Source organism: Rattus rattus, chromosome 15, assembly GCF_011064425.1.
Source record: "Rattus rattus isolate New Zealand chromosome 15, Rrattus_CSIRO_v1, whole genome shotgun sequence".
Classification (NCBI taxonomy): Eukaryota; Metazoa; Chordata; class Mammalia; order Rodentia; family Muridae; genus Rattus; species Rattus rattus.
Genome location: NC_046168.1, coordinates 65,278,801 through 65,422,979, shown reverse-complemented (window position 1 = coordinate 65,422,979; position 144,179 = coordinate 65,278,801). Strand labels below are relative to the sequence as shown.

The window sequence follows — 144,179 nt, the reverse complement described above, 5'->3', positions numbered from 1 at the left end:
TTTCTTCGTCTCTGCTTCTCTCCTCCACCTCCTTTTCCGTCAACTTCACTTACTGAGTTTCCACACACAGGCAAAGGAGAGAACTTCATTTTGCTTTTAAAAATCCCCTTTAGCTCTTCGGAACAATTATTATCACCCATCCTTACCACGGGAAGAAACAGGGATGCAGAGGGGTTGAGAGCGTTGTCCAAGATCCCACAGTCAATGACAGAGGATTACCAACTGTATTCTTTGGAAAACAGCATGCGGCATAAGGAAAATCTCCGAGATTTTAAGAGATTTGAGAAGTGGTGGATTCTATTTGTAGACAACGTCGCCCGAGTGGAAGGAGGGTATTTGTTTTCCATCTGCTCCAACCTTCCTTTTCAGAACCTCCCTGCATAATCTCGGGATTTATTTAGCTGCAACAAAGACCTTTTAAACAGCAGCTTAAATACATAGGGGTTTACTTATCAAATGTACCCAGAGGGTAGAGTGGGATAGCAACCAGGGATGCTCTCCCATGCCCGCAGAGCCAAAGCCTCTGCCTATCTCCTGTTCTGTCCTCTGCACCGCACAAAATGGCTGCCAGAGAGGCAATGGAAACTCACATCCAAGGCCGTGATAAAGGAGAGAGTGTGTTTTATATCTTACCCCTTAGTCCAGTGGTTCTCCCTAACACCGCGACCCTTTAATGCAGTTCCGTGTGTTGTGGCGACCCCCAATCATAAAGTTATTTTGTTGCTACTTCATAACCGTAATTATGAACTGATATGAATCATAACATAAATATCTGACATGCAGGATATCCGGGATGTGACCCCTGTGAAAAGGGTCGTTAGACCCTGAAGGGTTGCACCCACAGGTTCAGAATCACTACCTTCGTCAGAAGTGCTGTAGCTGTCCTAGGAGGCAGTATGGTCTTATTAAGTTCTCATGGGCCATCACTGCCCTTGGGGAGCCTGGAACAGTGGGAAGAGGAGGTTGTCACACCCCAAGCAGTTTCATTACCTAAGCCTGGGCTTCCGGGTTTCTCAGCTAGGGGAAAGAAGCGGAGTGTTGGGTGTTGGGTAAGCTTGTCGTGTGTTATCTACCTGTTTATTAATCCCCCCACTTTTTCTGAGGAAGCTGGTTCCTCCATCTGAGGCCCCGGTACATTCTAGCGTGGGCCAGGGAGACGGAGCTAGAACCATCCTTGTGGTTAATGCTGAGTAAAATGTAGCAAACGGAACTGAAACCACACCTCTATAGAATCAACGCCACTCCTTTCTGGGGCAAGAGTTTGAATATTCGACGCAATAAGGATCTTCAATCACTGTTATTTTGTAAGCAAAACCAGAATCAGAAGTCTCCCCAAATATTTGGGAATAATGGGATAGATCTCACGACAGGGAAGATAAACTTTTGTACCGGAAAAAGAAGTCCGGTCAATGGCAACCAACAAGCAAACCAAAACATAATGCAAGCAAATTAAAAAAAAATATATCTGGAAGCAGCCCAGATAGATATCCATCAGCTGGTGAATGAGTAGATAAATTGAGGGACAGCCACGCAAGGGAATGGGACTTAGTAGGAAGGAACAAACATCTGACACACGCAACAGTGTGTCTGAGTCTCAGAAGCATATGGCAAAAGAAAGGCGGCAGATGGGAAGGACCGTGTACTGCAGAACATTGCTAATGTGGAATTCTAAAGCCCAAGCTGGTCCGCTGTGGCAAAAGCTGAAGCTGGAGGAGCTGAGGTGACAGGGATGTTCACTGTCAACTGTGGTGATCGTACACATTTTCAGCACTCAACGGCTGCATTTGAACACGCACACTACACTCCAGTAAAGTTGATTCGTGTTTTTGTTTGGGCTATTTAAAAAAAATAGTTTTATTTAATTTTTCCCGTATTCTTTCCCTACTTCCAACTCCTCCCAGATCCTCTCTACCTCACCAACTTCATGTTCTTTTTCACTCAAAAACAAAACAAAACAAGACATTAGGAAAACAACAACAGCAACAACAACGACAAAACTCCAATGGAAATAAAAACAGGCTAACAAAAATTATCAATAAGACCAAAACCAAAACCAACCAAAAACCTAAAACCATTCACACACGAGCATATGCACCTGTTAACATACACACACACACAACCATGGAGTCTTTTTTGTGTTGACCAACTACTCAGGCATGTGGTTAATATTGCCAGTGACAATCTATTGGAGAAAACTGATTTGCCTTTCCCAACAGGTAACAATTCTAAATAGCTTCTTGATTAGGGGTGGGGCATTGTGTCCATTGCCCTTCTTAGTGTTGAGATTTTTCTGGTTCGAACCTGTGCAGATCTTGTGCATGTTGTCAGTTTCTGTGAGTTCTAGTGTGTATCAGTCGTGTTGTGTCTGAAGAACACTATAGTTATCTGCCACCTTGGGCTCTTACAGCCTTTCTGTCTCCTCTTCTGTATAGACCCCCGAGCCTTGAGAGAAGGGATTTGAAAAAGACATACCATTTAGGACCGTGTACTCCAAAGTCTCTAAGTCTTTGCCCATTGTCCAGATGTGGATCTCCTTGATAATTTCCATCAACTAGAAAAAGAAACGTCTTTGATGAGGGTTGAGCAATGTTGTGCTCTATGAGTAGAGCGATATGTCATTAGGGAACATGTTAGCACTATGTTCTTTTAGAAGAATACTAGTAGCAGATTTTCCCTAAGCCCGTGACCTGTCTTGTCTCAGGTTTTTGGCCAATAGGTTTAATTAATGCTGTAAATCAAATAGACCTAACAGAATCTACAGAGAAAAATCACACCAAATATTAGGTGATATATTTTTCTTCTCAGCTGTCATGGAAATTTCTCCAAAATTGACCACATATTAGGGCACAAAGCAGAATGCAACATATATTTTTTTAAATTGAAATAACATCCTGCATCCTATCTGACAACTGTAGACTAAACTGGATATCAACAACACTAGAAACAACAAAAAGTACAGAATCTCATTGGAAGATGAGCAACTCATTACTGAATGAAAACTGGGTCAGGAAGGAAATTTGAAACTTTTTAGAATCACATAAAAATCAAAACATGATGTATCCAAACCTGTGGGACACAGGGGAAGTAGTTCAAAGAGGCAAATTCATAGCATTATAGGCCTACACATACAAGAGCAAAACAAAAAACTGGTGAAACAACATATCAATAATTTTAAAATGTTGGAGAAGAGGAAGAGGAGTAGAAAGAGGAGGAAAAAAGACAAAAAACAAAAACAAAAACAAAAACAAAAAACAAAAACAAAAAACCAAAAGGAGTGTATGGGAAGAAAAATTCAAAATTAGGGCTGAACTCGGTGAATTAGAAACAAACCAATAAATGAAGAGTTTGTTCTTTAAGAAAATCAACAAGATTGATAAGCTTTTAGCCAAATTAACCAAAAGGCAGACAGAGAAGATGCAAATTAATAAAGTTACCATGAGAAGGGAGACATTATAACAGACACTGAGGAAAGCCAGAGAACCATAAGGGCATACTTTTAAAATCTGTATTTCATCAAACTAGGAAACACAAAAGGAATGGGTTAATTTCTTGACATATACAGCCTACCAAGGTTAAATCAAGGTGAAATAAACAATAAGCCTTGGTGAAAAAGAGGAAGTAATAAAAATCTCCTAAGCAGAGAACGTCCAGCACCAAACGGATTCATTGCTGAGTTCCACTAGACTTTCAAAGAAGAGTTAGCCCCACTCCTTAGACTATTTGTCAAAATAGAAACTGGAGGAACATTCTCCAATTCTTTTCACAGAGCCACAATTACCCCGATAACAAACTACACAAAGAAAACTGCAAACCAATATCCCTTGTGAACATAGATGCAAGAAATTTTCAATAAAATACTTGCAAGCTGAATTTAAGAATGTAACAAAGATTATACCATGATCAAGTAGGCTTCATTCCAGATATTCAGAGATGGCTCAGCATATATGTTAATAAAAATGCTCTATCACACAAATAGAGGTCAAACCCTCATGACCTTTTCATTAAATGCAAATAAATTAAATAAATAAATAAATAAATAAATAAGAGGACAAAATCCAACATCCACAATAAACATCCTGAAGTCTTGAGGGATACAAGAGACATAGCTCAACATAATGAATGCAGTTTACGTCAAGCCCAGTTAACATAATCCTAAACAGAGAAAACTCAACCCGTGTCCAATAAAATTAGGGTCGAGACAAGGGTGTGCATTATCTCCATTTCTTTTCAAAGTACTCGAAGTACTTGAAGTCATAGCTAGAGCAATAAGACAACTGAATAAGATCAGGAGGATACAAATAGAATAGGAAGATCATATGATTCTGTACATAGAAGACTCCAAAGACTACAGCTGATAAACACCTTCAGTAAAATAACAAGATACAAAATTAACGCATAGAAACCAGAAGTCTCCCTATATACACAATGACAAATGTATTTAGAAAGAAACCATGAAAACAGTCACAATATTATTTTTAAAATGAAATATCTTGGGATAACTCTAATCAAGCAAGTGAAAGACTTGTATAATAAGGAATTTTAAGATGCTAAAGAAAGAAATTGAAGAACACACCAGATTATGAAAAATCTCCCATGCTCATGGGTTGGTAGGAATAAGGTGAAAATGGCCATCCTCTCAAAGGCAATCTCCAGATTCAATGCAATCCCCATCAAAATTACAACACAGTTCTTCACAAAAATTGAAAAAATAAAACACCCCAACTCTCAATCTTCAGCTTCACATAGAAACACAAACAAAGCTACAGCAACAGAAACAAGATAGCTAAAAGAACACTGAATAATAAAAGAACTGCTGGGGTTATTACCATCCGAGGTTTCAAGTTATCTTACAGAGCGATTACAGCATTAGTATCAGTATAAGAAAAGGTAATGGAATAGAATTAAAGACCCAAACACAGACACCTAAATTTTCACAAGGAAGCCAGAAATAAATGCTGGAAAAAAGACTGCATCTTCTACAAAAGGTGCAGGTCAAGCCGGATGTCTGCATTTAGAATGCAAATAGATCCATGTTCATCACCCTGCACCAAACTCCAAATGGATTAAAGACTTCAACATAAAACCAGATACTCAGAACCCCACAGAGGACAAAGTAGGGAATAAGCTTGAACCCAGTGACACAGGAAAGGACTTTCTGACCAGAACCCTAAGCACTCACAAATGGGACCCCATGAAGCTAAAAAGCTTTAGTACAGCTACGATCTCCATCATTGGAGCAAAGGGGGAAAAAATCTTTACCAATTGTACATCTGATAGAGGGTTAGTAAGTAAAATGTAAAAACAACCAAAAATACTGAACATCAAGAAGACAAATAACTCAACTAAAAATGGCATATAAAACCAAACGAGTTCTCAAAAGATGAAACACAAAAGGCTCAGAAAATATTTTCAACATCCCCACCCACTGGGGAAACGCAAATCGAAAGTACTTTGAGATCTCCTCTTACCCCAATCAGAATGGCCAAGATCAATGAAACGAACGACAGCCCGTTCGGTTGAATACACTGGGAGAGGGAAACACTTATTTGCTGCTGGTGGGAGTGCAAACTGATGTAGCCACTATGAAAATCATGGTGAAGGATCCTCCAAAGGCTGGACGTTGATGTACTGCAAGATCTAACTATTCCTCTCCTGGGCATACACCATTCATACTAGCCAGAATTGGAAAGAGCCTAGATGTCCATCAACTGATGAGTGGATGATGAAAATGTAGCACATTTACACAATGGAGTGTTATTCCACCTAAAGAACACCAGCAACACAAAACTCATGAAATTCACATGAAAGTGGGTGGAGCTGGAAGCAATCATCCTGAGGAAACCCAGATCCCAAAAGACAAAACATTGAACCCATTCTCTTATATGTGGATGTTATCTTCCGAGGTTTAGGTGAAATGAGTTTCAATATGAATAGCCACAGACCTTACATAGGTATTAAAGGACCAATGGGGAAGAGGAAACTGTCCATAGAAAAGGAGATAGAGTACGGTGTTATAAAGTGATAAAGGGGACAGTAGAGTAGGATTAAGGAGTGAGGAAGATGGAGAGGTAGTGTAAAGGAAGGGCTATGGGGAAGGACAAGTAACGTTAAAGGACGTTTTGCAAAAATATGGAAACCTAAAATATCTATATCCATGAAAGGAATTTAAATAGAGTCACCATACAGTGGGGGAGACAATGTCACAACCAGACATTTTATGCCACCAAGTATCCCTAGACACTTCAGGACCTTTATCATAAAGGGATGTTGTCAATTTTTTTTTTTTTGCATTTAGTAAGATGGTCATGAGGTTTTTGACTTTCAGTCTATGTATGCAATAGATCATATTTATTGACTTAGATAGGCTGAGCCATCTCTGAATATCTGGCATGAAGCCTACTTGAACATGAGATAACCATTCTGATAGGTTCTCAAATTAAGTTTGCAAGTATTTTATTGAAAAAACTTTGCATCTATGTTCATCTGGGATATTGATTGGTAGTTTTCTTTTCTGATGGGTCTTTGTGTAGTTTGTTGTCAGGGCAATTGTGGCTTTGTGAAAAGAACTGGAGAATGTTCCTCTAGTTTCTATTTTGGGAAATAGTCTGAGGACTTCTTTGAAAGTCTAGTAGAGCTCAGCAGTGAATCCATTTGGTGCTGGACATTCTCTGCTTAGGAGACTTTTATTACTTCCTCTTTTTTTTTTAACCAGGGTTTATGGATCTTCTTAAGATGTTTATTTCATCTTGATTTAACTTTGGTAGGCTGTATATGTCAAGAAATTAACCCATTCCTTTTGTGTTTCCTAGTTTGATGAAATCGAGATTTTAAAAGTATGCCCTTATGCTTCTCTGGCTTTCCTCGGTGTCTGTTATAATGTCTCCCTTCTCATGGTAACTTTATTAATTTGCATCTTCTCTGTCTGCCTTTTGGTTAACTTGGCTAAAAGCTTGTCAGTCTTATTGATTTTCTTAAAGAATGAACTCTTCATTTCATTGATTCTTTTTGTTTGTTTGTTTGCTTGGTTGGTTTTGGTTTGTTTCTAATTCACTAATTTCAACCCTAATTGCTTCCCATCTGTTATGTTTAGGTACACTTTTCTTTTTCTTTTTCTTTCTTTCTTTTCTTTTTTAGAACTTTCAAACATATCTTTAAAATTTTGCTTCCTGGTTTCACAAGTTTTCTGTTTTATTTTATTTTTATGTGTATGTACAGGAATTTAGCACTATGAATTTGCCTCTTAGAACTGCTTTCACTGTATCCCACTGATTTGGGTATGTTTCATTTTAACTTTCATTCTTTCTTGACCTAAGTTTCATTCAGTAATGAGTTGTTCATCTTCCAATGAGTTTCTGTACTTTACGTTGTTTCTAGTGTTGTTGATATCCAGTTTAGTCTACAGTTGTCAGATAGGATGAAGGATGTTATTTCAACTTTTTTTAAAAAAGATATTTGCTGCATTCTTTTTTGTATCCTAATATGTGGTCAATTTTGGGAAAATGTCAGTGGCTGCTGAGAAGAAAAATAAGTCACTTAGTATTTGGGTGTAATCTTCTGTAGATTCTGTTATGGCCATTTGATTTATAGAATTATTTAACTTCAGAATTTCTCCATTTAGTTTGTGTGTGTATGACTTGTATATTGGTGACACCCATTATCATAGTCCTAGTTCATATGTGACTTTAGTTGTAGTGGTGTTTTCATTCTGAACTTGGGTGCCCTTGTGTTTGATGTATAAATGTTTAGAACTGTAATATCTTCTTGGATTTTTCCCTTGATGGATATGTTATGTCTGTCCTGCCTATATTTCCTGATTTATATTCTTTTAGGAATTCCTATCGATCTATAGGACACCTTTCTGCCAGGAACCCATGCCTACCACATTTGCCTGAGACTCAGAACTACTTTTTACCAGGGACCCCGAAGCCACCATACTTGGCTGGGACTTAGAGACCCCATAGCTGCCACACTTGGCTTGGACTCAGATTGGGCAATAGCAACCAAATAACAGAACATCTACTTAACAAGCTTAAGCCTAGCTATCTACACCTAGAAACACCTCATACATCTGACTCCAGATGATTCCCTTCTCTCTCCATATCGGATCATTGGAAGGCTGAATAGACAAAGACTAGCCTGTCCAAACAAGAATACTTTTTGAAAGCCAACCAACTCTTCCCTAGTCTGTGCTGCTGCTGTACATTTTGGTAGGTCTGTTGTCTTGGTTAGAGTTTCTATTGCTGTGATAGAGCACTGTGAGCAAAACTTGGGAAGGGAAAGGTTTATTTCAGCTTACACTTCCAGGTAACAGTCCACCACTGAGGAAGGCAGGGTAGGAAATCAAGGTGACAATGTGGAGGCAGGAACTGAAGGCAAAGGCCATGGAAAAGTGCTGCTTGCTGTCCTCTCCCACATAGCTTGCTTGGCCTGCTTAACTGCCCCAGAACCACTACAGAGCAGTGGCACCATCCACAATGAAGTAAGCCTTTTCACATCACTTGCCAATCAAGGAAATGCCCTACAGGCTTGCCTACATGCCCATCTAGTAGGGGCATTTTTCTCGGCTAAGATTTTCTCTTCCCAAATGACTGAGGTCATTTGTGTCAAGTTGTGTCAAGTTGGCAAAGGACTAGCCAGGACACTTGTCAAGTTTTCAAAAATCACTTGGGTCAGTTCCTTAAAATAAGCCATCTTCAAATTAGATAGACAAATCGATCATAGCAAGAGAGATGATGACTAAAGACAGAAACATATGTTCAGAGAGATGGACAATTCCCAATTGGCTCTCCCCTTTTAACAATATTTATTTTTATTTTATTCATGCGAACATTCTCCTTGTATGCATGCATGCCTGTACACCATGCCTATGTCCATGGTGCATGCAGTGGCCAGCAGAGGGCATTGGATTCCCTGGTTAGGGAGGTACACATAGTTGTTAGTTGCCATGTTCATGCTGAGAATCTAACCCAGCTTCTTTGGAAGAGCAGTCAGTGCTCTCAATCACTGAGCCATCTCTCTACCCACTACTACATCTCTCTACCCACTGCTATTCTCTTAGGAACCTGGAATAATTCAGAAAGATATTGATTGAAACTAGAGTGGTGATGTTCTAGAGTTTGCATGTGTAAGTTGTCTCTTCATAGTTTAGTATCAAAGAGGAGTGGATTTCACTAATAGAAGACTCTAACGTCATATGGCCCTATCATTGACATGGACTTACAGCTTATGAGTCTCTGTCTAAGAAAGGGACTACATCCCTCATAATTAAATGAGGCATCAAAGCAATTCCTAAAACACCATAAATGATGTTTGCCATGAGAAGGTGACTTACTCCAAGTCCTACAGAGTTCATTAAACCTCCCCACTCCTAAGCAATGCTCTGGGTACCTACAGGTGTTCCTGCTTTGTCTCAGATGACACATTACCATGAACCTCAAGAGGACCAACACTAGTATTAACTTGAGTTAAAATCCCAATGTTAGGGCCGAGGAGATAGCTGTACTGGTAAAGTGCTTGTGATGTAAGCACGAGGATTTGAGTTTGATCCCCAGGGCCCTTGGGGAAAAAATGACAGGTATGGTGGTACATGCTTATAATCACTGTACTGGGGAAGGAGGAGACAGAAGGACCCATGTAGCCACCAGAACAGCCACCCTATCCTACTTGGGGAGTTGATGGCTGGTAAGAGACCCTGCCTCAAAAAAAGGGGGGGAGTGGGAGGTGGGAGATGGGTGGGTGGATCATGTCTGAGTAATGCCATCCACGATTGTCATCTGGCCTCCATGCCCACATTCATTCTCATGGTCACGCCTACAGCCCCAACATATGCTCACATATAAATAAAAATGCCAGTGTTAATGGGAAGGACTGTGAAGCTATTGCCATATTGTGTGGGCTAGGGCTGGCTTTAAGCTGCTTTCTAATAGGTCGTTAGCATTGGCCTTACTCGCTGCACCACCACGGTAAGCAGGCTGGGAGAAAGCCTGCTCACACAACATGATGAGGCCTTAGCGGCTGGGCTCAGAGCTTTTGGAACCTCCCCAGGGGCCCTGCATGAAGGGCTTGCATATTCTTGGCCCTTCCAGATACCCTCATTTCTGCTATAATACAATCTACTGGTCTGAACTCCTGGGTGCCATCGAGTGCAAGGCGCCATCAAGAAGGAGGGCAAGGGAGATGGATAGATGTCTCTTGATTTAATAAGTCAAATCAGATTCAACTAATAGCATTTCAGAGATTTTTTCTGAATAATTTTGTCATTGGGAACTTGCTATAAAACTTGCTTTGCAACTTAACTTGGCCTCAGTTGAGAGACGCTAGCCGGAGAAGCTGGCCATCCATCGGGAGGGCGAGAGTGAAGGGATAATTGTGTTTTGTGGTTGTGCGGTCAGCTTTCTTAACGAAGGCTCTGTGAAGTGGTTTCAGAGCTTTGTCTGCAGAAGGGGTCCTAGGACAAAAGGACCAGAGTTGCTCTTCAAAGCATCACCTATCCCACTCAACTTCAAGGTCACCTGAATAATGATTATCTTAGTTAGGTGAGGTGTGCCCATTACCTCTGAGGCTTCTCAGCCTTCCAGGCAGGGCTGACCCAGAATACACAATGACCCTGTGATTCCCAGGCCTGAGTCTCTTGACCAGAGGTTTGCTGACATAAGTAAATGTGGAAAATTCTGGAAAGGTATTTTTCTTGTTCACCGGATCCATAGGTCCTTGGAAATGAAGGAAGGGACCAGGAGCTTGTAGTCCTTCCCACTGCCCCTGTCTGTCATCTTCCCCACTCTGAGGAGAAAAGAAATCGCACTGAAAGGTTCACAGATGGAATGGGGGTGGGGAAGAGCCATTGTTCCAGTGAGGAGCTGTTGGTGGGGTAAGGTGTATGTAGTCAAGGGAAGAATCCAAAGTATAGAACATGGTTGTATGTACTTAAGACCCTGCCACAATGATGGAAGGGAAAGGCAGAATAAGCCTATGTACCAGAGGAATATGAAGAGGCAGAGAGAAGTCTAGAGGATTCACTCTAAGGAAGACTTTCCTCAGTTCAGGCTTGTCCAACTGAGAAACTGCATCCTGTAGTCCTGGACAAGTCCGGTTCCGGACCTCAGGAGCCCTCAGTGGAGATGGAGTTACAGAGGATGAGTGGTTTCAGAGTAACGGGTTTCCACTGCTTGAAGACCTTTGGATGATTACAACTGTGGGGGCTGTTGGCATTCAGCGAGTAGAGGCTGGGCTGCTGCTCAAATCCTACAATGTGCAGGACAACTCCCACCGCAAAGAACCATCCAGCTCTCATCGGACACAATGCCAAGACTGAGAAAACCTGGCTTAGGCAAACTATAAGCACGGCTCCAGGTAATCCCCCCACTCCAATCTGTCTGGTAATTCAGAAGACTGAGGAAGTTAATTAGTGAATGTATGAGGCCTGCCCAGAACTCAAGGGGATTGTGTGGTAAGACTTTGAAGTTGATGAAGCTCGGAAACATATTTTCCCCTTTGGATTATATTTTGGGACTCTGGCCATCCTTATTGTCGCCAAAACTATGAGTCTGTTATTCTCTAAAAAGCAAATTTTCTCTTCCCACCACTTCCACCTACTACTGCACACAAGTTGGGAGGTGACACACACACACACACACACACACACACACACACACACACACACACGTGTGGAGGTAGGCAATGGGTGTCATTGTGTATTTAGAAAAGCACAAAGTAAGCAAAACCGAGGGGTGTGTGGCAACATTTCCCCCAACAGCTTCTAAAAATTACCCCCATGTCACTTCTAAAATTATCTTTTGTAATTCTTTTTATGTCTTCTGGGTGGTGAAATTTGCCAACCCCCACCCCCACCAAGCTACAAAGGAAGCCTGTTTCTGCCAGATCTCTACCACCCAAGAGTCTGAGGAGCAGACGGACTGAGGATGGCTCTTGGCTTCGCTAGTCGCTGTCTAGGTAATGGACAAGTTATTTAGCCTTTCTGAGCCTCTGCTTCCTCGTTTGTGAAATGGAATGAATAGCCCTGGCCCCGTAGGATAGCTGGAAGATTACATAAGCACATATGGCCACTCACATTTATAACAGACACTAACTTGCAATTGTTTCCTCTCAGGAGCCTACATAACATTTGACATTGGGATGGATACTGAAGAAGGAAATGACTCCATCTTGAAACCCAAGCTAACCCAGAAATCAGCTTGCCCTAGAGAGAAGACTGCACTGTTAATTACAAAAACGAAGCAGTCAACTATCAGGAGATACATGGGCTCTCAGCTGGGTCTCCTGACACCACAGAGAGGGAGGTATTACAGCTCATTTACAGAGAAAGACCTTGAAACTACAGCTCAGTGACTGGCCTGACGTGATGCCATTGCTCCTAAATGGCAAAGGTGAATGGGATTTCGGGTGAGATTGAGCCCCAAGCCCTCAACATACTGTCCCTGATCCTCTGTCTCCTCCTCAACTTCATATTCTATGGTGACTTGAGCCTGGGAATCTTGGAACATCTTCCTGTAACCTGCAAACTCTTCATTAGCCATTAGTGTGTGCATGACTGGTATTGGCTTAAGGTCATTCTCCTTGGTAGGCCGCTCTGATTTAGTAGCTCCTTCAGGTCCCAACACTGAGAGGGGAAGTAGGCACATGCTCCTATCCCTAACGCAGACGTTATTTCCAGTTGATGACTGATCACAACACACTTAAGGTCAGGCCTCAAGCACAACAGTAGATTCAACTCAATGGTATTTTTGGAAGTTTTTGTTTTGTTTTGCTTATATATTATGGGCTGTGCTTTTTATGGGCTCTCTGTAGATGTGTCTCTGTATCTGTATGTGTTTTTGTGCTTTTTCTTTGGCTCTTTTTCCTGTTTGCTTCTCTTTTGCCCTATTCTGTTTTTTAAAATTTTATTTTATTATTAAAGTTTGTTGTTTTTTTTTTTTAATTTCTGTTTTCTAACAAGAGAGAGAAAGGGTATGGATTTGTGTGGGTGGGGAGGCGAGGAAGGTCTGGGGTCATAATCAGGATGTGCTGTATGAAAAAAAATCTATTTTAAATAAAAAGGGGGAAAAACAAACAACTCCCTCCCCCCAAACAAACAAACAAAAATTCAAGACCGAACTAGTCACTTAAACTTATGCAGAGACTCCCAGCCTGACACCTTGTAAGGCACTGGTACAGATGCATGGAGACTCCCATTCTGGAATCTTCTACAGGTGGTGGTACAACCACAGGAGGTATTTTCTGTTTGAAGAAGTCTGCTGAAAACACACAGTTAACCCGAACACCAATGAGAAGGCTACCTTCTCACACTGCTTTGTTGAATTGGTCTGAGACATATTGACTCTCTGTGAGGATGCAAATTGTTCAACTGATTAGACATTCCTAATAGTTTCTTAAGTCCCGGGAGAATCAAAGTAGGCAGTTATAACAAATAGGGCCTGCTTCCCAGTTTAAAAAAAAAAAAAAAAAAAAAGCTCACCGAACTGGAATCTCATAAAACAATATCCACGGAGAAGAAATGTCTGAGAATTACCACACCAAAAGGCATGGAATACCAGGCCTAAGACAACACACCCCAGGGAGTAGGAGGAGGAGACTGAGATCCTTGGGTGCCTGCCACACCCTTGCCTAGGAAGACAGCCCTACCCAGAGGCTGCAAGGTGGACACTGCCCTATATGCATGCACTCCTAGACCCTGGGCAGGTAGATTTGCTGTGGAGTGGAAGGAAGATCAGTCCATGAGATCTTGAGAAGCCTACAGCCCCATGCAATGAGAACAACACAGACGGACCGTGCGTCTCTTGGAGACTGGGAGTTGAGAAACTGACAAACAGGCAGTTTGCCGCAGGGGCCGATGTTAGAGCTGATGCGACAGCTGCCCCCTGAAAGAAGGAGCTGGGTTGGCCGCAGTGGGCTGGGAAGTGGACTAACCTTACACCAGAAAGGGAATGTGGACACAGAGCTCAGTCAGAGGAGAATGGAATAGTCACACAGAGGAGGAAGCCCTTCACGTGGCGTGTGTGTGAGGCCAGGAGCTACCGTAGTCCTCACATCCGGACAACCAGATGAATGACGTAGTCTCTGTTTTGGGGGTTTCCCCATGTGCCCCCGTGGTCTCACAACACCTCACACTCTACTTTGTTGAGCTAGCCTAAGTGGGGCCTGCTTAGATGAGACCTTCTAAACGTTTGGAGGATTCTCCCTTCAAATCGTGCCATCCAGCCATGCTTTCTTGAAGCAGAACTTTATAAGGCGCAAGTTGGCCTGAAGTCCGATGTATCTAAAAGGACATATATTGCATGCCTTAGGGAGTAGCAGTCTAATGTAGGAAACAGCTATTGAATTCTCTGGAAAATGTCACCTGGAAGTACAGTTGTGGCCCTAGCCATCTCCCACAGAGATGCTAAATGTCCCCAACAATAATGCAAGATATCCCCTAAAGTCATACACGCTCCAAGGTAAGTAAACACACTTCCATCAGCCATCTTATTGTGCTGTGTGTTATTGTGTTTCTTTCTCTGCACTGCCATACAGTGAGGCATTAGCCCCCATCTTTGACCTCTCTGCATGATGATCAGCCTATACTCCCCCCCACACCTTGACGGAGGCTCACAAAATGGCTTGCATGTGACTCCCGGTGACACGGGGTAGAAATGTCAGTGTGTGTGGCCTTCAGTAGCCCCTGCTGGGTCTACCTCTGCCCTGCCATGAGACATGACTCTTTCCGGACTCACGATTACAACAAAGTGATACTCACAGCCACCTAAACCAAACCATAGTCAAGATTCAAGTCCACAGGGCTCACATGAAACTGGCAGTCACCCCAGCTTTGCTGAAGCAAAGTGAAAGGCTGTGCTGTTTCCCACATTGTACATTTGTGGAAATAGCTAAAGTTTAAGAGATTAGTTACCAGGCTTGGGGGCTCATGTTTTCCATTTCAGCTGTGCATGAGGTGGGGGAAGGAGGGACATGAGTTCGAGGTCAGCCTGTCTTCAAATTTTTTTTTAAAAGGAAGGTGAGATATAGTTCAGTGATAGAGTATTTGACTAGCACAGGCGAGACTTGAGTTTCAACCCCTAGTCCTAAAATGATTAAGGTGATGCTATTTTGTCCTGACCTCATGGTGTCATAGTAAAAAGCTCACCCTAACTTGAACTTCATAAGAGAAAACAATAACCACAAAGAAGAAATGTCCGAGACTTACCATACCAAAAGTCATGGAATACCAAGCCCGAGCCTGTTTAGACGTTTCTCAGCCCTCTATAGTCATGTCTGCCTTGGCAGCACACTTGGGACTTTTCATGACCCCAACCATGGTCCAGATGTATTAACTGAAATAAATAATGTTTGTATAAACTAAAATATCTGATAAAGGCGTAAATGAAAATAATTTGTTACATTGTGACCCAAATAATTACTATGTTCTGTCAAAACGAATGTGGGAAGGTTATTCGAATTCTCAACTAACACGGATGCCACCGTGGGTTTTGCCTTTTAAAAATGCTATATCCCTTGGACTTTAGTACCAAGAGTCTTTCAGAGAAGCTTGCCCACTCTCAGCCACTGGCCAGAATAAAGGACTCCTTGTACTCTTCATTGGTTTGATAAGTATGGTGATGTGTAATTTCCTCCCATGGATCATGTCAGCACCACCGAAACAAACAAACCAACATCAAATGAAATGTTGCTGGATGGAGGGAGGATTCAGTAGAAAGTGCCCTCGTGTGGCCAACAGCAGCTCTAAATATAAGGTGCTGCCCACAGGGGTGACAGGAGAACCCCCAAGGGACAGGCACTGTGGAGCAGGGAGGATGTAGGCTAGGACTCCACTGTTTCTCTCCAGGACCGTATCCTGCTGACCAGTTCCGTAGGATTCAGTTGTAATTTATAGAATAAAGTTTGTAACGCTCTCCAAGTACCTTAGCCATCCTAAACACGGAAGCTCTTAGCTGCCTCACAGACTTCATCTGCCCCTCTGTGGTGATGCAATCAGGGCTGGTGCATAAACTGTTAAGACTTCAAGGCCCAGCCTCCTTTGCTGTTGCCGGTGACCATGTAGCTGACTGACCAAAGAGACACAAACAAAATAGCCTGGTTATACCTCAGCTCATATACAAGGAAAGTGGTCACATTTGCTCCCCCCACCCCATGACAACTGCAACACAGGCCATGTGGACAGGGACGGTGCTTGTTACCTATCTCAACAGGATTAACAGCTAGTGTCTGCACGCCAAGTCATTGATAGCAGTGAAGTGTTTAGTTCAGTTGACATTTTTCTTCCTCATGATAGGATTGTTAATCTTCACTGTCTATACCTGTGAGTGTGCCTAGAGGACAGTACCAGAGAGAATGAAGGGGGCTAGGGGTGGAGAGAGAAAAAGTCTGTTAAATGTTGGTATCCCACTTCTCTCTGCTCTCTGGACCAGTAGGGTAGGATGAACTGCTTTTCCTACCATGATAGACAGAGATCTGTGAAACTCTGAGCCAATCAAATCTTTTCCCCTTCAGGTCGTTGCTGTCCTGGGTTTTGTCTAAGAGATGCAGAAGTCACTGAGACAGGAGATGTTCTCCATAACAGGGGCCAGATCAATGTATGCTAGTGCAAGCTCTCAAGCTCTTTGTGGACACACCCTTTAGGTCTCCCTGCGTTGGAGAGAATAGAAGAGACACAAAATGACCTCCGGACTCCCGTCTCCTAGCTATGCATGTGGAACAACTTCCCTGGACAAAAGCAAAACAAACAAAACAAGAACAACAACCCCAGAACAAAGAAAAACAACAATAACATCACACGGACCATTGCCGGGTGAGAGCTTTCTCACAGGAGTTTAGCTTTGCATTGGGGTTAATTAGTTCTAAAAGTCAGACCATGGGATGTCTCTAAAACTCGTCCAAGAAGCCACACAGGCAGAATCTACTGAGGCTTGTTCATGTATCTGAATCAGATATAGGACAGGTCCAGCTCCTACCTGACAACAAGCCGTTGTCTTTCTGGTGAGGAGGCTGAGTTGTCTCTCATACTTGCAGGACACCGTGTCCACTCACGTCTTCAGAGTCCCTTCCTTTCGGGCTGAACACGAAGCAGTCGTGAACAGAGCTGACACCATCGTTGCCCAAGCAGGATGTGACTCTAACCACATGGTTCTGCTTTCGGTGGCAGACGGTCTGTGGGCTGGGGTATTCAGAGTAAGAGCTGAGGTGAAAGAGGGGCCTGCGTGCCTCCGGGCCTGCAAGAGACACACAGACGGTAAGATGTCCTCGGTCACAGAGGAGCTGTGCTTTTTGTGCACCAGTGTTTGGACTGTGCACCAAGGTTTTTCCTCGGCGTTGTAAGGAAACCATCATTTACAAGGTTCGTGTCGGCTCATTTCGTGTCGCTGTGACCAACATTCTCGACAGAAACAGCCTAGGGAGAAAAGGCTTACGAGGGCTCGTGTTTTCAGATGTTCTCTGTCCAGCATGGAGGGCAAGGCATGTTGCAGTTCACAGTGGTGAGAATGAGGAGTAAGACTGCTTTTGAGAAGTGGACTGTGAGGAAGAAGAAATAGGCCACACCCAGGACCAGGCCTGACCTTCAAAAGTCACCCAGCCCTCAGCTCTTAATGGCTACACAGTCTTGAACATAGTGCCACTGGAGCAAGCATTCAAAACACAAGTGAGGTTTCTAAAATAAAGGACCTTCCTCCAGCACTTAATCTGGAGGGGAAAGGGTTTACTGCTCCTCTGTGGGTGTGGAAGGCGTTAGACATGACCATTTCTTGGACAAGTCATTCGCTCACCAAGTGTGCCTAGCAACCTGTGATCCAGAGCTCTCCAGATTCACAGAGAAGTAAGACCACGGCCCTGACAAGCACAGTGCTGGAGAGGAGGACAGCCTATGTGTGCTCAGGGCCAAATGGCAGTTTGCAGCCAGCCTGGGGATGGGCTGCAGAGGCTGGGAACCTTGGAGAGGTGGAGTTCCACTATGGATTCCTCTCTCTCTCTCTCTCTCTCTCTCTCTCTCTCTCTCTCTCTCTCTCTCTCTCTGTGTGTGTGTGTGTGTGTGTGTCTATGTGTGTGTGTGTATATCTGCCACCCCATCCCTTCTTCTTCCTTTCGGTTCTCCCTGGGATCCCTCCCTCAGGATAGTATTACTGTATTTCTTTGGCTACTAAAAACAATCTTAAAATCAGCATTTTCCTCCCTAGAGCCAGACACATGCACAAAAATACATTTCAAGTCCAAGAAAACCGCCATGCAATGTGTTGTGTGTGATCACTCAAGAAAGGCACAAATGTAGCATCCTGCCAGGAACTCAGACCAGAGACTTTTATCAGCATCATGTTCACAGGGAACAATCAAGCCCCAGACAGTGAAGCAGTTCACCAGCCCTTGGTGAGAAACAGGGCTTCACCTATTCTAGGCACAACCACAGGATCGGCCTGGCAGCCAAACCGTAGGCAACAACATCCTACAAGCTTCTATTTATTGTCGCATCGGTGTGGTGCGTGCCCCCTTAACATTGATGGAGTCGAGCTGGGAGGGTGACCAGTCTTCAGAAGTGAGAACAGAAGGGGCAGAGGGAAAGTGAACAATTCTACCGAAGCCTTGCATGTGCGAAGTAGCTAAGGGACACTGAACACTGAGTTAATTGCTGGTGAGGGAAATTCGCAGGAGAGTGGTTTCCCCCCCCCTTTCTTTTTCTTTTTTTCTTTTTTTTTTCTTTGCTGTTTCTTGGAAGCAGTAAGTCTGCCAGAGGGGCCAGTGCTTAATCCAGCAAGCCTTAGCTCTATACAGACAGAGCGCACCCTCCTCCTGCGTTATCCTGCATCTGGCAGAGCAAGCGAGGCTGCTGCTGCTGCTGCTTGGGGATTGCCAGGGGCAAAGCGGGGTTCGTGATACCTCGTTGGAGAAGACGTCTAGGATGGTAGAAAGTAGTCCGATGGGACTAGGAGAGAAAGGGCGCTGGGTCAAGGTACACTCAGCCTTTCATCACTCGCTGTAGATGGATGGTTTCCCGGCCAGGCATCTGGGAGCACGGCTCGCTATAGGGAGACGTCAGTGCGCTCAGGTCCCGGGTGGAAGAGCCCCCGGCCCCTCCCGCGCAGGCTTGCTTTATATAAAGTCCGGGGCCGCGTGGAGTCGAAGCGGCAGTGGCAGAGCTCCTGAGAACTGTCCTCCTGTCACTGCTCTCTCGGGACAACGCACTCTCAGCCTAGTGGAGCGCTCTGAGGGCTTCCCTCCAGGACCATGCGCGGCTCCGAGCTCTCGCTCTTGCTGTTGGCTCTGGTCCTCTGCCAGGCTCCCCGGGGGCCAGCTGCCCCGGTGTCGACAGGCGCAGGTGGAGGCACCGTCCTGGCCAAGATGTATCCGCGCGGCAGCCACTGGGCTGTAGGTAAGTGTCCCTGGGCTCTTCTCCTCAGAGGGTCTCACTAGCTAGAGGGAGCCCATCTCTCATCTCAGCGTGTTGCTTGGGAGTTTGGCTTGGCTCCTTTCTTTCTACTGAAACACTTACCGAGATCTCCCTAAACTCCATCTCACCTTCTCTTGTTTTTGGGAAACCTGTTAGACCCCCTTGCTGAAGGTAGACTGATCTCTAGATTTCTTCCCTCTCACTTAGTACCTGTGAGCATCCCTCTGCAGCGGGGCATCCGGGGCATCTCAAACCCCTCCAGAGCAGCTCATCTTCCCTAGGCACCTGCCTGCTGCCTTCTATTGTTCACCTAGCCGCTCCCCTATCTGGCTTGGGTCTGTTCCCAAATAACTTTAGGAAACGAGGTCCCCTAGTACATCTATCTCTGATCCAGATCTAACCTGCTGGACTGGACCCTTGTGCGCTGGAATCCAGATTGTAGTGGTGCAGGACCATAGGGTGCAGAGCCCTGGATACAGTGCTCCCCACTCTCTCCCCTTTCGTTCAGATACTCAGCAATGCTCTTCCCTGGCCTTCATGCCGCCCCTGCTGACCCTCACACCTGGCCTTGGCAGATTTCAGGGATCACGTCTGCTCTCTAAGCTTACCTGTCCCCTGCTGCCCAAGCCCCCAGGCTTTTGTCCATCTCTGAGATCCACAACATCACCCTCAACCCTCCCTTCTTTCTGACTTCTGCCAACAAGTCCTGTTTTCCAGGCTTCTGGGTTCTGGGCTCCAGCCCAGGTGGAGAGGACTGTTGCACAGTAGGTAGAAGGTGAGGAGTGAGGCTGAGTCTGGGCTTTGAGGAACACGGGCTTAGAGCTTCCTTGAAACTGGGAGGCCAGAGCAGGCAGTGGCTTGGCACTCATCCATCCTCCCAGCATCACCTGGAGCTCTGAGTGTCAAAGCTCCCAGCATCACCTCCAGGCATTCTGCCTCCCCACGCAGGCAAGCACAGCCTCCAAGAACGCAGAGTCCAAGGTCTTCTGAGCTTTAGCAAAGGCGGTCAACTCTGACTATCTCAAATTTCCTGGGAAACTAGTGCTTTCCCTAAAGAGCTTGAAAGAGTGTGTGTGTGTGTGTGTGTGTGTGTGTGTGTGTGTGTGTGTGTGTGTGTTTCCTTAGTCAGATATGTAGAAGCAAGGAACAGCGTGTTGGAAAGGAAATTACTCCACCAAGTCGCAGATTCTAGGGGAAGGACTGAGGCTGGAAACTCTGCCTCTGGACTTCCGTGTTGTATTTTGTCAGAGAGGCCAAGAGGCTTGCTGACCTGTAGTTTCCGGATGTCTTGTCCCAGAGATGAAAGAACTTGTGGCCTCTGGGGGGACACTAGGATTCTAGGAGACAGGACAGAGAGTAAAGGGTAGGTTGGCACAGGAGAAGCAGAGAAAGGGTGTTGAAGAACCCAGAGTTAGAGCCCGTAAGTTTTAAAAAGGTATTATTAGAGTCTAGATTAAAAGGCCCCTGTCTGAATCAGCCGGCAGTCAGTGGGCAGGGAGGAAAAACTGATACTCCAAACTCCATTGTTCCCCTTTCCTCTCTGTCCTCACACAAGGAGAGCTCATGGCCTATAGGTCAACCCCTGAAGACCAAAAACACAACAGAGATGGGTGGGAACCTAGTGTCAGACCTGTGGTCTAAGCCAAGCTGAAGCTGACACACTGTAGTCAGGGGGCACATGTGTCTTGGGGTACTTAGGGGACTTCCCCTAAACACCCTCCATAGTGGTCCCACAGACATCATGTCAAATGTATGCACTCTTCTTAGCTTAATACTACTAACTGTGTGTGTGTGTGTGTGTGTGTGTGTGTGTGTGTGTGTGTGTGTGTGTGTAACTCAGGGCTTGTACACACAAGCAAGCCCTCTGTACTGAGCTACAATTCCATCCCCCACTGCCTAAGGTCCCCAGCCTGCTCTCCAACTTGCTATGCAGGCTACTCAGGCCTTACACTTGGGTTTGAAAACCAAACCAAACCCAGCAACAAGAAGTGTGTTTTGGATAGGTGCTATATCACCCAGGGTGAATGATGTGAGATTTAATTGTATTTGAATTTAATTTACTTATTCAGATTTAATTTAACTTAAAACACCCTAAAACAATCCCCATTCTCTCCAGTTCCCAAAGCACACAGCTCACAGCTGCTTTTGTTCTGTTTTGTTTGAACTTCGATGACACAAGGAATGAACCCGTACTAGCAAATGCTCTATGAGTTACGTCACCCAATGCTAGCCCTTTTTGGAGACAGAGTCTGATGAGGTAGCCCAGGCTAGCTTTGAACTTGTGATCCTCCTGATGCGGTTCTTGTAGTGCTGGGATCACGGGCATTAGCCTTCACTCTCAGCCTAGTTACACCCTAGGACTAAAGGGTCCTGTGTCCACAAGAAGACTGTCAGTACAGCTTTCTCCCAGAGCCACTTTTTTCCAGCTCAGAGAAGCAATGGAAAATGACTCCGTAGCCTGAAAACGGCCCACACTTTTGTGTGGCTTCACGTTCATGGAATGTTTTGCGTGTGTCATGAAAATAGATGTCAACACAAAAGCTATCGACTGTTCTCTGTGCTTCCCCAAAGACTCCTAGCTGTGGTTTTCACTCTGATGTGGAGCAGGACTTGGAAAACTGAACTGGCTGACACTTCGGGATGCAGAGCAGATCGGTAGCCATTGCAGGGCTCCAACAAAGACTGAAATTTACAGAGTGCGCTTATAAAGACTTTTTTCCACCTTCCATTTCCGTGCATGTGCATATACATGCACGTGCATGCTTGTGTGCGTGTGTCTGCGATGCACTGGGGTGTGTGTTTGTGTTTGCATGTGTGTGTAGGGGAGTGGGGTGCCTAGAATCACTGGGGTGCCTTGATTATTCCTTCCCTTTAGGGGAAAGCAGGGTCTCTCAGTGAGATCCAGAGCTCACGGATGCGGCTAGTCTAGCTAGCCAGCCTGCCCGCATCTCCTGAAGCTGGAGTGATTGGCAGGCCACCAGGCCCACTCATCAGTTACATGGGTTCTGAGGATCTGGACTCTGGTCCTCACACTTGCATTGATGAGTGGTTTGACCACTGGGCCATCTCCTCTGCTCCGTAAATACTATTTCTTGGAAGCACACAATACTGTATATCTTAATGGGTATTTTCTCAAATTAGGAGAGTTTTCTAGCTTCTACTCTGAAGAAATTAATTCACATTTCGAACCTGCCCTTTAGTGGAATGTCACACAATTTAAAGGGACAAAAGCTTCTCTTTTTCCCCATTAAGAGCACAGCGTCATTGTTACTTCTTAAATGTGCTTGTCCTTTCTCTTTATTGAGATGTCCATTATTTTAATACGTATGTGTGACAGATGATGATAGGAGATGAAGAGGAAGTGGGTATCCTGTCCATGTTGCCATGGAGACGATCATTTGGTTGACAGTCGCGAGCTCAGAAATGAAATAGGACCCAGGGAATGTGTGCTTCCCTGGGATGTTATAGATGGCGCACTTCCTGTAATAACGGGTCTGTGTGCCCAGACGTGGGCAGTCGAAGAGCACATTGCCAGCAGGCAAGTACTGACCTTCAGTCTAGCATCGCCGGGATCTACGTTAGATCAATAATGAGATGGGCAGCGGATCTATTTTGCCATTAGAGCAAAGTGCACAAATGTAGCCAGTCCAGCATGGCAAGACAAAGATCTTCACACAAACACCTCTGTCACCCCACTGCTTTATTGGCGATGACTCCTTCCTCATTTTCAACATCTTAACTAGATGACAGGGAATCAGAGATTCCAAGAGTGACTGAGGTAATTACCGTGAGCATCAGGGTTCCAATGCTGTCTTCCAGCCACCACGATTTCAATTTCCTCCACGTAACTAGCTCTGATGACGCATCGGCTTTCCTGGGAAGCTGTCCTATGTACTCGCCGTGAGGGCCGAATGCATGGCAATGTAGTGGACAGATGGATACCAGGTTGACCCAGCAGGTGACAGAAACAATGTAAGAGACTAATCCTTCCTTTGGGTCGGTGTCCTTAACAAGATCTTCCAGCAGTGTGAAGTCCCTTCTAAGTGGGACTTGAGTGGCGAGCTCACTCAAAATCTCACTCGAAGACTGCCTGGTATTAACGATTACTTTTTCAAGTCACATGATATCATGGAATACTGATATGTGCTCCTTGCTCACTCAAAATCTCTTTTGAAGACTGCCTAATGTTAGCAGAATTAATTTTTTTCAAGTCACATGATATCTGATTCCCTGATATAAGGTCCTTTGCTCCTCTTTAGAATGTGAGCTACTCATAAATCATGGTTTTATTCCCTGATCCCAGGGTGATACTCCACAGCTTTTGGGAATTTACAAGACACTCCAAACAGTGTGATGTAGTAGAAACTGGACTCTAGCCTCGTTGTAGCTCTATAACCTTTGCTTATGACTCGGAGGTTTCCACACATCTCATTTCACCACCCTACTCTGGTGTCAATCAAGTGGAAGAATTCACACTTGAGCATTCTGCAAACTGCCAATTGCAGCTCACGTGCCAGTCATAAAGAGGGCGGGCAATGCTGCTGAAAGGGTCTCTTTCCATTTCAAGCCATAGACAACTATTCACGTTTTATTCCTGCTGCATTTCCTTTGGCTGTGACCAATGCCAGTTAGTGTGGGAATCACGAGACTTTTGTTTTTCTGTCCATGTTAACTCAAAAGCACCACAGGCTTATTAACAGCAGACAACTCTGTGTCAGCGAAACTGGGAGCACAGAAATAACGTGTGTCCATTGGAAGGATGAAAGTGTTCAGAACTGGAACCTGGCTGGGTGTGGTGGCGCTCCCCTTTAACCCCAGCAAGCAGAGAGAGGCAGATCTCAGTGAGTTTGAGGGTAGCTGGGACTACATGGTGAGACCCAGTCTCAAAAATAAACAAACCCAAAATATGTAGTCTTGGGGCCTGCACTTGCCACCAAGCTGGATGAACTAAATTCAAAACTTGGAACCCGCACAGTAGAAGAAGAAAACCAACCCCCTCAAGTTACTCTCTGACCTGCATTGATGTGCACTATGACACCACACACATGCACACACATGTGCACACACATGTACACACATGAACACACATGAACACACACGCACATGCACACATACATGCACAAACACACACATGCACACATGTATGCACGTACATGCACTCACATGTACACAGACACACATGCACACACATACACATATGCATACACATACATACACACTTACATATGCATAGACATACATATACACATACATATGCACACATGCACACACATGTATACATGCATACACACAAGTACATACATGTACGTGCACAAACACACATGCACATACATGCACACACATGCACAGACACGCACACACACATATACACATGCATACACACATTCATGCACATGCACACATAGTTAAAAAAAAAAGAAAGAATGCAGAACTGGGGTTGGTCACCCACTTCTTAAGTATGTGAATATCCCTGTTTTTAGAACTTTGGCCTTCTTCATAGGAATAACTAATTAATTTATAAGGCAGACACATATGCTTAGAACTACTGAGAGATTCTTGGAGACCCAAAAGGAACCCCTGAATTGATGTGGCTGCTGAATATCAGTCAGAACTTGTTTTTCAACCAGTTTTTCATTACACCCTTAACCTACCATCACTTCTAGGAGAGTTTTCTAGATTCAATTTCAGCTGAAATTCAGAGAAAGTTTAAATGAAAGATTCCCTTGGTACAATTGCATTACAGATAAGAGAAAGGCAACATTTAAAAAAAAAAAGGATCACACAAAGGAACACATCAAGACTTTTATATTCAACAGAAACTTGAAATTGGTGGTGGGAGATGCCGGGATTCTGCCTTTCAGTTGGACGCGCAGAATTGATAGGGCATTACGCTCGGAAGCTTTCTTAGATGTGATTTGCCCTGCCCCGTTTCTTTCATAGTTGATAACACTGAGACCTGGGGGTGCTACAGCACTTGTCTGAGGTCACCCCACTAGTGAGTAGAGGTTAGTAGCAAAACCTGGGGCTCCTGGGTTACACACAATTCTGAATTTGAATCAGTTTACTACGCCGTTTGAACTGATAGTAAAGTCCACGTGTTGTGCATAGACTAAGTGTTAACAGTAAAATAACTGTGTAATCTGCATTTACTGGGAAGCTGCCCAGGTGCCCGTTTCAGTTGCTCTTTCTGCTCCCCTCAGTTGGGTTTGTGGCACCCTGGCTTGTTCTGTGTTCCCAGGACACTTAATGGGGAAGAAGAGCACAGATGAGTTGCCGCCCCTGTATGCAGCTGACCGAGATGGCCTGAAGGAGCAACTGAGGGGATACATCCGCTGGGAAGAAGCTGCAAGGAATTTGCTGGGCCTCCTCGAAGCCGCGCGGAACAGAAGCCACCAGTCACCTCAGGATCAGCCTCTGGGCAGTCTCCAGCCTACTTGGGATCCAGAGGATGGCAGCTACTTCAGTGATGCTCAAAATGCTAAGGTAAAACAAACGGGCTTCAGATGAGGGGTGGGAGGTATTGAGGGAGAGTTCAGGGGGCGGGGGTGTTGATCAGGGGAACAGAAACTGCTCATTACGTATATTGGCTACCTTTCCCATTGCTGAACAGAATGTCTGACCAAAAGCAACTTAAGAAAATGCGGATTTACCGTGCCTCACAGTCTGAAGGCACAGCTCACCTCACTGAGGAAGGTGTGATAGCAGAACGTGAGGTGGTGCCCATGCGTGTCATAGGGAGATAAATGTTGGTGCTCTGGTCCATTTCTCTTCCCATTTCAGTCCATCCAGGACCTCAGCTCAAGGGGTGGTGTCACCCACGTTCAGGGTTAAACTCTTTGAAAAATAGCCTTACTGACACATCCAGAGGCGCGTCCCTTAAGTGATTCTAGGTGCAGTCAAGTTGACAATGTGGATTAACCATGGCATGAAGATATTCCATTGTTCTGCTAGGCCAACATCCATGTATGCTAACCAGTCTGTCATTCTAGGCTACCTGTTCTTTTGATATGATAGCCTAAGTTCCAAAGTTCAGTGCAGAAATTTCATTAGTCATCATGCTCATTCGAAGCAGCGATTATGGTCTTCATGAGAATTTCTGTAGCCCCTGCTGGCCTCTAACTGGAGATTGTCCTGCTAAGCCTCTCCAGCGCTTAGGATTACCGGTGTGTGCCACCACGCCTGACTTCTTACCGGGATATTTTGATAGTGAGCCCACAGACAGTATTTGAATAAATCCTTGTGGGCTTACAGATGTGCTAGTTTTTGATGTGCGCTAGAGGAAGAAAGGACCTATTTACAGATGTCTTGTTTTCAGAGGAGAGCGCCCTTTTTCATCTACAAAGTTGTGATTTTTATTTATTCCAAGATTGAATAACTCAAGTTGCATTCCAATATTCAAAATTCAGTGAGTATATCAGAGGACAACGGACTTATTGGTATATAGTAACACCAAAGTGGTAATGGTGAGATACAAAGATAACACATAAGTGAAACTGGATTTTATAGGAAACAGGGCAGCTGAAAGTGAGGTAATCATCACTAATTTCTAACACACAACACACGTCCAGGAAAAGGAAAGAATAAATAAAGATGGTAGGATGGAGGCATCCATTCTTCCCGGGTTCCCTGAGGTGAACCACTCTGCTCTATCGTGCCCTTTCGTGATGGACAGAAGCCTTTGAAACCATGGGACAAAGTCAACGTTACCTTCTTTAAAAGGTAATAATGTGTGGCTGGAGGGATGATATAGTGATTAAGAGTACACACTGCTCTTGCCAAGGACCCAAGTTCAGTCCTCAGCACCCACGTCAGGCAGCTTGCACTAGCCCATAACTCAGCTCAGGGGGTGTCCTCTGAGATCTTCGCTCATGTGCCCAAACCCATACACTGTGATCCACCTGGTAGGATAGGTAAGTTACCTCAGGTGAACGCCCTGTCAGGAGGGAGCCTCTGTTACTCTATATACTGTTTATCTGATGCTGGGAACCAACCCAGGGCCTCACACACGCTAAGAGCACGCTCTGCTACTCAGTGGAGCTCCAGCCCCTGCATTTTGAGGGTGGGGAAACTGAATCACACCACTTATCATTGATGGTACCGGAGCAATAGCCTGAGCCCCATTCGCCTGGGACAGTATTGCCCTTCAGGTCCTCATCATCCAGGGACTGGTACCCAGTCATCTTAACACGTGGGACACGGGATGGAGAGGGTGGCCTTGCCTTGCTCTGTTCCTGGAAATGGATAATACTGCTTGTCATTCACCGAGCTCAGAGATGCCCCCCACCCCCACCCCGCTTTTCTCTTCCATGTTCGTTAGGTCATTGACGGCCCTTACAGAGGGTTGGGACTAGCCTTTTTGGAGGGATGCTTTCTGTTTGACTTCCCCCTCCCCCCTGCCCGGTCCTTGGGGATTTTTGATGTTGAATGCAAAGTAAAAGCTCCTTTCTTGCACGAAACTCTTAGAGAGAAAGCCTTCAGTAGCTTCTATTCAGAATAAAAATCTAGATCAAATCAGCCAATGAAGAAATCAATACCAATGGGTGAATCTCTTGCTGTAAGTGGATTGTGGGTGTTAGGTGGTCAGGTTCCTTCTCTGTCAAAGGACTGCTTGCTCTGAGGGTACTGTGAACTTGTAAGTGGCTTCTTAGACCCAGTTGGCCATCTTTTTTTTTTTTTTTTATCAAATGCTTTTCTAGAGTGGATATTTAATAACCGTGTAGTTCCCATTTATTTGAAGAATAATTTAAAAATATCACTACCCTTTCGACCTCAAAGATAAACTTCTACAAGCATCAAATGCATTTACCCTTGTAGCTCATTCATAAAAGGACACACACAACTGTGTTATTCACCTCCAGTGCTCAATTTTCTTTAAAAATTAAAGAAAGCTATATTTATATTTTAGGTGTTTTGCCTGCCTATGTGCTTATACATTGTTGGTACAAGCCTGATGCTCTTGTAAGTCAGAAGAGGGTGTTGGGTCCCCTGGAACTGGAGTTACAGATGGTTGCAGATTACCATGTGTGCTGGGAACCAAACCCAATTTCTCTTCAAGAGCAACAAGCGCTTAACTGCTGGGCCATCTCTCAGGCTCCCACAGCGCTTCCCTTTCCTAAGCAAACAGCAGTATTCAGCTGCAGTCACTTTATCCCCTGAACTTGGCTCTGCCAATCACTGATCTCCTTAAAAACTCAAGTCCTTTCTCAAGGGCCCCAAATGTCCCATATTCAGCAGAATATTCAATCAGAGCTTTGAGGGATTATGAGGTCTCTGTGTGGCAATATTATGAGATAGATTGAGGAGGTACTCATGGAAAGTGGCTCCTTTAAAGAGGACAATACGTCTAGCACTGTATATATATGTATATGTATATGTGTGTATGTATATGTATGTATATGTATGTATATATATGTATATGTATATGTATATGTATGTATATATTCAGTCCTTGCTTTCTGATCTCTCCTTTTATGTGCTGTTTTCCTTCCCCCAAGTTTAAAGGGCCATCATCCCATTTCCTTCCACCTCAAGTTGAATAATTAACTATTGCACACATCGGTCTTATTCTCTTGGATACACTTTCCAGAACTGTGGAAAACAAGTGTAAAAGTGAGTTTAGTCTTCACAGAGGGCAGAACAGTTTACTGCTTATCTTGCTTTGGACATTTCACCCCAGTGAAAATATGTCACTGTGAAAACTGAAACTGTCTTATAACGATCTTCTTCTTCAAGAGAGAGAGAGAGAGTGCCAAGAGAACTGGCCTATTAGAAATCCATGTATCTCCCAGCGTCAGAGAGAAGTTTAATAATCTCACGGAGAACCACTAGAATTAGCTGCAGGAGATTTCAGAGGCTGAAGGACTCTGCTTAAAATTAAAAACTCTCCACGCATGCTCTCCCTGCTCACTGCAGCCGTAAAACACCAAGTCCCTTTGCCAACTCGCCCAGAGCTGTAGTTAGAAGTGAGCATTTCCTATCTTTTGATGGCAAAGATATTTACTTAATTCAGAGTGGTGTGTGGGCCTGTGTACTGGCTGGAACCACTGGATCATAGCAGACAGGTCCCAGAGCTTTGCTAGCAAGAACGGCCAGACTTGTGCAAGTTAATGTTTATCTTTCTTTTACCCATTCCCTTTCTGCCGATCTTTTAATGAGATCCTGAAAATAGTGGAACTCCTATCCCGTGGTTTCTGTAGCATGGAGGGTTCAGGTCAGGGCCAGGACCTAAGCCATAATCTTGAACACAGTCATGGAATGTTCTGAGAGTCAAAGAAGGAGTTTATTGTAATGTAGATCCCAGTCATTGCTCTGCCACCGCTGTCTTGCTATGCACTTCAGGCAATGGTGATCTACTCTGGTGATCTTCTTCCACCAGCCTCCCATGGAGCTGAGATTACAGACATGCACCACCGTGCCCACCTTTTGTCTTAATTTTAAAGGGACCCTTCTCATTGTCTGATTAAATCACTTAGAGTTTTTCTTAATGTTTGAACATTTTCGGTGATAGTGAGCTTTAATTGTCAACTTGATACCATCTAGAATTACCTGCAAAAGAGTCTCAATGAGAGATTGTCTACATTGGGTTGGCCTGTGGGCACCTCTATGAGTGATTATAACGATTAGGCTGACAGATGTGGGAAGACCAAGCCCACTGTGGGTGCCATCATCCCCTAGGAAGGGGTTCCTGAACAGTATAAGAGTAGAGGAATCAGGTTGAACATAGGCAAGCAAACATGTGCTTCTCTCTGCTCTGACTGTGGATGTGATATGATTGACTGGTTTCCTACCTTGACTTCTTTCCCACGATGAACAGAAACATGGGATTGTGACTAAAATAAAACTTTTCTCCCAAAGTTTGCCCCCCCCCCAGTATACTAGTTTGATTTTTTGTTGTTTTGAGAAATACCATGATCAAAAGCAACGTGGAAAAGGGAAAGGCAGGGCTTATTTGACTTCCAGGTCACAGTCCAGCATTGGGGGAAACCAAGGCAGGAGCCTGGAGTTGAGAAATGATGAGGAGACCATGGAGGAGGCACACAGCTTTACTGGCTTGCTTCCAGGCTCATGGTCAGCAACTTTTCTTACACAGCCCAGCTGTATTTGCCCAGGGTTGCCCCACTACATGAATTAGCAATCAAGAAAACACCCTCCCTGACCTGCCCCCGGGTCATTCTGACAGAGGCAAGTCTTAAGCTGAGGGTTCCTCTCCCCAGGTGGGTCAAGTTGACAACCAAGATTAGTCATATCGCACTCAGGATAGTTTATCATAGGAACAGAAAAGAAACCAGAGCGGTTCCCAAGGGAGTTTCATATATAGAAAGCAACAGAAATCAACAATAACTGATAACCCTCCAGTGACCCCAGTAACTTCTGTGCAGGAAGACTGAGACCACCACAGTGTCTCTCTCTCTCTCTGCTGTACCCCAACCTCAGCTTACTCGACTTTCTTCTCCCCCTGCCCTTTCTACTTGGCTTTCTCTTCCTTGAGTTGAGCTAAAATGTTCAACTCAACATTTCGAGGTAGCGGGATGGAGTGGGCTTCCTCCTCATCCTCAGCTGACTTCTTTTATGGCTGTTGGGTCACCTGGCAGGAGAGATGGGGAGATCTAAGGACCGGCAGTCTTGTGGTTGCGGTCTTGGTTCTGAGGCAGGAAGGCGAAGCTAATTGGCTTGTGTGGGAATCCATCCGAAGCCTGGGGCTCATTAGCATCTGCTGCACACAGCTGAGCAGGTACCATTTGCCTAAGAATAGCACTACTTCCCTTATTAGAAACAAGTGACCAGTCCGGAAGCCAGGGAACTAAATTGCCAGAGAAACTTGGAAAGAGTAATAAACTCTTGTCTGGGTTAAAAATAATAAGATCTAGTTTCTCGCCTCTCTGGGTAAAAGTTGCTGGAAGAGAGTAAAGTTTCTAAGATCTGTAAGTATTTTTTTTCCCTTCAATTCTCAGTGAAATTGAAGTCACAGGAAGCCAATGACAATACATTTAGAATTGGGTGGAGACCCAGATGAACTCCTTGAGTTGCGGCTCTGCTATTATTTCCTGGTTCAGTTACATGTATGATTCAAAAATGAGCTTTGACTGTTGTAGCATAACAGCGTGGAAGGGGGGTAGCGTTGTGTAGTCCACCCCCCGTCTCCTTCCAAGTTCTATTCCAATAGTAAATAAAACCTTCAACTTTCTAACATGGTTAAAATACACCCAAGAAATTAGATCAGAAGACAAGATTGGCAGACATAGCACAAGGACCCCACTCCCACACCCGGCCCCAATTCAGAGATGATGAGAGAAGTTACTTCATTTCTCAAGAGTATGAATGCTCTAACACTGTGTTTAGAATCTTCTAGAAGACTTGCGAAGGCAGCACACAGGGCTCCTCACCAGAGTTTCCAAGTCCGAAGATTTGGGAGTTTACCAGGGAATTTACCTTTCTCCCATGGGATGCTACTGGGCTGCTGGGAATGGGTTTCCTTTTACTGTTAAGATTTCCCCATTGCTTATGTGTGTAACTATTCCTAATGTATTTCTTTAAGTTGGTAGACTCTGTGCTCCAGGTTCTCAAGGGGAAGGAAGAAACTGCCAGCTGAAGGGACCATGACAAGGGCGGCTTCCAAGGAGCAAAACAAACCCCCCCAGAGACTGCCTTCTGCAAACATTGATTCTACTGGACCATCAACAAGATTCCCTTTGTGCAATTTACTTAACTATTCTCATGTCATTCAACTACAACTAAACTCATGATTTTTGAGCAGCATCTTCTGGTTTGAACCTGTTTCTGTGAACAACTACCTAGGAAGAGCTTTCCAGTGAACGCTTTTTCCAGCTAGGCTTTTTGCTGATTGGATTTGGGGCTCCAATCTGCTACCATTCACAATAAAAAGCTTCAGTAATCACACTGTCCAAAGGGCAACTTGTCCTCCTCATTTCAACTCCAATTGAAAAGATAGCATGTCAGAAAACGCCTTGACCACATACTTTTGTGGTCACTGATTAAGGCAGGAGGAATCACTGGCTGGCACCTTTGAGGGTTACTTAGTGAGAACCTATGGTAAGTTCTGTCATCAGATGGGCTGGGCTGGAGATGGAGAATGGATTCCCGGCACTTAATGATTCCCTCATCTTCAGTCTTTACCCTGTTCAATCATGTGTGTTGCTAGTGTCTTGATATATTCCCGAGGAGGGTCCCATGAACCAAAAAACCCTGCTTTAACAGATGAGGAGACGAAGGATCACAGAGGTCAGGTGACTTTCTCAAGGTCACGTGGTAGACAGAACTGGAATCCAAACACGCGTTTTTTTCTGGGTCACTCCCTCTTAAACCTCCTTTCAACATATATAGCAAACAATACTGTTTGTTTTTGTTTGTTTGTTTGTTTGTTTGCTTTGAGAGGAGGAGTACTTCACCAGGTCAGATCCACTCAGCCTCCCTTTAAAATGGAAATAAATAAATAAATAAAAGAATTCAGGAGATTTTCTGTTTTCGAAAAATGTGGCCTGGCTGTCCATGCACCCTCCCCAGCCCCATTTTTATCATGACATTTGCACATGAACAGATTTTGAAACTTGTTGCCATATGGTTCAGACTTTCTTCGTTTAGGGAAAAAAAATCGCATCTGAAATCTTAAAAAAAAAAAAATTCTCTCGCTTCCGTTTCATCAGAGAAACATTAAAGGGGTGACGTGATCTAGTATCTTTTAAAACCTTGTTGATTCAAAACTTATCCAAACTGAGACCTGGTAAGAAACAGCTTTTCTGTGTCTTGTCTGTTGAAGCGCCCCTACTTGCCGCCTTTGGGCTATTTGGGGGCCTGTTCCTCAAGAATTCAATCACAGGGCTGGGGAGAAGGCTCCGCGGGTAAGGATGCTTGTGGCACAAGCACAAAGACCTGCGTTTTGTCTACAGTACTACCCTCATCACTGTGGAAGGAGGAATCTGGAGGATTGCTGGGGTTTGCTGACTGCCAGCCTAGCTCCGGGTTCAGTGAGAGACCCTGTCTTTTTTTTTGGTTCTTTTTTTTTTTTTTTTTTTTTTTGGAGCTGGGGACCGAACCCAGGGCCTTGCGCTTCCTAGGCAAGCGCTCTACCACTGAACTAAATCCCCAACCCCGAGAGACCCTGTCTTAAGGGAACAATCCTCCTCTGGCCTCTGAGAGTGCACTCCTACACTTATACACGCCCCCTTCCCGCCCCTGCTCACACACGCACACCCCATCCCCACCTACAAACGAACTGGATGATGAGTTGTGCCAGATAAAGGACCTAGATAAACTAGTTAAGGACCGTAAACTTGAAAGGCCTCGTCTTCCAATAGGAAGAAGAAAACACTCTTGCAGACCCTAACCAGGCTTTCCCTAACTGCCGCATTGCAGACAGGCAAGGAGCCGATGGTTGAGTGACCCCAGTGAGACTGCCACTTGTTTGCTAGTCTCCTGACAACAGCTGGACATCCCGTGCTGGTAGAAGTCACTTTTCTTCTTAGGTTCGCACCTGGAGCCCCGAAAGCCTCTTTCTCTAGAGCTCACCCACAAATCCATCATAACTGAATGTGTCTGATTGGTGAGATCCTAAGCACATGACAGTTTCTAGCTGCAAGGGCAGCTGGGAAGTGTAGTTTTCAGGCTTCTACTTCGAGACTGTGCTGTTAGAATCATGGGATCCTACCAAACAAGGAAAGACTGATCCAAAGATGTGGTCAGCCACACATAACAGACGTCTCTCTCCCTCCTTTCCAAAAAATTTCTCGCTTCTGCACTCTTATACCTAAGACCTATTAGACTAGACTCCAGCTTGGAGTTCCAGGAAAGTATGGTGTGGGGTGGGGGTGGGGGGATTGCGCACAACTGTCTACAGCGTACAGAACAGCTGTCTACACAAAGACCATTGTGTCTAACAGGATGATCAAGAGGATGCGTCTGAAAGGGAAGAAAGCAACACAGCGTTCAGATTTGTTTTCCTGTGTGTGAGCTGTAGAGTGAATTGCTCTGGGTAATCGGTCAATCTTCGCTTGGATTAGAGGCTCATAACACTATTAAATAGGACTCGCAGGCAGCGCGGTAAATTTGCAACGTCGAAAACGCCCCCTTTCAGTTCACACTGGGGCTACTCCAACATCAGGGACAGGGAGTAATCCAAACAGGGGGTGGGAATTCTTTTACTCCTTCCAACTAATCTCACAGGAAGTCAGCAGTCATGGACTACGGTCAAACTCCCCTTCCCCAATATGGCACAGTGTGGAGGCTTCTGCTTGTATCTTCCGACTAATCTAATTAAATAAAAGTCAGTTAAATATCTCTCCACTTGCCCCCACTTTCCTTCCTACTGCACTTGTCTACAAATATTGTATGGCATGTGGCCTGTTGGAAAGACGCAGATTATCACCGTGAACCATGAGGGATCTGAGAGGCCATTGATCAACGTCCAAGGAAGTGTCATAGTCTGAAGGGACCGCTCATAGCTTTCTGAAACACAGAGACAGTAATTCTTTCTGATGCTGTCAGCATGCCTTGCTTTTCCTGAGCGCAGTCTGATTGCGTGGTTAAATATAAAAATCTTTCCAGTTGAAGTTGGGGAAAGTGTTTCAGTCAGCTTGTCATGCAATCATGAGGTCCCCAGCACCCATGAAGGGAGAGGCAGAGACTAGTGGATCTTGGGAACTTATGAGCCAGCCGGCGTAGCCAAATGAGCGAGCTTCAGACTCACGTGGAAAACCTTGTATCAAAACATAAGGTGCACAGCAATTGAGGAAGAGTCCTGATGTCCATCACCCCTGGCTACCACATGCTCGCAGGCATATATGCACACATAGGCATTAACACGCATACTCACACACTCACACACACACACACACACACAAAACAACAACAACCATCATCACCATCATCTCAGTTTTATATTTTTATTTCACAAAAGGGATCTTGTTTAATGCCTTATGCTTCTGATTAACAAGGAAAGGTCTTCTCTGAAATTGGTGGTAATTTGCTTGTCAGTTATGACTATACAATAGAGATTGTTCTTAAACGATATAACAAAACTAAACCAAGCAATATCCGGCCTTAAAGAGGATGGGAGTTGAGGGCTGGAGAGATGTGTCATTAGTTAAGAGCAGTGGCTCCCCCTCCAGAAGACCAGGGTTTGAGTCCTGGCACCCACATTGCATCTTATAACCATCTGTAACTCCAATTATGGGGGCCTCTTCTGGTCTTCATGGGCACTTCATGCATTCAATGTACACATATGCAAACACAACACCCATACACATGAAAGAAATAAAGCTTAAAAATGAAAAATAATTCCTTACTGGAGTATTTTATTTTTTAGGAGTATTGTCTTAGTCAGGGTTTCTATTCACAAACATCATGACCAAGAAGCAAGTTGGGGAGGAAAGGGTTTATTCAGCTCACACTTCCACATTGCTGTTCATCACCCAAGGAAGTCAGGACAGAACTCACACAGGGCAGGAAGCAGGAGCTGATGCAGAGGCCATGGAGGGATGTTACTTAGTGGCTTGCTTTCCCTGGCTTGCTCAGCTTGCTCTTTTATAGAACCCAAGACCACCAGCCCAGGGACAGCACCACCTACAACGAGCCCTTCCACCTTGATCACTAGTTGAGAAAATGCCTTACAGCTGGATCTCGTGGAAGCATTTCCTCAAGGGAGACTCCTTTTTCTGTAATAACTCCAGCTTGTGTCAAGTTGACACACAAAATCAGCCAGTGCAGGTATGGTGGTTTAATTTTCTCTTGAACACACACACACACACACACACACACACACACACACACACACACACACACACACACACACACCTGGAGGCAGGCAGTGGGACCAGCACAGTGATCCCAAGATTCAGGATGCTTCATGATTTCAGTCCCAGCATAGCTGCTATAGTTCTGGTTAACACAACCAACTTTGAAGAAGGGAAACAGAAAGAATGGGTCTGTATTATGAAAGCAAAGTTTTCTCAGAAACCTAGTGATCGTGGTTTTATTGGACTTCTGAGATACGATACTCCTGGTAACCAAAGAAACAGAAATGGCATTTTCTAGAATGAGGCGTTGCTAGTGCATCATAACATCAAAACAAGAAAGAAAGAAAGAAAGAAAGAAAGAAAGAAAGAAAGAAAGAAAGAAAGGAGAAAGAAAGAAGGAAAGAACCCTAAACAAAAAACCCCAAACAAACAAACAAACAAACAAACACAAAACCTGGTTAGGCAACTAGCATGTACTTCCTATGTCACCTTCTAGGACATTGGCTCCTGGGAATGAGCCGAGCTGGAAGATTGTTAAGTGCAGTTGACCAGGAGGCTCTTAGTATGTTTCCGTGTCTACTTTGGTTGCATGTTTCACACTACATGCGGTGTACCAGAAACTCACGGCTCACCGTGAGCTGTCTCCATGGCCTTGCCTTTCTACCCCTGTGTGTTCGTCTTTTAATTTTTCCCCTTCCATTTTTGCTTTACGCTCTGGGTCTTTTGCCTGGAAGTAAGTCTGTGTGCCCTGTGTATTCTGTGTACCCTGTGCATGCAGTACAAGAGGAGGGCGGAAGAGGACTTTGGGTCTCCTGGGACTGGAGTTACAGACAGTTGCCAGTTGCCACCAGAGAGCCGTTCTTTTTTTTTTTTTTTTTTTCTTTTCTTTTTTTTTTTAGGAGCTGGGGACCGAACCAGGGCCTTGCACTTGCTAGGCAAGTGCTCTACCACTGCGCTAAATCCCCAACCCCAGAGAGCCGTTCTTAACCACTGAGCCATCTCTCCAGCCACATACACAATCTTCAAAAAAAAATTGTATTGCATCTTTTTATTTGCCTGTGTGTATTCCACAGGGGCAAAAGGGCAGGAGAGGGATAACTTGCAGTATTGATTTTTTTCTATCATGTGGGTGTCCAGAGATTGGACTCAGGTCATTGGCTTGGCACCATAAAGCTTTATGGTATGGTAAGTGGTGGGGGTCTCCAGGGATTGGACAGAGAGTTCCATAGGTCACCTTACCTGCTGCCCCACCTCCCCAACCCTCGTCTTAACCTCTGAAATCACCCCCCTTCTAAAAAAGATATTAAGAGCTTTATTTGAACAACTAAGAAAACAGTATTTTGTGTATCTACCACTGACTTCTCTGTTACAACACCACTTAACCAGCCCTTGGAGTTAGGAGGAAAAATTCTAACCAGTTCTGAGGTAACAGCAACCTGAGGTACAACCAACCAGAGGAGAAAAGTTTTGAGCTCTCGGCTGTTAATACATTATAAATCGTGTTTCCTCAGCTCATTCATTAAGATTATCCCAAGAAGGAGCCATGAACTATTTTCCGCTTACAGTTTTCACACAAGATTATGTTTACGGTTTGGAGAAACAATTCACAGAATGTAATTCCCTAGAAGCTTAAACACAAACCCTCCTCCCAGAATAACAGCAAGATAAGGCTGAGGCTTCTGAGAGATTTGCTTAATTCTGAACGTGGCAACAAATCAAACAAGGGCACTGTGCAAAGTTTCTGGTACCGTATGTGGCGGAGTCTCCAAGGGAGTGAACAACGAGCTCCCCTTCCAGGGACTCCATCATGTAAGATTTAGGCATGGTCTTAGTTAAGAGTTTCCATTGCTATGAAGAGACACCAGGACCAAGGCAACTTTTACAAAGGCAAGCATTTCATTGGGGCTGGCTTACAGTTTCAGGGCTTTAGTCCATTTTCTTCAGAGCAGGAAGCAAAGCATCGCACAGGCAGGCGTGGTGGTGGAGAAGGACCGGAGAGTTCTATGTCTTCATCCAGGGACTGCAGATGGCAACTGTCTTCCAGGCAGCTAGGAGGAGGGTCTCAAAGCTCACTCCCACAGTGACACACTTCCTCCAAGGCCACACCTCCTCATAGCACCTTTCCCTGGGCCAAACATATCCAGGCATCCTCTGCAGAAGTATCTTCTAGGTAGAAATCCATTCTTATCCTAAGGCTACCTCTTCCTGGCGCTTCATAAAATAAACAAACAAACAAACAAACAAAAACCAAAACCAACAACAAACCTGAAGATGACTCCGCTCAGCAGTTAAGAGCCCTGGCTCCTCTCCCAGAGGACTTTGGTTCAGTTCCAAGTCCCTTCATTGTGTTACCTCCCAAGCATTTGTAACTTCACTTCCAGAGGATCTGATGCCCTCCTCTGGCTTCAGCAGGTATTGCATTTATGGGTTTTTTTTATTTACTTTTTAAAAAGATTTATTTATTTATTTTATGTATGAGTACACTGTCGCTGTCTTCAGACACACCAGAAGAGGGCACCAGATTCCATTACAGATGGCTGTGAGCCACCATGTGGTTGCTGGGAGTTGAACTCAGGACCTCCGGTAGAGCAGGCAGTGCTCTTAACCGCTGAGCCATCTCTCCAGCCTTTACTATTTATTTTTAATGTATGTGAGTACACTGTAGCTGTCTTCAGACACACCACAAGATCAGATCCCATTACAGATGGTTGTGAGCCACCATGTGGTTGCTGGGAATGGAACTCAGGACCTCTGGAAGAGCACTCAATGCTCTTAACCCCTGAGCCATCTCTCAGGTTTTACACTCAGCGAGCAAAATACCCATAAAATAAACTTAAAAGTCAGACGGTGGTGGTGCATGCCTTTAATCCCAGCACTCAGGAGACAGAGGCCGGTAGATCTCTAAGTCTGAGGCCAGCCTGGTCTACATAGTGAGTTCCAGGACAGCCAGGGCTACACAGAGAAACCCCCTCCAGTTCATTTTTTCTCTTTTTTTGTCTTATATATTCTTACTTTATTCAATTTATCTTTGTGTCTTTGAAAGATCTCTTCAACTTCGTTTTAGTTTGAAATACGGTTCAAGGCTGTAGTCCAGCACAGTGGGGACTCACAGCAGTTAGAATTTGTAGCACCTTGCATCCACAGTCAAGAAGTAGAGTGAGGAATCAGATGCCGGAGAATTTACTCTCCTGGGAAAACCACACTCCACTTTGTCACGCCCACCTGTCCACACGGATGCATGAGCTTATGAATATGTATGAGGAAGGTACATTTGCATACCTCCTCCACTTCCCCTAGGGGTAAGCAAAGCGCACTCAGGAGAGGAGTCTGCACTCTGCAGAATGTACTTGCAACGCTGGTTTTGTTTCCCCTGTAATCAGATTCTTTAATTAATGGGAAATAAATGAGCGATTCCACAAATTCTACACAGAAAACAGACAACCGTGACCCTTCAGAAATTACCATGGCATGGTTTAGAACGCTGTTAATCAGTGGTTCTCAACATGGGGGGGTCATGACCCCCAGAGGGTCACATATCAGATATCCTGCTTATCGGATATTTACATGATGATTTATAACAATAGCAAAGTTACATTTATGAAGCAGCAACAAAAATAATTTTATGGTTGGGTGTCACCACAACACTAGGAGGGACTGAACTAAGGGGTCATAGCAAATTAGGAAGACAGAGAACCCCTGTTGTTAGTAACAAAAAGCTCTTAACTCGATTGGCATAAAAAGAGAAACAAAGTAACTCTTTCATAAAGAATTCAAGAAGAAGGTGGGGCCAGTGGTATTCAGGGCTGTTTTAACTTAACTTAAAAATATTCAGCTGTGCCAACAAGATGGCTGGCTCAGAGGGTAAAAGGCACTTTCTGTCAAGTCTGATGACCTGAATTTTTATTTATTTAATTGAAAGCAGGCTACACAGTGAGTTCCAGGACAGCCAGGGCTGTAAAACATACAGTATATTCAGATAATGGTTTGCACTCTTCTAAGTCCTCCCCATTCCTCCTCAACCCTCCTATCTGGATCCACATCCTTTCTATTTAGGTGGGCCCTTCCCAGCTCAACCTCTCCATGTTCAATGAGTTGTGTGGGCGTTATTTCCTGCAGTAGAGCTTTGCTGTCAGACTGTTGTGAGCAGTCTGCAGTGTGGCAACATCCTGGGTTGTTGAGGGGTTACCGTGGAACCCCTTTGACCAAGTACTCAATTAGATGGAACGCTCTCCCAGAACTGAAACTTCATTTAGTGATGAGAGATGTCTACTTGGCTCTCTGTGTGTCCCATAGAATTTTTGGTGATTTAATTTAGAAGTTTCTACTCTATTAGGTTCAAATGAGCCTTAATTTTAGCTACCTGTCTTACTTAGGGTTTTACTGCTGTGAACAGACACCATGACCAAGGCAACTCTTAGAAGGACACCATTTAATTGGGGCTGGCTTAGGTTCATAGGTTCAATCTAATATCATCAAGGTGGGAGCAGGGCAGTGTCCAGGCAGGCATGGTGCAGGAGGAGCTGAGAGTTCTACACCTTCATCTGAAGGCTGCTAGCAGAAGACTGACTTCCAGGCAGCTAGGATAAGGGTCTTAACGCCCATGCCCATAGTGACACACCTACTCCAGTGGGGTCACATCTACTCCAACAAGATCACACCTCCAAATAGTGCCACTCTCTGGGTCAAGCATATACAAACCATCACCCTACCCCTCTCCACATTTTCTCCCCCCCCCCAATCTCTGTCTGATCCACCTGTTCCAGGCCCCCATGTTTGTCCATCCATTACTACCCTATTTCTCCTTTCTAGGGAGAGCCATCCTTTCTTCCTAGTTCTTTATGCTATACCTAACCTCTGTAGTTATATGGATTGTAGCCTGTTTATCTTATACTTTTTGGCTAACATCCACATGTTATAACATCCACAAGTTATGTATATCATAACTTGTCTTTCTTGGTCTGGGTTATCTTACTCAGGATAAGTTTTTTGTTTCTCATTTTAGAATGTTTTTATTGGATATCTTATGTATTTACATTTCAATGTTATCGCCTTTCCTGGTTTCCCCTCTGGAAACCCCCTCTCCCACGGCCCCTCTCCCTGTGTCTATGAGGGTGCTCCCCCTACCACCCACCTACTCCTATTTCACGACCCCGGTATTCCCCTACATGGGGGAGCCTTCAGAGGACCAAGGGCTTTTCCTCCTATTGATGTCAGACAATGCCATCCTCTGCTACATATGCAGCTGGAGCCGTAGGTCCATGTGTACTCTTTGGTTGGTGGTTTAGTCCCTGAGAATTCTGGGGGGTCTGGTTGGTTGATATTGTTGTTCTTTTTAATGGGGTTGCAAACTCCTTTAGCTCTTTCAGTCCTTTCTCTAACTCCTCCATTGGGGTCCCCAAGCTCAGTCCTATAGTTAGCTGCAAGCATCCTCATCTGTATCAGTAAGGATCTGGTAGAGCCTCTCAGGAGACATCCATATCAGGCTCCTGTCAGCAAGCACTTCTTGGCATCAGCAATAGTGACTGGGTTTGGTGGCTGCATATGGGATGGATCCCTGGGTGAGGCAGTTTCTGGATGGCCTTTCCTTCAGTCTCTGCTCCACTCTTTGTCCCTGTATTTCCTCCCATGAATATTTTGTTCCCCCTTCTAAGAAGGAATGAAGCATCCACATTTTGGTTTTCCTTCTTCTTGAGCTTCATATGGTCTGTGAATTGTATCTTGGGTATTCTGAGATTTTGGGCTAATTCCACTTATCAGTGAGTGCATACCATGTGTGTTCTTTTGGGTTACCTCACTCAGGATATTTTCTAGTTCCATCCATTTGCCTAAGAATTTCATGAAGTCATTGTTTTTAATAGCTGAGTAGTACTCCATTGTGTAAACACACCACATTTTCTGTATCCATTCCTCTGTGGAAGGACATCTGGGTTCTTTCCAGCTTCTGGCTATTATAAATAAGGCTGCTATGAACATAGTGGAGCATGTGTCCTTGTTATATGTTGGAGCATATTTTGGGTGTTTGCTCAGGAGTGGTATATCTGGGTGCTCAGGTAGCACTATGTCCAATTTTCTGAGGAATCGCCAGACTGATTTTCAGAGTGGTTGTACCATCTTGCAATCCCACCAGCAATGGAGGAGTGTTCCTCTTTTTCCACATCCCTGCCAGCATCTGCTGTCACATGAGTTTTTGTTTGTTTGTTTGTTTGTTTTGTTTTGTTTTTTATCTTAGCCATTCTGACTAGTGTGATGTGGAATCTCAGGGTTGTTTTGATTTGCATTTCTCTGATGACTAAGAATGTTGAACATTTCTTTAAGTGCTTCTCAGCCATTCAATATTCAATAAGGTTGAGAATTCTTTGTTTAGTTCTGTACCCCATTTTTTTAAATAGGGTTATTTGGTTTTCTGGGGTCTAAATTCTTGAGTTCTTTGAATATATTGGATATTAGCCCTCTATCTGATATAGAATTGATAAAGATCTTTTCCCAATCTGTTGGTTGCTGTTTTGTCCTATTGACAGTGTCTTTTGCCTTACAAAAGCTTTGCAATTTTATGAGGTCCCATTCATCTATTCTTGACCGCAGAGCATAAGCCATTGGTGTTCTGTTCAGGAAAATTTCCCCAGTGCCCATGTGTTTGAGGCTTATCCCCACTTTCTCTTCTATTAGTTTCGGTGTATTTGGTTTTGTGTGGAGGTTCTTGATTCACTTGGACTTGAGCTTTGTACAAGGCAATAAAAATGAGTCTATTTGCATTCTTCTATATGATGACCTCCAGTTGAACCAGCACCATTTGTTGAAAATGCTATCTTTCTTCAATTTGGTGGTTTTAGCTCCTTTGTCAAAGATCAAGTGACCATAAGTGTATGGGTTCATTTCTAGGTCTTCAATTCTATTCCATTGATCTACCTGCCTGTCTCTGTACCAATACCACGCAGTTTTTAATCTCTATTGCTCTATAATACTGCTTGAGGTCAGGGATAGTGATTCCCCCAGAAGTTCTTTTATTGTTGAGGATAGTTTTCACTATTCTGGTTTTTTTGTAATTCCAAATGTATTTGCGAATTGCTCTTTCTAACCCTATGAAGAATTGAGTTGGAATTTTGATTGGGATTGCATTGAATCTGTAGATTGCTTTTGGCAAGATGGTCATTTTTACTATATTAATCCTGCCAATCAATGAGCATGGGCGGTCTTCCCATCTTCTGAGAACTTCGATTTCTTTCTTCAGAGACTTGGAAGTTCTTGTCATACAGATCTTTCGCTTGCTTGGTTAGAGTCACACCAAGATATTTTATATTATTTGTGACTATTCTGAAGGGTATCATTTCCCTAATTTCTTTCTCAGCCTGTTTATCCTTTGAGTAAAGGAAGGTTACTGATTTGTTTGAGTTAATTTTATACCCAGCCACTTTGCTGAAGTTGTTTATCAGGCTTAGTAGTTCTCTGGTGGAATTTTTGGCGTCACTTAATTATACTATCATATCATCAGTAAATAATGATATTTTTACTTCTTTCTTTCCATTTGTAACCTTTTGACCTCTTTTTGTTGTCTAATTGCTCTTGCTGACTTTGAGTACTATATTGAATAGGTAGGGAAAGAGTAGGCAGCCTTGTCTAGTCCCTGATTTTAGTGGGATTGCTTCAAGTTTCTCTCCATTTAGTTTGATGTTGGCTACTGCTTTGCTGATATTGCTTTTACAGTGTTTAGGTATGGGCCTTGAATTCCTGATCTTTCTAAGACTTTTAACATGAAGGGGTGTTCAATTTTGTCAAATGCTTTCTCAGAATCTAATGAGATGATCATATGGGTTTTTTTTGTTGTTGTTGTTGTTGAGTTTGTTTATCTAATAGATTACTTTAATGGATTTCTGTATATTTAACCATCCCTGCATCCCTGGGATGAAGCCTACTTGATCAAGGTGAGTGATCATTTTGATGTGGATTCTTGGATTAAGTTTGGGAGAATTTTATTAATTTTGCATTGATATTCATAAGGGAAATTGGTCTGAAAGTTCTCTTTCTTTGTAGGGTCTTTGTGTGGCTTCAAAGAACGAATTGGATAGTGTTCCTTCTGTTTCTATTTTGTGGAATAGTTTGAAGAATATTGGTACTAGGTCTTCTTCGAAGGTCTGATAGAATTCTGCACTAAACCCATCTGGTCCTGGGCTTTTTTTTTTTTTTTTTTTTTTTTTGGTTGGGAGGCTTTTAATGACTGCTTCTCTTTCTTTAGGGGTTATGGGACTGTTTAAATGGTTTATCTGATCCTGCTTTAATTTTGGTCCCTGGTATCTGTCTAGAATATTCTCCATTTCCTCCAGATTTTTGAGTTTTGTTGAGCATAGGCTTTTGTAGTAGGATCTGATGGTTTTCTGAATTTCCTCAGTTTCTGTTGTTATGTCTCCCCTTTTATTTCTGCTTTTGTTAATTTGGATACTTTCTCTGTGCCCTCTGTTTAGTCTGGCTAAGGGTTTATCTATCTTGTTGATTTCCTCAAAGAACCAGCTCCTGGTTTGGTTGATTCTGTGTATAGTTCTTTTTGTTTCTACTTGGTTGATTTTAGCTCTGAGTTTATTTCCTGCCATCTACTCCTCTCGGGTGTATCTGCTTCTTTTTGTTCTAGAGCTTTCAGGTGTGCTGTCAAGATGCTAGTGTATGCTCTCTCCAGTTTCTGTTTGAGGCACTCAGAGCTATGAGTTTTCCTCTTAGTGCTGCTTTCATTGTGTCCCATAAGTTTGGGTATGCTGTGCTTTCGTTTTCATTAAATTCTAAAAAGTCTTTAATTTCTTTCTTTATTTCTTCCTTTACCAAGTTTTCACGGAGTACAGCATTGTTCAGCTTCCATGTGTGTATAGCCTTTCTGTTGTTTTTGTTGTTATTGAAGACGAGCCTTAGTCCATGGTGATCTGATAGGCTGCATGGGATTATTTCAATCTTCTTGTATCTGTTGAGGCCTATTTTGTGACTGATTATATGGTCAATTTTGGAAAAGGTACCATGAGGTACTGAGAAGAAGGTATCTTTTGTTTTAGGATGAAATGTTCTATAGATATCTGTTAAATCCATTTGGTTCATAACTACTGTTAGTTTCGATGTGTCTCCGTTTAGTTTCTGTTTCCATGATCTGTCCATTGATGAGAGTGTGGTGTTGAAATCTCCCATAATTATTGTGTAAGGTGCAATATGTGCTTTGAGCTTTAGTCAGGTTTCTTTTATAAATGTGGATGCTTTTGCATTTGGAGCATAGATGTTCAGAATTGAGAGTTCATCTTGGTAGATTTTTTTCTTTGATGTCTATGAAGTGTCCTTTCTTATCTTTTTTGACAGCTTTTGGTTGAAAGTTTATTTTATTTGATATTAGAATGGCTACTCCAGCTTGTTTCTTGGGACCATTTGCTTGGAAATTTTTTCAGTCTTTTACTTTAGATATTGACTGTCTTTGCACTGAGGTGTGTTTCCTGTATGCAGCAAAATACTGAGTCCTTTTTATGTATCCAGTCTGTTAGTCTATGTCTTTTTATTGGGGAATTGAGTCCATTGATGTTAAGAGATATTAAGGAATAGTGATTGTCGTTTCCTGTTACTTTTGCTGTTAGAGGTGGAATTATGTTTGTGTGGCGATCTTCTTTTGGGTTTGTTGAAAGATTTCTTTCTTGCTTTTCCTAGGGTGTCGTTTCCTTGTGTTAGAGTTTTCCGTCCATTATCCTTTGTAGGACTATATGTGTGGAAAGAAGTTGTGTAAATTTGGTTTTGTCATGGAATATCTTGGTTTCTCCATCTGTGTTAATTGAGAGTTTTGCTGGATATAATAGCCTGGGCTGGCATTTGTGTTCTCTTAGGGTCTGTATGACATCTACCCAGGATCTTCTGGCTTTCATAGTCTCTGGTAAGAAGTCTGGTATAATTCTGATAGGTCTGTCTTTGTTACTTGACTTTTTCCCATACTGCTTTTAATATTCTTTCTTTATTTTGTGCATTTGATGTTTTGACTATTATGTGGTGGGAGGACTTTCTTTTCTGCTCCAATCTATTTGGAGTTCTGTAGGCTTCTTGTACGTTTATGGGCATCTCTTTCTTTAGGTTAGGGAAGTTTTCGTCTATGATTTTGTTGAAGATATTTACTGGTCCTTTAAGTTGGGAAGCTTCTCTCTCTTCTATACCTATTATCCTTAGGTTTGGTCTTCTCATTGTACCCTGGATTTCCTGGATGTTTTGGATTAGAAACTTTTTGCATTTTGTATTTTCTTTGACTGTTGTGTCAGTGTTTTCTATGGTATCTTCTGCCCCTGAGATTCTCTCTTCTGTCTCTTGTATTCTGTTGGTGATGTGTGCATCTCTGACTCCTGATCTCTTTTCTAGGTTTTCTATCTCCAGGGTTGTCTTTCTTTATGATTTCTGTATTGTTTCTATTTCCATTTTTAGATCCTGGATGGTTTTTGTTCAATTCCTTTACCTGTTCAGCTGTGTTTTCCTGTAATTCTTTAAGGGATTTTTGTATTTCCTCTTTAAGGGCTTCTACCTGTTTACCTGTGTTCTCCTGTATTTCTTTAAGGAAGTTATTTTTGTCCTTCTTAAACTCCTCTATCATCATCATGAGATGTCATTTTTAAATCCAAATCTTGCTTTTCTGGAGTGTTGTGGTATCCAGGACTTGCTGTGGTGGGAGAACTGGGTCTGATAATGCCAAGTAGTCTTGGTTTCTGTTGCTTGCTTCTCACCATCTGGTTATCTCTGGTATTAGTTGGTCTTGCTGTCTCTGACTGGAGCTTGTCCCTCCTGTGGGCCTGTAAGCCTGTGATCTTAGGAGTGAGAGCACTCCTAGGGAACCAGCTCTCTCTGGGTGGGATTTGGGTATGGAGGGCTGTGGGACACTCTGAGCTCTGGATGCAGATGGAGACCAGAAGGATCCTGCCCCTTGTTGCTCTGCGGTTCCTGTGCCCTACATGCTCCTAGAATAAGTTTTTCTAGTTCCATCCATTTACCTGTGAGTTTTGCAGTTTTATTTTTTTTTAACAACTGAGTAATATTCCATTGTATAAATAAACCATATTTTCTTTATCTATTCATTCATTGATGGACATCTAGGTTGCTTCCAATTACTAGCACTAATGAACATGGTTTTACAGGTATCTTTGTGGTAAGATGAAGTGTCCTTTGGGTATATACCCAGGGGTTGTATCACTGGATCTTGAGGTAGGTCTTCTCTCTCGGCTTCCAGAGGAACTGCCACATTGATTTCCATAGTGATAGTACAAGTTTGCACTCCTACCAGCAATGGATGAGGGTTTGCCTTAATCCACATCCTTGTCAGCATGAGCTGTCATTTGTTTTATTAATCTTAGCCATTGAGATGTGTGTAAAATAAGACAAAAAAATCTCAGAGTAGTTTTGATTGTCTTATCCCTCATAACCAAGGATGTTGAACATTTCTTTAAGCACTCCTCAATCATTCTTGTTTCCTCTTTTGAGAATTCCCTCTGTAGATATGTATCCAAGCTTTTAAAAATATTTGTTATCTTGATCTCTAGGATATATCTATGTCTATATCTACACCTATCTATCTATCTATCTATCTATCTATCTATCTATCTATCTATATCCCATCAGATGTGTAAACATATTTTCCTATTCTTCACCCTGCTGCTTTATCTGAATTGCAGTGTTCTTTGCCTTATTGAAGCTTTTCAGTTTCTCGAGGTCCCATTTCTTTTCCTTTCCTTTTTTTAATTATTATTTTATTTATTTACATTGCAAATATTATTTATTCCCCTTCCTGGTTTGTTGTGGTAAATAAGAAAAATAAAAAGGACACCATCCCATGCTAATGCTGGCTCTGGTGGGCCACATTGCATCTATGGGGTATTTTCATGTCAATCAGCAAAAAACGCCTCCACTTGACTCAATAAACTCCTAATTTCCATCCCATGTTGCCTCAGGCTGCTCTCTGGGCCCTGAGGCGGTCTCTTCATCCATCTAGTTCCCAAGGCGGTCACTGACACACCAGTTCCATACAGAGACTACTTATCTCACCGCTCTTTTGCTGCAGACTCTGCTCACATTCTTAGCATTTGCCTACTGTGGTTATAGTCACAACCCCAGTAACCCCTTAAAATCAAAACTCAATAAAATTGTAATTTATCAATCAGATCTATACCAGTAAATTCGCACTCTACAAAATGTCCACGCAATAAACTCAGAGTCAATTAATACTGATAGAAACTGCCTACCTAGATAAGACAAATTGTCCTATAAAAATCCATCCCTTGTAAAATATTCATAACTACCTGTGGCCCTTTAAGGCCACACAGATCTGAGTTGTCCTTCTCTGCCTCCATCTTGGTTCTTCTCCTCTCTCCTCACTCTCTCTTTTCTCTCCAAAACTCTGTGCCTGCCTTACTTTTTCACTGCCCAATCACGGGCCTTGCCTTATCTTGGACCTGCCCTCACCTGCATATAAACAACAATCTACATGGGTTTCTCCTCTGCAAACCCTTTATCTTATCCTCCTCCCCTCTGTTTCTTTGAGGGTGCTCCCCTACCCACCTACCCCTGTCTCGCTATTCTAGCATTCCCCTACACTGGGGCAGCGAGCCTTCACAGGACCAAAGGCCTCCCCTCCTATTGATGCCAGATGCTGGAGTCATGGGTCCCTCCATGTGTACTCTTTGGTTGGAGGATTAGCCCTTGGGAGCTCTGAGGGTTCCGCATAGGAGGTCCCATTTCTTTTTTTTTTTTTTTTTTGGTTCTTTTTTTTTCGGAGCTGGGGACCGAACCCAGGGCCTTGCGCTTCCTAGGGCAAGCGCTCTACCACTGAGCTAAATCCCCAACCCCAGGAGGTCCCATTTCTTAATTGTTGATTTTAGTGTCTGTGCTAATACTGTTCTGTTCAGAAAGTCTTCCTGTACTAACAGGTTCAAGACTATCGCCTTCTTCTCTTCTGTAATATTCACTTTATCTGACCTTATGTTGAGGTATTTGATCCATTTGGATTTGAAGTTTGTTTGTTTGTTTTTGGGGGGGTAATAAATATCTATTTATTTGCATTCTTCTAACCTGGGCATCTATTTTAAAGTTAGACCAGCCCCATTTGTAGAAGATGGTGTTTGTTTTTTTTTCAGGTGTGTATTTCTGGCTTGTTTGTCAAAAATCAGTGTTTGTAGGCATGTGAGCTTATTCCTGAGTCTTCAATTTTATCCTATTCATCATTATCCTATCCTATTATCTGTTTTTGTGCCAATACCATGCCTTTAAAAAAATTACTATAACTCCATAGTACAATTTCAAATTGGGGTTGGTGATACCACCAGCAATTCGTTTATCATTCAAGAGTGCTTTTAATTGTGTGTGTGTGTGTGTGTGTGTGTGTGTGTGTGCGCACGCGCGTGTTGAAGGTGATAGACTTTTAACTACTGCTTCTATTTAACTGTGCGTTACAGATCTGTTTGCATTGTTTAATCTGACCTTGATTTACCTTTGTTAAATGATACATATTATGAAAATGATTCATTTCATCTAGATTTTCTACTCTTCTTGAATACTTGTTCTTTTTTTTTTTTTATTAACTTGAGTATTTCTTATGTACATTTCGAGTGTTATTCTGAATACTTGTTCTTAAAAGCATTTTCTTATGATTCTCTGGATGGACTCAGTGTCTGTTGTTATGTCCTCTTTTGTTTCTAAGTTCGTTATTGTGGACCTTCTCTCAGCTCTTAGTTCATTTAGCTGCAAGTTTCTTAATCTTACTGATGTTTTATCAATGAATCATCACTGTGTTTCATTAATTCTCTTTATTATGTTTGTTTGTTCATTTCTATTTTATTGATTTCAGTCCCGAGTTTTATTATTTATTGCCATTTACTCCTTTTGGGTGTGAGTCATTCCTTTTATTCCCCTAGAGCTTTCATGTGAGATGTTACATTACTAATATGAGATCTCTCTGAATTTTTTATGTAGGCACTTAATGCTATGAACGTGCCTTTTAGAACCAGCTTCATTGTGTCCATAAGTTTGGATATGTTGTGTTTTCATTTTCATTTAATGCTAAAACATTTTAAAATTCTTTCTTAATTTTTGTTTTTATATTAATCATATGTCTATCACTCTTAGCTATTTTTCTATTGCTACAAGATGCTGTGACCATGGAAATCTATAAAATAAAATGTATATTTGGGACTTATTCTTATTATTCTGACCATCACTATCCTGGTAGAAAGCACGACAGCAGGCATGACACTGGAGCTGCACTTTAAAGGTCAATCTTGAGACACAACCACGAGAGAGAGAGAGAGAGAGAGAGAGAGAGAGAGAGAGAGAGAGAGAGAGAGAGGAAGAGAGAGAGGGAGAGGGAGAGATCGCAAAGCCTACTCTTAGTGACATATCTCCTCCAACAAGGCCACACCTCCCAACCCTTATCAAATAGTCCCACCTACTGGAGACCAAGCATTCACAAATGGTAGTTAATGGGAGCCATTGTCATTCAGATTATCACAGCATCTTCATGGAGGTTTGTGCACATGGGAATTGAGTGACTTGAAGAGTCCAGAAGAAGTGCTGGGTTCCCCTGGACATAGAGTCACACTGAGTTGTGAGCTACCTGATATGGACCTGAACCCAGGTCCTTTGCAAGAGTAGTGTTTGTAGTCATCTCTCCAGACCCTCTTTACAGTGATTGAAAGCTTCGTACATGCACACGGCCTACTGTGAAGGTAGGTGCCTTCTCATCCCCCCTCACTTCTGCAGACTCCCTACAGCCCCCTCCTAATTCATGTCATTCCTGGCACTGGAACTTTGTTTAAAGACTTATGGCTCCTGAGAGCATCATTGTCCATTCATGTGGGCTAACTTGATTCAAATCTTTAAAATTCACAAAACCTTTTAGTTTCCTTATAAAGTAGGAAGGTTTCTATATGGATTTTATAATATCCTAAAGTTTGGTTGATGATGCCTCCATACATACTTTATCCCCATCACTCTGCCCCCCACATTTTGTCATTAAGCTGATTTTTCTCTCAGTTACAAGATAGCTGTAGGAGCTCTAGGAGTCATGTCTAGAGAAAACAACCACAGGAAAAGGAGGGAACTGTCTCTCTTTAAGCATGTGCTTTCTCCTTTCCTTTCCTCAGTTTTGTGGTGACAAGATAGAACTTGGGTCCTTGCTCATATCAATCAAGTGCTGGGGTCACTGAACTACATCCACAGACAGTCTTCACCTTCATCATAGTTAACTCTTAGCCAAAGACATCTCAAACCTTCCTACTGATCAGTTCAGTTCCATGTTGCAGCAAAACCATCATTAAGGAAGTGACCTGCATGACAATAGTCAGCCCCCATCTGGGATGTGTAGCTAACAGTGTGAGCTTCAACTCTGAGGCCCTCCCACAATCCTCCACAATTCTATCCTTGCAAAACATTTCAAATGGTTGTTGTTCCTATCTGTTGCAATTGCTGAGCTATCTTTCACACTCAGATTCTGTGGAAAGACCTTCGGAACCTTCAAGGTCTTGAGACTTTAAGAGCAAGAAGCAGCTGGTTCCCTCCTTTGTCTGGGTTTCTTACATCCCTCCTCCCTTTCTTCTTCACCTTGCAGGATTAGTGGCAATTACTGTAACAGTACAATAGTATGATAGTTCTGACTTCACAGTGGAAATCAACAAAATGGAGCAGATGTGGAGAGCCTCAGATGGTGCTCCTCTGGGCCTTCAGATGGTACTCCCCTAGGCCTGCCATGTTCTCAAGATGCCTTGTAAGACCCTAACTCTTGGTCAGTGGTACTTACTTCGAGACACCCCTGAGTGAGACACCGAGATGCAGATTGATGCAAAAGCAAGAGGTTTATTTTCTGGTATGTTGGGGTCGACCCTCAATCAGTTCCTCAAGGTGAGTGATTAGAAGGTGACCCCCGAATGGCTATTACAAGCAGTTTTTATACTTTTTAGGGGCACGGGTTACATCAGAAAGGTTACATTTCAAATTTATTTGCTAAGCATATGGACCTTCAAATCTATTGGCTAACAAGCATCAGTCACTACATTCTGAGAATGTTCTACTCAAGAATGTTCCTGTGTGTGGAGAATGGAACTTGGCCTAGCCTTGAGCTGAGGCAGGTGGGTGTAAGGCTGGTGAAAGCCTCACCTCTAGGGTCCTTCAACCTCTGCTACACAAGGCCTAAAAGGACAGATAAGGGTGCTGGGGTGTGAAGTGGGGGTAACGGCAGTGGGGTAATTATGAATTAAAAACAAACAAACAAAAAAAGAAACATGAGTCTGGATTGCAGAGGGAGCCCCCTTGGTCTTGCTTACCTCAAGGAGACAGAGGAGGGAAAATGGCTTTTTCTCATTAGTGAGGTATTCAGGAACACCTGCTTTTGCTCAGGGCTGCTTGGGGATGGGCTGTTTGCCTGGGTAGTGTCTTAACAATTAGAACCATACATGATGATTCCAGGGAAATCAAGGTGCCCTTGTGGAACACCTCATTAATAAAATAATTTAAGAATGGATTCAAACCAAAGCTTAAAGATACTATACTAGAGTTCAAAAGAAAAAAAAAAGCCCAGGGCTGGCAAGCTTTAAATAGCAGCAACTTGGGGAAGAGAAAGGGAAAGAGAAGAGGGCAGAGAGCCATGTCCTCTAAACTACATAGAGATCAGATGACGGCAGACAAGAGGTCTTTGTGGTGGGAATGGAAGGCTTTAGAGAAAGACTGAAGCCCCCCAGTGTTGGGGCAAGTGTGCTTGGAGCACAGATAAAAGGAGATAAAGGAGAAATTAGGTTTTCTGAAAAGCAGGTGCTTCATGAATCTTGGCTGTGTCCCTGTAAGCTACTTCCATAGGGGAAAGGATTCTGGGAAGGAAAAAAAAAAATCTAGTTAAAGGACTAATTATTCCGCCCATCTCCTTAGCATGGTTTGCTCAACAGTACTGCATACATTCCCTTAATGTGGTTCTCTAGTCGGCCTGTGGTGTTTTGGAGAGATGTGTCAGATTTGCTTCTCAGATGCTTTCGCAGGCTCTTGCTTCTCAGCGGATAAGGAAAGGTGCTGGATAGAAAATCAGATCGCTTGCCAGGTAGACCAAGCTACCGTAGTGCAGCTACTGAGCAGGTCCCAGCAAGCAGACAGAGCCAGGGAAGGGGTCTGAGGAATCTTGGGAATCAACAATCTGGTTCTCCAAGTGGAGACTATGTTAGGAGCATTCACAGGTTCTGCCAATCAACCTAAAAGCTGAATCTTGCTGAGTTCCTGGGGTCTGTGTGGACCTCTGCCTGCTCTGCCGGTCTAAGTTCATGTGTCAGTGAGGTGACTAAGATATGATCTTTCAAAGAACAGCAATTGTTGTTCCAGGATTCAACTTCTCACTATTCTATTCTTGTAATAGACGTGTGTGAGGAGCTCAACTAGGACATTCACTTGCACCGATGTCCTAGTACCTCCTTGTATGCGCCTGTTCAATACTTCCACGTGTGCTGATGCCCTCATCCATGCCTCCTGGTGTAAAATTACTTTCATGTGCAGTTCTGCAACAGTACATGTGTGTATGATTGTAGTGGTGCATCCGTGTGTGCTGCTTCATGAGAATATGTGAGTTTACCCTTGTAATACTGAATCCATGTGAGCTCATTTACTCTTATACCTGTGTGCGCCCATGCACAAGTATGCCCACAGGGACTGCTGTTCAGGGACATGCATGTGTTCTGATGGGCTAGGTACATGGATACATGGATGACTCTACTTCTGCACTAGAGCTTCAGCGTCCAGGGGCACTGATAGAGTACCATGCTTGCATGCCCTGCTCTCTAGCACACCTATGATCACCACTGTTCCAATACATCTATGCGTGGTTCACTAGTACAACCATTCTTGTTGCCCTAGTTAAACCCAGTGCTCTGCTCTCTTAGTTCAGGTACGTTTAGGGTTGCGTAAGTTCATCTGTCTGCTTTGTCACGGACGCACATCAGTTTGAGATGCAGTAGTAGGCTTTGTTGTTTGCAAAGGTAGCATGTGTAGTGCCTTAGTAATAGGTGTGTGTGTGCTGTGCTCTTAGGACATTCATGTGCAGTGACCTACTGCTATTTCCTTGTGTGCTCCCGCCTAGTAGGTCCATGAAAGTCAGCCGATGTGGTACATCCATGAGGCCAGGCATAGTATCACACTTGTGTGTGTTTCTTTAACAGTATATAGCTTGATCTTATATAAGCAAGTTTCTTGTATAAGCAGGTTCCTTTTTATAGTCTATAGCTATACTTGGACATCTGTGTGTGCCGCCTTACGAGACCACGCCTGTAATGCTTAATCCACATGTGCTTCTTTACTAGTATCTCCATGTATGCTGTTCTACTTCTACATCCATGTGGACTGTTGAACACCAACATCCATGTATTCCGATGTGCTAGTAAATACATGGGCAGGCACACCGGTGCTAGGCCATCAGTGTGCACTGCTCTACATCTGCGCTAGGACTTCATGCTAATAAAATAACCATTTTCGGTGCTGACTTCCATTTTCACTCCATATTTTCCGCCCCTGCTTTACTCCTAGAAATGTGTGCACAGCTATTCTAGTACAGGGATGTGCTGAGCTGACAAGTAATTCTGACTGCCTTGTTGTAAATGCCCATCCATTTTCACTGTGCTATAGTACATTGGCTCCCCCTCCCCCTGAATATGTCCCTGTGTAGTGTTTTAGTAATAGATGTGTATTTGGTGCTGTGCTAGCACGTTTATGTGCAGTGATGTACTATTGTATGCCTGTGTAATGCTTCCTTGAGTACTGATGTCCTACATCCGTGTGTCCTGCTGTCACATTATGTTCTCGTGCTGTTCTGTAATAGTACATCTCTGTGTGGCTGTACTCGGACATCCATGCATGCTGCCTCAGGAGATCATGCTCGATCACTCCGGTAATATCAAATCGGTGTTCACTCCTGCACTAGCTCACTGGTGCGGACCGCAGTTCACGAACATCCCTGAGCTCTGATGTGCTAGTGAACACATGAAAACCTGTTGTTAGACTCCAGTGTGCATTGTTCCACTTCAGGCTTGTACTTCCGTGTCCACAAGCATGACTATAAACCCATTCTCACACAGGCTTCTTTCTAGTAAATCTATTATCACTTCTGTTATAGTATGTCTGTGTGCGGTGCTTTGGGACTACAATCGCTCTTGCTTCTGTACTGTCTTTTCTTCCATTTACCCTGTGTTCTCGTCCATCGTGGTGAAGTACTATACTCCTAAAAACACGTGTACTGCTGTTCTAACTGCAACATGCTCAAAGCTGTTCAGGAACACCCATGTGCCTCTTTGTAAATTCACACCTGTCTATGCACAAGTAGTAGTACAAGGGTTTTGATGGTGTTTTTACCTTCGTGTAATGTTGTACAGTGAGATGCCCGTGTACTGTTCTACTGGCAAATTCATGCATTCTAGTACAAATTCATGCAGTAGTCCTTTCTTGTATGCTCCTATGTCTAGCATGTCTGTGGGCTAAGCTGATGTCTTGCAGCTGCAGGACCTGCTGTAGGGTTACATTTGTGTGTGTTTGTGTAATAATTTGTGCCTGGCTGTTGTCATGTGTCTGTGTGTGCTGCTCTAGGAGAGCATGTGTGGTCATTCCTGCAATATTGAGTCCACGTGTGCTCCTTTACTTCAGTCTCCGTGTGTGTTCGCACAGGTATTTCTGTGAGGACCGCTGAGAATAGACACTGATGTGCTCTGCTGTGCTGGTGAAAATGTGGCCATCCCATAGCAGGACATCAGTGTACGTTGCTCTAATTCTGCACTTACATAATGATATTGTCATGTGTGCTGCTCTCTGGTACAGCCATGATGACTTCTGGTATAGTACATCTCCGTGTGTTACACAGTGGTACAACCTTTCTTGCTGTTGTGAGGTTACATCTATGTGGAGTGAGTAGTTATCCATTCCAGTACACTGCCCTACTCCTAAACCTGTGCGTACCGATGTTCTTGTTGGAGTTACACAAGTATGTCTGTGTGCTGCATTATAAACGTGCATCAGTTGGTGCCGCATTAGTAGTACATTGATTTTTGGAAATACAACTCTGTGTAGTGTTTTGGTACTTTTCTACTACTAGGTTCCTTTGCAGCAATGTATTAGTATATCCTTGTATGTTCCTGTCTAGTCCTCCTGTGAGTGTAAATCCATAATTCCTGCTGTAGCGCTACATTAGGTGTGTTTTCTGCAATAGTATATCTTCTAGCCTTGTACTAGAACAATATATGTGCTGCTTCATGAGAAGTTCTTGATCACTCCTGAAATATCGAATCCATGTGTGTTTCTTTAATGTCTTTCCATGTAAGCTGCTGTCCATAGACAACTGTGTGTTGCAGTGTGCTAGTAAACAAATTAACATTGTGTAACCTTAGCCCCTTGATTCTTAGAAAAAGACAAGTACATTTTTTTTAACATAGCAAGTCCTATGTGGTTCACTGGGCACAGTGCTTGTGGTTGCCAAATCTAGACATAGAGGCTATTTTTCCTGTGAAAAAGTTAGCTTTCTGCTTTCCAACTCCTTTGCTGCCTAAACTTGGCTGTCCTGGAACTTGCTCTGAAGACAGACCTTGAGTTCAGAGATCTACCTGTCCTTGTAAACACAAACAGTAAGTTTAACTGGGTGGGATCCTGCCCTGAGATCACCACTCCCTCACTTCCTGGTGCTTCTTCATTACTTGAACCATGAGCCTTGGTTTTTTTGTTTGATTTTTGTTTGTTTGTTTGGTTGGTTGTTGTTGTTGTTATTATTATTGTTGTTGTTGTTGTTTTAACTATTCCTTTTCCTTTACTGACTCATTAGTGCAGCTACCTCTGTTCTTTCAGGTCCATGAAGTCCCTTGTACAATTAATATTGTATCCTTATATTTTGCATAGTTGAGAAATCCTGCTTATATATTCTTAAACTATGTTTTCGGAGTTCTTTCCCATAGCCTTAAGGGCTGCCCAGAAGGTCACAGCACTAACTTTTTTTTTTTTTTTTTGGAGCTGGGGATCGAACCCAGGGCCTTGCGCCTGCTAGGCAAGCGCTCTACCACTGAGCTAAATCCTCAACCCAGCACTAACTTTTTGCTGAGGAACATGAGACACAATTTTGCCTCCCCAAACTGTGCTGTTTCTGGTAGGGAGTCATTATCCTTGGCAGAGAGATCATTCCCCAAAAGAGGAACATGAAGTAAAATACATACATTATTATACAAACAAGCTTCATACCTACAGCAACCATCCACACTCAAGGAGACCCACACCCTGATGGCCATATCACACTGTCCCCTTTGCTCCTGCTGTACCAGCTCTAGAGCATCAGTGTGCACTAGTGTGTCAATGTCAAGGTGCACTGCCAATATTCTCACGTGCTCTGGTTTCTAGGAAATCTGTGATCACTGCCATTCCAGTACATCCATGTGGGCCACACTGGTATTATGATGGTTCTTCCTACCATCCCTTTACATCCAATTGCAGGGTGTTCTTATCCATCATGGCTCACTGCTCACCCGCTAATACATGTATGCTTCTGTTCGTTCACCTATGTCCAGAGCTTCACAAGTACATCCATGTGCTTTCTGTAAATGCTCATCAGTTTACACTGCAGTCATAGTTCATACTGCATACATCAGTTCTTGCCAAGCTGCCATTTTGTACTACTTCAGAAATAGATTGTGTGTGTGTGTGTGTGTCTGTGTGTACATGAGCATGCACATGTGTGTGCACACTGCTCTACAGGTATATCCATGTGCAGCGACATACAAGTGTATCCTTGTGTGCTCCTGCCTTGTACTTCCTTGAGCACTGATGCTATAAATTCATGAGTCCTGCTCTAGTATTACATTTTCGCCTGTTTCTATAACGGTGCATCCATTTACAACTGTACTTGGACACCCATGTGTGCTGCTTTACAAGAATATTCCTGGCCACTCCCGTAATATCAAATCCCTGTGCACCCCTTTACATGCCTTTCCATATATGCTGCTGTGTTAGCTCACCTCTGTGCGCTGTGCTCTGATCACTAATACTAGGACATTGTCATGCATTGCTCTGCATCTGGTCTAGCACTTCAGTGTCCAGTTGAGCTGCTCTGATAATATTCACGTGTGAGCTGCTTTCCAGTAAACCTGTGTTCATCTCTGTTGCAGTACATTTGTGTGAGCTGTGTTTGTAGCACGACCATTCTTGCCACTATGCCTTTATGGCCATCGCATTGTGTAACTGTTTACCCAGCTGCACGGCCCTAGTCATAAAACATGCATGTTGCTGTTCTAGTTCAGCCATGTGCAGAGCTGTACAAGTATGTCCTGCTGCTTTGTTGCAAACACACAGAAGTGTTTGATGCAGCAGGAGTGCATTGGATTTTGCAAACACTGTGTAGAGAGAGCTTTAGTAACAGATCCGTGTGTAGCACTATAAAAGTACGTTTATGTGCAGTGATGGACGGGTATATCCTGAGTGTACATATCTAGTACTTCCAGGAATGACAATGGCAGACAACCACGAGTCTTGCTATAGTATGACAAGTGCATTTCTAGAACAGTACATCTGTCAAAGGCTGCAGTCTTACAGCCAGGCGTGCTTCTTATGTGATCACTCTTAGACCACTGAATCCAGTGCACTCCTTTACTTGTATTTCTGTGTGTGCTGCTGAACTAGCATGCCCGTGTGGGCTGCTGTTCAGACACCCATGTGTCCTGAGTGTTAGTTAAGAGATGGATACACGGGGTTGGGGATTTAGCTCAGTGGGAGGGCGCTTGCCTAGGAAGCGCAAGGCCCTGGGTTCGGTCCCCAGCTCCGAAAAAAAAGAATCAAAAAAAAAAAAAAAAAAAAAAAGAGATGGATACACCATGTTCACCACTCTTTCTATACCAGTATCTCGATGTCCAGGTGCACTGCTGTAATTATAGGCTCACGTGCCCTGCATTCTACTGCCTCCACAACCACTTCTGCTCCAGTACATGAACTTCTGAGCTGTCGCTTCAACGTCTAGGTACAGTGCTCTTAGAATATTCTCATTGCACCATTTTCTAGACACTTGAGCTTTCTCTGTTACAGTACATCTGTGTGCTGTACTTCAGCTGGGAAGCCATTTTTGCTGCTGTGCTGGTACTTTCCCATGGACCCTTGTATGGAATTATACTGCTAGGCCCCCAAAGCATGTATACTCATGTTCTGGTGCAGGCATGTGCAGCGCTGTGCAAGTGCATCCGCGTGGTCTGTTGCAAGTGCACAGCAGTTTACACTGAGGTACTGTGTCGGTTTTCTGCAAAGATGATCCTGTGCACTGCTTCAGTAATGCATGTGGCTGCACTGCTCTGTGGATCCGGTCATGTGCAGGACTAGTATGACCTTGTACATTCCTTTATAGTTCTTTTATGTGTGCTGATGTCAGACAACTGTGAGTCCTGCTGTAGTATTACATTTATGTGCACTTCTGTAATAGTTCATCCGCGCACAGCTGTGGTCATTCACCCAAGTGTGTGGTTTGAGGAGAACATGTGTGATCACTCCTGTAATATCGAATCCACATGTTCTAGGTTACATGTGCTTTCATGTGAGCTGATGTACTGGTGCACCTGAATGCATGGCTCTCCATGAGCATCCATGTGCTCTGACAAGTTATAAATGCATCGACATCCATACTAGGACATCGGTATGCACTGTTCTATTTCTGCGCTAGCCGTTCAATGCCCAAGTGTGCTGCTCTGATAAGGGTCTCATGTGCACTAATTTTTAGTTAACCTATGACCCCTTGTGTTCTGGTGCATCTGTGTGCTGTATGCTAGCTGTTGTACCAAATTACTCCCATTTGCATTGTGTCCTCGTCTATCTCTGTGCACTGCTCTATTCCTAAAAACACGTGCCATTCTGCTCTGGCTCACGTATGTGCAGAGCTCTACACGTATGTTCATCTTTGTCATGAGTACAGATCAGTTTGGATCATAGTACTGATCCACTGATGTCTCAGTAGTAGGACAATGAATGCTGGTGACCTTATATCTATGTGTCCATGCATTTACTAATAGGTAGAACCCAAGCACAATAGTCCTCATGGGTGTCATAATATAGCAGCACACAAGAAATACAGGGAAAAAGACACGCATATGAGTGTATGCTCCAGCAGATCTCACAGATCGTGACATCGGCACTCACAGAGGTACTAGACAGGAGCATGCGAGGATATATTAGTACATCACGGAACATGAGTGTAGCAGTGGGACCCGGAACACACACCTATTACCAGGATACTTTACAGTAGCTTATCTGTGAAAACAGATGTACAATTAGCGCAGCGTAATGTGAAGGACATTGACAGCAACACAGAGAGGTACAGTTTGCACAGCTCTTAGGCTGTTTTAGGCAAGGGCTAAAACAGCAAAGCACTTCTTAGGGAGTAGAGGAGCGAATGGGGAATGGAAAAAACACAATGAAGGTAACAGCACAGCAAGACGAAAGGTTTTAGTATTGCACAGCATGAAGGTTTACTGGAGGAGCAGCGATCGGAGATTTAGCAGAAAGCTGCCACATAAGAATATTATAGCCGTGAAACTGGGCATTGAAGTACCAGTGCAGAGTAGAAAAGTGCACACTGATGTCTTATCATCAGTGGGTCCATGTATTTACTAGCACGCCATAACACATCGATGCTTATAAACAACCGTCCACAAAGGTAGACTTGCCTAGCAGCGCACACAGAAATATAAGTACCAGAGTGCACACTGACCCACTTGTCACTTTTTGGGTACAGGAGCCTGGCTCCTCAAGCAACGTTCATGAACGTCCATGTACAGCCATACACAGCTGTACTTTTGCAGAAACATACCCAAATATATTACTCATGGGAATGCTAGACAGGAGCACACAGGACACACCCAGGACATCAGAGCACGCGAATGTACTTGTACGGCACCTCACATGCATCTAACACCGAAGAACCACACAATGGCATCCTGGCAAACAGCAGGTTAAGACTACCACAGCATGAAGTCAAGTGCATGCTGCACAGAGCGTGGGGATGCACACTCTGAAAATGCATGAGCTAGGACAGCAATGCATGTTTTTGGAGGGAAGCAGTGCATTGAGCTGCACATGAAGTAATGGTATAGCAGCAAGAAAGGTCCTACCAGTGACCCTGAATGAAAGACTTTCTGACCATCCTCCATCACTGTCCCTAGAGATGCTGTCACCTAGTGCAGTGTTGTCTCAAGCAAAGCAATTAGTGTTAAAAGGAAAGCAAGAACCAGTGGGGAATGTTGACAGAGTTCAGGGGAAAAAGCTGTTCTCAGAGCTGAGATGAGACCTAGGGGGAGGCAGGATTTTACTAGGGCTGGGGCTGTCAATCAAAGAGAAAGGCACTGGGGAACCCTCAATCCTGAAAAATGAATGTCATGTTTGCTCTGGTCAGAAGGTGAAGGAAAATGATTCTGTGGTTTCTTTTGTACCTGCTGCATAGACCCCAAGCCAGTAGAGAAGGAAGTATCAGAATGGACAGCAAGCAAGCAAACAAACAAACAAACAAACCAGAGGTTAAAATCAAGATGGCCGCCCGATGCATGCAGCCATGTAGGAGGTCCAATGTCTATATGCAGGGCGTTAGTTTCTCACCAGGCCAAAGCTGTAGGTTTTGATGTGATGCCCACTGCTCAATATCTCTCCTCCAGGAAGCCTCTTCTGGTCAAAGGTCCTGAGATCCATAGAGCAGCAGTAAGACAGATTCCCCCTCACTTGGCGTCCCGGGGTTCTGAGTGGTGTTCCCATTCCGTACCAGACGGCACCCACTTCAGTTTCTGGCTCTTAGAATTGAATCTTAGGCAGTAGGTCCGAACCTGAGGTGAGCGGCTGGGGCTGGGCTAAATGTGATGGTATAGAGCAGTGGTTCCCAACCTGTCTAAAGCTGTGACCCTTCCACACAGCTCCTCACGTTGTGGCAACCCTCAACCATAAAAATACCTTTGTTGCTGCTCCATAACTGTAATTTTGCTATTGTTATGAATTGTAATGTAGAAACTCGTGTTTTCTTTTCCTTTTTTTTTTTTTTGACCCAATTGGTAAGATATAATTGCCCACTTAAACATACAAAGCCCAGGACCATCCATCCCTTGAGAACATTAATAACAACCTGTAAATACACAGAGCAGAATCTTAACATCACCTGCCATCTTGTCCTGCCACAGCTTCTCTGCCCCTCTCTCCCTCCTGTCTCTTCCTTTCTCTTCTCCTCTTCCTTCAAACTTCTCTCCCGCCCATCCTTCCTTCTCCTCCAATGACAGGCCTCCTTCTATCCTGTACCTGCCCCTCACCTGTACTTTACAAATTCACTGGGGAGGTGGTTCTGGTGAAGTCACCTGATTTCTGAGTGCGTGACTAGGCAGCTGTCCTTGGGGCAGTGGAATTAGCATCAAAATGCAGATAAACTTCAGGGCAAACCACAACATTTCCCCCTTTTTGTCCAATTAAAAAGCCTTTTCACTTACATATAAGTTGGAAACTCCTGTTTTCTGATAGCCTTAGGTGACCCCTGTGAAAGGGTCATTCGACACCCCAAAGGGGTCACTCCCCATTGGCGAGTGGAACTGGGCTCCAGCCAGAGGATAGCAACCAAATTGGTAGCATCGTCTATTCATTTCAGACACATATTTAATAGTCGAAGATATGGAAAACACCAAACTTCAGGTCCCGCCCATTGGAGTCAAATGACATATAAAAAATCCTGCATATCAGATATTATTTATAACAGTAGCAGAATTGCAGTTAGGAAGTAGCAATGAAAATGATTTTATCATTAAGGATCATCGCAAGAGGAACTGCATTAAAGGGTTGCAGCATTAGGAAGTTTAAGAACCACGGCTCTGTCACAGGGAGGGAGGGAATGTCGTCTCCATTCCCAGATGTGTCATGGAAAGTACCCAGAAATGTCCAGAGCCCCGCTGCAAATGAGCACACCTCTCCTGTGAGCAGAGCACAGTGACCACCTCTGGGCTGCAGACCCCAGAGCTCCCTGGCTCCTGCCTTGGGTAGCAATGTCCCCATCTTCCCTCCCTCAGAGCCTAACTTCACTTCTAGCCTCCCCTAGCCCAGTTCTCTGGCTCTGTTTTGAGTGCTACACCCCCAAGCTGACTCTCAGGCTATGCATGGAACCCCATCTCCCCAGAGGTGGGAGAGAAAGACCAGTGGAGATGGTATTAATTAAAACCTCACAGGGACTGCCTGATTAGCTAGTGTACTAACCAGCCTGGGAAGACGAAGTTGTGGTGTGCTTTGTAGCTAATGTCCCTTCATTGGGGACCCCTTCTTAAAAATCTGGGCTTGGCTTGTTAACTGTACAATAGTGGGTAGAATTAATGACTCATTAGTGATTAATTCCTTAGCCAAGCCTTAATTGCTCACTGTAAAACCCCTTACCTAAGGCGGGATTGAATCTTGTAGATACTTGGGTATAGAAGCTATGTCTCCCTCCTACCTTGAACAGGACAGCTTCTTAGTGACAGGAACATCGGTGACCCTCAAGCCTGAGATCCCCAAAGACCACCCTGGCTATCATGTCATCTGCTTGGGCGATCTTAAACAGAATATTTCAGTATCATCTACACGCGCCATGTCTACCTCTCTCTATCATAACTCCATTACAGATGTCTCAGTTACTGCTGTGAATAGACATCATGACCAAGGCCAGTCTCATGGAGGAAAACATTTAATGGGTGCTTGCTTACAGGTTCAGAGGTGTAGTCGGCAGAAGGCAGGGTGGCACTCAGTCAGACATTGTACTAGAGAAGCTTCTGGGAGTTTTCCATCTGGAAGAAAAAGTGACAATGGGTCTGGCTCAAGCTTCCCAAACCTCCAAGTCCATCCCCTGTGACACAGTTCTTCTAACAAGGCCACACCTACTCCAACAAGGCTTCGTCTCCAGTAATGGCACGCCCTGTGAGTCTATGGGGGCTCGTTTTATCCACACAGCCACAATAGACTTGGAAATGCAGCAGGTCATTTAAAACCGTTTCCCTTCTGTTTTGCACATAGGTTGTTGGAAGATATGTGTGTTAGTGGGCACTGAATGAACTGTACAGTAGGCTCCCCGCACAAAGGCGCCAGAGAGAGCTTTTCCCCAATTTTAACCATTAACAAAGTTCTAAGGTCTCCTTTTCTAAATTAATTATTTTTTTTTTCGGAGCTGGGGACCAAACCCAGGGCCTTGCGCTTGCTAAGCAACTGCTCTACCACTGAGCTAAATCCCCAACCCCTAAATTAATTATTTTTATTGGTCCTGGTTGCAGTTTTATTTTTACCACCTGCTGGTTTCATACAATCTAGATATTTTGTAAGGCATGATGGGGATGTATTGATGGGGATGTATTGATGGGGATGTATTGATGGGAATGTATTGATGGGGATGTATTGATGAGTCTCAACACTCAGGGAACATAACATGGGCCTCAGGAGGTGACCTAGAACCCAGCAGTGCAGATTTAATAACGCACCCTCACCTGTCCATCTGAGCATCACACAGAGCATCCAGAACAAATGTGTTCAAACCAACGCTGCTCCCTGCAGACTCCGCCCTCCTCTGTTTCTATGGCCACAGCCCCAGGTGGATGGGATGAGAGCCTGGAGGAGTCAAGCGATCTCCTCGTCTCTACCTGACTTCCCAACCTCACACCCACACTCTAGCTGGTGATGTGGCACAGGGTCACCTCCTGCCTCCTTCCCATCACATGTGACCTAAGGTGGTGGGACACGAGACACTTTAAGACATGGCTCTGCCAAGCGAGGGATGACAAGCTAAGGGTGTGCTCCTCTCTCTTCAGTCTGCAGTCTGTGGCTATGATGGAGGTGTGAGGCGGGTGCTGGGGCAGCCATCTTGGTCCCTGTCATGAAGCCATGCATTGTGGGTGCTCAGCAGCAACATGGAAAGAACTCACATCCCTGACACTGCTCTACCTGAATAGCTGGATTCAAACCTGGACTCTCTACTTTCCTTTGAAATTTTTTTGGTCACTACCAGCCAAAATTAAACCCATTCATTTATTCCTTCAAGTCTACCTGCAATTAATTACTTAGCCTAAGTGACTTAGAAAAGAATGGAATTTACTGCACATTGAAATGTACCTTAAATTGCCCCACACCTACCTGCATTTCCAATTTCTACTGACTTCCTAGCTCAGGGCTTTGTCACCTATTGCTTGGCCTCCCATGGCAAACAGTGTTTCTGTCCCATTTAACACAGTGGGCATTTCTTCACTGAGTTACTTATGAACACTCATTTGACCCTTTCCTCTCTTCTCCTCTCCCCTCCCCTCCCCTCCTCTCCTCTCCTTCTAGCCTCTAGCTCCCCCATCTGGCAAAGCTATGCACAGACACCATTTGGACCGACTTGTTCCTTATTGTAGTCAGAATGAGATATTCCCAATTCCTCTGCAAATACAAATGCTTTCAATGCAGAGGGACACACACACACACACACACACACACACACACACACACACACACACAAAAGGGTGGGGAATGGGAGGGTTATAGGAGAAGGTTTCAGGGTGGTGAATGAGAGGGTAGGTAGTGGGGGTGAAGGTGACTAAAATGTGTTATATATGGATATGAAAGTGTCACATAATAAAAGAGAAATTAAAACAAACTCTTCTGGCCCATGGGCCTAAGCAGAGTCCCGGGGCACAGCCTACAAGGTTTCTCTGACTCCCATCACACCCATCCCTCTGGGTTTCCCTGGCAATTCCCACTGAGCCTTCCCCTCCTTACTCTAGCATTGCCAGGGCACTCTGGAGTTCCCCAAATGACCACGTGCTTTTTCCACTTTGAACTGGAGAACGACTCTGCGTTCAACAAGGTTGTATGATACAAGGTCAGCATGCAGAAATTAGCTGGATGTCTCTGTATTTCCAGTGGGCAAACCTAATACAGAAATGCGGGGACAGTTCTGTCAATGACAGCATCCAAAAAAAAGCACAAAGGACTTAGCAAGAAATTAACAAAGAGCAAATGTATCCTCTCAAAACCTAAAAATATCAGTGACAGAAGAATCAGATAAATAAGAAACAGGAAGAAGTGTATGTAGGGATCATGGGGAAGGCAGTAGTCACATCTCCACATGGAGACCCAGCCTGGGCTTGGACAGCATCCCAGCTTGTACCAGTCAACAAGCCAACCCTGAACTGTACATGTGGGATTCCAAGAACAGCCAGAAATAGCCCTGGAAAGGATTACAGGACTTACCCTTCCCGACTTAGAAACTTACTATGACACAGTATGGTGTTGAATGAGTTCAGGGATAGAAATCACCAAGGGCTGGCAACAGGGCTCAGCAGCTAAGGAGCTTGCCTCCAAGCCTGATGATCTGAGTTTGAGCCCCAGGACACACAAGGTGGAAGGAGAGAACATACTACCAGGTTGTCCTCTGATCTCCACATGCATGCACCCACATACATAACATACAAGAAACGATAACATAATGTAGTATGGTGAAAGAAATGTAGATCAAGCAAACAGAGTCCAGGGGCAAACATTCACCTGGAGCTGACCTTTGACAAGAACCCAAGCTTATGCAATGAGGAAAATAATACTTTCACCAAATCACTGTGAGGCAGCATTGCAAGCCCGAGAGTGATGTTGGACCCCTGCCTCACACTGTGTTTTCCGTTTTCTGTTGCTGAACACATGACATCACCATTCAGAAAGGAAACAGGATTGGTTGTTTGGGACCACACCCTTGGAGGATTCTATCACCATCAGTTGTCCTGATCAGGGTGGAAGCATGAAGCAAGGCTGAGGAATGAAGAACACCCAGGGTTACACCGCCCCTTACAGAGCTCGTCTCCAAGACTCAAGGCCTTCCTCTGGTCTCCATCTCATAAAGAGTCCTCCCAGCTGCATCACTGGGGAACAATCCTCAGCACACAGACCTTCAGGGCATGGTGGGTAACCATTGCTAACTTGACTGGGTTTGGAATCACTTGCAAATGCACTTCTGTATGTCTCCACAGGTGTTGGTTTTCAAAGCGGTTTGGCTAAGATGGGAAGCATGTGGTTCACACCCATTTCTATTGATCCTGGGCTGAGTGAAAAGGGGACAGAGAGCTCAACACCAGCACGCACCCCTGCTTCCTGAGTGCCAGCACAGAGTTCCAACTGCCCCCTCCTCCTGGGACCATATTCCCAGACTGTAGGACAGCGTCACCCCCTTTCCTTAGACTGACTGCTTTAGATACTTTGTCAGAGCCAAGAGAAAAGGGGCACTTGAGGTTTGACCAACAGCATACACAGAACTTTGCTTGAAACTGAACGCATCCCTAAATGGAACAGAAACTTCACAACCCTAAGAAGCCACCGGGATAAATCTTCATGAACAGGGATTTGGTAAAGAATAAGTCTTACACCAAATGAGTGAACCGCAAAGTAAGACGATGGGTGTACCTTCACCAAAATTCACATGATAACTAACTGACAGTGCCCAGAATGGAGAAGATTGTGGAATATCACAAGAGATTGTGTCAACGGCACACAGATTTCACCTGCAACTCGGTGGTAGAAAAATCTAATTTTATAGTGGGTGAAAGATTCATAAGTGACCAATAAACTTATAAAAATAAAACCTCATCGTGATGATCCAGAAAACACATCAAACCCCCAGTGAGAAGGTTTCACACACATCAGGACAATCAGAAGCAAAGGCAGGGTGTTGAAACTCTGGAAAAGTTGGAAAGCACACATAAGCATAGGAAAGAGAAATGGCCCAGTGCTGATGCAAAAAACACAGCTCACCTCCCCCCATTAATTATTTCTTTATTCACTTTACATCTGGATAACATCTGCCCTCTTTGTCTCTCCCCCTCAAACCTTCTTCTTCTCCTCGGAGAAGAGGGCAGCCCCTTCTGGGTATCACCGCACCCTGGCACATCAAGTCACTGTAGCACTAGACAAATCTCCCACTGAATCCAGACAAGGCAGTGCAGTTAGGAGAATGGGATCCACAGGCAGGCAACAGAGTCAGGGACAGCCTTTGCTCCAGTTGTTAGGGGACTCTTAATGAAGACCAAGCTGCACATCTGCTGTGTATGTGTGGGTGACCTAGGTACAGCCCGTGCTTACTCTTTGGTTGGTGGCTCAATGGGAGCCCCCAAAGGTCCAGATTAGTTGACTATGATGGTCTTCCCATGGAATTCCTATCCCCTTCAGGTCACTCAGTCCTTCCCCCAACTCTTTCACAAAACTTCCCGAGCTCTGTCTAATGTTTGGCTCTAGGTCTCTGTATGCATTTCTATCAGCTGCACAGCTCTCACATTAAAGAGAATAAAAGAAAGTTTATTCTGGAGTCGTACAGGAACCCAGATTAAGGTTGCCCCAGATTTCATTTGCTGACACAGAAGCAGTTTCACGGGCTTTTTGTAGGTTTACAGAACATAGAAAGTCATAAATCGAGGTGTGGTGTTTTGAATACGCTTGGCCCACAGGAAGTGGCACTCTTCGGAGGCATCTCCTTATCAGAGGAAGCGTGGCTTTGTGAGAGGTGTGGGTGTGGGGTTCTGAGGTCTCAAATATACGTTCTCAAGTCTGGCCAGTGGAGTCAGAGCCTGCTCATGGCTGCCTGTGGAAGAATGACTCCTCCTGGCTGTCTGTTGATCAAGATGCCTGCTGATCGTGGCTCCTCCTGCACCATGTCTGCCTGTATGCTGCCGTACTTCCTGCCATGATGATAATGGACTGAACCTGTAAGCAAGCCCCAGTTAAATGTTTGCCTTTAAAGAGTTGCTTTGGCCGTGTTGTCCCTTCACAGAAATGAGACACCGAGACACAAGGCAAGTTCAAAACACCTTGGTGGATGCATCAGAAGGCAGATGCATCGAGATGGGGGGAACTTTTTTATAGGCCAAAGATGCTCTCTGATGGCATCCATGGCTCTTGGTTTGGTAGAAGCTAGTGTTCTGTTAGGTTGATAGCTTCTAAGAGGTTTTATTTACTATCTCAAAATGCTACTTCTAAGTTAATAGCTTCTGCGAGGTTTGTATCTGCTGTTACAAGACGTTAGTTCCAAAACAGAGGAAAGGCAAGCAAAGGCTGCTCCAGAAGCTAAAACGAGCCCCTCTGAAGTCGCAAACACCCCACAGTGCTGGTATTCCCATCAGCCTGTCATTCTCTGCAGACACAGAAACTCCTTCCACGAGTTTTTCTTCACACCCAGACGCAGGATCTTTTCAGGAATTTAGTTCACGGCAGCCACTTTGGAACACTTCCTGGTGGTTCCTCAAATGACTACACGTGGAGCTACCGTATGACCCAGTTATTCTCAGCCTCGGATAGTTAAGGATAATGAAAGTTGTAACTGTCCGTCTGTCTGTGTTTGTAGGATATTTGTGATGGTTCAAAGAGAGGAACAATCACCGAATGAATCTGGGAGCAAATTGTGGTATATCCATGGAATGGAATATTATTCTGTTACAGAAACAGCAAGGCTTTGTGTTTTACTGTGAACGGATCCTAAAACCATTACACTTAGCAAAAGAGCAGTCACAAAAGACCATTGTGATGTGATGATTAATATGAAGTCCAGCATAGACAAGTGTATACAAGAAGAAAGTAAACACATGGTTCCTAGGTGTGGGGAACACAGGGACTTGGGGACACAGGGAGGGTGAAGGATTAAAGAATTTATTCTTGAAGTGGAGAAAAGGTTCAAGGTTTGACTATGGGGATGGGGGCCTATGTCTGTGGCTCTAAATACATAGAATGTAAATTTAGAGCATTGCATAGAAGGCTTTAAACTCGTGACATGCATGGTCTGTGCAAGCTATCTCAATAAAATAAGCTATCTTTAAAACTTGGCCTCTGTGTCTCACCACCTCCATGCCCTTCCTATGCTCACCCTGGAAAACTGCTTTGACATGCACTTCCTGACATTCCCCCATGGTCCTCTGGGCCTGTGAGAGTCAAGAAAGAAGTATGGTTGCAGCTGACAGCCCAAGAGTCTTTGTCTGCCCCTTCAAGCAGTGGCCATTTCTCTGCCTACCAGGTTCACCAGCATGGCTAATCCACAGTGCCATTGCCTTCTGAGCCACAGACACTCTGCTCTAAACAGCCTGACCTTCACCACTACCATCACCTCTGCCTCCTCCACCAAGGCCAGTGTGCACAACACGTTCGTAGCCAGTATTCTAGACTGGCCTTTACAAAAGGCCAGTTCCCTGGGAAAGAAAACAACCACTTCATCTGGCTAAAGATAACCATTACCCTTTCCCTCCAGCGCCAGTTACGGGGTGGAGTGGAGGCTCTATGGTGCTCCAGGGCCCAAGTGAGGTCCCACTCATTCCTAGTGCAGAGCCAACTCTCCAGGAATGATAACCTTGGACCTTTATTATACTGGCAAAAGATGCCGCTTCAGTATCTATTCACGGTGCAGTGCCCGCTGCTCCTGGGCCTTGGGGTTTATGGAGACATGCTGTCCTCAGCCCATCACATGATGCTTGCCCCCTTTAAATGAACAGTTAGGAAGTGTGATTACCCACGAGAGATCTGCACAAGTTTAGACCAATTGACCAGCCATCATGGAGTAAGGACAGGCTCGCAAATCCCCATCCAAGTTAAGGTTTGCTGGGGTGGGGTCTTCACAAGCAGGCTGGGAGTGAGAGAGAGGACATTTATAGGCAGTTAAAGGTTACTAGGAGGAAGGGCTTACAATGCCCCGCCCCTCCCAGAATTTACAGACAGAAGAGTTTCTTCAGTAGAGCAGCTGTCCGTTAAACTCAGTGGTCACCTTGCCACGGCTGGGTCAGATGGTTTGTTTCTGTGGAATCTGGGGGCGGGGAGTAGACCTTTGTTCACATCTAGGAGGAAAATGTGCATAATAGGGCTTCCCTTCTCACCTGTCTCCTCTCTTGGGCAGTAAGACTTCCAGAAAGCTGGACGAATTCTGTCTGTTCGAGGCTCCAGTTTTTTTTTTTTTTTTTTTTTTTTTTTTTTGGTTTTTTTTTTTGGGGTTGGGGACCGAACCCAGGGCCTTGGGCTTCCTAGGTAAGCGCTCTACCACTGAGCTAAATCCCCAGCCCCTCGAGGCTCCAGTTTTAACTTGCAACATTCCGACTGGAGCTCGAGCTGCTGAGAATGCAAGCTGTGGAGCCTTTCATAGTCTCCGCACCGAAATTTATTGCTCTTTGGTGCCAGCAAACACACTCGGATTCCTATCAGAGATGAGTGGAGGAGCAGGGAGAGCTTCTCACCCGCCACCCCCACCACCTCGCTGTCTCCAAGACTACAAGACTCTGTCCAAGGGGCTGCAGTTCAGTAACCTGTCGGAGGCTGCCCTCTGATGGTCAGCTTGAGAATTCCTTTCCCCCAAGCGCTCAGATCCAGTTAATAGAACAACCTACCTGCTTCCCAAGGACCACCCTAGTGCAAGAGAAATGGGGTTCCCAGCAGAGTTCCGTGTCTTCCTTCTGAGTCTTCCAACACTCTAGAGCTTTGAATTTACCTTTGGAGAAACAAGTCTTACTTCCTACTCCGATTCTCATCCAAGCCAAGTCAGTCTTTAAGAGAAACCAAATTCAAGAGCTGTTCCAGAAGGAAATGGTTCTATGTTAAATTATTCAAGGTGGGGAAGGACTTGACTTCTAACGATCACACAGAAGACAAAATTTGCATTTATAAATGACTGGCTGCTTGGGCCATTCATTCATTCATTGCACTCAGATGCAAACTCATTCATTCATTCATTCATTCATTCATTCATTCATTGCTTTCAGATGCAAGCTCATGACCTCAGGCTTCAGTTGCAAAATGAAACCAGAAAATCAAAAGCAATTTACCAGCTGAATGGCTCTGGCTAACCTCCTTCATGGTGAGGGTGGTTACTTGGTAAGACTTAAGGCAACTCATATTTCATTCAGGAGCATCTCACATAGGATGCATTTGCTGAAGCAAATCAAACAACAGAGGACCTACCCATTGCTCAGACAGACACGTTCTTGGTTTTGACCTGGAGCTGCGGTTATGAATGAAGCTGCTGAGATCCTGCAGCTGCTGCGCACAGAGAGCTCAAGGGAATCATCAGTGCTGTTCAGGCAATTATCGCTGAGCCAAAGGCAGACTGAAGACAGGGAGACGGATGCTGCAGGATTTCAGTCAGGAGCTGTGCACACCGGCATATGCTTGGAAATCGAATGATGCATTTTTGATGGAGGAATCCCAGAAAACTGTTCTAAGTTCTTCCGGCCCACTGTTTTCCTTTTTTTTTTTTTTTTTTTTCCTTAATAATGTTTGGGAAACTTCTAAATAAGTAAATAAATAAGCAAATAAGACAGTTCCCATGATTTTAAAATCTTACTCATTTTTTATTGAAAATGGATTTTTTTTCATACATTATATTCTGGTCATGTTTCCCCATACCCCAACTCCTCTCAGATCCTAGTTTATCCGAACCCCCATCCAAGTTCTCTCTCTCTCTCTCTCTCTCTCTCTCTCTCTCTCTCTCTGTCTCTCTCTCTCTCTCTCATTAGAAAACAAAAAGGCATCTAAACAAAACAAAATAAAACAAAACATATAGGACAAGCAAACAGGAAGAACACAAAAGCACACACTCATGTAGAGACATGCGTTTACACACAGGGAAAGCTCATAAAACACGAAATTGGAAACCAAACTATATAAGCAAAAACCCTGTAAGTTTAAAAAAGAAAATGTCCCAACCGTCAGGTCCAAAGGAAACTCCATTTCGTAAAACTCCAAAAGGCTGTCCAAATATCCAGAGATGAGCTCAACCTGGGCTATCAGAAGATTGCTGGCAGCTAGAGAGAAGACAGAATTCCTCAGGAACTTGTGAAACCAGTTCCTGTTGGCCAAAAAGAGTATTTCCCCCTTTTCCAGATGTCTCTCGCTGTTCTCGATTTCATGTCTATAGTGAGTCCTTCCTGTTAATCATACCTCGGGAGGTCAGTGTTGTCAGATTTTATATCTGGTGTGGAATACCTGAGAGAAGCAAAAATGGACCCCAGTTTTCAAGGGACTCCATCTCTCCCAACTGAACCGAGCTGCCAATTTGATTTTCCTAAGGTCGGGGGTCATTTACTTCTGCTGACGTCTGCTACCTACCAGTTCCGACTTCCAACTCTAGGGTCTAACTCATTAGAGCACTCCTCCACCTGCTCTAACCACTGACTCTCCTAGCCTGCTCCGGCAAGTGCCTCCTCGGAGCTGCCTGCCAGACTCTGTCTTCTTTCAGCTCCCGGATTCTGCTACTGCTACAAAAATCACACCGGTGAGCCAGGCAGCCCCTCTCGTCCTGTTGGACCCCCATTACATGGAAAGGGACCATATTACACGATTTGAGAAATTTCTGACAAGTCTCCAGGTCCACTTGGGGACTCCCAGGATTGAAATGCTTGTCACGGGGCATTCACTATTTTCTTTCCCATCCTTGCTCTCCCTCCCCGCCTGCTAACCCTTACTTAACTTCTCCTGCCCTCTCAGCCTGCTTCTGCTCCTGGCTCTCCTCCTGCCTATCTCCTGCACCTGGAGTTTGACTCACTTTCTTTCTGTAAAGTTCTTTCTTCTGCCGTCTTTCTGCAAACAGTGTGGCCTCCTTACAGCGCCATGGCACAGACGTCATAGTTGCTGTCCAAATCCTCACAGGTCATTCCAGCTTCTGGCATTGCACAAACAAATGACACCCCCCACACACAAAAAAAATCTTTTCTCTCTAAGCCTCTTTGCTCTCTGCTCTCAAAAAAGTCATTATAATCACAGGCTCAGAAATTTCTCTTTGGTTTTCTAAATATCTTAATTTGAGCTGGGAAGCTGTTACAGATCTGCCCATCAGTTGTGCTGTGTTTAGAAGGCCTCCTTTCCTTAGATTCCCTCTGGCTCTGACTATCTTTCCGCCTCCTCTGGTCCCGGGTTTCCTGAGCTCTGCGGGGAGAGATACGACAAGAGTTACTTGGTTTCCCCCTAGGTTCCTGGCCTATCTAGTCTCAGGTCCTTTGCCACCTGAGCAGTGTCAGGGATGGGTTCCATCTTATGGCTCTTAACTTCAGTGGGTTAGTGGGTGGTGAACCCCTCAGGCTTTGTGCTGCTATGACACCTGTAGGTCTTTCACTCGGGTCATCCCTGGAGACAGAAGAGTTTGTAGTTTGGTTGGCGTTTCTTTTTCTCCTCTTGCAGCATGCTGAGAACCTTCTGGTACCAGGAACTTAAACTCTGTAGGGGTGGGGATGGGCACCAGCTCAACTTCTCTGAGTTCAATTAGTTGGGTAGCCATGTTCTCCAGCAGTAGGGCCTTACATTCAGTGTGTGGTGAGCAACCGATAGCTTTGACAATAGACTAGGTGGGTGGGATTGCCATGGGTCCCTTTCTGCCAGAAACTCAGATGTGCTCCCTCCTGACACTAGAGGCTTCATTTACTGGCAAAAGATGTCTAGTAGGGGCTCTGTGTCCCTGGATAAGAAGCCTCCTACTGTATTAGATTCCGTGTGTCCCCTTGAATGGCCCGTACTTTTAGGCATCCCTCCCTGTATTCCTTCCCTCATCTCTTTCTTCCCTCTCCCTCTCTGTCAAACCCTCCCATTCCAATCTTTTCTCACTGTCCCAGCTACTCATAACTATATCTTCTATTCTATTATCAGAGGAGATCCTCCCCCAACCCTCTGCCATCCCTCATGCTAACATCTGTATTCGTATGCATTGTAGCCTGCCTTCCAAAGACTTGACAGCAAATATTCACATATAAGTAAGTATATACCATGTTTGTCTCCTTCAGTCTGGGTTACCTCACTTAGGATGGTTGGGTTTTTTTCTAACTCTGAACATTTTCCTGTATCATTACGTTTTAAGGCATGTGGAGTATTATATTGTAAATGTACATTTTATTTGTCATTTATCCACTGAAGGATATCTGGGTGTTTTTAACTTCGGGCTATTATAAATAGAGCAGCAGTGAACATGGATGAGGAACATCTCTGGAGTAGGACTTAGACTCCCAAGACTGGTATTGCTGGACCCCGAGGAACCTGAGGAGCCACCACACTGATTTCCATAGTGGCTGCATAAATTTGCACTCCCACCAACAATGGATAAGTGTACTGACTGGTTCTGTGTCACCTTGACACATGCTAGAGGAAGGAGCCTCAGTTGAGAAAAATGCCTCCATGCGATCCAGCTGTAAGGCATTGTCTCAATTAATAATCAGTAGGGGAGGGCCCAGCTTATGGTAGGTGGTGCCATCCCTGGGCTGGTGGTCCTGGGTTCTATAAGAAAGGATGAGCAAGCCAGTAAGCAGCATCCCTCCATGGCCTTTGCATCAGCTCCTGCCTCAGGCTCCTGCCCTGTTTGAGTTCCTGTCCTGAATTCCTCCAGTGATGAACAGTACTGTGGAAGTGTAAGCCAAATAAACCCTTTCCTCCCCAAGTTGCTTTTTGATCATGGGTTTTGCTGCAGCAATAAAAACCCTAACCAACACAATGAGGGTTCCCCTTACTCCACATCCTTGCTAGCATGAAGTGTCACTTGTTTTATTGATCTTAGCCATTCTGAAGTTATAGGATGAAATCTCAGAGTAGTTTTGTGCGGGGTGGTGGACCATGAGAGGAAGCCTAGTAAGGTCAAGCTAAGGTTAGAAGCCCTGGGGACCCTGAAGGAATGGTAGGAGCTTCGCCTGCTCCTGGCACTAGGCTCCTGCCATGTAGCTGCAGCCACCCATGGAGAGAGAGATTTGTGGTCATCAGTCATGTAGGGGCAATGCCCCAAGTCCTTAGACTTGTAGATGAGGCATCCCTAACATCTCAGACCAAGCCAATAGGAAGCAACTACTGTCAGACCCTAACCCACCCCAAAACTGTACATAAGATCCTACCCAGAAGGAATAAAGCTGTGTGAGAATTAGCCCCATCGTCTGAGAGTTATAAGAGCTGCAACACTGCCAAGGAAGAGAGTGTTCTCCTGAAACTTTCACCACCAGAAGCTCCCCTGTACCTTCCTTGCTGGCTAGCCAGCCTTCAGGCAGCCAGTGTAGTTTCTCAGAGCAACAGCAGTGACATAGCAGAGGTAGCAGAGGCATTTCCCTCTCCCTGTTTGTGTCCTTTCCCCTTCTCTTGAACCCTTCCACCTGGCAGGGACAGAGAGCCCAAGGATAGGCTCCTGAACACAGGCCTACAGTTTTGATTTGCATTTCCCTGGTGAAAGGAATATTGAACAGTCCTTTAAGTGCTTCTCAGCCACTTGCGTTTCTTCTCTTGAGAACTTTGTTTTGCTCTGTATCCCCATTATTTAATTGGGGGTATTTGTTTTCTTGGTTTCTAGTATTTTGGGGGCTCTTCATATACTTTGGATATTAGTCCTCTATCAAATATATTATCATTAACAATTCTTTCCCATTCTGTAGCCTGCCACTTAATCCAACTGATGGTGCATTTTGTCATACAGAAGCCTTTCGGTTCCATGAGGTTCCATTTATTATTTATAATTCTTAGTTCCTGAACTGTTGCTATTGGAAAAAATCTTTTCCCATGCTAGTGAGTTCAAGACTATCCCCCACTTTCTCTTCTATCAGACTCAGTTTATCTGGTTTTGTGTTGAGGTCTTTTTATCCATTTGGAGTTGAGTTTTGTGCAGGGTGATAAGCATGGATCTATATGCAGTCTTCTAGGTGCAGCCGTCCAGTTTGACCAGCATCACTGATCGACAACACTTTCTTAATAGTCTGTGCCTCTATATGGTGTCCATAGGTGTGTGGACTCATGCATTCATGGGTCTGTGTGGTCTGCTCCCTCACCAACATATCTGGTTTTTTTTTCATATTATGTGCTTTTTTTAAATTACCTTAGTTCTTGGAATACAATTTGAGATTAGGGATGGTGAAACCTCCAGTAGTTCTTTTGTTACTTGGGATTGTTTTAGATATTCTGGGTTTTCTGTGTTTTTATATGAGGGTGAACACTGTCCCTTCAATACATGTGAAGGATTGTTCTGGAATTTTGATGAGGATTTCATTGACTCTGTAGATGGCACTTGGTAGGATGGCCATTCTCACTATATTATGTCCTTAAACATGAGAGCTCTTTCCATCTTACCTCCAATTTCTTTCTTCAATGTCCGATGGCTTTTATTCTAGAAGTTTTTCATTTGCTTAGTTAGAGTTACCATAAGACTTTTTTTCAGTCCTTTTGAAAGACATTGTTTTCCTGATTTCTTTTTCAATTCATTTGTTGTTTGTGTATAGGAAGGCTACTGATTTTTGTCTGTTAATTTTGTATCCTGCTACTTTGCTGGAAATTTTAGGGTCATTTATGTGTACAGTCAGATTTTGGGAAAATAAAGCTACTTTGACTTCTTCCTTTCCTCTTGTATTCCCTGGATCTCATTGGTTGTCTTCTTGCTCTCGCTAAGACTTCAATGCTTATTGAATAGGCATGGGGAGAGTGGACAAGCTTGTCTTGTTCCTGATGGTAACTGGAAGAAACTTGAAGTTTCTCTCTATTTAGGGTTTCCAGGTGGAGAGCCTCTAAGGATTGAATGCTGACACAAAGGGATTTGAGACCAAATTTTAAGTCTGAGTTTAAAAACAAATAAATCTACTTCAGGCAGAATTTTAGATGTCCAGGCAGGTAAAAGTTAATAAGTGATTGTCAAATAACAAAAGGGGGATAGAGGCTTAATCTACCATTGGCACCGTCCCATCTCAAGCTAGTCTCTAATACTTGGATTTAGTACCAAGATGTTAATGACCTAAGTAATCTCATCAGTTGACTATCAACACATATGTTTTTTAAAGATTTATTTATTCATTTTATGTATATGAGTACACTGCAGCTGTCTTCAGACACACCAGAAGAAGGCATCAGATCCCATTACAGATGGTTGTGAGCCACCATGTGGTTGCTGGGAATTGAACTCAGGAGCTCTGGAAGAGCAGTCAGTGCTCGGAAGGTGTTCACTACCTCCATGTGTTCTGATGTGCTAGCAAAACACAGACAGCAGCAACGCTGGGACGCTAATGCACACTGCTCTAACTCTTCCTCGGCACCTCAAGGTACCGGTTCGCGGCTGTGGTAATATTTTTATGGGCATTAACCTCTAGTAAATCTACGATCCCTTCTGTCACAGTGCATCTGTGTGTGACCCACGAGCGGTACAGCTACTCCTCGTCGAGCTCTGTCTGCATCTCTCTGTAAGCAGCAACTGCAGATTCCGAGCAGCTTCGGTGTGAACTGCAGCTTCGGTGTGAACTGCAGCGTCGGTGTGAACTGCAACTCCGTGTCAAAACCGAGAACGCGTCTGTCTAAGCAACAGGTAAGCCCTCTTTTCTCTGACTTGCTTTAGCAACTGGACCCTATGATGGATGTCCCTGAATTAAAATTCAAATTGCTTTAAGTATTACCATCCTGACCATGAATCCAAAGGAGGTTAGCCAGAGCCCTTACACCAGCCTTAAAAATCAGGATAATTTACGACCAGGTTGAATCTGAGCATGAAGCTCTCCAAAGGGAAGGTCAACGCTCCAGAGACCCGGGAGACTCAAAGGGAAGACAACAGCCCTGCAGAAGATCCGACTTTTCTTTCTTTCTAAAACCCCTCTTTCTAAAAAGAGCGGATCCCGATGCGCCTGCCACAGGTGAAGTTCCCGAAGCTGACCGTCAGAGGGTAGCCTAGGCCAAGGTACTGCTTCTAGGTTGAAATTCGGTGACAGTGCTCTTACACTCCTACAAAAGAGAGTCGGTCGCTTCCAAGAGACCACCCTGCTTAAAGCTTCCGTATGGGATGGGCAGCCAAGAAGCACTCTCTGCTGTTCCTGCTCATCTCTGATAGGAGTCTGAGACGACCTGTGCTGGCACCGAAGAGCAGCTAAGCTACGGGGAGAGACCAGGAAGGGCTCACAATGTGAGCGCGACTGTACTCCACAGCTCGAGCTCAAGTAAGAATGTGACAAGTTAACACTTAAGCTTGGAGCAGATAGAATTCTTCCAACGTTCTGGAAGTCCTATTACCCGAAGCACAAGGAAGAGAGGGGACGGGGCAGGGAAGGGAAGCCCTATTGTGTACATTTTCCTCCTAGGTGCGAACAAAGCTCTACTCCCCGCCCCGAGATTTGACAGAAACAAATCATTCCAAGGTGACCAAAGAGACTAACAGTGTTGTTTACAGAAACTGCTGTACAGAAACACTGGTGCAGCTGCACCAATGACAGAACCCGTTAAATGTTAAACTTGTCATCCCAGTGAGCATTGCCTATAAATTCTGGGAAGAGTGGAGCCCCGTGAACCCTTCCTCCTAGCAACCTTTAACTGCCTATAAATGTCCCCTTCTCTCACCTTCACCCCAGCAAACCTTAACCTGGATGGGGATTTGGGAGTCTGTCCGTACTCCATGATGGCTGGTCAACTGGTCTAAACTTGTGCAGATCGCCTGTGGGCAATCACACCTGCTAACTGTTTATTTAAAGGGGGCAAGCATCATGATGGGCTGAGGACAGCATGTCTCCATGAACCCAGAGCCCCAGGAGCCGAGCACCGCACCATGAATAGGTACTGAAGAGGCATCTTTTGTCAGTATAATAAAGGTCCAATGTTGTTGTAAAAAAATCTAAAAAATAAAAGAAGTATGGTTGTCTTTTACCCCCCTTAGGTCCGGCACCTCAGTGTCCCAAGGTATGTGCTGGATATTTTAATTCTCAATCAGCAAAGCCTCTCACCCGCTTTGCTCCATCCCATATCAGACTGCCGAGCCTGGCAGCAATCTCTCTTCCTATCTAGTTCCCAAGGCAGGTTTCTATGCCAGAAGCACACATCCCAATTCCATGACGGCCCAGACTCTCCAGCCATCGCAAACTTTCTTACACTTAAATCGCTACGTGAAAGAACACACAACACAATAACCTTTGACCCAATAGATAAGATATAATTGCCCACCTAAACATACAAATCCCAATACACATCCATCCCTAAAGAATATTTGTAACAACCTGTAAAGGTACAGCGTGGAATCTTAACGTCACCGCCATATTCTCCAGCCACGGTTTCTCTCCCTGCCCCTCCTGTTTCTTCCTCCTTTCCATTCCAGTCTCCTCCTCTTCCTTCAAACTTCTCTCCCGCCCATCCTTCCTTCTCGTCCAATGACAGGGCTCCTTCTATCCTGTACCTGCCCCTCACCTGTATTTTACAAATTCAATGGGGAGAAGGTTCTAGTGAAGTCACCTGAGTCTTAAGTCTATAGGCAGCTGTCCTGGGGCAATGGAGTTAGCATCAAAATACAGATAACTCCAGGGCAAACCACAACAGTCCAAGGTTATCATTCCTGGAGGGCCGGCTCTGCACTAGGAATGAGTGGGGCCTCACTTGGGCCCTGGGGCACCATAGAGCCTCTACTCCACCCCACAGCGGTTACTGGCTAAAAAGGGTCTTTAGCTCTCTAAAGCCAGATGAAGTGACTGGGTTTTCCCCCCAGGGAGCTGGTCTTTTATTTTATTTTATTTTTCTGGAGCTGGGGACCGAACCCAGGGCCTTGCGTTTGCTAGGCAAGTGCTCTACCACTGAGCTAAATCCCCAACCCCGAGCTGGTCTTTTATAAAGGCTGATCTAGAATATGCCTACAAATACATTGTGCACAAAACCCTTTGGCAGGGGAGGCAGGGGTTAGGGGTGAAGGACAGGCTGTTTAGAAATGGCCACTGCTTGAAGGGGCAGACAAAGACTCTTGGGCTGTCAGCTGCAACCATAATTCTTTCTTGACTCTCACAGGCCCAGAGAGCAATGGGGGAACATCAGGAAATGCATTTCAGAGCAGTTTTCCAGTGTGAGCACATGAAGGGTGTCGAGGCGGGGAGACACAGAGGGCAAGTTTTAAAAAATCGTTTATTTAATTGAGATAGCTTTCACAGACCATGCATGTCACTGGCTTAAACCCTTCTATCCAATGTTCTAAATGTATGCTCTATGTATTTAGAGCCACAGACATAGGCTCCCATCCCCACAGTCAAACCTTGGACCTTTTCACTACTTCAAGAATAGATTCTTTAATCTCTCACCCTCCCTGTGTCTCCAAGTCCCTGTGTTCCCCACACCTAGGAACCATGTATTTACTTTATTCCTCTATACACTTGTCTATGCTGGACTTCATATTAATCATCACATCATAATGGTCTTCTGTGACTGACGTTTTAGCTAAGCATAGTGGTTTCAAGATCCACTCATAGTAAAGCTCAGAACCTCACTCTTTTGTGGCAGAGTAATATTCCACTACATACCACGATTTGCTCACAGACGCATCCAATAATGATCGTTCAGATTGTTCCTCTCTTTGAACTATTACAAATATGCTACAAACACAGAAGGATTCAGGGTGAGCATGTACACTTTTGGTTTTCCTTGACTATCTGAGACTGACTAGCTGGGTCATATGATAATTCCATGTTTAATCAATTAATGAACTGCCAGGATGTTTTCCTAAGTGGCTGGTGTGAACTGAGATGGACCCTTTTTGAGACTGAGACCAGAGGAAGGCCTTGAGTCTTGGAGACAAGCTCTTCAAGGGAATAGTGTAAGCCCATCTCATGGAAGGACCTCTTGTGTCTACAGAGAATGATGAGCCAATGGGAATTTCAGTACTGTGGGAAGAGACCAGAATCTTGTAGATTCCGAGGCCAATTCCTTTATCTTGAGCTAGTTTTAGCTTCTGGAACAGCCTTTCCTTTTCCCGCTCTGTATCTGAACTGACATCTTGTGACAATAGATATAAATTCCATAGAACTAACTTAGAACTAACACCTCGAGATGATAAATTTTAAAAAAACCACTCTTAGAAGCTATCAACTTAGCAGATCACTAGCTTCTGCCAAGCCAAGGGCTCAGGATGCCATCAGAGAGCATCTTGAGCCTATAAAAAAGCTTCCCCGTCTCAATGTATCTGCCTTTCTCACATACCCACCGATATATTTTGAACTTGCCTTGATTTATGACTTTCTTTGCTCTGTAAACCCATAAAAACCCTGTGAAACTGGAATTTGGGGCAAGGAAAACCTGTGTTTCTGGGCCATGGTCACTTGTAATGACTCCAGAATAAACTATCTTTTATTCCCTTGAGAGAGCTTGGTTTTTATGCCAGCAGTGGGCACCCAGCCCCACCCCCATGCAGGCTTTCCAGCTTCACAGTTTTGACACCGCCTTTTGCTTCTGATGTGTGGGAAGTTCTCTTTTTTTTAAGGTTTATTTATTTTATTTATATGAGTACACTGTAGCTGTTTTCAGACACATGAGAAGAGGGCATCAGATCCCATTACAGATGGTTGTGAGCCACCATGTGGTTGCTGGGATTTGAACTCAGGACCTCTGGAAGAGCAATCAGTGCTCTTAACCACTGAGCCATCTCACCAACCCCCATGTGTGGGAAGTTCTTTTCCCTGGGGGTTTGCTGTCTTTTCTGGGTCATGATGACAAGTGTTTTGCATGAGCTTACTGGCCAATGCGGATCTTCTACCCAGTATAAAATTGCATTTTAATACTGAGTAGTAGGTGATGTCTGTAAGACGTTGAAACCAATCCCTTGTCAGGTATGATATTCCATGATTTTTCTACCTTTCTGAGGGCTGTTTGCTCACTGTGTAGATGCCGTCTTTTACTTATCATGTGACATTTTGGTGAAGGTACACTGATGTGGTTCAGTCATTTGGTGCAATACTTAAGACTCTCTACCAAATCCGTGTTCATGAAGATTTATCCCTGTGACTTCTTAGGGTTGTAAAGCTTTTGTTACATTTAGGGATGCAAAGTTCTGTGTATGCTGTTGGTCAACCCTCAAGTGCCCCTTTTGTCTTGGCTCTGACAAAATTCCTGAAGCAGTCAGTCTAAGGAAAGGGGGTGAACGCTGTCCTGCAGTCTGGGAATATGGTCCCTTATGGCCGTGGCAGGAGGAAGGGACAGTTGGAAGACTGTGCTGGCACTCAGGAAGCAGGGGTGCGTGCTGGTGTTGAGCTCTCTGTCCCCTTTTCACTCAGCCCAGGATCAATAGAAATGGGTGTGAACCACATGCTTCCCACCTCAGCCAAACCGCTTTGAAAACCAACACCTGTGGAGACAGACTGAAGTGCATTTGCAAGTGATTCCAAACCCAGTCCAGTTAGCAATGGTTACCCACCATGCCCTGAAGGTCTATGTGCTAAAGATTGTTCCCCAGTGATGCAACTGGGAGGTGATGGACCCTTTATGAGATGGAGACCAGAGGAAGGCCTTGAGTCTTGGAGAGGAGCTCTGGAAGGGGCGGTGTAACCCTGGGTGTTCTTCATTCCTCAGCCTTGCTTCATGCTTCCACCCTGAGTGGGACAACTGATGGTGATAGAATCCTCCAAGGGTGTGGTCCCAAACAACCAATCCTGTGTCCTTTCTGAGTGCTTGATCTCATGTGTTCAGCAACAGAAAACGGAAAACACATGTGAGGCAGGGGTCCAACTTCATTCTCCTGCTTGCAGTGCTGCCTCAGGGTGATTTGGTGAAAATATTATTTTCCTCATTGCATAAGCTTGGGTTCTTGTCAAAGGTCAGCTCCAGGTGAATGTTTGCCCCTGGATTCTGTTTGATTGATCTACATTTCTTTCATCATACTCTATTATGTTATCGTATCTTGTATGTTATGCATGTGGGTGCATGCATGTGGAGATCAGAGGACAACCTGTGGTAGTATGTTCTCTCCTTCCACCTGTGTGTCCTGGGGCTCAAACTCAGATCATCAGGCTTGGAGGCATGCTCCTTAGCTGCTGAGCCCTGTTGCCAGCCCTTGGTGATTTCTATTCCTGGACTCATTCTACACCATTACTGTGTCATAGCAAGTTTCTAAGTCGGGAAGGGTAAGTCCTGTAATCCTTTCCAGGGCTATTTCTGGCTGTTCTTGGAATCCCACATGTACAGTTCAGGGCTGGCTTGTTGACTGGTACAAGCTGGGATGCTGTCCAAGCCCAGGCTGGGTCTCCATGTGGAGATGTGACTACTGCCTTCCCCATGATCCCTACATACACTTCTTCCTGTTTCTTATTTATCTGATTCTTCTGTCACTGACAATTTTAGGTTTTGAGAGGATGCATTTTGCTCTTTGTTAATTTCTTGCTAAGTCCTTTGTGCTTTTTTTTTGGATGCTGTCATTGACAGAACTGTCCCCGTATTTCTGTATTAGGTTTGCCCACTGGAAATACAGAGACATCCAGCTAACTTCTGCATGCTGACCTTGTATCATACAACCTTGTTGAATGCAGAGTCATTCTCCAGTTCAAAGTGGAAAAAGCACGTGGTCATTTGGGGAACTCCAGAGTGCCCTGGCCTTGCTAGAGTAAGGAGGGGAAGGCTCAGTGGGAATTGCCGGGGAAACCCAGAGGGATGGGTGTGATGGGAGTCAGAGAAACCTTGTAGGCTGTGCCCCGGGACTCTGCTTAGGCCCATGGGCCAGGAGAGTTTGTTTTAATTTCTCTTTTATTATGTGACACTTTCACATCCATATATAACACATTTTAGTCACCTTCACCTTCACCCCCACTACCTACCCTCTCATTCACCACCCTGAAACCTTCTCCTATAACCCTCCCATTCCCCACCCTTTGTGTGTGTGTGTGTGTGTGTGTGTGTGTGTGTCCCTCTGCATTGAAAGCATTTGCATTTGCAGAGGAATTGGGAATATCTCATTCTGAGTACAATAAGCAACAAGTCTATCCAAATGGTGGCTGTGCATAGCTTTACCAGATGGGGGAGCTAGAGACTAGAAGGAGAGGACAGGAGGGGAGGGGAGGGGAGGGGAGGAGGAAATGGGAGGCAAGAGGAGGGGAGAGGAGAAGAGAGGAAAGGATCTAATGAGTGTTCATAAGTAACTCAGTGAAGAAATGCCCACTGTGTTAAATGGGACAGAAACACTGTTTGCCATGGGAGGCCAAGCAATAGGTGACAAAGTCCTGAGCTAGGAAGTCAGTAGAAATTGGAAATGCAGGTAGGTATGGGGCAATTTAAGATACATCTCAATGTACAGTAAATTTCAGTTTTTTTTCTAAGTCACTTAGGGTAAGTAATTAATTGCAGGTAGAGTTGAAAGAATAAATGAATGGGCTTAATTTGGGCTGATAGTGACCAAAAAAAAAAAAAAAAAAATTCAGAGGAAAGAAGAGAGTCCATGTTGGAGTCCAGCTATTCAGGTAGAGCAGTGTCAGGGATGTGAGTTCTTTCCATGTTGCTGCTGAGCACCCACAATGCATGGCTTCATGACAGGGACCAAGATGGCTGCCCCAGCACCCATCTCACATCTCCATCACAGCCACAGACTGCAGACTGGAGAGAGAGGAGCACACCCTTAGCTTGTCATCCCTCGCTTGGCAGAGCCTTGTCTTAAAGTGTCTCGTGTACCACCACCTTAGGTCACATGTGATGGGAAGGAGGCAGGAGATGGCCCTGTGCCACGTCACCAGCTAGAGTGTGGGTGTGAGGTCGGGAAGTCAGGTAGAGACAAGGAGATCGCTTGACTCCTCCAGGCTCTCATCACATCCACCTGGGGCTGTGGCCATAGAAACAGAGGAGGGCAGAGTCTGCAGGGAGCAGCGTTGGTTTGAACACATTTGTTCTGGATGCTCTGTGTGATGCTCAGATGGACAAGTGAGGGTGCGTTCTTAAATCTGCACTGCTGGGTTCTAGGTCACCTCCTGAGGCCCATGTTCCCTAAGTGTTGAGACTCATCAATACATCCCCATCAATACATCCCCATCATGCCTTACGAAATAACCAGCAGGTGATAAAAATAAAACTGCAACCAGGGCCAATAAAAATAATTTAACTTACGAATTGAGACCTTACAGTTTTGTTGATGGCTAAATTTGGGAAAACTCTCTTTCAGGCTCCTTTGTGAGGGGAGCATGCTGTACAGTTCCTTCAGTGCCCACGAACACGAGCACATCTTCTCACATGTGCAAAACAGAGGGTGGCTGGTTTTCAAAGACCTATGGTTTACAGCTCCATAGTAGAGTCGTGACCAAGGGAGATGCTTACACCCTGAGCATTTAAGTGGTATCCAAATGTTCTGATTAAGGTCACACAAGCCATGAAGTTGCAGCCAGGACCCAAATCACAGATCATTTGTGTCCCTCAGGCTTGAGGGCCACCAATGTACCTGTCATTAAGAAACTGATTTGCAGCTGGTTGTAGTGGTGCATGTCCTAGGATTTGATAAAAGAGGTGAACGTGGGAGAATCAAGAGTTTGAGGGTAGCCTGGGCTACACATGTAAAGTAGAACCAAATATGACCGAACCAAACAACAACAACAACAACAGAAGTCAACAAAGTGATTCCTAATGATACTCTGCTATATTCATAAATGCCTAGCCCGATTATCATCAGACTGGCTTCCTCCAGCTGCTGATGGAAACAGATACGGAGATTCACAGCCAAACACTAGGTGGAGCTTGGGAAACCCTGCAGAAGAAGGGAAGGAAACACTATAAGAGCCAGAAGAGTCCAGAACACCACAGCCCACAGAATCAACTAAGCAGGGCTCAGAGAGTCTCACAGAGACTGAAGGAGCAACCACAGAGCCTGCATGGATCTGCAATACGTCCTCTGCACACACACTGTGGTTATTTAGCTTTGGATTTCTATTGGACGCCTAACTGTGGGAGTGGAACTGACTCTGACCCTTTTCCTCATACTGCGTTGCCTCATGCAGCCTCGATGTGAGGATTTGTGCCTAGTGTTATCCCATCTTTTAAAGCCTTGTTTGATTGATATCACTGGGAGGTCTGCTCTTTTCTGAAAGGAAATGGAGGAGCAGTGAGTCTAGGGGACAGGAGAAATTGGGGTGTGTGTGGAGGAGACAGAGGATGTCTTAGCCAAGGTTTCTATTCCTGCACAAACATCATGACCAAGAAGCATGGAAAGGGATGGGGAGGAAAGGGTTTATTCAGCTTACACTTCCACATTGCTATTCATCACCAAAAGAAGTTAGGACTGGAACTCAAGCAGGGCAGGAAGCAGGAGCTGATGCAGAGGCCATGGAAGGATGTTAATTACTGGCTTGTTTCCCCTGGCTTGCTCAACTTGCTCTCTTATAGAACCCAAGACCATCAGCCCAGGGATAGCACCACCCACAATGGGCTGGGTCCTCCCTTCTTGATCACTGGTTGAGAAAATGCCTTACAGCTGGGTCTCATGGAGGCATTTCCTCAAGGGACTCTCCTTTCTCTGTGATAACTCCAGCTTGTGTCAAGTTGACACACAAAACAAGACAGTACAGAGGGGAACTGTGGTTGGGATATATTGTATGAGAGAAGAATAATAAAAGAACCCCCTCCCCCCCCAAGTCAAGTCAAACTCAGGGATCTATGCTGAAAAGGAGGCAGAAAGAAAAGAAAGGGGGAGGGAGAGGGAGAGGGAGAGGGAGAGGGAGAAGAAAAGAAAGGGGGAGGGAGAGGGAGAGGGAGGGAGAGGAGAGGGAGAGAGAGGCTGTTCTGTTTAAGGTAACGGAACCAGGGCTTCCAAGCCAAGTATCTAAAAGATTTAATCCAGTTTTAGGAAAGGGGTTTTGCAGTGAGCAATTAAGGCTTGGTTAAGGAATTAATCACTAATGAGTCGTTAATTCTACCCACTATTATACAGTTAACAAGCCAAGCCCAGATTTTTAAGAAGGAGTCCCCAGTGAGGGGGGAGACACTAGCTACAAAGCACACCACAACTTCGTCTTCCCAGGCTGGTTAGTACACAAGCTAAGCAGGCAGTCCCTGTGAGCTTTTAATTAATACCATCTCCTCTGGTCTTTCTCTCCCACCTCTGGGGTGATGGGATTCCGTGCATAGCCAGAGAGTCAGCTTGGGGGTGTAGTACTCAGAACAGAGCCAGAGAAGTGGGCTAGGGGAGGCTAGAAGTGAAGTTAGGCTCTGAGGGAGGGAAGATGGGGACATTGCTACCCAAGGCAGGAGCCTGAGAGCTCTGGGGTCTGCAGCCCAGACTTGGTCACTGTGCTCTGCTCACAGGAGAGGTGTGCTCATTTGCAGTGGGGCTCTGGACATTTCTGGAGATTTTCTGTGACAGTCTAGGAAGGGAGATTGGCGTTCCCTCCCTCCTCCTGCCAGATTCTGGATGAATTGGGGTGGAGGGAGGGACTTGCATTTTGACGTTTTCCATTTCTCCAGCTATTAAATCTATGTTTAAAATGGAGGGTGCTCTCAGTCTGGTTACCAACCTCTGGCTGAAGCCTAGTCCCTCTAACACAATCCCACTTATTCGAGAGACCCAGCCACTCACCATCCTAGGATCTGATCTATCTGGATATGACCTGATACCAAGGGTCAAAAACTAAAGAGGACATGTTTGATCCTGGATGAGGATTCATCTCTGAATCCAGGAGGCTAAGCTAGGGGACCCTGGTTTACCACTGCTCTTTGGACCTCAGGATCTAAAGACTTTTGATCAGATGAGGCTTTCCTTGGGAGAGAAATTGGGCAGTGGGAACCACATCAAAAGCCCATGGGTATGACATGGTAAGAAACTAACACCCTGCATGGCTATAGGGTGGACAGGAAGGGCCTTGGTCATCTTGACTCTGCCCTTTCTATGCTCTGCATTCTGATGACTATTTCTCTACTGTCTATGGGGTCTATGCAGCAGCCAACCATATTCCTGAAAGCAGAAAACAAAAGCAAAAAACTACAGCCCCCTTCCCTGCTTCCTATGTCCAGAGCAGACCTAGCTTTCATCTCCAGGGCTGGGGGCTTTCCAAGGTCTTCCTTTTAGATTGACAGCCCTGGCTTCAGCAAAATCCCGCCTCCACCTGGGTCTCGTCTCAGCGCTGAGAACAGCTTTTCCTGTGAAATCTGTTAACATTCCCCACTGGTTCTTGCTTCCTTTTTCTACTAACTGCTTTGCTTGGGTCAACACTGCACTAGGTGTCAGCATCTCTTGGGACAGTGATGGAGGATGACCAGGAAGCCTTTCATTCAGGGTCACTGAGAACCTTCCTCCATCACTCAACCAACCAACTAGAACCAACACTCAAACTTAGGAAGCCCTGTTCCACCGTGGCTAGAGCCTCTGTGACCACGGAGGTCTGTAGCCATGCACTTGGGCACTGGTCCAACTGTTTAAAGCTCACTAGACTTCCAGTGCTTTTTGTACCAAGCTGCTGTCACCTTAAGCTTGTGCTGAGACCAGACTCCTCTCTCCTACATACCTGCATGGATGGTGAATCGGCCATGTTTAGAGCCAAGGACCACAGGAGGTGCCTCTAAATCTCCCAGGAGGAACCAATAGGCGTTTACTCAGCTAGCATCTACCCATCAGGATATGTTTCTAATGTGGCCAAAGAGCTCCCCTTAGGAACTGAAAGGAGGGGAACCTGGGGCCTTGGTTGTTTTTTCCACTCAGCTTCCCATACGTTTCACCAACCACCCCTTCCTAAGCTGCTAGTTTCCCAGGGGAGTGGATGCTCTCTTATGCTATATCTGTGGGACTAACAGAGTCAAACACACCCATATTTCAGAGAGAAGTCTTTGGAAAATAACCATGTCAAGTGGGCTTCTCTGATATTGCTCAATAATAAAGTACCTATCTGTAGGTTCAATACTCACAATACACACACACAAGCCACACACTCACACATGTATACACATATATACATACATGTGCACACATGCACCTGTGCATGCACACACATGTGAATAGGCACACACCCCATAAACACACACACGTACACACATGTATACATACATACCTACACATGCATATGTACACACACATCCATATACATGCACACATGAGCTCACACATATGCATATACATGCACACATGAGCTCACGCACATGTACTGGTGACCTCTTGTGCACACACATTCCTCCAAGAGATTTGTGTCTCATCAAGAGTCACAATAACCCTGTTAGGAAGACACAGTGCCTCTTAATGGGGCAGACACAAAGACATTGTCCCAGTTTACACTGTTTGCATGTATGGAAGCTGTCCTCTGAGCATGGCAGGGATAGCAGCTGCCCTCCTGAAGCAGTTGTGATTACCTGCAGGACACCTGCACAAAATATCTGCCTGCCATGGAGGGGCAGGGCTCACCAGGCTGGCCCCTTCCCAAAGATTTACACAGTTAACGATTGCTAAGGGGGAGAGGGCCCACGAGGGGCAGGTTTATAGACAGTTAACAGCAGCTGAGAGAAGAATTCGTAATTATTTATTTTCTGTGAATGAGTGTCTTTGCCTCTCTGTATGTCTGTGTACCATGCATATCTGGTGCCAGGAGAGAGCATGGAATCCCCTCAAACTGGAGTCACAGGTGGTCATGAGCTGCCGTGTGGGTGTGGGTGTGGGTGTGGGTGGAGTTGAACCCAGGTCCTCTGGAAGAAGTGCTTTTAACCTCTGAGCCATCTCTCCAACCCCCGCAAATTCTTTAGGGGTACAACTTTCTATACATTTCCCACACCTATGAGTAACACTGATTAAACTAATTGTTTCAGCAAGCCACATAACAGTCTGAGATGTTGGGGATGCAATAAGCAGGTGGGCCAGGCATATGGTGATTCCAGGGCACAGTCAAGAACCCTTGCTGAGTAAGCCCTGCTGGGTTCCCTGAGTCTGGGCTGGAAGGGTGTGGGAACAACAGACAGGAGACAGGGGACACTCATGGAGGTATCTAAGGAAAGTGAGAGAGGGTGAGGTGCCAGGTGCCAGGAGTGGGGTAAGCAGGAGGGTTTAGCCAATGCATTCAGCTTGGACTAGCGAAGCTAAGAGTCCTTGGAACGAGTTGTTCCTATTAAAATTACGGAGATGTCCCAGTGGGTAGAGGTGCTCTCAGGAAGGTCTATTGATCTAGGTCTAAGCCTGGATACCACAAGGAGGCCCTTTGACCACACACGCGGTAGTTGCACAAGTGTACCTGAGAGCACGCACGCACGCACGCACGCACGCACGCGCGCGCGCACGCACGCACACACACACACACACACACACACACACACACACACAATGATAAATAACAGTGAAAACCTGGTCACTGAGAAGAAGATGGGTCAAGCTGCCAGAAAGCGACACACTATCCACCTCTAAGTCTTTTTCTCTCCTTGCTTAGAGATAATTACTTAGCTTCCTCTGTTTCCCCAGTGGTATCCCAGTAAGGAAAGAAAGATATTCTCTACCTCCTGAAAAAGCAACTTAATTTCTCGCTAGAATACTTAGTGTATGTCTGGAGGCCCTGGCTCTGGCTATGCGTGTCAGAGCACTTAGGGCCTACAGGGCAAGGACTAGATCCTGGATTACACGCCTCTGCCTCCAAGTGGTTAACTTGGAGTAGGTTTCTGCGATCAAGAGCATTCTAGGAATAGAGCGGAGACAGAGGAGTAGCCATTGCCACCCATGTGGCCTTCTTCTGCCTTGTTCTTGGTAAACAAAATCTTCACAGGGACCCTGTTCACCTTCCTATCTCCTGGCGAGGTAGGGCCCATTTAGAAGAGGGAAAGAAACTGGGGAGCAAGCACCACAATTTGCTAAGGAACCCAGAACAGCAGCTGAAGGGAACTGAGCCTCCAAGCTGCAAGGTTCCTTTGCAATCAAGACCAGCACTGAATGAGAGACCACAAGTCAAGGGGCAATATAGCGGCTGCCCAGGAGGGAATCTGGACTCCTCTCACTCACCCCTGGACTTAGTGAGACCTTGGGAGCAGCTGCAGCTGCTAGACAGGGACATTCCTTTCCTGCTCCACAGCGGGCTCCAACAAACCTAATATTTTAAATATGCCAGTATAGGGGAGCCCACCTCCTAGCACCACAGATAAATCCTTGACTCCTCCCTACCCAGCATCCTGGGAACTGTTAGCAGAACTCTGGCTTGGGGGATACAGAGCAAATTAGGGAGACAAGAGAGTCAGGAGAAATGGTCTCTTCAGGACAATCCTCGAATTAATATTATCACTTTGGGCAAGGACGGGCACCAAGCTGGTGACTAGCAGTGATCTGAGAGAGTCTGAGGCCAAGGAAAGGGAGAGGTCTGGAGGTGTCCTGGTCCCACCTTAGAAGGTGGTTTACCTGATTCTTAAGGGGTCAGAGTTGCAAGGGGGCGCTGGCTATTAAGTAACAAATAATGGGAATGTAAATGCAGCCCTACCTTTGGCTGCTGACCTCACACAAGCCAGGCGGCACCCAGAAGGCTGATTCTCCCTTGCAGCAGTTTTCCCCCAGAATTTACAGGAGCTCCCAGTGCAGCACTCAGCATTCCCAGACCCACCGGGTCCAAGTTAGCATCCTCTCCCGGACCCCTACTTTAACCCTCACGCTGTAGTCGATGAGCACGCTTAGCCGGGCAACAAACAAATCTTTAATTTCTCCCCAAAATACTTTACACTAACTTTACAGACAGTTTCTTCAACTCTATTTTTCTCACTCCCCATTCCTTCCGTCGGGAACATCCCAGGTCAAGATCTTTGGTCCCTCCCGATGGTAGACGCTGATTGCTTTATAGGAGCAGCTAGGAGCAGTGCGGCCAGCGGGACCCACAGCACGTTCCTCTGGCAGCGAGGTTGAAGTTCTGCTGGCCTTAAGTTTGGCCTTTCTCGAAGAATCAGAAAGAAGTAGGCGCGAGTGTCCTGCCCAAGGCTGGCGGCCGGCTTGCAGCAGGGTTAGCAAAGAAAGTGCGACCACCGGGCTGGGTGCACCCAGGGCTCGCAGCAACTCCGCAGCGCCTCTAGAGGGCTTGCCAGGGCTTCCCGATGGCCTGGATGTGCTCTTTGGCCTTCAGGCGCAGCGCGGCGATGCTGCTGTTGCGTGGGTACGCCTCTTCCAGCGAGAACTTGTCCCCGAAGGCTGGCGCGCACGGGTAGGCGGGTGGTGGCCCGAGCTGCTGCAGACCGGGACCCAGGGGCGCGGAGTTGAGGAAGGGCGGTGGCGGCGTGTAGCTGGCCGGGAGACCCTGCCCGGGCGGCCCGAACCCTGGCAGGCTCTGCAGCGCTGTGGCACCTCCGCCGGGCAGCGGTGGCCCGAGCCAAGGCTCCAGCGGCAGGGCGCTCCCCGGAGGTCCGCTGCCGCTGCCCGGGCCGCCCAGCGGAGCCAGTGCCGAGGAAGGTGGAGAGCGGCTGAAAGAGAGGAGGGGCGAGTCCTGCAGCTTCATGGACGACACTTCTAGTTTCTCCTGGCGTCTCCACTTGGCCCGGCGGTTCTGGAACCACACCTGCCAGAAGAAGCCGCAGACGCCTTCAGGCACGGGCGAAGGGTGGTGTGAAGTCCCCACTCTGGGCAGGCCGGTTAGCCTGACCCTCCCTCTCCACCCGAGAAATAACCCCGGGACTGCTAGAAAGAAGGGTTCTTTTACTCCCTCGGTCTTTCCCCATTTTTTTCCCCCTCCAATCCTTTCTTTTAAAAAATACTCTCCTTTTTGTCGCTTTCTCTCTGGCCCCCAGGTCTCTTTCTTTGTCACACCCTACTCCTCCAAAGCTTCCCGGTTGCCCTGTACCTTTCACTCTTGGTTGTGGTGACATCCGTTTCAACCCTTAACAGGAGCAGACCCTCAGGGGAAAGAGAACAGGGAATTTAACTCCGTGGCTAGACTACAGAATTTAAAGGAAGGTTTCCGGGACCCTTTGGTTGGTGGCCCCCTCCTGACACTTCATTTTGGGATCTTGCTGGGCTCTGTGTGGTGTGGCTCTCGGTTCTGCTTCAGAGACTCCCTGATTTATCTGCCTCCTTTCTCCATTATTATAAACACCGCGTAGCGGCCGCTCGCACGTTAAAAATGCTAATGCATCCGGCAGGTTTCTTTAACCTCGTGTGTATTTCAGTCGCTTCTCTGATCATTTCCCGGCTTTATTTAATCGGTACCTGCTTAGTATTTCTGAGGTCCCTGCAAATTACTTTCCGAGATTACAATCGTTCAAGTCGATTATTGTGTCTATTTTTATATTATAGAGGTTTGCCGTTTCCCCTCGTATGTTGGCTCAGTGTTGCATATAAGGGACTTCCTTTTCATTTTTTTTTTCCGACAGGGGAAAAGTTCCTCCTCCCGAGGACATTATGGTTTCTTGCACTGGTGCCTTTACTACTAATTTGACTAAAGTGTGAGGAAAGATGCTTTACTGACAAGTTCCTCTCACCTACAAAAGACTCGGTTTCTTTTAGTGGCGACTGTGAAAGAATTCTAGACAAACTGGTATCCTTGAGGTTGTATTTATGAAGGAAAAGCAGCTGCACGGGCCAGTGGGAAAAGCGAGTTTGATATAAACAGAAGAGTGAGGAGGCGAAGCCCCAGTACTGGAATGGAGGAGGGCCAAGGAATACCGGAAATTTGCTCAGAGTGGAGAGAAAGGGAGATTTTCCTGCTCTGGTTCCAATTTTTAAGGCTGTGTGGCTGAAGATCGGGGAGCTGCCTACTACCCCTCTCCTGCCCTCCTTAATCTTGTAGGAGGAGACCCTCCTGGTCTCAATCACACCGTCTGATGATCTTCTTATGTGGGGAAAAAAAGCTATTTATCTGTCACAGGAAAGCTACAGACCCTGCTCTCAGGAACCCCCTAAGTTAGTGGACAGGGAGAAACATCCAACAAGACAGACGGGCAGACTTGGTGCAAAGAGAGCCCCAGGCAGCTGTGCCTGCTGCGGTCTGTAGGACACCGGAAGCGAACACACAGGTTTTTCTCTGTCTTTCTTTCCAATTTCTTCCCGCTCTGTATCTATTTTCCCGTCCCTGGACAGCGGGTGCTGAAATTTCCAGCTTTTAATGAAATCCATAGAATTACGGTCCAGAACTAGGAGAAACCCGATTTGTTTGGTAGTTGATCCCAAACCACACTAGGGAGGTCTGCCTTCTCTGGCAGGCCGTTTACTCCTTACTTTTAGGCAGAAAGAGAACAAGCAGAAGCTTGTCTCCCATTACTCTAAAGACACAGCTATATAGATGCCCTAAGTCCCGAGTAGCCCTACCGCCTGGAAATCCAACTAAAGAAAAAACTCCGGGTTAGTTCCGCTCTCAGATGCATTGAATTTCGTTCTCACTGTCTCCCTCTCAGGCCCCTGTAAACTCCCTGGGTTTGGACGCCCTCCCAGGCTTTTCACAGATGACTAGCAACTATTTTAATGATCGGGGATTAAAGAAATGCAGCTTTAATTAAAGCGAAAACTCCCTCACTATAAAAAGGAAAGGTCGAGGTAAAAAGGAAGAGAAAGTCAGTTTCTTGAATCCATCTAAAGTTTTAACTGGCGGCTTACAAGGGAAGAGAGTTTTCATTTTTGAACAACATGCGCGGTTGGTGACAGTGGTGGCAGCTAGGGCCTCAGTCCAGTAACCCTCCTCCCACCCCTCGTGCGCCCGCTACTTTCCTGTTTTCTTTTCCCTTTGCGTTCAACACCCCCGCAACTCCTTTTTGGCTGCATCTATTGAGCTGTCAACCTCTTCATCTCCCAAACGATTTCCAAGTTCTTTTAACGTCGGGAGCACCCTCCCCCGTAGGGGACATCTTACTGAACTCCGGCTAGCGCTGCGGAGCCTTGGAAGTAAAGGCACTAAGTTCAGCCTCACTTCCCAACCCCAAGTTCCTTGTCCCTCAGTTCAAGAGCTTACCTGGACCCGAACCTCGGGTAGGTTAACCTTGCCGGCCAACTCTTCGCGGCTGTACACGTCGGGGTAGTGGGACTTCTCGAAGGCGCGTTCCAGCTCGTGCAGTTGATACGTGGTGAAGGTCGTGCGGTTGCGCCTGTGCTTCTTCTTGGGAGGTTCCTCCTCCTCGGACAGCTTCGAGTCGCCCGCTGCTGGCCCAACCGGCAGTCCGGGGCTCGGCCGTGCCTCTCCTTGCTCCTTGGGATAGCAGGGGCGAGCAGCTGGGGCAGAGAGGCCCCAAGCGGTTAGTGACACTCAGCGCCGAGGCGAAGCGGCCTCTCTACGGCTCTAGGCGACCCGGTGGCGTCTGAGCTGGGTCCGCGATGGGAGCCCTACGTAGGGTCCCTAAGATTTCTCTAACCTCAAGTCCGGCAGACCCCAACCCGCTGACCCAAAGGTAAAGGAGGAGGAGCTGGAGTCTCGCAGAGCGCCCCAAGGGCTTTGCAGCCTTGCTGCACACTCACCTTCGAACTCCGGGACGAGCCCCGGGGCTGCTGGTGGGGAAGACTCCGAGCCTCCGGCTGGAGCTTTGGGGCAGGCGGACCGCGTACCCAGCCTGGGATCCCGCTCCTTCGAGCCCCTGGAGCTCCTCTCTGCAGGAAAGGTGTCTAGGATCCCGTCTTCCTTGGTAAAGCCCAGGATGGCTTCGATGCTGTGCAAACGCGACGTGCTCCCGCCCGGGCTGCGGAGCAGGTGGCCAGCGAGCGAGAAGCTCCCGTCGGCCATGGCTGGCGGGCAGCCCGGCAGGTGCATGGGGAGGCGGGAGTGTACTTTGCAAACTGGAGCTCGATGCCTGTCCCCCACCCACCCACCCAACCCCCCAAGTGTGCACTTCTAGAACTTGAGCAACTGAATGGCTCGGTCCAAAGCTAAACTCGGAGGGTAACCGGCTTGGGCAACCGCTCAGAAGATGGGCGAGCGCTGGGCCAGCTTTCAATCCGACCGCCGCTGCAGCTAGAAGTTTAGCCTCGGGGTAACTGGAGCTTTGGTGCTAAAAGCCCGCTAGCGCTCTAACCCGGGACTCCTCCCTCTCTCCGGACCCAGCCCTTTCTCTCTGTCCCTCCCACTACAGAGGGCGGGTTTTTCCCCCTGATCAGCCTAGGGTCCTAGGCCTGCTCCCAGAATGTCCCTTCATCTGATAATCTGGACACATTTCAACTCCACAAACATTTTTCCAGGTTCCAGGAGTGGGAAGTTTGATAGGAGGGGTCCCTGGGGGCAGACTTCCCAGGGTTCACTTCTCCCCTTTCTGTGTTCAGCTGCCCTCTCTTGACTACCTCCTCCCAAAGCTTTACACTCTGGGACCATCATCCAGCACTCGGAAGCTCCTAGATCAGCTGAAGGCTTTCCAGCTACCTCTGTGTGCTGGTAGTTCACAGGCCTTCCTGTTTGAATCTTCCCTCGATCTTCCCCTCATTCCTACACCTAGGCTTCTGTGCTTTGCTGTCCTAGACTTCAAGCTTCCTTTGTCTGTCTGTCTGTTTTTACTTCTCTCTGTATCCTCAGAAATGGTGGTGGGACAGTCTGTGCCCACAGAACCAACGACCTCGAATATGAGAGTTCCCAGGACTCACGAAAGACACACAAAAATTCTTTTCATGAGCTATCTCGAAGTGCTGGGATCCTGAAATGAATCACAGTGATGAACAATCCTGGCCTTCTCCCACTTCCACAAGCCAGGCAGACGACCTAAAACTGGTGGGTAGAGACATTCGCCTGGGGAGAAGTTTCTAGTGCATCCCCGAGAGTTAGTGCCCTAATCCTCTTGAGTTCCTTCCCCCTCGGGGGCCCCTTGAGGCTTGCTTGACCCAGAGTGACTCAAAGGCTCAGCAGAAAGAAGATTTGTAGCAACCTCATCACTGATAGCAACTGTGAATACTGCACCCCGCAAAGATGAGCGCTGGTTAGAGTCCCAGAGATACCCAGCTTCTCTGAAGTGTTAGTCTGAAGAGGCTATCGCAGAAACAACCCCCCCATCTGACGTCCCGCACTCCCCAATTCTGCCTTTCTCAGATCTCCTCCAAGACAGACTTCTTTCTCAATACTTTTTTTCTTCAGGACCAACACTATCCTGAACCAGGAGGTCACACACGTCACACAGAACCCACATAGTGACTTTGAGGAGTTTATTGGCCAGGCTGTGGAGGAACGACAGATGAATATATAATGCAAATTGGTTGACGGTGGGTTGAAACTGAAGTCTGGCTCAGCTCCGAGAAAGTTTGAGTCTGAGGAAAAACCTGTTAGGGGTGAAGACGCCACTCAGGGCGGAGCACTTGCCTAGTAACGTTTAATCCCCAGAACCCGTTAAAAATAAATTACAATGCAAAAACAAGCTAATTTAATGAAAATATAACACCTTAGAGTTTTCAAACCCTGTACATTTTTCCTGCGATGAGATCTTAGACATCCTGTGAGTGAACAGGGCAGGTCTGACCGGAAGAGAAAATGGTGCTCAATATGAGATATCAACGGAGGGAGGGGCAGACTAGAACTCCTCACCCCACAGTCTCAGGCTGCACCGAGCTTGGGGTCATTATTGCAGTGTGAAGTTTTTAATTGAATCAAAGTGCCTCCTGGCTTGCAGCCCATCTTTGATCCCTCACCCCAGCCCCTGAATCCTGCATCTCTGAGGCTGAGGGGGAAACTGTTTAGTTCTGGAAGAAGTGAGATTCCCCATGGCCTTTGAGCAGCCAGTCCTGTAGGACTGAAGCCTTGGGGGAGGCTCCTGAGGCAGAGGCACCTGATCCTGCCAATGGCCTAGTGACACCCCAGAGTGTCTTCCCAGCTTGCTGGGTAGAGCCGGTGGCTGAGATGCTGAGGCAGAGGTGGGCTGCCAGGATAATTCATTGGAATTTGTTATTTCCCTGTGGACAGAATGCGTTTTCTGTAAACCTTCCCCATAGTAAATCTATGTCTGCAGTGGAAGCAGAATGAAGTGGCAGCATCCCTTAAGCTGCCCACAAGCTGTCGAGGGGCTCCTCTCCTCCTTTCCTAAGTTAATTCCTGCTGGAACTGCCCAGCGCTACACGAAGCTCCAGGTGAGGCGAGCTTTTATTTACTGTTTGTTGGAGTCTCAGGAGAAAGGCAGGAGGAACTTCAACAGCCCTGATGAGGCCTGAGGGCTGGGGCCTGCCTTTGTGTGAAACATAAAGAGGCAGTCAGGACCATTGTGGGCACAGCGGAGGGCACTCCAAGCAGTCAGCTGGGGGCCATTGTTAGGAGCTAATCTACATGTGTATTTCCCAAGAACTCGATTAGAGAAAATGAATGGACAGACATGTCCCTAATTCTCCAAGCCAGAGCCCAGTTTTCCAGCAGTTAAACCAGTTCATAATCAGCTCTGCTTTAGCAAAAGTGGGGAGCCTGGCTTCTGAACTCCCTTTGTTTAATTCATTGATTCATTGGATGGATCAGAGAAAGCTCCCTCTTCCCAGCCCCCACCTGTGGCTGACCTCAGTCACAGCACTGCTGGATTCATCTTGACGGTGCTCAGAGGCAGATAGCATTTGGTAGATGTTGGGGGGCATGTGTGGTGAGCCCGGGGCCAAGTGGATATTATTCTTGGGTGTATGTATAGGGTCTGCTTTCTGAAGCATCCAGCATGCATTGTTTCAGTCACTACACTCTCCAGAGAGATGGGCATCTGCAGGCTGACTTCTCTAGCCTGGAGCAGGGAAAAGGTCACCAGAGAATCAAGTCCATTCTGCCCCATCTCCACTAACTTACTCTCTTAGCACTGTTGTGTGTTTGAGTTTGTTTTGGTTTGTTTTGTTTTTTTTGTTTTGTTTTGTTTTAATTGCATAGCGTGTGTAATGCCAACTCAATCACCTGCGTGTAGATTAGCTCTTCAGTAGATGCATTTAATCCTAGAACATTCCAACCACGGCCACACACTAGTCAGGGAGCACTTTTTCTCACTAATACATGTTCAGGGAAGGTAACTTCACTCTAGCTTTACCAAAGCAAAATAGAACTTAGGCCGTCATCAAACACACACACACACACACACACACACACACACACACACACACACACACACACACACAGAGAGAGAGAGAGAGAGAGAGATATCAAAAAATTCAATGGAAGATCCAAAGCATATATATATGATAAGAGCTATTGTTTGTTGAATACTAAATATTATAGCAGACATATGCCGTATTCTTTTGAGTACTTTACATGGATTAACTTAGTCCATACAATAACACTATTGGGTAGAACTTTTAAAAAAAAAAATCCACTTTACAGAGAAGGAAGCAGAGTCACAGAGAATATCACTTGTTCCTTGTCACAGACTTTATTCCAGGTGGGGCCAAAACCTAAACTCAGGTGTCTTAGTTGTGAATCTAGCACTCATGTGCGCTACCTTCCAATGGGGTGTTCCAATTGTGGTGGCTGAGAAAACTAGTAGCATGGTAGCTTGGATGAGCCTGGCCTTCCATAGACTTATATATTTGAATACTTTGTCCCCAGTTGGCCCAAGACATTTTAAAAGGGATGTGTGGCTTTGTTGGAGGAGGAGTATCACTGGATCTGTGCTTTGAGGTTTCAAAAGGTTCAATCAAACCTGGCAACATCACCCACAACAGTTAGGAAGTTATGAAGGATACATGATAAAAGGGTTGTTGTGGAATCTTCCTCTGTGGTTAACGAGAGACACTGGGGCTGGGAAATGTGTGGCGAGGCAGGCCCTGAATGAAGGCTCTGTGAGTGCAAGAGGTCCTGAGAAACTGCTGCGTGGAGCTGTTGCAAGTGAAGCCTGGATTACGTTGGGGACCCCAACATGTTTGACATGAGCTGCACTCAGGAAGTGCAGCCAGTCTGAGAGAGATGGCTCTCATGAGTAGCAAACTGGAAGGGCAGAGCTAGCAAAGTCTGTTGACAGGAGACATAGAGCCACAGGATTTGCAGTTTACTCAGTTGGGTTTCAGAGTGTCCTGCCTATATCCCCATCCTTCCCTTTTAGAATGGTAACACACATTCCGTGCCATTATGTACATGCTAGAAGTATATGATTTGCCTTTTGTTTTCACAGGGGTCACAATTACTAGGCTGCCCTAACTCTCAGAAGAGACTTTGGACTTTTGAACAATGTTAAGACTGAAAACGACTGTGGGGGCTTTTGAAGTTGCTCTGACTGCACTTTGCATTGTGATGTGACCACGATCCTGTGGGACCAAGGTGTGAAATTAGTGGTCTGAATGAGAATGCCCACCCACAGGCTCCTATATAGGAATACTTGGTCCCCAGTTAGTGGGAACATTTGGGAAGGGTTAGGCCATGTGCTTTGTTGGGGGAGCTGTTTCGGTGGAGGTGGGTCTTTGATTCTCATGGCTCTCCCTCTGCCTCCCACTTTTGGATTATGACATAAGGTCTCAGCTGTTCTTTGCCCTACTGCCATGGACTCTCACCTTTGAAACCATAAGCCAAAAAAAAAAAAAAAAAAAAAAGCCTTCACTTATGAGCTGCCTTGGTCATGGTGTTTTATCACAGAGATTGAAAAGTAACTAAGAGAGGAAGGTAAAGCAAGAAAATTGGGAGTCAGGGAAAATGGAAATACTATACTTTAGAGAAATGTGGGAATGAGGAAGGTGTGGTAGGTAACCTACAAGTTTCTCTTGCTCTATTCTCTCACATCTGTCACCTTCCATTTTAGATATGGAAACAAAATGGTTTACCAAGGTGATTTAGAACATTGTAGTTAAGTTAGACAAGGAGGCTCTGTACTCACAGGCTCTCCAGAAATTCTTCTGGACTCAACACCTGCTCCAGAACCCTCAGGGTCACAATGGGACATCTCATGACTGCATGGAGGGCATGTTTGTATTTCGTCCCCACAGTCTGCCATGCAAACACAATGGCATAATTCTTCACACGACATCTAGTTATTTACCAACCCAATTGTTTTGGTCCTGAGCTTCCTTTTATAACTTATGTAAGACCGAGGAGTGTCTACGTAATAAAAAGAAAATTCTCCCAGCAACAGGTTCACATGACATCAGTGCGTTAGAACCAGCACCCACTGTCCAGTGAGAGCTTGGAGTAAGGACTTTTCCAGCTCAGATGTCACATTTGTTGCTCAAAATGAGCCACAGTAGGGACATTTTCATCTCAGAAATTGGCAAACATTCAAAATCGGGGTGTCCCACCATTTACTAGCTCCTGCTCCCCTAAAGAATGAAGAAACCACAAGGCATCTATCAATACCGATTTTAAAACTAGAACGAACGCATGATCTATTGGATAAGAATGTTCACCTTTCTTAAAAACGCAGACTTAATACTCTCTCAGAACGTCTAAATAAAGGGGAGACATTTGAATATCCAGCACAGCAGCGGACCTCTGGGGGTTGCTGGGAGCAAAGCTACACTAAGATAATTCTTCTTTGCTTGTTTTCTAATTAAACTAATTGAATTCAGAGTGTCTGGGGGAAGCACTAGAGACATTTATCTTGAGGGGATGATGGTCTTGAAGCTCAGCAATCCTCTTAGAGCACTAAGGAGGTAAATCCGGGGACGCCCGCCTGTGTGCAGCAGCCCTGGGCACACCTACGCCTGTGTGTTTGTCTCCCCTTCTCATTTCAGGAAGCCTGTTCCACTCTCTGCTATCCGTTGATTCCCTACCCTCAAATGAACACGCTCAGACTCTCCCCCACCCCGGCCCCCACCCTCATCCCCGCCCCTGGTCCCCGCCCCCTCCCCTGCCTGGTTCCATTTTCAAATCCCGAGTCTAACACATTCTATCAGTTTATCATTCTATCTATTCTATCAGTTAAATTTGAAGAGTGAAGACAGACTCAGGTCGCAGCCACACTCTGACACATTTGGTACGAGCCCATCACAGATACAAACATTCAAACATCAGGGCTGTCTTTTACATCCTCCTTTTATAAACATGGAATGTGTACCATCTCAGCCTTTTTAAGTATACAATTCATGGGCACTAAGTACACCCACCTTGTTGTGCAACCAACCCCACATTCCACCTGTAGAACTTTTCCATTTTCCCCAATTCTGAGCCCATTAAATAATAACACCCCGCTATCCTCTCAGCCCAGTGCCTAACAATGACCATCCTGCCTTCTACCTCTATAATTTGACTACTCTAAGTACATCCCGCGAGAGGAATTATACAATATTTGTCTTTTTGTAACTGGTTTATTTCACCTAAATGTCTTAGATGTCTAGCTGTATTGGTACATATAGGTACATATCAGGACCTATTTATTTTTAAAAAGCAAACTAGTATTCTTTCTCACTGTTCGTACATAGCACATCTTGCTTCTCTGCTCACCCACTGAGGGACACTTGGCGTTGCTCTCATCTTGGGGCTGTTGTGAGTGATGCCGCTGTGGGCATCAGTCGCTATGAGAGCATTTAAATCTCTGCTTTGACGTCTTTTGATGTTACCCAGAAGCAGAATTACCAGATCACACACTGACTGCTCCCGTTTCTAAGGAGCTACCACACTGTTTCCTTCAGTAACCGCACCATCTACATTCCAGTGCAAAGGACTACCAACTTCTCTCCACATCCTTTTCTCCGTTAAGGGTCATCCTAACGGGCGTGAAGTGGTATCTTACTGTGGCTTTGATATGTACTTCCCCAGTGATCAGTGATTCTGAATACCTTTCACATCCGCGTTGAGCATTCTCGTGTGTTCTTCAGAAAAAAAAATTTTTTTTAAAGATTTTTTTTGCTTACTGTGCAAATCTGTTAATATACCGAAAAATAATGGAGATGTATATGTTCTTTATATATATTAAATAGTAACTCCTTACCTGACACATGTTTTGCAAATGTTTTTTCTGTTTCTACAAAAATTATCACTGGACTTTTGATTTGGATTGTATTATAATATAATGTATCATAAGAGACCACTATAAACAATTATAGACCAACAATTGGATAGCCTAGAGGATGTGGATAAACTCATAGAAATATACACTCTACCAAGACTGCATCATGAAGAATAAACAAACTGATATTAAGACAGGAGATGGAGCCAGTAATTTAAACAAGGAAAAGCCCAGGACCAGGTGACTTCCTGGGTGAATTCTGTCAATCAATTAAAGAAGAAGAAATACCAACACATCTGAAACTCTCCCAAAGAAATGGAGCCAAACAAAAGGGAAAACTTCCAAATTCCTGTAACAGGGCCAGCATTTACCCTCATACCAGTCCCAATAAAGAAAGTGGAGAATATTTATCCAGGATATTACATGCTAATATCCTTGAGAAATATGGATGAAAATCTTAAAATCCTGGAAAACCCAATATAGCGCTATATACTACAAATATCATCATCGTGGTCTAGTGAGAGTTACCCTTGGGCTGTAAATGGTTTGACCCTCATCAAGTACAAGATGTGATAGACTATGTCTGAAGGGTAAAAAAATCTAAGATCCTCTTGATGCTTACAGAAGAGCTAGCTGACAAAATCCAAAATTCCATTATTCTTTCTCCCCCTCTAATTTAGTGTGGAAATGTCCAGTTTTCTAGATTACGACAATTTCCATGACCCTCCGGTCAAGTCAGAGGTTCCTGATCACTCTGTCTTTGGTCCTACAGGATGAGCGAGTTACAGTCTTCTCCCCCTCCCCTCGGTCCTAGTCCTTGTCAATATCATGGACGTCTTGATCACGCTGTTGACGGAGTACCATGGGTCATCTTTCCATTTTCACATCGCCCCATCTAATGGAGATCACTGCAATCTCTCTCTCTTACAGCCCTAGCTTCAGTATCTCTGTGAGCCCAATTGTCTCTAACACAGTGCAGTCCACTGTCCTTCTGTCTTCTTCCTGTTACTATTCAATCCTATCTTTGCACCCAGCAGTCAGGTAACTGCTCGAAAACATATCAAAGCTGTATGTGGTGGCATACACTGGTAGTCCCGGCACTCAGGGGTCTGGGGCAGGAAGAACATAATTTCAATTCCATGCCTCAGATATAGGCTCCAGATCAGTCAGGTCAATATGATGGCAGCATATTTAGATAGTTAACTTGATTTACTGTGGTTTTGTGGACTTTTTTTTTTTCTTTTTGGTCCATTTTCTTGTGCTCTCTCCTTTGACCCTTTAAGCCATGGAAGTGCTGATCCTATATGTCCTGGTGAATCTAATTAGCTCCAGATGCTTTCAATAGAGTCTCAGAGGCTGCCTGCCCAGAAGTATCTTCATTCAAGTGGAGGAGTTCAGGACTGACTGAAGGACCTGTGAGTTAAGTGAATGACCTTTAGTGGAGGACAACTGAGTCTGAGAGGTTTCAGAAATGATTTACAGAAGCAAGCAAACATCAGTTGGCGAACGCACAGAAGAGACATAGGTGGGCTTGAGGTTTGGGGACTTGAGTGGGAAAGATCCACGAGGAGGGAAGGAAGAGGAAGAAGTCAATGGATTAAAGGCAGGATGTGCAGGAGAGGAGAAAGGAGAAGCCACCATGCGTTAGCTGAGCCATAAAAGCACGGCACTGAGGGCTGCTCACTTGGGCAGCCCAGATGAAACATATAGTAAGTAGTGACTTGGGTTACTGATAGGAAGGCAGATTCTAACAGCATGGAGGGTAGGCAACTGCCCAGCTACTGGGCTGCTTACGTCATGTTGTAAATATAAAGGCTGTGTGTGTCTCTTTCATCTGGGAACTCAATAACCAAAGATGGTGTAGGAATCCTGGGCCAGAAGTTTTAATAATTTCTACTACAACTCTGTATCAAGAAAAAATACCAAACAAACAAAACCAAAACAACAACAAAATGTTTTGACATTTATTTTATTTTTCTTGTGTGCATGTGTGTGGGTGCACATACGGTTCAGTCTCTCCTTCCGTGTGAGTTTGGGGTTCGGGGATGTAGAACTCAGATCATCGGGCTTGGTGACAGTCATCCTTACCCTCTGAGCTGTCTTGCTGGCCCTATTTTTGTTTTTTAACTCTTGAGAACATGTAGAGTTTTATGAGAGTAACATTTGTATATTAGTCAATGCTTTCTTGTTGCGGGGTCCTGGGAATTGAAATTGGGGTTTTGTGCGTCTAAGGTGTGCACACTATTACTGAAATACACCACCAACACTCTAGTCAGTGCTTTGAACTCACACAGAAGCCCTGCAATCAAACATCAGCTTAGGAAGCAATGTTCATATCTGGATACCTGGGTAGAGGAAGAAACAAGAGTCTTAAGTACACACTGAATCTCAAACTTCATTTTATCCTTTCGTTTCAGCCACCGGTAAGAGTAGAGGAGCTCACTCCACCCCCAGCATTCAACTACGAAGTATGAAACAAACAGAACAATTTCAAGGATATAAGAAAATTGAAGCCAGTAGAAGTCTTGTGGGCCTACCACTAAGGCTCAACATCAATGTTTTTCTAGAACATATACTCATTTTGTCCATGCACTTACCTAGCAGCTTCTTGTGTTTTGTGCCTTTAAAGCAGATTTCAGACTTCATTATACGCCCCTCCCCCAGGCCCATTAGCTAGAATTCTGCATTTGTGAAGGGTTCTAGTTTAGTATATGAGTCTTTTACATAATCCTGATCTATCTTTCACCTAAGCAGTTGTCCTATTATATTCTCTTCAATAACATGCATTTGTCCTGACTACCCTGTACTTTCTCCAACACTTGGTGAAGTCAGACTTTCTATTAATCTATGAGCAGGCCTTTTGTGATGTTATTTTAGGGCTTATTTCAATTTTTATTTCCCTAGTGTTTGGTTGGGCACATTTTCATATGCGTGGTTATTTGCATGTTGACCTTGGTCATTTGCATGTTCTTATTTACAGAGTATAGGCTGAACTTTTGTTTTTATTTTCAATGTTTTAAAAGTTATTTTTGAGTTGTAAGTGTTCTTATACAAATGCTTGTGTACACATACACACTCCCTGCATCCAAGTCCTTTGTCAGATATGTGCTAATATTTCCTCCAATCTAGAGTTCATGCACAGCTACCTGTTTTAATGGTCTCTTGATGACATTTTCATAATATCTAGTGATCAATCCTAAAATTACAAGGACTTTCTCTGCTATATTCTAAAAGTTTTACAAACTTGGCTTTATGTTTAGGTTCTACATACATTAAATTAAAATTTTACTGTAGTATGAGTAAGAGTCTAGATTTAATGTATTTCTGCACTTTTAATCTGTTCATTGGTACCTCTGTCAAAACTCATTTGGTTGGGAATAGTTCAGTAGCTTACGGTTGTTAGTGATCGGAACGGCAACGGAAGGATATGGTGGTGTTGGCACAGGGAGACTCCATGATATTGGAATATCTTGATTGTAGTGATGGCTACACAATCCTATACACGTGATAAGATGACAGTAAACTAATTGCACACATCAAACCACTGCCAACTGCCTGGATTTGCATTATAGGCTAATTATAAAAAGATGAAATTATTCAGGGGAGCTGAAGGAAGTATGTGGGACCTCTCAGAAGTCTGGGAATCAGTCGGTCTGTAAGTGCAAGTCTATTTCTGGGCTCTGAATGCTGTTTCAGTGATTGGTCTGCATCAGCACCACATCGCCATGGTTACTGAAGCATCAAGAAAACCTCAAGCAGCAGATCTTTCCATCTTGTTCTCTTTGAGGTTTATCCGGTATCTCTAACTTCATTTGCCTTTCCAGTGAACTTTAGGAGCAGCTCATCCTACCTCCATGTGGATGACGGCTGGGGTCTCACTGACTCGATCAATTCAGAGGGTATGAACAGGGATCATTAAGTCCTGCGATGCACGGACGGACTTCAGTTCTCAGTGTACAGGTTTCCCACATCCACTGATAAATTTATTGCTAAGCATTTTGTTCCCTAATGCTACTGAGAATAAGATCACTTAAAAAACTGGGAGAAAGGATCTCACTAGGTAGTTCTGGGCTGGCCAGGAACTCTCTGTGTAGACCAGGTAGGCTTCACACTCAACAGAGATCCATCCATCTGCCTGCATCTTGAATGTTAGGATCGAAGGCAAGTGAACCACACCTCACCCTGACCCTCTGCTTTAGTCAGAGTTCTCTAGAATAAATAAATAAATAAATAAATAAATAAATAAATAAAGTAATTCATTTATAATTTATTAAGTGAGCTTTAAAATAATCAAATGATTGAATTATCCCAGAGGCACGGAGTGCCAGAGTAGTCTCAGAATAGCTGTCTCTCAGTGGAGGGACTACCGCCAGTCACTCAGCCCACAAGGTGACTTAGTTATATATAATCTGGCACCAGAAACCGAGAGGGCTTCTGGAGAGCTGCCAGTACCTGTTCTAAGATGAAAGTTTGGAAATACTGGCTCTACAGTCAGTGAAGTTATAAGAGGCAACAGCAACAGGGCAAATCAACTCTACGGCAAGAGAGAAGGTCAAGTCAGTGAAGGCAAGAGTAAACTTCCTCCTGAAATACCCCCTTCATCTGGGCTCCTCCTAGAAGGTGCCACCCACAGTCCAAGCCAGGCTGAGGGAGTCTGTCTGCAATCTTGAAGCAAGGACAAGTGATCCCTGGATCAAGTTTGCTCCACAGCCTAGCTCAACTGGTGAGCTCTGGATTCAATTGAGCGACCCTGGCTCCGCATATAAGGTGGAGGGGAGCTGAGGGATGATCCCCACTGCCAACATCTTGCTTCCACATGCATCTGGCACATGCACTCGAATATGCATATATATGTGCACACACAATACAAATATATACATATGCAAAAAACCTGCTTTGAGTTGCTGACTTGAGTTTCATAAGAAGCTGCTAAATTAGTTTTTGTATGGAAATAGGAATTTCCAATAAATTCTGCAATGGCTTTAAACATAGATCTGCCATTTTATATCATCTGTTGTGTTTGTGCAAAGTGGCATATTGGACATTGATGATTACAAAAATTTTTTGAAACTTTTTTTTGTCCTTGAGACAGGGTTTCATGTAGCCCAGGCTAGCCTCAAACTCACTCTGTAGTCAAGGTTGGCCTTTGATTCTCAGTCACCCTGCCTCTACCTCTCATGTGTAGGGATTATAGACATGTGTCACCACATTCAGCCTAAAACATATTGATCAACTCTAAAAAATGTTAAAATGTGTCCTACAGAATCAAATATTCAGCAGAAAGCTAAACATTGTATACACAAATAAATAAGTACACCTATCTTCTTATAATACATATTTGTTTTTATTTTAATAAATGCTAAAATTATGGGTAAAACTGTTTTGATTTTTTTATGACTTGTTGTCAGTGATTATTCACATATATACACCAGGGTGTGTTAAAATTTCTCAAGTGAAAGAGGTCACAAAAGAAAGTTTGAGGAGCCCCGACCTAATATACACAAGCTCCCTGCCCCAATCCATATTCGCAGGAGTTGGTGTTAACTGAGATAGTGTGAACTGGCGTGATGTACTAGGGTGATGTTCTCAACCTGTAGGTCTCGGTCCTTTCACAGGGGTCACCTAAGACCACCAGGAAACAGATATTTATAATACACTCCAGGACAGTAGCACAAATACAGTTATGAAATAGCAAAGAAGATAATTTTGAGGCTGGGAGGGTCACTCCCACATGGGTATTAAAGGGTCGCAGCATTGGGAAGGTTCAGAACCACTCTGTACTAGGGTGTGGTGAGGGATAGGCATTTGCTGTGCTGGAACGTGTGTACTCTTATGAGCGATGATATGATTTGATGGATTATATTATGGGGTGGGGTGGTGCGATGTTGTGTTATGGTATGGCATAGCACAGTGGTATGATATGGTAAGGTATGGCATGGTATGGTATGGTATAGTATGGTATGGTATGGTATGGTATGATATGGTATGGTATGGTATGATATGGTATGGTATGATATGGTATGGTGTGGTGTGGTATGGTATGGTGTGGTATGGTATGGTATGGTATGGTATGGTATGGTATGGTACGCTGGTAAGGTATGGTATGGTATGGTATGGTATGGTATGGTATGGTATGGTATGGTATGGTGTGGTATGGTATGGTATGGTATGGTGTGGTATGGTATGGTATGGTATGGTATGGTACGCTGGTAAGGTATGGTATGGTGTGGTATGGTATGGTATGGTATGGTATGGAGCTATGGTATGCTGCTGCAGTGCAGAGCTCTGAGGCGTGGTGTTGCAGGAGGACATGTTGTGATTCGAGTGGGATCATGGCCAGTCCTCTTCAGGCCATGCAGTTCCATTGGGACAATCACCAAACGGTATTGTGTTAATTTGGGCTATCGAGGTTGAACTGGCCATTTGGTGACTTCCTTGGGCATGCCGGCTTCATAATTTATAAGAAAGCAAGTCTCTGGGCCATCCTGCAGCTGCTCTATTGAATAATTAGACACGGTGTTTTATGTCACAAATGTACAAGCCTCAGACTGATCCAGACCCTCTTACCCAGTCCAGCCCACCACTCCGTTAATTAGAGCACAGAGACAGGCATCAACTCAATTTCTTTTTATCTCTGATAAAATGACCCACAACTCATGTATTCATCTTTCTTCCATTTACCATACTTATGTCAGATATTTGATCACAGAAATGCAAAATGACTCATGCAGTGTCTGAGTGTCAATTTTTTCTTTAAAAAAAAAAATCATGGATATCGAGGATGCTGGAAGTAAAAAAGCAGTGCGATATATTTAATTGCCCTGTCACCCATAGTCTCAGAACCAGGCAAGCAGCCTCTGCTCTGTGAGCAGGGTATCACGCTGATGGTTGGACATCGTGAGACCCTGCTCGCTAAGGAAGAAAGTTGGAAATGCCACTTGCTTTTGTTTGGCGCCTCCTGGCTGTCTAAAGATCTTTAACCAGATGGCCCCACATCATAATTTATGGCTGATACTTCTTAGTTACTCGTGGCTAAAGGGAAACAGGATCCGTGCTGTGAAGGCTGGTTAGTGCTGTGCCTGGGGCATTGAGATTGACCAAACTGTCTACACGCTGGTAGACAGTTCATCATCATGGCTTCCCTAAATATCTGTGCTAAGTTATACTGCATGCTGCTCATCCCCACCCGCAGGAGCCCCGACTTCCTGCGGGCAGCCTGCCTCTCTCCTTCCACCTAGCCTGCCACCCTCTCACTCACATCACAGAACACTTCTGTTCGGCTGACTGCTTGATTTCTGTGAAGGTGGCTTGTGCCTTCTCTTTAATGGTATCCAAGTCCATGTTCTGGAGGTTCTGCAACTGCCCCAGGATAGAATCCTTCTCCTCTTCCTCATCCTGGTCCTCGTCTACCATCTTTCGGAGATCCTCGGGCAAATCCACATCGTCCCCAGCCAGCTGGATTTGTGTCTCGTCCATTTCACTCTATGTGAGAAAACATAAGAAAAACCACATAGAGGTATAACTCTGAACTGACTGGCTCATTAAGTGGCTGAGTAAAATGGAGACACGGCATGAGCATAAAGGGCTGACAGGAATGAGCAATGTGAGCAATGTGCTTGGCTGTTGTACAGTGACCCTGACCCTGGAGACAGCAGCAGACACTGCACCTCTGAGAAGGGAGGTCCCTCCCTTTATGCATCTTGTGCTGACCAGAGAGCCTTCTAGCCTAAACGTTTTCCAAGTGTGTTCCCAGAAACAGCAGCAGCAGCATATTACAAATAGAAATTCTGTGATCTTAGCCTAGATCAGAAATCTTGGGAATGGAACCCTTAAATGAAGGTCCAGAAATCTCTCTCTCTCTCTCTCTCTCTCTCTCTCTCCCCCTCCCTCCCTCCCTCCTTCCCTCCCTTCTTCTCTTCTCTTTTCCTCTTCCTTTCCCCCTCTCCCTCCCCTTCCTTTCCCCTTCCCCTCCCTCCCCTCCCCTCTCCCCCACCCCTCCCTCCATCTCAGTCTTTGTCTCTCTGTCTCTGTTTCTCTCTCTTATGTGGGTGTTTGTCTGAATGTATATCTTTGGATCATATGCATACATGCGGTTCCTGGGACCGGAGTTAAAGACGTTTTTGAATCACCATATAGCCTCCACAAGCACATGCACGCCTGGTGCCCATGGACAACAGAAGAGGACGTTGGCTGCCCTGGAACTGGAGTTACAGACTCCACCATGTGAGCAACCATGTGGTGCTTGGAATGGAACACAAGTGATCTGGGAGAACGGCCAGTGCTCTCAACCACAGAACCATCTCTCCAGCCCAAGAGGCCCTTTCTTGATGTGCAGAAAAGCTCGAAGTTCATCCCGGCTCCTTCCAGAGTAGCATTATAAACTGCAGTTGGCTCCTTGCCATGGCTTGTGGGTTCAGTAGACCCCCTCTAGGGGGTAGCAGTTGAGTGGCCAGTGACCCCCTATGACTCTATTCTTTCAATTTGCACATTTGACTGGCAGCCTCTGCTTAACCATTGCTCCTTCTTTTCCTTCTGCAGTACTGGGTTTGTTCCCCTTGGGGGCATGGAATCACATCTAACCTGACTTTAGCCCCCCGTGCCTGGAGATTATGTGTGTTATAGTGAGGGTCCTCCTTGGCACTCCATATGACTGGCTTCATCGCCACACTATATGGATGTAGCAGGATTTCCAAGTGTGCCGTGCCTGGTTTCCTGTTCTTTTTGCTGCAATAGAATAAAAAGCAACGAGAAAAGGCTGAAGAGTAGAGTTGCCCTGGGAAAGGCTCATAGTAGCTGATGTCTTCTTAGACTACAACTCTTGAACCATTTTCTATCTGGTAGCGATATATGGCGAACTTTAATTCAGGAGCACAGAAGGGAGTTAAAGGGTACTAGAAAATGTGATGGAGGACAAGGCTTATGTTAGCCCACACCCCTGCAGGTTTTAATCAGCTTGTATCTGCTACCAGAACTCATGAAATCACTAATGGTCGTTAGGTTGAGTCCGGACACACTGATTTGACCTATGACGTATCTGCAGAGTTCCTTAGGAGGTGAGAATGACCCTAACCTGGGGGCCGAGCAGAAACAGCCAGAGACTGGTTGTCCCAGGGTCTGGGAGATACGTCAGGATGAATGCATGTGCTCGCTATTCATTCTGTCTCTAACTGGGCTCAGCAGGATGAGGTGGCTGAAGTCTTCCTGGAGCTCTGACATTCTCCTTCAGGAGAGCCCTGGGGTGTGGAGCCTGACAACTTTCCCCTGGAGTCTCAGTTATCTAGTTCCAAGTGAAGTGACTGCAAGTCTAGAATGAGCTTAGGAGGCAGGGGCTTGATGCTTTGGGGGAAGATGGTCCTCACACAGGCCCTCTCCATAGACCTCCAGTTCAGCCTCTGCGGCCCACGCCTGCACTTGGCAGGTGACTTAGCCCCTCCTGATGCTTAACAGATTAATTAGTTCCTACTCAAAGCATTGTGAGAGTAATTAGTTAATCCCCGGGGGGCTCCGGGGCAATCCTGCATTTCCATTTGTTTTTATTTACCTATCCTAATGGACCGCTCTCCTGTAAGATTATCCTCTGTGCATTTCTGATGGAGGAGCTGGGGTAAAAGACTTCATCCAGTTCTCTTTTGAGCTCCGGTAAGATGGGACCGTTGCATCCCCCCAATCAAATGCAAATGATCGAAAAGACAATCCTGGGTGTCCTGCCCCACCCCTCTATGCTTGGGAGTAAAATCTCTGCACTCATGGACAGAATGCCTCTGGACGGACAGAGTGACCACTGTGGGCCTAGAGGTCTAGGCAGTAGAAGCCGGGCTGGGAGTGGGGTGGGAAGTTGGTGTGTGTGCATGCCAGCCAGTTGTACCATGAAACACCAGACCTATTCTCCTCACAAAGGATTGTCCAGCCCCAACTCACTGGACCACCTTGGCACAAAGCATTCCTCTTAGCATCTGGGTATCCAAGAAAGTGTCTTAATGGCTTCCTCCCTCATCCGTCTTGTCCAGGGAAGATGGCATGTTGGGATCCCCCAGGGCAATGCTGTCTTAGATGTTTCTGCCTTCATGAAGCTGAGAGTGGCTAAGCAAAAACCCATTTGACGCGAGGGCGATCTGGTTCTGTTCGAGGCTTGTTCATTTATTTTGGGTGTGTGATATACCAAACAGCTGGATGGGCAGATGTTTCCTGGCAGGACACATGGCATTGCCTTCAGTAGTTACTTCTCGCCACAGGCTGCTTGCCCAAGTCCTGGTTCTGAGGGAGGGGTGCTTGGCAAAGCTCCTCGGATGTTTCAGGCACCTGGGTGGCTACCTTTGCTGCTGCCCCTGCTGTTCTTAAGGAGGCCTCGGCATACCCAGCATGTAGAAGAGCCCCGAGTTTGTCTTTTCCCACAAAGGCCCTCAGTTTTTAATGTTGCTTGGAAGTGGGAAGCTCTCTCTGTTTCTAGGAAGCAGCTGTGCACGCATGGCTCTTCCTTCCTCGGAAGCTGGGAGAGGTAACCTATTAAAGCTTCTCATGTTCAACTGAGGAAAATGAGGTCCTATAAGGCAGATGCTTGCAAAGGTATCATTTCCTGTGGGTGTGATGGCTTATGCCTACAAGCCCAGCACTAGAAGGCTGAGACTACAGGATCTCCAACAGCTCTAGGCCAGTCTGAAGTACACGGAAAGTACTAGACCAGTGACACCCCTAATTGAGAATGCCATTTTTGTCATAGTTGTTGTTAATCCAGCATGGCTTCCAGAGTGGCCCAGCACTAAAGGATCTGTAGGGTCAGGTCAGTTTAAGATCCCACTATGCCATACACAGGCTGTGTGATCTTGGGAAATTGCTTTGCCTCTCTGAGTTGGCATTCTCACAGGGCAGTTGAAAGCCTGGGAGAGGGGTGGTATGGCTGAAGAAACCCTGCCTCTTGGTGTCTCAAGCTGCCTTGTCCCTCTGGACATTCAGCCTACTGCTCTTGAAGGGGGGAGAGGGGGTGAGGAGGAGGGGCCTCGGGAACCAGGACAGGCAGAGGAGGGGAGGAGGGGGGAGAGGGGAGGTAGGGGAGGACTTCACTTGAAGCAGCTGCTGGAGACAAGCTGGCTCTGTGTCTCAGACCCTGCAGAAGCCCCAAGGACCTCTAATCCTAAAAAGACTGCGGAAGGAGCCTTGGGCCATCTTTAGAATTATGTAAATATTTTGAATGAAGCAAGTTCTAAATTAAATTCTAGTGGCGTTTACGATATGACACATTTACAGACGGCTGTGTTGAGAGACTTTCATAATGAGCAGCGCCCTTCATGGGGCAGACAAACGCCAGGTGTAACTGAGTGGTGCAGCTCAGCAGGGGGACAGCAAGCTCTCCAGTGACTGACCCAGATTGACAATTCTGTTAATAGGATTGGGGCACACTGTGGAACTCTTTTCTCTTATTAATTTGGCTTGACTTATATACACATTTTGAATCAGTTGGGGACAGGGTTCACTTGCTTTTTAGAAAGAATCTTGTGGCTTTATTTAGAACATCTCACTTTACTGGATTAGAGAATATACGACATTTTAATTATAATAGAAAGTGGCCCTTTTTTGGTATACAATACTGTAATGTCCAGTCCAGCTCTGTTCGTTACATGAAAACGTTTTGAATACTCTTCTTATAACAGGCTCTTTCTGAAGTTTCTGGTATGTTGTTTTCTGGGGTATTAGTATCTCTTTTGTTTTCCCAATAACAACCATGCAGTCAGTAGTAATATCCTCTCTCTCTCTCTCTCTCTCTCTCTCTCTCTCTCTCTCTCTCTCTCTCTCTCTCGTGTGTGTATGTGTGTTTGTGTGTGTGTGTTCGCGTATATGTATTTATGAGTATAAATGTGTGTATGTGTCCTGGTCCATGCTAGGCACGGGCACAAAGATGAACTCAGTCCTGTTGAGAAGCTTGTGGCGGCTGTGAATACTTAGGGTCCTAAGATGACATAAGGCAGTGGTTCTCAACCTTCCTAATGCTACGACCCTAATGCAGTTACTAGTGACCCTCAATTGTAACATTAATTTTGTTACTACTGCATAACTGTAATTTTACTACTGTTATGAATCATAATGTGAATATCTGGGTTTTCTGATGGTCTTGGGTGACCCCTGTGGGAGAGTTATTCAGTCTCCAAGGGGGTCTCAACCCACAGGTTGAGAACCGGTGGTATAAGGGATGTACACCAAGGCAGGTGAACCTGAAGGAGGTGACCCAATCCAGCCTTCAGCTAGGGAGGGAGCCATGGGAAGTTTAGAAGAAGCAACACTAAGCCAACAATCTCCTCTAAGGGAAAGGGAGTGTGGAAATTGGGATGCAGGGACAGTGTGGGATGCAGGTCTAAGGATCATGGAGCAGCATGCAGTGAAGCCAGGAAGTCAGAAGCCACAAAGCCATGGTGGGGGGGGGCATGCAGGGCACAGTCATAGCTGGGATTTCTTGTAAAAGTCATAGTTAGCCTTTGGGGAAGACCCAAACAGGCAGGGAAAGAACAAGAACAGAGCTACATTTTGTAAACTCATACTCTGAGTCACAAGGCTCAGAGCTGCTGTCCTAACAGAGATGGAAATGCTGCAGCTTGCATGGGGGACATGCTGAGAGCATCCACAGGGTGAATAGAGGTGACTGGGTGATTGTGGCTAGAACAAGCAGCAAGTGTGTTTTCCATGTGCCAACCTGGCCATGGGTGACCACGACAGCCACCAGTGCATCTTGGGTAGGAGCAAGTTTGTGGGGTAATGAGTAAGGCGTTTGACGGTTAGCTTGCTCTCCCAGGGAGGTGACCCGGTAGTGACATTTAAGCAGAGATGTAAGCTGGAGCTGAGAGTCACCAACATGTAGATGGCAACGGAAAACAACAGCCAGAGGTAGCCACCCAGCAGGAATGGACGGACTTGAGTCAGACTTGAGTCTCCAGGGAGATGGCTAAGGGAGCATGCTGGGACATTCTAGAAAATGGGGATAGATGGGGAAATGTAACCTAAAGAAAAACAAATAGAGTTGGCGGTAAACCAGAGGAGAAGAAACTGCGTGGCAGAAGTGACCACCCGTGCTAAGGGAACGGGGGCTCAGACAGGAAGGAAGTGTGTGGATAGACCATTGGGATTCTAAAACAGTGGTTCGCAACCTGTGGGTGTCAGCCTCCATCAGGGTCTCATATCACACACCCTGCATGTCAGATATTTACATTACAGTTCATAACAGCAGCAAGATTAGTTATGAAGTAGCAGTGTTATGGCTGGGGGTCACCACAACATGAGGAACTGTATTAAAGGGTGGCAGCATTAGGAAGACTGAGAACCACAGTGCCAAAGGAAGATGGAACTGAGGCAGGAACCAGGCCAGTCAAGGTTTGTTCAGGTGAAAAGGACCGCTTGCTTGCCTCGGTTGGGATGGAGGCAGTTTCCTCTATGGGAGCTGTCAGGAGGGAAAACTGAAGGCGCAGAGCAAGGGAACAGCTAACTGACAGAGCCGATCCCACCTCACATGAGCATGGATGATGCTAAGCATCTTAAACACTCCAATGCTGCAACTGAAAACCAGAGGAACCCAACACAGGCTGGGTGTGTGATGTATATGCAGTATATGCACATATCTACCCATAGATGTGTATATACACATCCACCCCATAGATGTGCATATATATACATATTTATCCCATATATATCCATTCCACATATATCCACCCCATAGATGTGTATATATATATATATCCATCCCATATATATATCCACCCCATAGATGTGTATATATATATATCCACCCCATAGATGTATATACACACATCCACCCTGCAGATGTATATACATATCCATCCCATAGATGTGTGTGTATGTATATATATATTCACCCTATAGATGTGTATATATATACATATCCATCCCATATATATATCCATCCCAGAGATGTATATATACATATCTACCCCATAGATGTGTGTGTGTGTGTATATCCACCCCATAGATGTATATATCCCATATACATCCATCCCTTGGAGTGCCGACAGCATGGTTACTGCATTCATTTGACGACTTATCTAACTACTGCAATTAACAATGGCCATCCCAAAGCCTGCGTTCTGCATTGTTAAGAATCACTTTTGTTTTTCCAGCCAGTAATAAGAGAGTGAAATTCTCTTGCCTAGGAAACACCAGCCAAGTAAACTTCTTTAGAAAGTACAGTTCTGATTCCAAAGTGTGACACAGCTGTCCTCATTAAACCTGACAGCTCCTGGGAAGGCATTTTTCTCAGATCTGCTCCTTGTTTGGCTTTGGTCAAGGGAAAGGCTCTAAATTGACTCCTGGGGTTATGTAACTGCAGTGGTGGTGACGGGAGGGTATTGTGAATGAAGGGCCTAGCACCCTTCTTAGGAAAAGGGTGTGTTGAACTTGTCCTGTTCCCTATAGACTGCTCACTCTCTACTCTGACTGCTCACCTTCCGCATACGTCATCAGATAACACAGGGCTGCTTATGCTACAGATGCTGTGTGCAGGGAGTGGCTGTTAGGTGCACCTCATTCTCTGCCCAGGGCCATTTTCTCTGTCAGCCCACTGTTCCGTTCTAATGTCTAGCATGGTGGAGGGGCTGACAGTTTAGAGAGGGTGTGAGGAGACTGGGGCATAGTAAGGTCCTGAATGAAGAGTCCGTTGGCCCAGTAAGCTTTGCCATCTTTCATAAACCTCTCGATTCACGTGCTTCTCATAATTACATATGCAGTGCGTACCTGTAGTGTGTCCTTCCCTAGATTCAAAAAGTAAAAAGTAAAAGTCCTCAGGCTGTTACCAGGAGGCTGAAGCATGGTGGCCATCCTGGAACCTAGATCTATTTTAGGAAGAGAATTTAGTGATTATAGGGGCATGCCTCTCAGTTGACCTTGTGTGGGAAGCATGCTGTGACTAGGTTCTCTGTCACAGAGCCAGTGACTGTAGGGCAAGGGGCAGGAAAGTGACCTCTCTTCCCAGTCCAGGGTCTCTGGCTACTACAAGTAGCCCACTCAGATTCTGACTGTGGTATTCTGAGAACACTCCAAAGGTTCCAGTGGGAAGGAAGGGCTCTGTGGCACAGTCCAAGGAAAACATAAGATTTGCCTATAATGTGGCAAACCCAGCAGAGTGGACACAGGTTGGCTGGCGGCAACACTGGGACAAAAGCATGGCCTTCAGAGCACCCGTCTTCCCCGTCTTTTCTTGTAGTTTGATATTCCAGTTCTGTCAGCTCACCCCCAATTACTGTCATTACAGAACTATACCGTCCTAGCTGTTTAAAAACAGGCTCTCTCTTGCCGTTCCACAGGAAGATTTAAGAAACACACCTTCACCTTCAACAGCGAAACGATGGGTGTTTAAAGAGTAGACTGTCATCCGGACATGAGTTTTACAGAGTCCTAATGCTTTTCAGCCCGGGACAGGGATAGTCCTTCAGGTGACTACCACCAGGGGGCACCTGGCACTGGGGCTCACCCGGGCAGGCAGCCTCTGGGGTGTGCTCCATGGACAAGTCTGCAGGTGGCTCCGCCCAGAGCTGCTCTCCTCCGGAGCTTGGAGCCTCTGTCCTGGTGTGGTGCTGACCTCCAGAGCTGCTTCTGACTCTTGTGGGTTCTTGTGACCACTGCTCCCTGAACCTCATTGGTGAGGAGGACAGATGGACGTGTAACTCAGAAGGCAGAGGAAGTGCCCAAGGGTGCCGCTCTACGGCAAACACGAGGCGCCACACATGGAGGCTGGGGAAGTAAGCTGCATCTGGCGCTACACAGATTAAATGAAACGTGATTTGATTTCTTTTTTTTTTTTTTTTCACAGTTTCTATTAAGTACTGTTTTCATAGAGAGCCGGGCTGGATTCCAATCCCATAGACTTTACAGAAAGTAGGCAAACCTGTCATAAGCAGCAGGGTTTTAGGTGTTTCTCATATCACTGGGGAATTCTTGAAACGCCATATAGAGTCAATCTTACAAACTGCGACTGTAATTGAGAAACACCACAGGGAGGCTCCCAGCCGAAAGGCAACTGGCCAAAGAACTGTGGCCGTACAGTGCTCTCGAGCGAAATTCTCATGTGGGTACTTGGAGCATGGGCAACCTGGGAGGTCCCTGCAAACAGTCAGAGGTCAAGAAGGCAGAGGACGCTCTGGTGTTTGTGGGAGTGGGGCTCTGTCCTGTCCCTAACAGAGTCAGTCGTAGGGCAGTGTGGATTATCCATGTTTCCATGTGGTTTTAAGCCAGAGAGAATTCAGACTTTGTACTCAATTGTTTGGGAGCTGAAAGAGCAGACACCAATACCATCGGTACAGGCGACTGTGTTCAAATCCTTTTGTGTTTTATTCTTGCTCATGGCCAGGAAGCCTGAGCTGTAACCTGTCTTGTGGCTCACCAGGCATAGTCAGTCCTGGTTTTCCTGAACTTCCTTAACTCTCCTGAGCTGAGGTTTTCCTTGGGGGTACAGTGAGGTGACAGCATGGGGTTAGATGGCCTCCAAGACTTCCTCTGCAGGATTCATGAAAACAAGGAGATGATGGGCTGGGGAAATGGTTCAGTGAATAAAGCACTCGCTACACAAGCAGGAGGACCTGAGTTCGGATCCCCAGGGCCCATGTAAAGTTTGATGCAGTAGTGTGTGCCTTGTAGCCAGTATTCCTGTGGTGAGAAGAGAGGCGGAGGCAGGACAGTTTCTACAAGCTCTCGAGCTCTGGGATATGCAGAGACAAACAAGACACCATCTCAAACAAGCAGAAATGATAACCAACAAGCTTGCTAGCTTCTGACCTCCACACAAACTCATGGGACACAGGTACACACATATGCACACACACACACACACACGACACATGACACACAGGCACGTGTACACACACACACACACACACACACACACACACACACACACTGGAAGATAAAACAATTGTTTCCAAGCCTTGTGTAATGGAGGCAGCTTTAGCAGAGAGGGCTTGTGAGCAAGGGTAAGCCACGCAATAAAAACTGGACTCTGCTGTGGATTTCCCAATTCTTCATCCTCCTCTGCCAGCTGACTTAGGCAAATGGCTGCCTATGTGGATAGGGTGACCACTATCTTCCGAAGAGTGTGCACAGCAGTTGAACATTTCATGAGGATAACCCATTCCTTTGTATTGTTTCCAATGGAAAGCTCTGGTTCCAAAGGACAGCTTGGTATAGAAACTAGGCTTACTGATTCTTTGAGGAGAATCTAGAGTTGAGAGTCCAGACTATGCTGCTAAGCCCCCGGTGCCCCAGCCCTGAGTCTGTAAATGAGCAGGAATAGTAAGCTCACCATTAGAGAAGGGGACAGCAAAGGCTGAGTGCTCCAGTTTAGGAGCTGAGTTATTGCAGTGAAGACGGACATGGGTGTGCTTACTTGAGTCTCTTAGACCCCTGATTGTTTCTATCAGGAAACAAGACAGATTTATGGTAGCTGATCACCACGCCTACACCCATACACCCAGTGGGACCCTGCCACTTCCAGGTGCTGTACTAGCTCTTCTGCTCTATCTCTAACAAAGCTCTATCAGGTGAAATTAGGCATCGTTGTCCTCCTTTTGTATATGGGGAAACGGAGGGTCTCAGGAGTTGCACCATGTTCCTGGCAGAGCCAGACTTGAGACCTCCCTTTCCCTAGAGCCTCACTAAATGATGACAGAATGTTGTCTGACACGAAGCCTCCAAAACCCCAACTGTGAAAGACGCATGCACAGATGATGAGTGTGTATGTGTGCTGTGTGTGTGGTATGTGTGTGGTGTGGGATGTGTGTCCCTGTGTTTTTGTATGTCTGTATATGTGGTGTGTGAGTGTGTGGCATGGTATGTGTATCTCTATGTATGCGTGTGTCTGTGTGTCTGTATGCATGTCTGTGTGTGTGTCTGTATGTGTGTCTGTGTGTGTGTTTATGTGTGTGATGTCTATGTGTGCGTGTGTGTGTGGTGTGGTGTGTGTATATGCATACATCTGTGCCTGTCTGTCTGTCTGTCTCCCCCCACCCCCATGGTGTTTGAATTGTGCTCCATCCTAAGCAATATTTGTGCTGCTTTAATCCACCCAGGGAAGGATTGCTCAGGACTTCTACTCAGCATTGTATTTCACATACAGGCTGACTGCATAGGGAGGGTCACATTCAACTCAGAGAATCTCAGGAAATTCAGTGGATGATGAGCATGGAAGGGGCGGGGTTTGAGGATAGAAGGAAAGGGGTTTTCCAGTTCCCTCCTTTTAAAAGTGCAAGCATAGTGGAGAAAAGTAAAGCTGAATGGGGTGCAGGGGTTGGGGTGGGGATCATTCTTCCTGACTCACTGGATGTATGGGGCGTTATCTCTTGCCGAGGGCACAGTTTTGTTCTGTGGGAATCTTGGGGAGCTGCCACAGGATGGACGCTAAGCTGCTGGCATTAGCAGTTTTGACCTTGCCTAGACAGGACACTTCACTTTGATTAGCACTTGTAGATCCTGGAGTTAGTTTTTCCAGGGATCTACAGGAGACTTACTGAGGAAAAGACTTTCGTTGTCCTTTCTAACCCATGAAGACGTGGATGTGGCTCATTTGGGGGGGAGGTTGCATTTGGGAGGACTTTTACATTGGTTGTACTGGGCCTACGAGGCTCTGCAGAGAGAATGCATTTTCAGAATGCAAACTTGAAGACCCATTTTAGTGGGGGGTAAAGGCAGGATAGTTAATGGACCTGGGTAGTTCCTCAGGAAGCGAGGAGGATGGGAACACTAGAAATGAGTGAGAATAGCCAAGTTGCATGCCTTCTGCCCCTTGGAGACAAGCCCTGGAATAGCATCTCCGAGCCGTGGGACACAGCATGTTAACACATCCTCTTCCCACTAGCAGGTCTGAGATGGAGAAGAAGATGCCGGTGAGAGCCACCAGCACTCTGTCATCTTCCAGAGAGAGAGAGAGAGAGAGAGAGAGAGAGAGAGAGAGAGAGAGAGAGAGAGAGAGAGAGAGAGAGAGAGACCAGGTAGAGGCAGTAATTGAAGGGTGTAAGCCCTGGCTTAGGTCAGGAAGGCTCTGTGTTGTGCCTGCATTTTCAGCTATGAGATGGAGGTAAAAATGGGCCCTAAGTGAGTCATCCATGTGGAACACAATGCCTGACGCCTAGAAAGAACTTAAGAAACGTCAGTCATAACAGTGTACTCATGGGGCAGGGAGGTACAAGGTTCGGTAACAACAAAGTGACCCTGTAGAAAATAAGGACCAACTACAAGGTAGTCTTCAGGCTACATTTGAGCCATCACATATGCATGCCCATATTCATACACACAAATGTCCTCGCATGAGTCATGCACACACCCACGCTCACAGACATGCACATACACATATGTAGACATATGCACACACACATACACACATACACATACACATATATACATACCCACACTCACAGACATACATACACACACATATATACACACCCACACTCACAGACATACACACACATATGCACACACACATACATACATATGCACAAACACATACCCACACACATATACACACACATACACACGCATATGCACACACATACACACATATGCACAAACACATACCCACACACATATACACACACATACACACATATACACACCCACACTCACAGACATACACACACACACACACACCTCATTTATTAGTATCTGGTTTTGTGAATCAGTTCCACAAACATTAAACTGTTTACATGAACTCCTATGCTTTTTATTACATGTTAGTAGTTACATGAAATGCATGAAGTGAACTCCTATGCTTTTTATTACATGTAAATAGCAACATGAATTGCATGAAGTTCAATGCTTTAAACAATAGCATGTATGTAAATTAGGACATACAGTTATTTATCAATGTATCTTGCTGACAATCAAACATTACCCATTTTTTATTATTAAGATATGAGACACTGTCTTACCTTCGGAAGCCTGTATTTGTCTCTGAGGTGGACTCGTAGGCATGCCCTCTCAGCCTTTTTCTGAGTAAATGCAGCATCTCTCTCCATCCTAAAAAAAGGCAAAGAACAGGAAACAGGGTCTTAGGGATAGAGGGCCCCACACATTCCAGGGTGCTCAGGAAGTAGGACCCTCAGATACACTTGATTGCCACTGGCTATTGACATTTGGGGAAATGTAGACTTTCCCCTCCAAGTCCCCAGTATTGGCTTCCCTTTTACTATCATTATGGCCCTTCAGCCCTCTGGAGGTCTAAGTCCTCAGATAGTCGGGTCTCGGAAGGGCTTTGTGAGGGCATCAGAAAGAGGATGTAGGCGGACCGTGTGGTCCAGGACCCTGAGGTCCAGGACCCTGAGTCTCACCATCACCAACCAGTGGGGAAGGCTGATTTCACTTCTGCTCCTCTTCGACTGCCTCAGAACCTTTTAAACGGGAGGCTACATTTCCAATAAGCCCCTCCCTGAACTCTTAAGGAAGCAAAAGGCAAGCTGCCCCATTCTAGGATACAGATATTCTTTGCCTGTGGGGTTTGGAGATAGGATACTAAGTTACTTCCGTTCACTGTCACTGCGCCAGGCCCCAGGGACAATGTTTAGACAGTGTCCCCTTGTCTACGAATGAGTCTGTGTCTGTTTTCATCATGCCGGCCAGACTGGGGGCCCAGCTCTGGGGATGACCTACTTTGGTGGTTCTCAGCGTGTAAGTCTGGACCCTTTGAGAGTCACGTATCAGATATTGTACATACTTACATACAATTCATAACTAGGAAAATTACAGCTAGGAAGTAGCAACGAAAACAATTTATGGTTGGGGGTCATTACCACATGAGGAACTGTACTAAAGGGTCACAGCATTAGGAAGGTTGAGAGCTATTGACCTAATTGGATCCATGGTTAGCTCAACTTGAAACAGACTCCCTGGGTCATGATTATCTAAGCAGAAGCGTAAAGTTTTGGGGACTGTGTGCAAAGCTCACAGGAATTGCCTCCTTCCCTGGTTGCCCACCGAAGTGCATGATCAATGCTGAATTTATCCAAAGGCACTGTCAAATGGCTGTATCGGGATGGACCGATTAGATAAACGAAGTTTCTTTGGGAAGCTGGGACTGAGACTGAGAAAGTGAACCTTGAAGCATGGCTTGAAATATAACAAGTGAACCTGAAAGCTATTGGCTGGCACAGTCTACTGGGACTGTGGTCCAGGTCATAGAAGGCTCTCTATGAGCAAGAGCTGGCTGCTAAGAAGACAGGAATGCGGCCTTGTGGGGACAGAACAATGCCAAGGGTTCAAAAGAGTGTTCATGGTCACTCAGTAGACACGTGGGTCTCTCGTACACCCAAGGGAGTCCTGGTAAGTTTTGCGTGGATTCTATGGGGTATTGCATGAACATAAATCCTGTTTTCATTTTTTTAGGTGACATTTGACTACTGGTTTTGTTTGTTTGTTTGCTTTTTTACTTCAAGCTGGGAAGTAGTGCTAACCATTATAAGAAAAGCTGACTTTGAAGTTGGGATACACATGAAACAAACAGATTAAATGGCTGATCACCAGGTGCCTTGGGCTCAAGTGTTCTTGACTCAGTTCTACCTCCAGAACATTCTGGAATAGGCCTGAGACGACACTGTATTCAACCTTCACATTTTTAGAGAAAGAAACAGGAAAGGTGATTTTATCCAGTGCCTTGTGGTATGAGTAGGAAGCAATCCTTTCTGCTCGATATCTTATTAAGAAAGCTTTCAAACATACAGGAACGTTGAAAGAATTTTAGACTGAGAGCCCCATTTCAATTACTTAGGCTTCTCCAGTTCACATCTCATGTTTTAATACACACCTATCCTCTGCTCATTTATTCATCTTACCTGTTGGTATATTTAAAGCTGCAAAACTCACTACTACTCTCCGGTACACTTCAGCCTGCCTATTATTAGCTGGGGTTACATATTTATTTATATGTCCTCTGATTTTCTTTAGAAGGAAAGAAAACTGCACGCAATTGACTTCCCAAGCCTTAAAGTGCACAACTTGGTGATACCCCCAAATACCACACCTATGGCACCCGATGCCCTTTAATCAGAAAGACTGAAAACACCACCTCAGCAGTTTCTTTGTTTTTGTTTTTGTTATTTTTTTTTTTGTTTTTTTTTTTTGGCCGATTACATCAAGGCCAATCATCCTGTACTAGTTGTTGTTAAGCTGTGCTAAGCGTGGTGGACAGAGGCACCCAGTGTCGTTCATCTCCATCTGTATCAGTAGCATCCAGAGGCCGGGATGCTGCAGGGTTCTGCTTCAGCAGGACCAACGTTCATGGGGTTAGAGGCAGAGTCAAAGGAAGGGCATCCTCAGAGGCCAAGAGCCATCAGCCTGGGCACTAGAGGCGTGGGCTGGGATGCACCCCCTTTGCTCTGCGGGGCAGCGAAGGCTGGGTACTCACTTCTCTTCAATCATCTGCTTCTGGTATTCCTCGTATTCCTCTCTAGTCATCCCTTTAGCCGCCGCGGGGTCCGAGGTGCCTCCTTCTTCTTTCTTTTCTTCAGACCCACCTCCAAATCCTAAATTCTTTACCTGGTTACTTATCATATTTTTCACAAAGAAAGCCATTGTCTCAGCCTTGGAGAACCAAAACCCAGTCAAAGATCGCCCAAAAGAACCCAACGAAACCAAAGCAAAACCTTCAGATATTTTCAACCACAGCCAGGCATTTGGGAGCGGAGGATTTGCGCAGCCTCCTCTGTCCAAGGGCACATCGGTAGAGGAGAGTGCTTTTGCTAGTCGTAAGCTGGATTAGAGGGTGAACTCTTAGTATAGAGGCAGATGGTTCCGATTACTAAAACCCACGGTCAGATGCAACCCTCTGCCTTATGATTAATACACTCAGCTAATTTCACAGGGCAGAAGCCCCACCCACCTCTGCCCTGTTCTCCTCAGCCTTCTACATTTTATTTTGCTTTTGGCCGGAGCTGGAGATGGAGAGCAGGGCTTTTGCGCATGTCAGACCAGCACGCTACCTCTGAGCAATGCCCCCATTCCCTAAAACTCAAGCTATATACCCAGCAGGGCTTCATCAACAGTCCAGCTTCAATTACATTGATTGGAGTCAACTGAATATATGGCTCCACATCCCTGCCCTGGATGGAAATAGTCCAGTGAGACTCAAACCCCCGAATGGTTTATGAAGCAAAAATAATGCTTTTGATCCATATTTTATCTCACCATATTTTATCCTAGGCAAACTGCAGAAATCGAACACCAGTTCAGTTTCGTCCCACTTCACAGGGAATGGTGTCTCACACAGAAATACATGAGTCATGCAAGGGGGTTCAAAATGTGAGCCCTGGTCCTGAGTTTGCACAGGAAGAGTTGCTTAGCTTCTACTACATGGAAGAGCTGCTCATCTTCCTGAGAAGGATATGTCTGATGCTGATAGGAACCCACGGGGAAGGAAGTCCTCAGTGTGTACACGTGCACTTTTTTCCTTATACGCAGTGCACATCCTAGGTGATCGGCATCAACACAGCTACAGCCCTGACAGTGTTTTGTAACAGGACATCCTCTCTGGCTTTTATCAGGTCAAGGTAAGAACTGAGCGTAGCTAAGACTTTAATCCAGTGGTTCTCAACCTGTGGGTGGTAACCCTTTGTGGTAGGGGTGGAGATCAAACGACACTTTCACAGGGATCGAATATCAGATATCCTGCATATCAGATATTTACTTTAGAATTCATAACAGTAGCAAAATTACAGTTATGAAGTAGCAATGAAAATAATTTTATGGTTGGAGGCCACCACAATATGAGGAATTGTATTAAAGGATTGCAGCATTAGGAAGGTTTAATCTATGATCGAACATTTCTAATTAAGAGCTGGGGGGGGTACTTATTTATAATTCGTGTTCATTATTTTCTCAGCAGGAACACATCTTTCCAGGTGTCTTAGTTAGGGTTTACTGCTGTGAACAGACACCATGACCAAGGCAGCTCTTATAAGGACAACACTTAATTAGGGTTGGCTTACAGGTTCAGAAGTCTAGTCCATTATCATCAAGGTGGGAACAGGGCAGCATCCAGGCAGGCATGGTGCAGGAAAAGCTGAGAGTTCTATATCTTCATCTGAGGGTTACTAGCAGAATACTGACTTCCAGGCAACTAGGATGAGGTCTTAAAGCCCATACCCATAGTGACACACCTATTCCAACAGGGCCACACTTCCTAATAGTGCTACAACTTGGGCCAAGTATATACAAACCATCATATTCCACTCCCTGGCCCCACAGGCTTGTTCAAACACATGAGTCTATAGGGACAATATCTAGCCATAGCATAATAAAAAATACATTTAGTCCAACTTCCAAAGCCCCGATAGTCTATAGCAGTCTCAAAGACGTTAAAAGTCCAAAGTTCAAAGTCACTTCTGAGATTCATCCAATCACTGAACTGTAATCCCCAAAGCCAGACAGGAAACCAGCTGGGCAAACTCCAAACTCTGCATCTCCATGTCTGATGTCCAAGCTGTCTTCAGATCTCCAACTCCTTTTTCATCTTTGTTGACTGCAACAAACTTCTTTCTCCTGGGCTTGTTTCTGCTCCCTGTTAGCAGCTTCTCCTCAGCAGATAGTCCACAGCTCTGGCGTCTCCAACATCTTGGGGTCTCCAAGACAACCTCAATGTTATAGCTTCTTGTTTCAATGTCTGGGATCCACACATGATCTTCCGGGTTCCTCTAAACAGTTGGCATCACTTCTCCAGCTCTGTCCTCTGTAGCACTCTAAGCTCAGGTTGATCCACTCCACTGCTGTTGCTGTTCTTGGTGGCCATCCATGGTACTGGCATCTCCAATACACTTGGGTCTTCTGCTGCAACTAGGTTTCACCATTAGCCTCTCATAGGCTCCCTTCATGGTGCCAAGACTCAACTCCTTTGCATGACCCCTTCAGTCCTGGGCCATCAATTGTGACTGAGGCTGCACCTTCACCAATGGCCTCCCATGGCCTCTCACAGTGCCAAGCCTCAGCTGCTCTTCATGACCCCTTCATGCCTTCAAAATCAGTACCACCTGGGTGACTCTTACACCTTACCATGAACAGCTGCAGCATGAGGTACAACCTTGGCTATCTCTGGAACACAGCTTCTTCATGCCCTCAGAAAACACTTTGCAGAAGATTTCGCCTCAGTAATTCTGGTGTCTTCTTAGTCACTGCTAATTTCTTAGCTCCAGCTAGCCAGCATCAATTGTTCCAGTAAGTCCCTTCTATTTTTCACTCTAAAGCCAGAGCTACAAGGGTAAAACTGCTGAATTCTGCTGCTTGCAGGGGCTGGAACAGAGCCCCTTGTTCTATTATATTATCACCAGCTTTATGTTTTCCAACCCCTTCACTGCATAAGCATGGCTGTCCTGGAACTTTCCCCTTACACTGTCTTTAAACTCAGAGATCTGCATGCCTGACTGCCTGCCTGTTCTTAGCACTGGGACTAAAGGTGTGGATTTAAGTTTTTCTTCACCTAGAACTTGCTCTGTTCCAGCCTGGCCTTGAACTCGGAGATCTGTTTGCCTCTTGAGGTTAAAGGCTTGTGCTAACATGCCTGGACCTAAACTTAGCTGGGTGGGATCTTGCCCCATGTCACTACTCCCTTAATTCAATTTAATATCTTTGAACATAAGATTCAGCTCCATATCACTCCCTGGTGCCCTTTTAATACTTGAACCATATATTTTATATTTTTCCTTACTCATCTTGCTATGCCCATTTAAAATACTCTTTATGAGACTTAACCAGAGAACAAAATCTATGATGGGCGTTTCTGAGATTGCCATTGTCAATGCAATTAATCTGAGTCTCTTCACTTTAGCCTTAGGCAGACTCTTCAGACAAGGGCAAAAAGTAGCACATTCTTCACTAAAATACCACAAAAACAATCTCGAGGCCACATATTGAAATTTTCTCCTGAAATGGTGTGGGTCAGGTCCACATAATTCAAATCACTCTCAGTAACAAAGTCTTCCACATTCCTACCAGGATAGCCTATTAAGCCCCATTTAAAGCATTCCATTGCTTTCCAAATCCAAAGTCCCAAAATCCACATTCTTACAAACAAAAGCATGATCAGGCCTATCACAGTAATACCCCAGTCCCTGGTACCATATTCTATCTTAGTTAGAGTTTACTGCTGTGAACAGACACCATGACCAAGGCAACTCTTGTACGGACAACATTTAATTAGGACTGGCTTACAGGTTCAGAAGTCTAGTCCATTATCATCAAGGTGGCAGCATGGCAGAGTCCAGGCAGGCCTGGTGCAGGAGGAGCTGAGAGTTCTACATCTTCATCTGAAGGCTGCTAGCAGAATACTGACTTTCAGGCAGCTAGGATGAGGGTCTTAAAGCCCATATCCACAAGGCCACACCTACTCCAATAGGACCACACCTTCTAATAGTGCCACTCACTGGGCCAAGTATATCAAATCATCACACTGGGCATAGGCCACCATCCCTAAGAGTGAATGGAAGTAGATAACCTGAGTTTTGGTGGCTTTTGCATAACATGTTCACTGTCTATTTTAAAGTGTAATTTCCCTATTACTAATCTGTTTTTAAAGTGCTGCTCAGATAGCTTTGACATGAAAGACTAATAGATATTGTACAAACTTCACCCCACAATTGAAGTGTTCTCCAATTGAGAACAAACATTAGCACTCATCCCTACTTTCCTTTCTCAATAGGTGGCTTGACTCTTAACATACTCGAACATAATCTCTAAATTCCTGCTCAAGGTGAGCTATACCTCATCTCCTCAAGGGGTCTCACAGAGCTTTTAAGACTGTAAATTCTAAGTCTTCACCTTTTGACCTTGTGGGCCCTTCTGCTCACCCCCCCACAGTTTAGTGCACAAAAATCCTCCCACAGAAAATACTGCACATCCAAAACATCTTTGTCTTCCATAGCAAAGGACAGCAGGCTGACGGTCTGTCCTCTGTAAAACGTGTGATCAGGAAGTTAAACCTCTGAAAGCTACATCAACAGCTTGGATCTGATGGGTCTGAATCACAGGGTAAGTACTATCCCTTAGCAAAGTAACGAAACATCAAAGTAATAAAGCTTAAAAACCATCTTGTTATAGTTAGTTAAATTACATGAGTTTATTTTAAAATAGCTAATGTGATTAATAAAGAAGGCATCAATTCTAAACTAGCCTGTTAAACATTTCCCCCTTGTCTGTGGGTGGCGGGGCGGGGTGTGCACTCACCCATGTGCAAATGGGCTCATGCCCATCCCTGTAAGACGTCTCAGGAGTATTCAGACCAGTGTAAAAATGGGGTGTCCCTTGCCAGCGCTTTGCTCTGGGCAATGAACTTCAGACTCGCTCCCCAGTCAACCCTCCCATAACAAGTGGAACCACATCTCAGCTTGCTTCTTGCTTCTGACTGAATCACAGCCTCCTTTCTATTTGATGGCTATAGCTGTGTTCTGCTGCTTGCAGGATCTTTGCAGAGAATTTCCCCAAGAAGGGGAAATAAATCCCTCAGGATTTATGATGTGAGAAGGATAGGTATCACTGTTCCTGTGCCTCTTTCTGTGCTTGAATTAAGTCCCTAAACTTCACTGTGGCCTGTGAGCCTTCCATGACCTGGGCTGTACCAGCCTGCCAACTTCCTCTACCACTCTCTTTTTTGCCAAGACTCCTCCCATCACTTTGATATCTTTAACATTCCTTTATTTACGCTTGTCTCCACCGCATGGTATTCGTGTGTGTGTGTGTGTGTGTGTGTGTGTGTGTGTGTGTGTGCATGGGTTACATGGGTTAGGTGGCAGTGGGGTGTCTTTTTTTTTTTTTTTTTTCGGAGCTGAGGGCCGGGCCCCGGGCCTTGCGCTTGCTGGGCAAGCGATCTACCACTGAGATAAATCCCCAACCCCAGCAGTGGGGCGTCTTACCTCTTGCTTTCTTGGAAGAAAAGGTTCAGTAGAGAAACACAGTGTAAGCTGAAGTTTCTTAAGCAGAGCAATATAAATCAAGTACTCCATCCAAACAGCAATCAGAGCAGAGGCTGGAGAGATGGCTCAGCAGATAAGAGTGCTCAATCGGCAGGCATGAAGATCTGAGTTCAATGCCTAGAAGCCACATAAAAAGATAGGTGTGGTCAGTGTAGAAGTAATCTCAGCACTGCGAGATGGCAGAGACAGGAGGATTGCTAGGACTTGGTAGTCACTAGCCTAGCTCCAGATCCAATGAGAGACTGTTTCAAAGAAATAAGTTGAAGTTTTTTAGTGCAAGTTACTTGATACCCTCTTCTGACCTCTACACATGGGCACAGGCACCTGCATATAACACACACACACACACACACACACACACACACACACACACACACACACACACACATACACACAGAGCAATTAATTAAAATACAGAAGTTAGAGGAGACGATCTCTAAGAGGAGGGTGACAGCCCAGTGGATTCTGGATTATGGGTCTTGAAATGCCATGAATATTTGAGGTAAGGTGATTCCCTCTAAAATCAGGGTGGGTAAATTCCCCCACAAAGTTGGGGCAGGAGGACTGAAAACCAGCACCAGAAAAAAAAACAAAAAACAAACAAACAAACAAACAAACAAAAAACCCAGTGTAAACGATACTATAATAAACTCAAGATCTCTTGGAGAGGCTGCCCTGCACATTGGTGGGAAAATGTGCTACCACCTTAGTTTTTGATATAGCAGACACAAATCTACCCGAAGCCTCAAGGACGTTTAAGGGGAAAGGGGATGTTTGGCCAGGGCACACAGCTTTCAGGTACAGCTCTAGTCTTCTTGGTTACCTTATGGTTACCTTCATGGAGACTGCTCAGGGCTCACCTGACCGTTGCCTGGGATTAGAGTATTTTGCTCTGTTTTAAATTGAGCTTTGTCCTGAAAGCTAAGGCCAGATCTTTAAAAGTCAATTTCTAAAATATATTCTTCAACTCCTCTTCCTCTGGGTTCCCTGGACCTTGAGGGGAGGGGTTTGATGGAAACATCCTGTTTCGGGCTGAGTGTTCCAAGGACACTCACTCTCTGCATGTTGTCTGACAAAATCTCTGTATTTCTTCCCATCTACTGCAGGAGGTAGCTTCTTGGACGATGGCCGAGCATGCCACTGATCTTGTGTGTGAGTAGAGTGTAATGGCAGTAGGAGTCCTTTTACTGCTGTGTTAGTAGAACAGTAGTGTTCAGTCCCTGGGCTAGCTAGTCTCAGGTTCTTGGTTTGTTTTCCCAAGCAATATCTGTTATGTGTTCCATACCAGTATGGACCGAACCTAATCAAATATTGATTGGTTACTATACATACTGTGTCACCATTGCAGATCAAAGAAAGGGTTTGTAGCTGGGTTGGTCTTTACATTTCTCCTTTGGTAGAGTGCAGAGTATCTTCCTGTATCAAAGAGGTTCCAATGCACGGTGAATGCTCGAGGTAGGCATCGGTTCGACTTCTTGTTCAATGAGTGGTGTAGGTGCTGTCTACAGCAATAGCGCCTTGTGATCAGTCTGTAGAGAGCAACCTACAGCCTTGCTGACAACCTGGGTTGTTTGAAGATCCCCATGGGACATCTTTGGCCAACAACTCAATTAGATGTGACCCATTTCCAGTATTGGAAGTTTCCTTTTGTGACAAGAGGTGTCCAGATGGAGTTCTGTATCCTCCATTATTTGGTGATGTCATTTAGATCACCTTCTGGTATATATTTGTATATATTCTAGAAAGCTTCTACCATATTGGGCTTTCATACTACCCTTCGAGTGGCCATTAATTTTAGCTGTCTCCCCCATATACCCCCTCATCCCCCTCTTACCTACCCCTCCACACTGATCCTCCATTCCAGAATCCATACATCCATAACTATCTATTCTAGTTCCATTTCCTAGGGAGACTGTCTGCCCACTGTAGTCCCTTATTTCACACCTAACCTCTGTAGTTCTATGAAGTACAGCTCAGTTATCACTGACTTAGCAGCTAATATCCACACATAAGTGAATACATACACCATTTGTCTTTCTGAGTCTGTGTTACCTCATTCAGGATGATTTTTTTTCTAGTTCCATTCATTTACCTGTAAATTTCATGACTTCTTTTTGACTGAAAAATATTGCATCATATAAATTTACCACATTTTCTTCATCTACTCATCTGTTGAGGGGCCTTTAGGTTGTTTCCAGTTTGTGGCTATGATAAACAGAGTAGCAGGAACATGACTGAGCTGTGGTAGGATAAAGCATCCACTGGGTCTACGCCCAAGAGTGGGGCAGATGGGTCTTGAGGTAGATCTATTCCAGCTTCCTGAGGAACTGCCACAGTGATTTCCATAGTGGATGTACAAGTTTGTTCTCCTAAGGCGATGGATGAGTCTTCCCCTTAATCCATACCCTTACCAACATGAACTGTCATTTGTTTTATTGATTTCAGCCATTCTGACCAGTATAAGATGAAATCTCAAAAGTAGTTTCGATTTGCATTTTCCCAATAACTAAGGATGTTGAATTTTTCCTTAAGTGTTTCTCAGGCATTTGAATTTCCTCATTTGGGAATTCTGGTTAGATGTATACTCCATTTTTAGCTGAGTTATTTGACTTCTTTATATCTATTTTTCTTTGGATATTAGCCATATATTGTATATGTAGTTGAAAAAAAAAATCTTTTCCCATTTTGCAGCCTGCCACTTTGTCCAAATGATGTCCTTTGTCATGCCAAGGTTTTCAGTTTTATGAAGTTCCATTTATTAATTGTTCACCTAAGTGCCTGTTCTAATGGTGTTGTGTTCAGAAAGTATTTCCCTGTGCCAATGAGTTCAAGGGTACCCCACACCTCTCTTCTATCAAGTCTGATATATCTGATTTGATGTTGAGGTTTCTGATCCATTTAGAGTTGAGTTTTTTTTAAATAAGGTAGTAAGTATAGACCTATTTAGATTCTTCTATGTGCGGCCAGCAGGACCATTTGTTGAAGATGGTGTCTTTTACACAGTATATATCTTTGCATATATATATATATATATATATATATATATATATATTATATATATATATATATATCCATTGTTTTGTCTTTTTACTGTGGATCTATTAATATTGAGTTATGAATGAGCAGTTTGTTGATTCCTGTTGTTGTTGTTGTGGTGGTGGTGGTGGTGGTGGTGATGGTGGTGGTGTGTCTGTTTCCCTTCTTTTGATTTGCTTGTTTTGAATCACTTCTTGTATTTTCTTGGGTATGGCTAACCTCTTTAGGGTAAAGTTCACCTTCTAGTACTTTCTGTGGGGCCGAATTTGTAACTATTGGTTAAACCTGATTTTATCATGGAATGTCTTCTTTTCTAGATCTACTATGAGAGGAAATTTTGCTGGATATAGTAGACTATGCTGGCATATGTAGTCTCTAATATTTGTGGAACACCTATCCACATCTGGCTTTTAGAATCTCCATTGAGCAGTCAGATGTTGTTCTAATTGGTCTGCCTTAGTATGTTATTTGGTCTTTTTTTCCCCTTACAGTCTTTAATATTCTTTTCTTCTGTACATTTAATGTTTTATAATATACTGTTGAGAATTTCTTTTCTGTTTTTAGTCTATTTGGTGTTCTATATGCTTTTTGTACTTTGACAGGCAATGCCTTTTTTTTACTTTAGGGGAATTTTCTTCTACGATTTTGTTGAAAATATGTTCTGCGCCTTAGCCTAGGTTTCTTTTCCTATTATTGTAGACTTGGTCTTTTCATAGTATTTTCTGAAAGTTTTATGCCTGTATTTTTTTTTTTTTTTAGACTTTTAGTTTTCTTTGACTGGGGTATGTACTTCCTTCTATTGTGTCTTCAATGTCTTCTGTCTTGTTTTGTTGATGAAGCTTGCCTCTGAGGTTACTGCTCCAGTTCTTAGATTTCTTCATTTCCAGTTTCCCATTTTTGTTTTCATTGACTCTATTTTCAGATCTTGAACCATTTTCTTCATTTCCATTCACCACTTGTATTTTCACAGGGCTTTTTTTTTTTTTATTTTATATGAGGCTTCATTTATTTCCTGTTAGGACCTCTATCATATTTGTAATAGTTATTTTAAGATCTTTGTTTTATGCCCCAAATATGTTGAATTATCTGAGCCTCTTCTTACTGTGCTCTAGTTTAGAGTTACTGCTCCACTGTGTTTCTACGCCTGCATCTAGGAATCTATGTTTGGGATGAGTGTAATTCTAGGTGCAGATATCTGGTCATGTTTTTGTGGGGTGGGTGTTTTGTTCCTTAGTTCCTGTTGCTTTCTTTGGTTCTTAGGGGATTGTGGTGGCTCTCTCTATGTTGCCTGTAGGGAGTGCTTCTGGTAGTCTGGGTAAAAATGTGCTTTTAGGTATTGGGAGCTGATATTTGGGTATGGGGATGGGCTAGGAGTGGTGGTGATCTGGAGGAGGGAGGAAAGTAAGGTGTTCTACTAGGTTCTGCTTAGTCCCCTAGGAAGAGGGGCAGAAAGGGGGAAGAGACTACAACAGGTAGTCCGCTACAGAACTAGGTGAGACTAGGGGATTGGTATAGCAGACGGGAGGGAGCATGAAGATCTGAAGCTTGCTTACCTGTTCTGCTGGCCTACTTAACTTCTGTGGCAGGCCTAGGGAGAGGTGAAGATCTGCAGGTAGCCCACCTGCTTTCCTGGCTGAGTGGTCTCAGGGTTCCAGGGAATACTTGCTGATGTTGGAGGCTGGGATGAAGTGATGGGGGGAAGTGAGGTTGGAAAGAAAGATTGTGTGAGCCATTGGAGATGGGACGGGGAGCAGCAGGTGGTCTGCTATAGAGCTGGGGTGACAGTGGGAGATTGGACCTAGAGAAAAGGGGGAGGTGAAAAATCTGTAGTCTACCTGCTGCCCAGGATACCACATGAGTTGTTTTGCTATTGTTTGTTTTGTTTTTAAATTAGGCCTAATCTTGTTAATAGCTCACCTTTAGAAATACTGGTTAGTTATGACTTAATTCAGCTTGAAAAAACTTGGTATTTGACCTAAGGTCTTTACTAGACTAACAATAATCCGGTTAATGGGGCAGAATTTTAGAATGATATCACATCCAAAAAGCATAAATCCATTTGGGCCTTCGCACTAGAACCTGAGCCTGTAATTGAGGCTCACTTGTGGTATGCTCTCTTCTTTGAGGAGAGCATGACAATCAGGATGTGCTAGCTCAATGTTTGTCTTCTCCCTCCACCTCCTCAGTGCTAGAATTAGAATAAACCCCCACCATTGGTGACTAATAAGGTTTTTGGACTAGTAGTCAGGTTGCTACTAATTAAAATGCCGGCCTTTGATTATGTTTATGTGTTTTGTGTACAGCTGGGGGACTGAACCAAGTGTCCCGCACATGCTGGACAAGGGTTTACTGTGCTCTACATTCCTAGCCTTCAGCATTTGGTAATTAAAGGGTGAACACAGCAAATACTTTTCATCACTGGCAAAGGGAAACATTTATCCATTGCTACTTCTACTCTCCTCTGACCTCAGAGCTCCACAGACAGCAGGCCACATAGGGGAGGTGTGATGGTTGATTTTAGCTGAACTTGACAGTATCTAGAATAATAACGTGAACAGAGTCTCGGTGAGGGTTGTTAACTTTGACCTTTGAGTATTCTGTAGGAGACTGTTCTTACTGTGCTCATGGAGGTGAGGAAGGCCCATCCTTTGCGGGCAGCACCATTTCCCGACTTTCCAGAGTTGGGCAGGTGTGAGCACGGGTAAGCAATCATATTCTTCTTTTTGCTTTTGATGGGATGTGCTAGCTGCTTTAGTTCTTGCCTTGGTTCCCCCAATCTGATGGGCTCTAGCTGGGAATTACAAGCTGAATGAATAGTTTCTTCTCTTAAAGCTGTTTTGTGAGTCACTGGAAACAGCACAGTACAGGTCACAGGTAAATAAAATATGACAAAGCAGGGCATATGTAGAAAATGGCTACTCTGGCCCCAACATCAAATCAATGGCAGAAAAAGCCAATTTACTAAAATATTTCTTTTATTTGAATAAAGTCATTGACATTTTTTTGAATTCCAGCTAGCATCAAGTAACAATCAGAAAAGGAAAACAAAAACAAACAAAACCTTGACAAAATGTTATATAATTAAAATTGACAGTGGATAGAAAACCCTTTTAAACTTTAACATCATAAGAGAAATATATTAAAATGGGCAACATACAGATTTAAAAGTTCTAAGAGCTGATCCCACCCTAAATCTTACAAAGTTCCCGATGACCAATTTGTTCATTGCCTTCCGCCAACCAGCACGTGGGTACTGCAAAGAGTCAGAGTCGGTAACCACAGTGATACGTTCTTTACTCGGAAGAGCAGCAGGTGAGCGACCCTTATTCAAGTCTTTCCCATGTTCCTCATGTTATCAACATGTGCAGTCGTCTGAGATGACCAGTGGTGACTATCAGGAAGGCAACGGCTTCGGCAGGCAAGCTTCAGAGTTACGCTTTGCCATGAGCCAAAGATGATTCAACAGGTCAAAGTCATCACTGAAGAGCGGAGAGGCCAGCCAACAGCCTGGACTTAGTTTGCAGTTGCTAGTGAATGGAGAGTTAGTGAACACTGAGATGTGCAGAAGCACAGGCACAGACGCCGGTCTCAATGTGCGTGGCTCAGCTCTGCGCCCACAAATAAACACCCATCAAACATGTTTTCCCTACTCCCCATTCTAGTGGTTCTCAACTGTCAGTGTGCTATGTCTGTGGTGTCTGTGGAACAGACACTCGAAAGCCCCACCTGAGTTGTGATGTGCGTGAACTGGAATGGGGCCTTGGAATCTGTATTCTTAATAAGCATCCCATGAACTGAATGGTTGGTCCATGGGCAATACTCTGAGAAACACTCATGTGCCTTCAATACATGATAAAACACTGGTTATTGTCTGTGACTTCACGGTGAAGTTTTAAAGGAAAAAAGCATTTAAATAATTCTACCACAAGTGGCGTTAAACAGGCCTATCGGCAATTCCATAATTGAGATTTCTTTTAAAAGTGGCATTGTAAATAAAGACTTAAATTTTTTTTTAAAAAAAATTCTGTTTTAATCCAAGGCACCTGTAAAATCCTTGCTGGTGTGAGAAGTTGAGTTATTCCAATCACACAGGACACTACAGAAATGGAGGATTCTGGCAGTGATAATTGTCCACAGAGCAGGGTTTTGCTCAGAAGTGAGCTATTTAGACTTAATGATTTTGAAAAACAAATAAAGACAGATATACGATCTGAACTACCTTGCTGAGTGATTCTCTAAGCAACTGGGAAGTAAAAGGACCCCTGCTCCTGCTGCAGTGGCTGGCTGCAATCACATTAGGAACGACCAGTGTGCTTCTCCATGGACTTGAGCCTGAAAATGTACACTGCCCAGATTTGGGATTCCTTTAGCATCCAGGCTCACATGACTATGGACTTGGTAACACTGGCTTTGGTAGCCTTTATCTCAAGAAGATTTCCCAAGACTCCTAGTCTACATCAGACACTTGTCTGGAGTTCTGAGATGACACTCTATTAGAACATGACTGTCAAAAGCCAGCTCCAGGGGAGAAGGTAAGGAGCACTTGGTGCCACAGGGAGTTCTGTGCAGTCACTGTGAGTGCACCGTGACACTTCTAGGATAACACGCAAAGAGACTGCACACGCGGTGCGGGTTAGGTAGTGCCACAATGTAGACCGTTCTTCATAAAGTCTTATATAGATCTTAGGTTGTCAGACCAATCTCCAAATGACATCTGAGAGGAAACTTACAAAGGCTTACAACAATTTAGTTGCATATATACTAAACAGTGTTGTTCTGGATCCCAAAGCAAACGAGACCATTACTTTAATAAGAGGTAAATTGTCTTGAAGCCAGCGAAAGTCTAGCCCAGCTGTGAAAAGAGAAGTGAAATCTGCACTTTAAAATGTCACAGATGGTTTCTCAAATACCTATGACTAACTATGTGCTGACAGCAAATCTTTCCAGCCCAATGATTGATTCACTGATGGACGTTTCACAACATCCTTATTTCTAGCGTTTAAAGGACAAACAGTAAATTATTCACTTTACAAATTTGCTTTCAAATAGCTCAAAGCTGCTTCCACTACAGCCTCCTCTATTTAAGAGTCTGCAAGTCAGAAACCTTGGGTTACGTAGATTAAATGTAAGTCAGAATGTACTGGTAAGTTCTGTAAATTAAAATAGCCACGGAACACGCAATTGGAGCTAAACTACATGTTCAACAAAATGGGAGAAATAAGTTTCACAAATTAAAAGTATAAAGATCATTTCTGTCACGTCATTGACACTTTCAGGACAGCGTCATCACGAATGAATACACTGCCAGAAAAATACCCGTTAAAAATCGTCATCATAGGGATGTTGTCACCGAAGTGACGGAGGCAGAACGTAGTTAGTGGTTTCCACCAAAGTTTCCTTTAAGAGTGAAATACACACTGAACACGGGGAGGCATCGGGGCCTTTAAATGCTCCGATTCCTGGCATGTAGGTTAAAGCTCTCAGACAAGTCACTGATCCCGGAAGAAGCTATGTTGGGGCCAAAGGATGGTTAAACCCACTCTAGCATTAGGGAATTCTCACTTCTAAAAGTGACTTTGGTCACATGAATAGGATGCTCTTGTTTAGACCTCATATTATAGGGGAAAGGACAAGTTTATTTACGTAAATAAAGAACCCTGCACTAACAGCGACACAGAGGGTATCACCACACAGTGGCTGCCCAGTGTCTTTAGGTCTTGACTTGCCATTACTCTGTTCAGTGGCTGCACTCTGCCTACCACAGACTCACTGAAATTTAAAGACATGTAGTACTATGAACAAAATGTGGTTATCTTTAACATTTATTTTTACTGAAAAATGAATGTTTTCAAGTTATTTTATACAAAATTTAATAACTTAGACTATGAAGCAATTTAAATACTAAATTCCCCCAGAAAGACAACATTTGCACATACATACATGACGTACACATAGGAAAATGAAGGTCAGAAGAATTTTTTGGCAGCTGCTTCTTGCTGAGTCCTAAAAAAGAAAAAGAAACAAAACCCAAAAAACTGACAGATGCTCTATACGCATGGGACTGTTAAAACGAGCAACACCCCTGAAGTAGAGAATGCTAGTGTGCAGTAAACACACTCTAAGCATGCACACCCAGTAGACCAGTTGGCCTTGTGGTGAACTGTCTACGTCAGTGAAAGCTACATTACGGTTCTATTTAACTCCACAAAGCACACAATCTACAACCACGTTGGGGCAAGTGCTGCCAAGAGACTCACCTGTACATGATGTAGCCAATGAACAACACCGTCTGCACCACCACAAATATCACAAAGTGGACCGTGGACAGACACGACGGGAATGCTGGTAGATCTGGGCATTTTGGTTTTTCATTAGATGACTGTAAGGCAAAGAACCTGTATTATAATTAGTCAATAATACTCTGGAAAGACATAAATGTCAACTTTAGAGAACTCACAGTCCGTTAAATAAACAAGCATTCTTTTACTCATTCCCCTAAATATTTTCTACCTACTTAACTTCTACTACCTTTTAAAAATGCTCTTTCTTTCAAAGACCAGCTGACATAAGGCAGTTCCCCCTTGTCACTGTCAAGTCATCAACATGGTGCCACTGCCTCCCAACCTCACTACCAGTGATTTCAGTGCACTTCAAGGTTCTAGGGACCAGGGTTCCCACAGACTCGCACTGCCCCAGATGCCTCCAGTTCATAATTTCTGTACTGGTGTAATAATGACAGCGCAGACGTCATGTCCAGTCATGTTCCAGCTCATACAGTAAATGGCCTGGCTCTCACCAATGAACCACTTAAACAGACTTGTGTTTCCTGCACACGCTTTGCAATCTCACGACACTAAACCTGACTGACTTCGGAAAACCGTCTACTTCTGAGCTCTCTAAGACAGAATATTTTAAGGACCTAATTAAATATCAGGGACAAAGATGACTTGAGATAGTTGTTCCCAATCTAGTTGCATCTATGAGGCAGAATTTTCGGACATATCCACCCACAGTACCAAGCTGGCCACTGCAACAAGGAAGGAAAATATCTTCAAAAAGAATTAAAATATCATGATTTGGATGAAAAACCAGGGCCAATAAAAAAACTATTAAGCAAAATTTGCAAAAATGATTCAAGGCATGCACATAGTTCAGAAAGACAAGATTGGAAGTTGGAGACTAAGGTGTTATCCCTTACTAATGACCTTGAGAAATTCATCTCAATGCCATTTACTGCTGATATAAACATGACATATTTCGAGGAGTTGACCTGTTTCTGAGCTTGACTAGGACCAACCAGATTCACAAGAATATAGGAGATCAAGTCAGCTAAAATCCCAGCACTAATGGGGGAGGGGCTAAGGAAATCCTATCTAGGCCGAATGCCTACTGGGAAAGGGAGAGTCATTTCTCCTCGGGGATGTTGTCCCTGATGGGCTGTCAAGGCTCTGGTGGGTGGCCCTCATGTACATACAGGCAGCACTAGGTGGACTCTGTGGATTCAAAGAGTATCAGAAATGAGGAGGGCATAAGGTAGGAGTAGCAGGACGGGAGGGAGCAGGGAATGGGTCTGATCAAACACCTTCCATTGAGATCTCCTCCTGCGGAGAGGAGGCCTTGCCTTCTTTCCTCAGACCATGCCTTTGTCTCACCATCCAACCTGTCTCTTCCTGGAAGCCCACTGACCATGCCCACTAGGGAATGAGAAGGCAATCCCCACTCTCCTTCCTGCCCTCCATGCCCAGCACTGTAACAGATCACTTGCAGAGGCTAACTCTTCCTGCTCTTTCTCCAGAGATCCTCAGCTTTCCTCCCGCCCGCCCATTCTCTCAGCCCCCAGCTCTCCTAGCCCATCCTCATTCCTATATGTCAACTCGAAACACCTAGGAACAAGTCTACCAGGACATCCAGTAGCCACACCTGCCATGGACCCAGGGCATGCCTTACCAGGCACTGCACAGCCACCGTACACTCCTAAGAGCCAGAGGGGGCAACAGAAGCCAAGGACCAGAAAACTCACCCAACAAAGACAACACCCAGAATCACAATCATCCCAAGCCCTGATGCCCAGACACCAGCATAAAAACAGTAACACCAGGACAGTACGTCTCCTCTAGAGCCTGGCCACACTACTACAGTAGGCCCTGAGACATTCAGTATAGCTAAAGCACACAACAGTGAAGATTTCAAAATGGCTGTTAGGAATTTGTGTACAGTTCTTAAAGAGTATATCCACTAGTGAAGTCTGTGAAAACCCAAACGAGAATGAAACAACATGATTGATAACAGGATCATCACAAAGACGCATGAAAGGCCTTTAACAAAATCAACACCCCTTCATGGCAAAAGTCCGCAAGTGTCTAGAGATACAAGAGACATAGCTAAGCATACTAAAGGCAGTTTCTAGCAAGCCCCTGGCCAATGTCAACTTAAATCGAGAGAAACTCAAACAATTTCCACTAAAATGAGGCACAAGATAAGGCTGTCACTCAGTTATTTAAAAAAATGAAATCACAAAATTCATAGGTAAATGGATAGAAATAGAAAAAAAAAATCGTCCTGAGTGAGAGAGCCCAGACCCAAAAGACAAAAATGGAGAGCATCCAGTTCTACGTGCATGCTGCCTGCCAAGTCCCCAAGCAGAGGCTATGATCCATGCGACCACAGAGGTTATAGAGTAAGGGAGGAAAGGGAGGGGAGGGGGCTGGACCACATTATGGAAGGGTAAGAGGAGGGACCGGAACAGTAGGAGCAGATGGAGAGGGGGAAGGAAGGGTTGAGAGAGGAAAAGGGAGAGATGGCTAAAACTAAAGGGCACACGAGGACCTGCATGGAAACCCAACACAGTAGACGCTTCCTAAAATATTCACCAACACAAAGGTGATCTGAGTGAGGTCACCAAATAGCTGGGGAGGTGGAGCCCCAACTGGACCAAAGGAAACATCTTGGAGGAGCTGTGGGAGGGGAAACCATCATCAGTGTACATTGCATCGCTTCAGACCACGACACGGGACCGAGTTACCATGCTGCGCTGCGCGAGGCTGTCGATATCTCTCTTCACGATGTGCAGGTGCTCCTTGATGTCCATGAAGTGCTGGGTTGTCTCGTAGACGCCGGCCGAGCCCGGGTGCTGGACGCCACTAACCAGCCGCACGGTCTCACTCATGGAGTTCCTAGAGCACAAAACCCCTTGGAGGTCACAGGCTTTTGTTTTTGGTTTCCAGTTATACATTTCAAATGGTTACACTTTTCTAAGTTCAACACTTCAGATCATTAAAAAACAAAAGTTTTAACTGCTGACCCACATGACAGAGTAGGTGACAGGGATTTGGTGTGAGACACCACCCGGCCTGCCACATCACATCCATAACCTACCACAGCCCAGGGAAAGACCAAACTGAAAACCCGTAGTGCGGTTTCCAATACATACTCTCTTTCAAATCATGATAAAATAAAAGCTTGCAATCCAAGCTCTGTGCACTGGGAGGCTGCTGGGCGGGGCAGAGGGAGCCCCTGAGCCCTGCACTCTGCTCACGCGCCATCTTCATGACCGTTTCTCTTTGTTGTAACAAACCATGACCAGGAACAGCGCTTTCTGAGTTCTCTGACAAAGCAGAGAATCTGCTGGTCTCAGGGACTCCTGACACGGATGAACTCTGCCTCTATGTCTCTGGGCTCCATCAGATGGCCCTCAGGGACATGCCCAGGGCAGAGACAGGAAGCCAACCA

At 45.0% G+C, this 144,179-nt stretch overlaps 4 protein-coding genes across 6 annotated transcripts in view; 1 reads left to right on the top strand and 3 right to left on the bottom strand.

Annotated features, from left to right (window-relative positions):
• Positions 1-18,705: 18,705 nt before the first annotated feature.
• Grp (gastrin releasing peptide) lies at positions 18,706-32,296 on the top strand. Its single transcript, XM_032885633.1, has 3 exons — positions 18,706-19,366; positions 25,623-25,867; positions 31,920-32,296. Exons 1-3 carry the CDS (start codon positions 19,222-19,224, stop codon positions 31,971-31,973), a joined length of 444 nt encoding a protein of 147 aa, XP_032741524.1. The 5' UTR covers positions 18,706-19,221; the 3' UTR covers positions 31,974-32,296.
• Positions 32,297-92,610: 60,314 nt separating this feature from the next.
• Rax (retina and anterior neural fold homeobox) lies at positions 92,611-96,437 on the bottom strand. The gene is made up of 3 exons (XM_032885968.1): positions 96,149-96,437; positions 95,649-95,905; positions 92,611-93,266 (listed from the first exon to the last, which is right to left on the bottom strand). Exons 1-3 carry the CDS (start codon positions 96,435-96,437, stop codon positions 92,784-92,786), a joined length of 1,029 nt encoding a protein of 342 aa, XP_032741859.1. The 3' UTR covers positions 92,611-92,783.
• A 14,302-nt stretch (positions 96,438-110,739) lies between these two features.
• On the bottom strand, positions 110,740-126,154 carry Cplx4 (complexin 4). Its single transcript, XM_032886241.1, has 3 exons — positions 125,864-126,154; positions 123,396-123,483; positions 110,740-110,967 (listed from the first exon to the last, which is right to left on the bottom strand). The coding sequence occupies exons 1-3, from the start codon at positions 126,028-126,030 to the stop codon at positions 110,740-110,742; spliced, it is 483 nt and encodes a 160-aa protein (XP_032742132.1). The 5' UTR covers positions 126,031-126,154.
• An 11,253-nt stretch (positions 126,155-137,407) lies between these two features.
• Positions 137,408-144,179, bottom strand: part of Lman1 (lectin, mannose binding 1) — a 21,412-nt gene continuing 14,640 nt past the window's right edge. Inside the window, exons 11-14 of one of the 3 annotated variants that reach the window (XM_032885651.1) lie at positions 143,473-143,623; positions 140,708-140,829; positions 140,391-140,453; positions 137,408-139,302 (exon numbers count right to left, since the gene is read on the bottom strand). In XM_032885651.1, the coding sequence (XP_032741542.1) occupies positions 140,417-140,453; positions 140,708-140,829; positions 143,473-143,623 (310 nt within the window). In that variant the 3' untranslated portion in view covers positions 137,408-139,302; positions 140,391-140,416. Of the gene's footprint in view, positions 140,454-140,707; positions 140,830-143,472; positions 143,624-144,179 lie in introns of all 3 variants that reach the window. The other 2 variants (XM_032885652.1, XM_032885649.1) reach the window with 2 other exon arrangements.

Coding starts and splice junctions, on each gene's coding strand:
- Grp (XM_032885633.1), top strand. CDS start 19,222: ATGCGCGGCTCCGAGCTCTCGCTCTTGCTGTTGGCTCTGGTCCTCTGC. Junction 19,367..25,622: donor CGGCAGCCACTGGGCTGTAG/GTAAGTGTCCCT, acceptor CTGTGTTCCCAG/GACACTTAATGGGGAAGAAG. Junction 25,868..31,919: donor GTGATGCTCAAAATGCTAAG/GTAAAACAAACG, acceptor TATTTCTTTAAG/TTGGTAGACTCTGTGCTCCA.
- Rax (XM_032885968.1), bottom strand. CDS start 96,437: ATGCACCTGCCGGGCTGCCCGCCAGCCATGGCCGACGGGAGCTTCTCG. Junction 95,906..96,148: donor GCTCGTCCCGGAGTTCGAAG/GTGAGTGTGCAG, acceptor TCTCTGCCCCAG/CTGCTCGCCCCTGCTATCCC. Junction 93,267..95,648: donor TACCCGAGGTTCGGGTCCAG/GTAAGCTCTTGA, acceptor TTCTTCTGGCAG/GTGTGGTTCCAGAACCGCCG.
- Cplx4 (XM_032886241.1), bottom strand. CDS start 126,030: ATGGCTTTCTTTGTGAAAAATATGATAAGTAACCAGGTAAAGAATTTA. Junction 123,484..125,863: donor AAGCAGATGATTGAAGAGAA/GTGAGTACCCAG, acceptor GCCTTTTTTTAG/GATGGAGAGAGATGCTGCAT. Junction 110,968..123,395: donor ACAAATACAGGCTTCCGAAG/GTAAGACAGTGT, acceptor TTTCTCACATAG/AGTGAAATGGACGAGACACA.